This window comes from Anopheles stephensi, chromosome 2 (genome assembly GCF_013141755.1).
Source record: "Anopheles stephensi strain Indian chromosome 2, UCI_ANSTEP_V1.0, whole genome shotgun sequence".
In the NCBI taxonomy this organism is placed as follows: domain Eukaryota; kingdom Metazoa; phylum Arthropoda; class Insecta; order Diptera; family Culicidae; genus Anopheles; species Anopheles stephensi.
Genome location: NC_050202.1, coordinates 73297077 through 73437482, shown reverse-complemented (window position 1 = coordinate 73437482; position 140406 = coordinate 73297077). Strand labels below are relative to the sequence as shown.

Here is a 140406-nt window from a genome sequence, read left to right as displayed (position 1 = left end):
ACTTCTCCGGGTCCACTCGGTTTACCAACCCACCCCCCCCATTATGATGAGGCATGCACCATGCTGAGCTGATGAGAAATAGCGTTGCGTGAGAAGGAGATAGATGACCGCCGGTGGTGAGGTGAGTCAGAATGAGAATGAGAGAATCGAACAGCGAACGAAGGAGAGTGCCGAGCGTGGAACAGTAGATATGGGGAGACCCAGCCAGCTCCAGCGCACCCCTGGCTGTCGCACTCGACGCGCTGTTGTCTGGATTATGCAATCGTTTGCGACTCCACTTGTTGCTCCCCACACGCAAACAACAACAACAGCCATGCCTAGCGGCACCCACACACCCTCGCGGGAGCACGCGGGATTGCCGAGAACGCGTGTAGGCATCGCGTTCTCACTCACGCGTTCTGGGTCCGCGTAGTTGCTGGTGGCCCCCTTTCTGCCTCGCGCAACGCGTTACGCAACAGCATACGGTCGACTACGGTTCGTTCTTAACGCTGCCGCTTGAAGGAGGATTTTGAGCGCGATCGACAGAAGTAGGCTGTAAAGAAGGCGCCGCAGTTGATGATGATGATGATGATGATGCCTTCCGCATACACGGCATACATATCGCACCCTAGGATGGGCCGTCCGAACGACGGGGATTTTGGCAGTTGGGGTGTTTTGTTTGGGTGGTTAAGTTCTAGCCGGCGACTTCTGGTCGTTCCGCTTCGTGCCCGCCTTAATCCTGCTTGAGAGCGCATAAAACGCTGATGGCGTTTTAATGTTTTGCTTGCTCGTAGCTTGATCGGCAGGTAGGTGAGAAATGTATGGTCTTCAGGAAACAAAATATTTTAGCGAGAGAGTTCAACGGGTACTTCTTGTAAATGAGCTTATTATATAAAAGCTGAATAACAAAATATCGAAAGAACGACCAGCTCAACATCGCATCGCACCAAACAACACAAAGAGAGAGCTCCAGTAAAATAACATTTATTATCCTTGATCCGTCGATCGTCCGTTCCCTGTTCGGCTTCTTCCCGCCAAGTAAAGCGGCTCAAGGATAATCGAAATTTAAAATAACTCTTCGCGTTTGCCCCCTTTTTTCTTCTCTGACCTTGAAATTCATTCGCTGCGTGTTCCGTTTCCTTTCTGCATTCCACCCATCATTATCCTGCCGAACAGATCAGGCGAAGCAATACAAAACAGACACATGCGAACGAAGATTTTACTGCCCTTACGCGTCTCCCGATCCTTGCTGCTTCTCCCAGCGTTCCCACCGATACCGAGCGAAATAAAATAACCGATCGCGTTCGATCGCGCGCCGTCCGAGGACTTTTGCCCCAGAAATCAGGTTTGGTTTGTGGGTAAACCAGAAAGAAACACGCCACACTCCCATCATGACGAAGTAGCCGAAGCAAAAGTTCGTTACGAAAGGCTTCTTTTTTGAAATATTTCCCATTTTCAGGCGGCATCCACGCTCATCGATCCCTTGTTTGTGTGTTCCCGGTGCCTTTTTTTGAGCATATCGTTACTGGTTGGTGATGCAGAGCGGTAGCAACACAAACCGGATCTTGTGTCAAGGATTGAATGTTTACCTTACGGTGGGCCGAAGGATATTGGATGTGATGGATTTTAGAAAATGCTTGCCACGGGCATGCTTCGAACTCTCCACCCTCCAGGAGAGAGTTGAGTTGATTGATGAAGTGTCCAAAAACTCTTGTGACGAGATGACGGGGCGCGGCAAGAGATTTGGATTGGAACTAGGAATTGGGAAGACTAGTATACATTAAATACATCGTCCCACAAAGTTCATGGAAAATGGAAGCGTACCCTGGTACGTGCTTCATAAAAAAGCACCACAAACTGGTTTTCATCCGTATCCTGTGGTAATGGTGTGCTATCATGGCAACTGATCAAGCTTCAGGCACGATGGCGTCAGGCGAAGGACTTTTTCAGATTTTATAGCCCTTTGCGTACCCCATTCCTAGAAACAGGTTTCCTGTGCACGGCTTGCGAGGCTCTAGCAACGAGTGCTCTCCTGATCCCCAAAACCGGTTCGGTGTTCGCGTTGTCTTGTGCTTCGTGTTCTTTCTGGTGCCGCAGTGCTCATGGAAAGGATTTTTTGACGCAACGCGCAAGTGATTAAGAAATGTGTACTATAAAAAGGGATTTAAAAATGATTTTTTCGGTAAAGTTGTTTAGCTACTTTCATCCATTTTATTGAAATAGTTTGAAGACTTTATAGTGGCATACGGATATCCAGAATGTCTTGAAAGCTCTTTGATGACTATTTGAATGATTCTTGGTCTTTGTATGATTATTGGTCGATTATTGGGCAGCAGAGAATTCATTTTTTAATACATGGACACTTCATCATTAAAGAAACATTCAAACTGTGGAGTCCTCAAGTCAAAGCTTTTGTAATATAAGGATGCTTCTGAGCTGCAGGACCCAAAAATTGCTGGCTCATCAATGTCCTCCAAACGTTTCGAAAAGGGTTGGAGTCGAGTGGGGACAAGCGTGTGAGATGAGATTTTTCAAAATCCTGTTTTTAACCGCAATCCGTGCCTCGCTCGTGCTCGTCCTTTTTTCCTTCCTCTTTCCGTACGACGACCAAAATCCACCCCGCGTCCATATCCCTGATAGGTGTTTCTTCTCCTTTTTGTCAAGTTGCTATGCTTTTTACTCCCTTCGCCACTTGGAAAAGAACAAGTTTCCCCGCCCCCCGTGCTCCATGCCCCTTCCCCAATCGTGTCCTGTCTTGACGAGTCGGGGGCCGTTTTTTTTCCTTTCCCTTGTTCCTGTTGCATTGTTTATTGCTTCTTGCTACAGGGACGGATTCATCTCGCGCTGGGAAGCCCAACTCATCATAAACTGTACTGTGTGCACAACACAAAAGAGATCCCTCACGGATGTTGGTAAATGCAGTTCCTTGCCGTACCCAACAATACAATGCACTGTGCGCGAGCGAGCGGCCCATCCTTGGCCAGCATCCTACGCGGAGTCCTCCAGGTTGGCTTCGCTTCTCACACAGAGCGTGATGGGTGCGTCAGCACAAGCGGCGCAACAATCAACGCGCGAGCAGTCACGAAGTCAGTGACCTTATCCTTGAACATTTCCTCACCGACGAAGAAACTTGACGCTAGCCGAGAGCTTCGTCCGAAGTTTTTATTATCCCGTCCGGTACCCCGTTCACCTCCCGAAAACTCCCGAGGAAGATCCTTTGGAATGGGTTTTTATGTTTTCTCTTTTCACTTTCCAATTCTTTTCTCTCGTTCGGTGGAGAGACACCGCCTTTGAATAACAGGCATCTCTGCTTGTTTTCGAACGATGATGACGGCGTACGCTGGCGTTCTGTGAGGATCGGCTTTTACGAGGTGCGCGCGCTCCGTGAAGATCGGGCAACGTGGTTCGACGGAAGAAAAAAAAACCGGTCTTTTCCCGGTTTGCCGGGATTTGTTTCCCGCGAGACAGCGCAAACCGGGTAGCTCGTGCCGGTGGAAGAAATCTCAGCCACAGCGTCTTGGGCAAGATTTTACGATGCGACGGTTTTCAATGTCGTGGCTCCCATGGTTGAATGCTCGCGACGCAGGGAGAATTAAAGCTGGTAGTTTATGTTTCGGTTCGGGGTGACTGGGTGTGTATTCGTTTGGCATGTGGGAAGATCCTGCCGCTAAGGAGAAGGAGCTCAAGATGTTTAACAGATTGGTGGAAAGTTATTTTTGGGATGTAATAACATCCCTAAACGTGGGAAACGCAAGTACTTTGAAAAATTCTACGAGGATCGCAGTTTTTGGAACTGTAGATCTAGGAACAATAGTGTTTCAGTGTTTTCATAAGTCGCTTTTAAAAAGCCATTTTGAAAGTATCAAAGAAATTCCACTGAGCTGAGTTTCACCAGGAGATGTTTAACGTTTTCCTGTCTAATTGAATTACCAGCAACCAGGGCTTACACAGAGAGTTAATTTGCAGTTCGTACAGCTTTGAAAATGTGCCGACAGTCCGAAAGCCACGCTGCGCACCCGATACGAATTGGCTCATCATGATACATTTATTCCTTTACACTCATCGCCTCCAAAGCGACGAGAAATCGTTCATCACCGCCGAACCGAACAAGTGCCCAAGGTTTATTACCACCGACAAAAAAAAAATAACAAGGATGAAACGAGGAAAAAAAAAGGAAAACCGAAGAAAAGCTAACGTCATAATTGTTATTATTTGTTTTTCTTTCCGCTTTCAAGCCGTTGGATCTGTGTGGCACCGCGCGGTACCTCACGATCCTTACGCGCCTGCACTCGCCTGCTACATCTCCCGGACCTTTGTTCGCTCAGGTGGAAACACACCTGAATCATCAGAAATACCACACAATCTTGGGTGTGTGTGTGTGTGTGCGTTGTTAGCTGTACAGCAGACGAGCTCACAGAGAGATCGCATAGAGAAATTCACCCCAAAATCCGGACGAGTTCTTCAAGAACCCTCTCCACCACATCTTTCGCCGGAGGTTCGTCGAACGAAAAGGAGAGAGAAAAAAATGAAGATACTTGGTTGAAGATCATCAACCGTTCCTTGCGCTTCAGTTGCGGCTAGGCACCAACCCTGGGAAAGCGATTGCGGTGGTCTTCTCTAGCAGGGTCGCTGCTGCTCGTCTCACGGGGAGAGCGAAAACTGATTTTCTGACTCCCTGGCTAGCTCCCTGGCAGGTTCTATTCACAACGGCCGCGATTCCTTTGTGCGTTGGTCTACGGGCATCGCGCATACCGCTTGCGCGTAGGATGCGCCGTTTTTTTGTGAAGGAATGTATTCTCTCTCATTCGCCGCGTAGCATTGAAGTTCCTTCTGTTTGGGAACCCTTCGTTGTTTTCATCTGTTTCGGTGGGACTCGCTACGAGGTGAACGAACTCGCGGGGAGGAAAATCGAGTCGAAAAACTAAAACAAGTTGAATGTACAGAAAGAAGGAAGGAAAAAAACCCTACCGAAGCCTTAGGAACGGTTTAAGGAACAGGAATGTGTCGCCGTGTCTGGTGCATGGTGGACTATGGTGGCCCGGGGCCTAGGACAACAGGCGATACGATGTCGAAGGTCCACCGTTAAATGGGCGAGGACTTTCGGTAAACAGAGCAGTACGGGCGTTACGTTGGCTCGTGACAGCAGGTTGTGTGTACGTCGCCATGTTGCCCTCTTTGTAGGGAAGGATCACGTGCAGAAGAACCGATCGATTTTTGTTGTTCAAGCAATGTTGAGATATGCGGGAACAAGTGCGACATGAAATTTGAGCCTTTTATCGCGTGTAACTAGCCACGTCACCTGTTGGTATGACGCTGTCCGGACGAGGAGTTCGAAGGAGGCATTCTGAAGGTCGCATCAAAGACGACTCAGATTACTTGTGTGGGGTTTCGATTACGCATTGTGCTAGGCAAAACAGGGTTTTCATCGTGTAAATAGTTCCCTTTTTGTTGCTATTTGACGTGTGTCCTCAGAACAAGCAAAAGAAAATGGAGTCTTATGTAAGAACAAGAAGATACTTACATTATTTCTAAACACAAAAACATCTACTGTAGCTACATACCATTAACAACACTTCACTGGAAGAAGTATTTCTCCACCAGCGAGTCTTTATCGTGATCTCGTTCCGCATCAGCAGAACAAATTGCAAGCTGTGGCGGCATTAGCCCAGCCCGGGTTCTGCCGTAAGTTTCTAATCGTGTTTTCCTCCCAGTTTTTTTTTGCAATTACCTGAGTTTATTATTTTGCCGTTTCCACCAAAACACATTCCTCCACAATCGATCGATAGCCGATCGGGTTACGAGAGGAAAAACGTTCCGGTAGGATATTCCCCTGTGCATTATTGTGTGGAACGCTTGGCTGGGCGCGTTAAGGTTTTGTGTTTTGTTTCGTCTATTCCGGTCTCTCCAACCCGGCATCAGGTCTTTTCCTATTTCTCACGTTTTCTTTCCAGCTTGATAGTGTGTGGTGCTGTTGCTTCAAGGAAATCGGTGTGAGTGTTGCAAGCAAGAGGGACACTCTACACTCGTAAATGACAGTACGAGCAATAGTACCGATGTGATGGTAGTTGTAAAGGAGCACGAACAGCTCCAAAGTAAGTGGGGTTGCTTTTGGGGTCAGTTCCTGAGTGGTATCGAATCGAGGTAAAAAACTGGAACCTCATCTCCTCAGGAGCACATCAGGAGCATCAACAAGAAAGGGCATCAGAAAGAAGGCGCACTCAGTAGGAAGCTAGGAACGGGCTCGTGTACCGAAACGAATAGAGACGAGTTTCGTAGCGGATGATGATGATGATGGCTCCCCCGGTTCGCCGGGTGGGGAAGATTGTGCTGCTTAGATGTACTTGTTTTCTTTCTAAACTTCCTTTTTGGTGTCTTTGACTCACCCTACATTTATTGCTTGGTACGAGTTCACGTTTGTAGTGCTCCTTGTGGTTCCTCCTTGCCGACGATGGTAAGAATGGGCAAGAGCTTTCGATGGCAAGGAATATGATCAACCTACTTTACCACCCCGCAATAAAGGAGAAGAGCAGTTGGTGGTTCACCTTCAGGCCCAGGCTTCCCCAAAACACAGGCAAACTTCATCAGTTTTTCGCTCGCTTTTTTTTTCGTTCCGCTTTATCTATGTATTCATGGCTTTGCTTTTCTCTATCCACCGGTACACGGGGCAGCGCATCTCGATCGCATTTATTGCTCCCCTTTCTCCCATTACCTGCCCCCCCCCCCCCCCCCCCATACTGCCTACTCCGACCTTCATCTTTGTCTACCAACATTTCTCCCATCTTCCTGTTCTCACGAGCCAGCGACGAATCGACGGGCATGAAGCATAAGGCATTAGCCCGTCGTGGTTTTGCTGGTCCGGAAGAATTTCCTTGGGCCACCCTTTAGACAGACGGCCGAGAAGAGGAGGGGGGGCGGCTGGGTGCCACGATGAAAATGTTTTCCTCTTTCGACTGAAGTTCGTCCGACGCGTATGCTACGGGATGGATGCTCCAGGTGGCGGTATTAGTATCCGTTTGCTGCGATCTCAGAGGGTTTTTTTCCTCCATCGTGCTCTTGAGCTCTTGAATCCTAACCCATTCGGTGGATGTGCTAGTTCCTGCCAGGGAGCAACGATTCCGAAATTGGTCACGATTTGGTGGCTGTGGAAGGTGGAACACATAGGAGAGCTGGGAAGTTTTCTCCATCCTACCGAAGGAAATGAACTTTGGAAGGGTGTCCCACTCATTTCCCGTCCATGGATAGTGGTCTATTTTTTGTTGTTGATGGAGTTGTTACGTTATGGGGCTGCACGCTCGTTATTTTCCAACACTATCTAGACCTCCATTCCATTCGATTTCCTTTCATTTTTCCCTGTGCTCCAATATCCCGGATCCCTCGGCAAAACAATCGCGCAATAGAGAGACACACACACACATAGATACGGACTTGAAGAGTTGCAATTCCCACACAGCTTCACCAGATCACCAAAGGGTTCCTCCTCTTCCGTTGTGTTGGTCGCACACAGCGACAACTTCATGAAACAATTCTCACCATCACCGTGCATCCGTGAGGGGCAACGAGTGATGCGAAAAAATAGCTGAGGAACCGAAAAAAAACACACACACACAAGCACTACTACCACCATAGTCCCTTTCTAATGCACCGTCTGTTGTGTTCGATTGGGGGGGAGGTTGGGCGATGGGTGGGTTGGAGTTGGGGACCAAGCATAATAGCGGCTTGCCTATGCTGGGAAACGCCGGTGCTGGAGCCGAACCCAGTGTGGAACCAAACAGGCGGGTACATGAACTTTAATAGGGTCACACAATGGCGATGCGCCGCCACTAGCGATGGGTGGATGTGTGAGTTGGGTGCACTGTTGTTGTAGTGCGATGTTCGGCACGTCTGCCAAACAATCCTCCGAGTATCCTCCTCGTAGTGAGTGCGATCGCCGTCGGTCCCCGCGGTTTCGCGCCTATTATTTTCACTCTTGTTCACACCATTTTGCTCTATTTTGCTTTTGCTGTACATTTTTCCACCGCCATCGGTTTGTCGGTTGGCCGGTGCGAGCCGCTTTGATGAGAAAATCTTCTTGTTTTTTTAATTTCCACTTTCGGTTCCATACGCTCCATAGGAGCGGCTTTTGTTTTGGACCGACGATAGCGTTTCCGTCCGGATTTGTGCAGGCAGAAGAAAAGTTGTGAGGAGTTTATGTGTTGTAACAGATAGTTTTTTTTTCTCTATAATTTATTTTCTATAAATACTGGCCAATTTAAACGCGATCGTAATACCGGAACATTTAAATCCCAAAGAAAAATTGTTGATGATCGTCGATGAACACCGATCGAGCACGTGCTACACGAACGCCGTAACTCGAAACCAATCCATAATCCTTCTGGTTACCTCTGGTAAGATTTTTTGGCGCGAGGAAACATTCAAGAAACTTGTCACACACATACACCTGGGTCACCAACAGCATCCGATCCGATTGGGTACATAAAATAAATATCCGCTCACTACTGCTCGATGCAAGACGAAACTGTCGAAGACCCGCGACAGTCAAAAAAAAAAGGCAAATACAGCGAAACAGCGAAAAATGCACCCTCTCCTCCGAAGAAAGACGGAGAAACACGGATGGAGCAGAAAAACATCAAACGTTAGCTTCTGTTTACATTTGTTTGCCACCTTTTTTTTTTGCCTCCTCTTCTTCACCCGGTTAAAATGTGTGAAGAAATTCATATCGCTTATGGCTAATGCCTTTGCCGGTTTGCCTTTTTGTGCTTTGCCTTCCTTTTAGCTTCGACGCTCGATCCGTCCACCGGTATGCGAACCAATATGTTAACGCACCTGTACCAACATGCTCAACCTGTGTAATGTTGAGAGCAAAACAAAAGCAAAGAAAAAACTCGATCAATCGTCGATCGCGTGGTCTGCTCGTGAACACATGGCGTACGATCGTTGATGAATCGATGGTCGATGAAATGAATTCAAGATGAACTGTAGCATAACGCAATTGTAGCGTTTTTTTTTTTGCGTAGCGCTTAAGATGGAATGTTTTATGCGATATCTTCCCTCTAGCGAAGAATATCATCAGTTGTCTATCTCGCTCTCGGGCGTTGCGTTAAAAAAGCAAGCGCGAAATGAACGCTGTTGGTTTTTGTTTTGGTTCCCTGTTCGAGCCCATCCTACGGTCTTTGATATGCCCCAAGGGATCGCTTCCGAACTGGACAGCCATATAGTGCGATCCGATCGAAACTGACGGCTAGAAGATACACCCGAAGGGAAAGCAACACGATCGCTTCTAAACGTTTTTCTCGCACCTAAGCGCACCTGTAGCGAATACCTGTTGTGCCGGTCATTAATTACACGCTCTGGACGCCGTTCACCGCCAGGGAAGGCCCGATGATGAATGGCTTTGGGCGGACTATGGGTGTGTGTGTACTGGGATCTAGATAAGCACGAGGATCATGTCCTAAAGTCCTGGCCTAACTCACTAGTTATTCAGTTGTATCACTTAGAAACAAATTAGAAACTCGATAGCTAAAACTTCACCCTTTCTGTTACTACCGTAATTATCGGCAAGTCGAGTCCTAGCATAATTTCGGTGACAAGGAACATCCGTCTTGAGGACACCGTCGAACCACATTTACATAGAGCCTGTTCTACGGTGTTCTAGGCAGGTGTTGCTGGTAATATTGTTTTTTTTTTTTGCACAACCTATTCTAATGGGTAATCCAGCTGGACCGAAAGGATTGTTATCTTACAACGGATCAGTCGATCTAGTCGATCCTTTTTTTAATCTTACCTCGAATAGGCTTAGAATTAAAAAAGGAGCTGATGTTTTGTTCGCAGGGCTAGGTGTCCGGAAACGACGCACGAACTAAATTTATCATTGGAACAACTAGGGACAATCATTTGGGCGAAAGATTTAGGCGACAGCAGGTACCCAAGGACTAGCGGATCACCTGGCTGTAACATTCTGCGAGAGGTGAAAGAACTCTGCAACCTGGCGGAGGTACCTGCCGTGAGTTGTGAAAGGGTTTTTGATCCTGTTGGAAGTAGTGATGGGAATAACCACTCAGTAGCGTGAATTAAATCAGAGTGAATGAGTTATAATAGTGAGTTACATCTTATACTCACTCTTTAAGAGTTTATTCTTGAATAATGATTTAACTCTTCGTGCCGACTAGCCACTCACTCACTGCGTTTTAACTCACTCATGAGTTAAATAACTCTTTGGTGATTTAACTCTCCGTGCCGACTAACCACTCACTCACTGCGTTTTAACTCACTCACCTCGTTTTTACTCACTCACCTCGTTTTAACTCACTCACCTCGTTTTAACTCACTCACTGCGTTTTAACTCACTCACCTCGTTTTTACTCACTCACCTCGTTTTTACTCACTCACCTCGGTTTTACTCACTCACCTCGGTTTTACTCACTCACCTCGTTTTTACTCACTAGAGAGTTAAATATCGTATTGGCATATCGCATTGGTCACGATCACACGATGATTTAAGAAAATACAATACGGTAATGAGCCGTAAAGATAGATTGTTCATAAATAAATTATTTTAAAAGAGACTATGTAAATCTTTTGCTTAGTATAGTATTTGCTCCGGTTAAACGGTTAAACGAGACTCTTTTCATTCTGCACAATTCTCCATAACTTTTTGTAGCTTTTTTTGAAAAACATTTTGCGGTTTCATGCTATTTTTCATTCAGTATGTTAATAATTACTATGTACATGTAGCGTTAAAATCAATTGTGTGTTTCGATAATAATTTTACTGCAAATAATTTGAAAGAAACTGGGGAACTCAACAGGTAAGCACAATATTCAAGGCAATAACAGGGAAATATTAAGTAGTACTGGTAGCAATTTCCTTCTTCTTCTTTCTTGGCACTACAACCTCGAGAGGTGTCGGTCTGCCATTTCTGGCTTTCTGTTGATTCATTCCGAGTTCATTCCGATGCTCATTAACATTTTTTTTTTTGCTTGATTGACATTTTGCTATTCATTAACAAAGTTTTGCCCAAAGATCGCTTCGATATCGTATAATAACTTACGAAATGTATAGCTGAACATTTTAGAGCTGCCATACACACAAGCGAAATATTTACATAGTCTCTTTTAAAATAATTTATTTATGAACAATCTATCTTTACGGCTCATTACCGTATTGTATTTTCTTAAATCATCGTGTGATCGTGACCATTGCGATATGCCAATACGATATTTAACTCTCTAGTGAGTAAAAACGAGGTGAGTGAGTAAAACCGAGGTGAGTAAGTAAAAACGAGGTGAGTGAGTAAAAACGAGGTGAGTGAGTTAAAACGAGGTGAGTGAGTAAAAACGAGGTGAATGAGTTAAAACGAGGTGAGTGAGTTAAAACGAGGTGAGTGAGTAAAAACGAGGTGAGTGAGTTAAAACGCAGTGAGTGAGTTGTTAGTCGGCACGGAGAGTTAAATCACCAAAGAGTTATTTAACTCATGAGTGAGTTAAAACGCAGTGAGTGAGTGGCTAGTCGGCACGGAGAGTTAAATCATAGGTGAGTTAAAATAACTCTTCGTGATGATTTAATTCATCTAATTCATTGCTAAGATTTAAGTCATTCACTCATTCTGATTCAGTTTGCACATCACTAGTTGGAAGGTTCTCTGGTGGTAATTATCGTTCTTGATGGCAATTCTAGCGTTCTAACATGCGCTTGCGTATAATTTTAAGAGTATAATTTATGTTTTAGATAATTTGCCAACATGATTATATCTCTCGCTAACAGGAAACAGGTGTTTCTTTGTATCCTGTTACTGAGTAATTAGGTATGACTAGTTTATTGGTGAGCAAACATCTAATAAAGGTAGGATTTGAAATGTGGACATGCTCCCGAACGATTCGAAATGTCCCAGGTGTTACGTTCTTACGTTCGTAAGGAGTCGATATGCATCACATGGGAAATCATAAATCTCCAACGCCCCATTGTCATTCAAATGACTCTGGCTCCTTTTGCCGTTTTCGCTCCGCTGATGCCCTCGAATTCTGAAATATCGCCGAGGATTAAATGTCAATATTCACCATCGGATTTCTATTCCGACTAAAAAAAAAAGAACGGTACCGTTTTATGGCGCTTGGCACACACTACCCCTGGTTGGAGCGCTTGGGCATTGCGTGCTGTTTATCGGTTGGGGAATTGGATATGGTAGCCAAAACAGAAACGCATAAAACTGGAATCGCTTCCATACGGCACACGGAGATTGATGCGCAAAAAAGAAGATCGAGGATCGGTTGAGTTATATGTTGAACTTTGTTTCAAATTTGTTTACTACTGTGCGGCGGTACCATCAAAACAACTGCTCACGACGGGTGCAGAAGTTGATTTTGAATCGTTTGTTTTTCGGGCGTAAATCACGTGAGACAGGGACGTTTCTAATGGCTATAAAATAGACAAAGGAGCAGGAATTTTGGAGAGCAAACTACCCTCAGTTAAAAGTCCTCATTTCGAGAAGCAGCGAGTCTTTGTCTAGATACGGCTCCCACCTTTCCCAAGGGCTAGACATATTCGTATTATCGAAATTCGAAAACACTGCTCACGAAAGATGCCAGGCGAAAGATGAATCGTGAGAGCGGACGTCGCAATCCAAGAGCAGAATCCAAAATCACGTCTTCCGACGATCGTTCGCATCCTCCGGGAGCGGTGAGCTAGGGAGAGAACTAACGACCAACGACCGCATCAGCATCAGCGCAAGTAGAGGATATTCTTCCTCCGACTTGTGAGTTGGGGTCAACAATTTCTTTACGATTACCCTGGTTGGCTTCGAACCAAGCGTAGAAGATGCCGGAATGGTGGAATGGCGGTGCAAGATGGAATAGAAATAGAAAACACGCTTCCTTCGTGGAGGTCCAATCCAGGTTGGACCCACGTTCGTTCGTTCATTTGCCCCGGGATACCGTTAGTGGGGTGGGCCTTGAAGTGTGCGGAGGAAGATTGGATGTTGGGGTAGAGTGAGCGAAGCAAATGGAACGTCAGGAGAAGGGATATTCCAGGGGAGAGAGTCCGGGATTTTAGTGCTGGTCGAGGGTTCGGGAGTGAGGACACTCGGCCTTTCACCTTCTTGCCTTCTTTCGCCAGGGTTCTTTGACCAAGTGTTACGGCATGGGATGGGACCATTAATTTAGGGATTTCGTGAGCTCTGCGATCCTTGCGCGTGCCTCCAGCTATTGGATGCTTTCGAACCGGTACGATGGATCGTTCGATCGTGATCTGTTGGGGGTTTTGGGATAGAGAATTAATTTGGAGACTGTTGGAAATCGCAAACGAAGCCTATCTCCACGTCCTCTAAGTTGGAAAGTGCTACAAAGTAGCTTAGAAACAACTTTATTACCTCTTTTTTTTGTCTGCAACGGGATACTAATAGTTCATCAAACTCCTTGTGTCTTCTCTGGTTTGACAAATGATTTCCTTCCTGCAAGCTGGGAACAATTAGAGTTTCCCCGTTTTTCCCAACTTAATTTCACACAAAAAGACACACATCACTCAGCACTCGAACTCCAGCACATTTCCTTTCGTTTCGTGTGTTGTCACCAGCTCAGCAAGGGAAAGCAAGGCAGCAAGAAAACCCCTCTAGCCAAAAGTGGAGTAAATTTCCCTTGTCCCCTTTTTTTTAAAGCGTAAAATTGAACGAAAAACCATCTGTTTTTCCACTTGAACGAGCGAAGCGATCCTATGCGGTTCGTTTGGGGGGAGCTAGAGACAGAGAAAGAGCGAAAGTTGGCAGCGCGTACAAGATTGCCGACTCAATCGCAGGCACTCTATTTGCATGGATGGGAATTTTCCAACGCAAGCTGGCGGGACACGGCATCGTCAAATCTCAAACATCCGGCTCATGAGGGGGAGGGGGGGGGGGGAAAGTAGTGGGAAAGAGTTCCGAGCCGGGTCGATCACATGTGGCGTGGCATCGAAATCAGTTTTAGACACTGATACGGGACCTATCGAACATGAAACTTTCCAGACTTTTTCAGCTTGGAGCGGAAGGATTGTGTGCAGATGAGTGCGTGAGAATATTTGAGGGTATGTTTTTTTGCCGAGTTTGATCACTTGAAAACTGAAACAACCTAAAGAAGGGGTTTAGTTTTGAGGACACGAGACCCGGCAGCTCAATTTTGGAATGTCCCATACTGCTACCATTATAACTCAAATGCTAAAAACTGGGATTAAAAAAGTTGTTTGAAGTACATTAAATTAAGATTGACTTCACTGTGCTCATGTTGCGAGTGTAAGAAATTTGTGGCTTTTAAAAAAACGGGAATATTGTTACTTCCGACCCTCCTCAGCAAAGGTCCTCTCTCACGCAGGAAGCAATTTAAAGTCCCTTTCGGTGTGTGGAAGCCGCAGGTACCAGCAGATGCATCGTGTTTGCTTCGAATGCACACTCACAGACACGCACCGGGCGACTTCTGCAGGACATGCTTTCGCACCGCCTGCATGGCGTACGGCACTCAATTTAAAGGGCAATTAAGGGAGGGTTCGTCTGCGGGTCGATCAGGACGAACGTACGCGAGGGCACAGTTCAAACATTCCCGCACCAGTAGTACAAATTGGATGTGTTTAAAGAGCAAAACCCACGCGTTTGTGTGCGTGTTTTTTTTTCTCCCCCTTCGGAACATCATCAGCGGTGCAGACGATGTGGGCATTTAAATTTAGCTTTCCATCAGCTGCCGGCGTATGCATTGGTATTTAAACAACAGTGACTCAATGCAGTTTGTGGCGACGGGACGAAACAACTTGAAGGAGGTCCTTGCTCACTAATGAGGTTATCCTGGTGGCGTGCTGCTTTGCTTTGCTTTGCTGCTCGGAGGGAGGGATGTACGTATATTTAGACTGCGAGTGCAGTGTCCTTTTGTGATCTTTAGGGGGCGTTGCGTTAATTTAGGGTCGTTATCTACTGGGTGAAATGAAAAAAGAAAGTGACTATTGAAAAGATGATTCCTAACGAGTCTAGTACGTTTTAGGGTGTTTGGGGATGTTTTTTTTTCTTGAAGCATTTCTTATCGTTTTCTTTAGTTTAGTGAAGCAATATTGGGAGTTGATGACATTTTTTTAATATAGCTTTAAGAAGAATATTTCAGAATAGTCCTCGAAGAATTGGGTACTCGTGGGCAAGATGGTGGATCATCTCTCCGGACAAAGCATTGACTATCAAGCCATGCGTAATTGAAGTCACGGAAGGCAGAATGGCAGGACCTAAGTTTTAGGAGCTGGGAAAGATGTTCTAGGTCGATTCGTTCTTCAACATATACCACTAGAATCGAAGTAGACATTGACCATAAGACATGAAAGGGATAACAGCAAGCTCTGATTCTTAGTACAAAATTAGCCAGTGGACGTGTTAGAAGTGATTTCTTTTACATTTAGAGCCAATAATCCGTGAAAGTCTCTAGTTGCAAGAAATTCTCATCCTCTCAAGTAACTTTAATTTTTCGCGAAAACATTGAAGATGGCCAGCATATGATTTTTGCTAGATATTACCTACTTTACATCATCACATCCAAAACTTCCGCCTAGAAACGCCATCAACAGTTGAAAGTACCTGTTCTACGCGATACCATCCCCAGGAAGGGGCCATTTCTTACTGGACAGGAAACATCATCAGGTAGTAAGCGTTCAACAACAACGAAAAACTCCACAAAAATGGGAAGTCTACTCACAAGAAACGAACGCCAGAAAACGAACGAAAGGAAAGAAACGGAACCGACACTTCCTGTCTTGGAAGAAAACTGGGGAAAAAAAAGCTACGGATGGATTTCTGATAGTGGTCATGGCACGCTAGACAAAAAAGCCGAAAGAAGCGAGCGTGTGGAGCTGGTGGTGGTGGTGGTTGGGAAGAAAATAACAATCAACAGCCGCGGCTCTGCATAAAAGCAAGGTAAGCAAGAGGTCCACCCCAAAATCCGACTTCGGTTGGCGCGTTCCGCCGATGGGAATTGTGTTCATTGCGTTGTAATTTTTGTTGCTATGGCTGCCTTGGGGTTGGCAGCTTACGCGTTTTTCTCATTTCATGCGTTTCTTTGCATCCGTGGGTCCCGCCTGACGTTGTGGCGTGATGCGTAGAGTTTTCCATTCCCCCCCCTCAAAATGCGGGACATTTCGTTGAGGTTGGTTCCGTTTTCGTCGATTCGGATTTTCCTTTTTTCGCCTTGCTTTTTTTGCGTAACTGTAAATGTGTAAATCCCAGCGCAAACTGGGCTGAGCGTTTGTGGAGATCGTTTGGAGTTTGGTGTGTGGCGAATGATGGGACTCATGGATATAGAGGAGAAGTAAAGGGTAAGGATGAGGAAGCGAGGAACTAAACCAGGAAGAGATTAGTTAACGAAGAGGTTATTTTAACTCTTTTTGATGAAGAAAGATTCTACAGCAATCTCTTAGGTTCATATTCTGAATGTTGTCCAGACGAATCTGTCCGGCGAACAAATAATAAGGAACTTCTTTGAGATGAACTAACAACTGAAAAAACCCAAACCCTTCCGCCCTACGGTGCCTCAAGCAAGCGAACGACCTGGCAAGATCTTACTTCCTCGTACTGCGAAGGAAAGAACATAGGGGGGGGGGGGGGGGGGGGAGGAACTGTAACTCCACGCCACGTTTTATGGGTGAACCGAGAGAGGCCTACACAACTACAATGGTGACGATGGGAGATTTTGCTCTGATTTGGAAGGCTTTCATCGGATGGGTAGTCCGTGGGGAAAGAAAGTTCCAGTCGTTGGAGCTTAATTTACACTAGAGTGGAGACTGTTTTTTTTTGGGAAAGGAACCACCTGGAAAGGGTGGTTCGAAAGGAAATTAGGAACGGAACTCATTGCGTGGCCACGGTTCCGGCACCGTTAAGTGAGGCTGAAGCTAGACGAACTTTGGCTCGTTGGCGATCGCGTATTCAGCTGAACTACAATCAATACTTGAATCTTGTCAATTGTGATCAGTGATCCTCAAGACTGATGTAGAGTCTAAACTGAATCCGTCAAAGTATAAGATCGAGTCACAATTAAACATGGATTCTCTTACTCCCCATCAAAACAAGACGCGTGTATCGGTGTTAATTGATGTGGTTGTGCGAATAACGTCTAAACACGCAGCAAAAAAAAAGCATCCTCTCGTCCGGCACCAGTATCACATTTCCCTTCGAATCGTGTTCGGTTTCCTGACGCTAATTGCAGAAATCAATTTTTTAAATCCTTCATCCGTATCCATCGCACATCCGCCACACACGCCGTTTTCGATGCTTTGACTCCTTCAGAACAGCTTTTTTTCATTCATCATCATCGCCTCCTCACAGCCAACTCCTCTCAGTGCTGAAGAGTTGGAGAGGGCGCGTGCGGTCTGTGCGGATAGGTGAGGACATTTAAGCACACGGAAGGTGGTTTGCATGCGATCCATTACCAGATGGGATAGGGAGGTAAATAGCAAATAATAACAAAAAAAAAACTTCTTCACTGAAAATAAGATTAAAACATCCTCCGAAGTTCCAAACATTCGGAGGTCACATTTGGGAAGTCCGTGTTTTTGAAGCGTACGGCAACAGAACCTCAATCATTAGCCAGCTACCGGTGTGTGGTGGTGACAGTGAGTTGAAGAAGAGAATTTGAGGCGAAAAAAAAAACGTTTGATACACGCAAACAAATCACACACAACACTGGAAAGGATTAGCTGGACGGGCGTCCGATTCTGCGGGTTCAAACGACGAAAGAACCCGTAGCTAAATTTGAGATAGAGACGACTTGAAGAACGCAGTGTTGGAGCTAAGGGGGGTTAATGCTTCAAGGTGTCTTTACGGTAGCGATCTTCAATCTCTCTGTGTTCGGGAGGTTTCATCCTTCGCGATCACCAAAATTGGCAAATGTGCATGTTCTTTGCTTCTTATTCGCGTTTGGAGCTTCTAGCTTTAGGAACATGGATCAGATTTCACGAAGGGTTTTTTTTCGTTGCAAATTTGATTTGGATCGTTTCGAGTGTGGTTTGTCATGACTTCCGGGCCAATCTTTATATCAGCAAAATCATTGAGAACTCTGTCTATTTGGTGGTTATTTATGTACTTCCAAATAGATCATCTTAGGCGAGTGTTGAGATGTCTAAAATGATATATTCTTTAGCATACGACCATCATTACCAAAAAGCAGGATTTCCTGTTTGATCGTTAGTTTATTTTGCGAATTTGCTCACGCGTTCTTCAGTGGGTGAGAAAAGATATTTTGCGAATGAGGAGATCATGTTTGAAAGAACGTTCCTGCAGGATGTACGTTATAACACTTAATCATCAAGGAAGATGAAATAGATTGCACTTGGATTAGAAGTCTTCAAGACCTCAGTAAGACTTATTAAAGATTTTATTACTAACTAACTTAAAAACACGTTACACTCAAATAACCTCTCTCCGAAAGGTCAACGTGACAATCGCAACAGTAAGTCAACGCCATCGCGCTTCATCCCTTAAAAGTACGGTTCCTATCCTGGGAGAAATCTATTTTCAAACTCCGTGTGGGATTGGAATTCGTTCCACGGAGCGTTCGGCAGCGCGATGGGCAGCACTAGCACAAAAGGCTAGAAACGCTGGAAACTGATTGTACCGATCGGCTCAGGAATATATAGGAAGCTAAGCAAGGAGGTGAAGGATGCGCTAACGATCGCATAACGCCGATGGAACGCAGTGGGAAGAAGCGTACAAAAAGGAAACATAAAACGGGAACGGCTCCGGCAACAGCTAGGCTAGAGGGGGACCGTGCAGCAACACAAGAGAAAGACAAAAGGAAAGCATGCAAGGGGGAGGGTGGTGAGTTTCGGGGGGGTGTGTGGCAAGTCGCGAGAGAAAGAGAACCAAACAGAAACAAATCGTACGGTGAAGACGAGTGCCTAAGAAATGTGCCACGAAAAAAGGGAAGGAATAGCGCGGAGTCTATGCGGAGGCATCCAATCTAATCTCTTCCTTTACCACGGACGAGTGAAGTGAATATAAGCGGGAGAGAAAAAAAAGCATAGATAAAGAGGAAGAGAAATAGAAAAAGGGGCTAGACAGTGAGTGAGAGCGAAAGAGAGAGAGAGAGAGAGAGAGAGAGAGAGAGATGGTGGATAGAAAAGAAACTCCAAATCTTGGCCGCGGACAGCTCACGCGGCAGGACACGGAACATAGGGAAGCGCAGCGCAGGCTAAAGTCAAAAACACTTTGAGCCACGATCGCGGTCGCCCGGTCATTCAACTTGCGCGTTGCGTATGAGCGAACGCACGTATCCGCGCACTAGACTTGGCTACGTTTGCGTGTGTGTTAGTGGTTGAATGCGTGTTTTGATTTTTGTTCCTTCACGTCCTCTTCCTTTTCCACGAATATCATCTTCTTCCGAGCATCTCCTGCACGTTGTCAGCCACTTTTTTTTTACTTCTGAGGTCGAATGGTACCTTGGCGTTACTTCTGGGATGACACGTCAAGGACCCTGAAGTATACCGAGTAATGCATTTTTTAGGGTTCTGCATTGCTTTAAATGCAGATGTGTCTGCGCATGAATAGCAGCAAATGAAGCGTCTGATGGCGACTAAAAATACATCACCATCGTCTGTTTTATTGTGCGTAGGGAGTCCTAAGTGAGGTTATTGTAAAAAAAAATCCTTGCAGAGACTTCTATCGGCTTCAGAATTCCCAACTCTTAAAGTTCTTCACCGATCACTAGTTAAAAAAAATTGAGATTCTCTTAAGAGCCTTCAAAGCTTGCCAGCAATAATTGAGGTGCTTACAAAGGATACTCTAATTAGCATATAAATGGTATACGCTTTCGGTCGAAATGGAGAAAGTGTAGACAAGACCTCGAGTAAGTGGCCAGGATTGGGCATTAAAATCATGCGCCGCTTTGGGCAAGCCTTCCCACGATTTCGAAAGGATTCAAAATATGCAACTCACGGTGAGCGCGCTGGAACCCACAAAAAAAAGAACCCTTGTCCGGTTCGAAAGCGCTAGACTCCCTTCGGGAGCGATTTACGATCCTTTGATTGTGTTTTTAGTTTAGTCCTCCAATATTGCTTCCCTCGCTTTCTTCCCATTATTCCTATCTGGGAAGGTGATCTATCTTTTAACTCCGGACCGGACGACCTCTGGACTCTGTATCCCGACGAAAAGGCATCCAACCCTTTTCAGGGCGAACCCTTTTTTTTAAGGGTGAAGGTACTGCTGAAGCCAATGACCCCTATCGGAGAGAAACTCAAGAACTCGGGAGGGGCAGCACAAGTGGACTCTGACTGGAACTGGGGGAAAACCTTGAGCTAAGTTTGGGAGAATTTAAAGGTTAACACTCAGGTGGCTGTGGTGCGATCAGGTGCTTGAGAAGATGCGGATGGGTAGGGAAACAAGGGATTGGGAACATATTTTTCTACTAAAGTCCATTTTTTAACCTGTCCTCCACACCATAACGCCTGAATGACTTGACATGATTTTTAATTACTTGAAACTTGATTTTTGGGCTCTTCTTGGTTTTGGGTGTTACGTTCAATCAGGACGAATAAGTCAGCCGAATCGGTCGGTAGAAATCATTAATTGATGAGCATAAAAACAATGTGTGAGTGATGCATTTGGAAAGGGATTTCTAAGGTACTTTGCTGCATCTCTTGAAGAGCTCGATTGAGGGTTTGAGAAAGGATAACAGGTTTCTGATGGATGCAATTCGATGGCATACAAATCGGTGTAGAATCTTTCAGTTTTTCAATTTAATTAAAAGTGCTAAAGCAACGGAAAAAGCTGTACTGTTCGAGCTCAAGATCAAGATCGTACAATTTCTTTCGTCCATAAATAAGTTTGTTTTAGTTAACGTAAGCATTGCTTCTTGTATCAAACATTTGTGCCACGCGTGTTTATTTTAAAGATGGCCTCTGTTTAACAGCGATATCGGCAAAATTTGTCAAGTGTTGGTTCGAATTTTTAGGCCACGAATTACGCTCTTAAGTCGTCCATCAAGATCAATGGTCGAACAAAGTCCAAGACTCTCTATTCTTTCTGTTCGGTTTGTCATTTTTACTTTCATAAGAAATTCATTTTCTTCTTAAAATCTATCATTTAATACGCTCATTGTTTTCCCTACTTAATCTGTGAATCTTACTTGATATTCAAATATGATTAATAATTTATTTGATGATCTATGGTCACATACCGATCTCCATCATCACATGGAAAAATAATATCCCCGAAAGAAATCTCTCTCACATCTTTCACTACCAAAATAGCAAAACAAACGAAAAAAAAATCCCCATTTTCTCTACAACAAATCTTCACGAGAAAGCAGGAAGAGCTGGAAGGAAATTCCGCTGTGGAAAAAGGGAACAGACTTAACTAACACCAATTCAACGGACACACCGAGCGCGAGTGTTACGGATGAATGGATTGCCGGCTAGAAAAGGCAAAGAAAAGCCTGACTGTTCAGTTTGTACTGGAGCGAGGTGAATGAACGCTCGTAATGAAAGGAGAATTCTTTTCTGTTTTCGTAGGAAACAGATTCCCTAACACAATGCTCTTTTCTATGGGTGTTCCTTCTGTGTGTGTATGTGTGCATCTCCAGGGTGGAAGAAAATCTGGCCGAGTGGGATGTTTGTAGGAAATGATCTTGCGTTTCCGTTTCGGAGCGCAAAGTTGAATTTTGACTCAATATCATGTTGTCAGAATTGCTATCCCTGTATCTCAAGGAACAATGCACATTTTATGTATTTTTTTCGCACAATTTTGTACAAAAAAACTTCCTTAAAGATTTTTCGTCTCAACAATCGATGGTCTGTAAAACGATTCATGCTAGATGGATCTTTCCACCACATTGTATGTATCTAGGCTTCAATCTCTTGATGACGCCTAAGTCCAAGCATATGTTTCCCAGCTTATGCGAGATTCATTTACAGCACATACACACACACACACACACTTGCACACTACCATCACGCGGTGGTTTGTGAGAATTTATCCCAGCCTGACCAAAGGGAATAAAGATCGGCTCGATCGCACCACCAGTGCACCACCCGTTAATTGAGGTTAACTTCCTGCGATCCGCGCCCGATCGAACACCCCACTCTTAGGGTGAGATGACGGAACAGGGAAGGGGAAGTGAGGAAAGGGCAATCGTCATCGCTCTAGGGTTTGCCCTTTTTATGACAAGACCCTCCATTATTTCCTTTCTTTTCGCTCGTCTATTAGAACCTAGAATTCCGTCAGGGCGAAGAGAAAAAAAGATGACCGTTGAGCAACACCCAAGTGGACAAGTGGTTCCAAGATATCCAAGCATCCACCCGCGCTCTCAAGGGTTTTTGTCGCTGCTTGCCAGCCCCTCCCTGGAGTATCACAATTAACGGTAAATGCAGTGAGAGCTAAAAACTTTACTGTGGGTAAAATGAGGTCCACCACCGAAGAAGGGGTGACGGCCAGATCTACGAAGAAAACTAGATCAAAAGTGTTTGCTAGCCGCGTCCAACTGCACCCAGTTTCATGGGGACATCTCGCCCATTCGCCGCTAAGACGCGCACCACCTCCTAACCCAAGAATTAAATTCATTAAATTGTTCTTTTCCACCGGCTGCATATCGTGGCGGCCGCAGCTTTAAATCTCCACGATGTCCGCACGCACCGACCAAGAGCGCCGAATGGAACGGCAGCGCGTGGTGCCTGTTTTTTTTCGGGACATACGGGAAGGTTTTGCCTGGAAAACTGGAACAACGGTGAAAACCCTTGGACCGAAGCATGGGGAATCAAATCGTCTCTAATTTAATTCATCTTCCGCGTGCTGATCCGATTCGTTCCGAGGGCGTTAGAGGGGCACCCTGGCGGGAGGATGTATTTTTTTTTTCGTTTGTAACTCCCTTCGTGTTAGGAGGGCTGATGTTCCGCCTCTTTCGTGCCGTTCTTACTGTGCCCGGATTCGAGCGTTTTTAGCCGTTTCGCTTTCGCTTTGCCTGCTTCCGAGCTAACTTCCGTCTGTTCCGGATGGAGCTGGGAGTTGGAGATGGAATTTGGTTCTTCCATCGCTCGAAAACTCGATTGTTGAGATGAATATCGGGAAGCGGTTGGTGTAAGTTTTTCTCGTTCATCTCGCGTGCTGTTGAACCCTTCCGAAATTAGCGATCTCGGTGAAGTGGATCATTCTCCACACGTTTTTTTTTCGTTCACTCGTCGAAATCTCAACAATGCGCTTGATTGGCGTTAGTTTTATGTCCGTTCTCGATAGTCGTCGCCTTTCCTTTTTGTCGCGAAGCATCGTATTTGCAAGATGTCCCAGTTTGGCCACCGAAGCGCTGCTGTTCGTTCGAAATGTGATGTGATGAAAGTAATAAATTGGAGGAATTCAATCCTTTTTAAAATGCTCTTTATCATCATCCACTTCATCAGCCAGGCTGGGTACGAACTTTCTCTGGTAAAGTTTGGTGATATTTCGTTCCTGTTCGTTAGGTTCGTTTGATTGAGAGACGAACAACCGTTGTTTCTCACACGATCGATGATTGGTCTGGCGCTTGGAGTGTAATCAGCTTGGATCGCGCTCAAAACGACGCCGGTATGATCGATCTGTCATTAACGGGAGTCCGTTACACATTTTTTTGGGGGATCTTACAATAAACTCCTTAGAGCCGTGATGTGATTCTGAAAATGAATAAGAGTTTCCCGTTTCTAATGTTTAATTTATGAGAAAGATGTAAATTTCTTCGAACGATCCCCGAACTCTGGGACTCAAGTTTCACCGACAACCACCGACTGCTCAGACCAGCCGTATGTTTTGCCAAAATGTGCAGCAAAGCGTGATTTGGATGAGTTTTCCTGTCGAAACGCTTCAATTTAACTGTGGCCAAATCCATACGTCCCCCTTGTTTGCTAGTTTAAATGCAAACCGGAAGTGGAAAGGGCATGAACATGATGGAGCAAAAAGCAAGCAAGTCAACCAACCGTCAGATTTATACGGATGGGTCGTTCCGGACGCAGAAGTACGTTAGCGTTTGGACCGAGGATCGAGGATGAGTTTCGGGTCAGTCATACAGCACAGCAGGATGTAACAGGAAGCAAGTCAAATACGGGGGGAAAAGACGGAAATGTTTAATTCAACTTTCGGTCCGATATGAGGGCCTCTTCCGTTGGGCTGATAACGAGCAAACCGTTCCCTTATTTCAACTGTGCTCTTGAAGGGATCCTATGTGATGGGTTGTGGTTTTCGAGAATCTTGTAGTAGTTTGTAATTTACAAGATTTATTTTTATTGTAAGTGTCAACATATGGCTGTTCTAGCGCATGTGCTTAAAAGACATGTGGCGTCTAAGTTCGCGCCAACGTCATCGTGTGTCGAAAGTGTAATCAGCGAGGACAATAAACCTCAAATTCTCAAACTCCACAAGAAGTATGTCATGCACATGTCCGATTAATGGGTTAATTCTCACGATGCCATTCATATGCTTTCGGCTAAGATTTGGTGATGGTGAAGAATAGAGATCCCCTTTAGAGTTTTATTAGTTGAACCAGGGATTTCCACTCCGAAGCGTCCACTTGGTTCCTCATTCACTCTGTAAACCAATTTCTTCGATGACCGTTAAACACGTTTCCCAATAAACAACTGCATGCATTGAATTATACGATCGTTCGCGGAAAAACGCTCAGAACACAGAACATTAATTTCAGAACTGCATTACCAAGAGTGAGAGAGAGAGACCTCAACAGAACAAGCATTCACCATCGAGTCCTTCTTTGGAGCACCACAAAGAGCGTTATTGTATTCGTACTGTTCGCAATTGCTTGGCAAGGGAAATGAGATGCAGGAACAACTAGGGGAGGGGGACGAAATCCCATCCCTTCGTCGGTCGAGGTCCAGCCGACTGTTTGTTGGATGGAAAATTCCATGAAAGACGTCCACTGTTTGCGTGAAATTCGTTACATTCGTTACCACAAAAATCAACAGGAGCAGGACGATGCTATTCCTGGAACCCGAGGAAGCCAAGGGCCAATGACACCGGTACGTGGTGGAACGAATTAGGCGAACGGGGACGGGGACGGTTCGTTCTCGGGAACGTCTCGGGACGATCTCGGCAGGACTGTGGCCCAAGCGCGTCTCACTGTACGCGCGCATGTTTACTTAACATTGCGCACACAAACGAAAACCGATAGCCGCGTGCGACGTGCCCGGTTCGTGATGTTGGGTACGTGATAAGACGCAGACGTGCTTGCGTTATTGGAGGACCTGGACCTACTGGCGGTGGTAGGCACATGTCGGGATGCAGCAGGGAGACGCGTTAATGTGAAACATTTGAGACTAATGCGCGTACGGTGCGGATGGGGCAGCCGCAAGTGTTTAATCACCGTTTGGAGGGAGATCGGCATATGAATAGCTTATGGTTTGACTCCTTGTTTTGCCGGTTCGTACTGCTCTCTAGTAATTCCAGGAATGATATTTTATTATTTGTGATTTTAAAGACAGAGTTTAAGTAACTTAAGTTTTGTAAAAGTGATTGGGAAGTCATAGGAAATTATCTTCGTAGTATCAGACATTCGAAACTGCCCCTTTAATTATCATATAAGCTGCAAGAGTTGAAGGCCATTGAAGCCAACGGTTAGGAGGACCCTCAACTTCAAGTTAAAAGCGAATCCAACCGAAAACATCTCCCCCAAAATCTCGGCCATCCGTGACGCAAGGTGTGTACCTTTCCGTACATGTGGAGAAGTTAGATCCTTTGGAATAAAATCACACCGTACACATCCGCACATTGGTCAACCAACCAACAGTGCTCAACACCGGAACGTGAATCCTCGGTCCGGTCTCGATTCGGTCCCGTGCGCCCGTTGCAATCGAGAGCCCAAAGGTGGAACATTATGATAATGTTGGTTCAAGATCACGCTACGGCGACTTGCTTATCAGTGAAGCAACGAGCAATGGAAAGGGGATTCGTACCGAAGAAAGCCTCACAACTTCCAACGTACAACTGCAAGGAAGTCAGGAATCTGCTTTTTTCCCTTGGGGTGAATAATTGGAATGTTAATGTAGTGATCTTCTTAACGAAAACAAAAAATCCCCTCCTAAAAGGATGAAGAACTACGAAAAGAATCGGGAAGGAAGCATTGTTGGTACTTTACTGCCCACGCCTTGGCTGCGTGCGTTACGCCACACTGCAGAGACCGATCGGGAACGGAAATGCTCCTTTGAGGGAAGAAGGGTTTACGCATCCGTTGTCGAAGGGGGTTCCTGCCAGTAGGGATGTGTTTCCGCTTGAAGGCATACATTATTATCACCTTGGTTTGCTTCCCGGCTTTCTGGGTTAGGGTTGACCGGCCCTTGCGTTGTGAACCCCCTGGTGTCTGGAACGTTTCCGACGATCCACCAAGGAAGGAAGGAAGAGTGTACCGGAATCTTGGAAAAGTTGATGAAGTTGAAGGTTTTTGAGTCCGTTGCGTCGGGGTTTTAAGGATCTGTTTTTTCAGGGGTCAGGGGACCTCGAGGGAGGAACTGTCATGAAGGACGCGACTTTACGGCGGAAGTAAACGATACACACTTCCCGGCATGGTTGCACCAGCAGGAGGGTACAGGATCATCACTTTTTTCCGCCTTAGAGTTGGGGAGAGTTGTACCGGAAGTGTGCATCTTGCACGTTGTTGCTGAGGCGTCTGTAATTAGAGGCGCGATCGTCGGATGATGACGGTGTGGTACGTTACGTTAAAAGTAAACACTGTTATCTTGGGCAGGAAACGTCCAACCAGGCAGAAGTCCTGATGAATTCGAGTGTCTGTGACAATTTCCGTTCGTGGAGTTTCTGGCCAAGGATCGTACGGAGAATGTCGTGCTTTGTCAAAGTTTTAGGGTGGATGTTTGATAAGCATCCAGGCGGTTATTTTTTGACGTCATGCTGGTTTGATCGTCCCAAGTTAAGTGGGTGACTTCTTCCGATATATGATGTCCCTTTTGTAGCAATGGCGGTTATAGGGTATCTTTGAAAGTATAGGCAATGGTATGCATACCTAGTTATTGTCCTGTTGGTTGATCGTTAACTTTGGCTGGTACATCCTTGTTTTAAAGTACGCCCGTTAGGATCTACCATAATTCTTTTGTTCTTCCGATGTCATTCTCATGATGTATTCAACATCCAGCAACACTGTAGTAATGATTTGCAAGGTCTCGCAACATACTTCAAAACACTTTTCTTTGCAACTCGTCCAACTACAGCTGATAGACAATGTTATTTTCTCAAGGACTAACCTATCATCAATCACAGCTTCTACTTTACACTCTACAACAACTTCAACCACAATAGCTGAGTCGGAAAATGTGTCCGTTCCGTTCAGTCACATTTATCTACCAATGATCGTTCGTTTGTACGCCCTCACGATCACGTAACTTGCAACTTGTGTACATCCTCCCACAGGCGGACACGCATACACAAGCGACCATTTTCTACGATCACCGTCACACATAACTGTCCTCGATTTTAACGTATTATGGCTTCGGTTTTGTTCTAGTCATGGTTTTATCTCTATTCGCTGAAAACAGTTCCTGTAGTTTCACGTGCATGCAGTTCTACTAACCGATACACCACGACCACCACCACCAGGAAACGCTTCTGCTTTGAACAGGAGGAGGCAACTCGAAAAAAAAGAAACCGAACGCCACGGGGTGGACAACGATTAGTAGGTAGCATTGTCATACAGAACACAGCTCACCGAGTCATGCCCACCATGTCCGTCACCATGCGTCGTCTGGATAGTATTAACCATAGTATGCGAACTGTTTGCAGATTGGACGTTTAACTAGCAGCGTTTCCACGCGTCCTCCGTCCACTTCTGGACGTACTCCTAGCGCTTCACCAATCTCTGACCCGCTCATCTGTGTCGACGGGGTCTGCTGTGACGTTACGTAATGACACTGATTTTATGGCCGAGATAGGCTTCCGTCAAAGTGCCGACCAAGTTGCCGCCAATCGACTGTGTATGTGTGTGTGTGTGTTTGACAGCGTGGGTGTAGTTGGCAAACATGAGGCAGCACATTGCGTACGCCAACCCACTCGGAAGCTTCAGCTTAAGGAAACGAAGGAAACGTCTATCATGATGGCCCCAAAATGGTGACGGATGGGCACGTCGTTGTTCCTTGCTGTCTACGGGTACTGTTGCTGTGTCCGGGTGTATGTGTGCAGTGTTCTGGAAGACGAGCGAGGTAAGAGTGTATACAGCTTCGTGAATTTGCTAAGCTTAGTGATTGAAGTTTAGCCTACAGAGAGATTACTTGATCTGATTCAGAATATTCGCGTCTGATCGCGAGGATCATTCGTTTGGGTTCGACTGTTAAGTGACTTACTACTATCTTAAAATGAGTCTGAGTTTTATTGCTATATTTATTAGTAAATCTTTGATAATGTACGATCAAAAGAAATAGCCAAGGCCAGATTGGTCCTCCAAGATACTCAAAAATTGAACCAAAAATTCAAAACATGCAAAACAATGTGTCTAATACGTCTTAAACCCACATACGGCTCAAAAAAAAGATACAACGATGTTAAAAAAGGCACTCAGACACACACACACAAACACTAGCACAGGAATAACATCCACTCACGTAATCACCATTGTCATACCCATTTAATGAAGGGCTCCTCGTGCGGAATCATTTCGGTCTCATCTGCGCTATCGACGACCAGAAGGACGGGGAAAAAAGTTTGGCCGGTGGGGGGCGGGGATTGGAGAAGGGACCGTCCGACAGGAAGTGGGTGGGTAGCCTAGCGCTAGGTGGACGTATGGGTTTGACTCAATCAAAATTATCATCATCCACCTCTCGGCAGGGTTCGGCTTGAATCGATGGATCGGCGAGTGGCGCACCGATGGATGGCGGGGATGGATGGAATTTGTCCGTCAAGCGTGACAGTGGAAAATTTACGATTTTTCATCCCACCGCCACCACCCACCGCCGTGGAGGATTTGTTGCCTTTTTCCCCGCATTCCCCCCACTCCAGTTTCGACTCCGCCATCGCTTGTTGGCTTGAGCTGTTGTTTAGCTGATCGCCATCAACAACATCCGGAAGGCCACGTACGGGTCGTACGGACAGGCGAAGGCAGCAACAATAGGCCACTGGGTCGATGCACCTGGGTGGGTGGAAAAAAAGGGAGTGAGTGGTAGGGGGAGGTCTGGGGGAACACTGGTGGTGGTGTGTTTCGTTCCGCTTAAATGTTTCGCTGTTGCATGCAGCCGATGGATCGTTTAGAACGGGCTGTGATTTTTCTTTTGTCACCGTGTAAAGAAAAAACATGATTATTCGCGAAGTAGATCCGTGATCGTTACGTGTTTTTCTTGGTGTTAGCTACACGGTTCTGCTGTAGAGAAAGTACTAGACAATGTTGATGCAAATATAAGTGCATTGGAGCATGGTATATGGCAAGTCATAATGATTATTTGTGGGTTTTTGGTCTATCATTTAATTTCTACTATTAACAGGAGGTTTTAGAAAGCTCAGATTTCTTTGATTCAAATTCAAAAGCAAACCCTTTACCGAGTATTCCTATATTTTTCGAGTACTTCGAGAGTCTTGAATTCCTGAGGACGTCATACATCGTTGTTCAAATATTTTTGATAACTCCATCCATCCATACTATCTCCTTAACAAAAAAAACCTGGTGAAGCTTTTCGAGAAAATTCCTTCACCCCATTTCAACGCTATCGCTCGCTCGTTCGCCGAGCGAACCTTCGCGCGAACAATACCTTCACATTACCATCAAATTCCCATAGCGGCGAATGCTCACACCGTGACGTGGCACATGCAACAGCCGTTTTCCCATGCACTTGCTTGCAACTGGCCCGTCCCAGCAGGTTGACGTTTTTGTTTTGCTTCTCTGACGGCAGGTGAATTACCATTTCGATGGTTTACACCCGCTGGCTCGCCGCCGCCTTCCTTACACCACTTGTGTAGGCTTGTGTAGTAGGGGATGAAGTATAAAAGATTGCTCATAAAAGAGTTACGGTTCTGTTCCCATAGCCCTCAACTATCCGCAAAAACATACACTCACAGAAAAAAAAGTGGTGTAATGAAAAACAAATTCACTCACCCCCCCCCCCCCCCCCCCCCCCCCCTTGATATCGGTCTCAGACAGAGCTGAAAGAAGAGGGTGCATGGATTCATAAATTATGTATCAACACGATCCGGTCGGAGCTGGAGTCAGCTAACATTCACTTGTCGTTAACGGAACCAACGGTGCTGGGAAGGATATAGAGAAGGATGTCAGCAATCGAAGAAAGGTGTGTTAATTCGTTTTCCAATTATAACATCCTGGTGGCACATCCAACACGCAACGACGCACAAGGAGTGGAACACACAAAGGACATGAACTTACCTCGTGTGTGTGTGTGTGCACGGTTGTGGCCGAACGTAGATTTCATTTGTATCTGAAAATGGAATTAATTTGACGCATGGCTAAGCAGCGTGATCGTCGAAGCATAAGCATAACTACTTCTCTCGGTTTTTTTTCGGGGTGTGAGCGTTTTCCAACCGGAAAGCATTGGAGCAATACAAAAGAGGGAGAAGTAGAGGAAAAGAGGGAAGGGAAAGTCATCCTTCCTGTACTGAAAAAGAATCCTGTTGGCCCTGTTTTTTTTTAATTTTTGTTCGCCATGTACCCTTTTTTGTTGCTGGCTGTGGTTTTTCTTTTATTGTCTGTTGCTTTGTTCTGTGTGTTATTGGGTTCGAGCGACCCATTCTCTTCGCACACCCTATCATCAAGATCCTGTGGCCGTGGACGGAAGGGAGCATAAAATCCCGGCAAACCCTTTTAATTGAGGGGTCTGTACTGGATGCCTCAGCAGGCAGACCGGCAAACCGGAACGGAGCGAAAAACAACTCCACAAGAACAACTCCAACAGGTTGTTTTAATGCGCCCCTGTCGGTATTTGCAGGACTCGAGGAAACAAGTGCACCTAAGGATATGGGTAGGGAAGCGAATAAAAAAATTAAAAAGGGGGAAGTTTGACGGTCGTGAGCGAGCGCTTCGAACGAATGCAGGGAATAAAGTTAATTGACCATTACCGTCGAAAAGTCATCCGTGCCGGTGTCGTCCTTTTGGATTTTGTAGACTGGTCTGGTGAGGTCCTGACTGAGGTCCTTCTACCGTGACAAGAGGATGTTTTAATCAGATACACATACACACACGCAAACCGATCGACAAATGAATGCAAATGTATGTGAGAAACATGGGTGAACAGGTTCATTGTTGAGGAAGGCTGGGAAAATTTCTCAGGATCTCCCCGCGTTACCTTTGCCGGTTGGATGAACTTGAAAGGGGAGCAGTTGAATTGGCGACTAGACCCCAGGACACCGAAGGGCCGAGAAAACAATCGCGTACCGATTTCCGGATGCGAATTGAAAATGAATACATTATGCGCTCGAAGGATTTTGCTGCACCTGCATCTAGCGCCCAGTTCCCATGGATCCTTGAGTGTCCTGGGAACAGGATGCGCGCTGCTGGAGTTGGTTCCCATCCAGCGAGGTTATGGGCTTTTATTTTGATGTTACAGGTGGGAATTTAAGCTAAAGAGCCTTAAAAAGCTAGGTTGCTAAATCGTATGTAATAAAAAGCCTGGTGGACAAGACATTTCATTGGATGGGTCTTTGTCCCTAACGGATTTCAAAATATTGCCATGTGTATAATGTGTCCTAATTATAGATAAAATATAAACTAATTATTAATTTGAGTAAAAGCCAGGGAGCTATATTTTTAACTATTTTTTGCTTGGAGTTAAACCACTAGGAAGATGTCCTATGACTAAGACTAAGATGGCGTTCCTCCTCAATATATCTCCGACGGCGAGGACGTTGTTGCAAGCGTTGACTCCCAACTGGCCCCTGCGGATGTCAAAAGATTTTTTTGATTGAATTTCATTAAATTGCATGTTGTCATTTTATATACATCGCAATCGATAGTAAAGATGAAAAGGGCGCCGGTTTTAACAGGGAAGGTCATGATTCAAATCCCGAAAATGGCAGGTCAAGAAAAGAGAGAAAAGCAACATTAAATGAACACAAGTTCGAGCTCTTAAAAAATCAACTATTGCTGAAGAGCCAAGATAAATTTTTAATAGTCATTACAAAAGTTAAGTTTTGATTCAAAATTCAAATTTTCTAAATTTAAAAGATTGATCGTACATGCCGAAAAAATCAAAAAGCGTTCTGCAGCTTACTTACCATCGCCCCTTTTATCAAGATGCAATTTTTCATGTGGCCTACTTTCACTCTCATTGCATGTGCAGCTCGTTTTTTACCAGGTTTTCGTTATCAACTATTCTATCGCAAGAACGCACCATCGGTAACCGATAAGCCTTACATAAGGCTGGCACACGGCATATCGCCGTACTGATTAATATGCCATACACATAAGCAAAACCCTCAGAGAGCCTTGGCCCAGCGTCAGCAAGTTGATGATTGGTCGCTAGACACTGCGCTGTGTTCTGCCTATTGTTCTTGCCACGTACTGCCACCACCACCACCCATCCAGCAGCCATTCGGTGTCAAGCATCCGCACCACGTCTCTCTCTCTCTCTCTCTCTCTCTCTCTTTGCATGTGCATATGTAGGTGGTCATAATTTTGTATGTCAGCTACCTGGGTCGTTACGTCCGAGAGAACCCTTTTGCATCGCGTATGCAGTAGCTGCAATTACGGATGCAGTTAGCCGGAGCCGGTGGAAGGCTAGAGCCGCCCCGAGGTTGGCACCGTTTTCAATCGTCGACCGGAAAAAAAACGTGGCCAACCGTGCTGGTCGGCAGCTCCTTCGGGCTGCGTACATCAGTACGATTCCGGGTCGAGCGACAGATCCCGAGGCTCTAGACTGGCCCAACAGGTCCGACTGGTTAGGGTGCTTTCACATATGGCACCGGTCCTGCCAGACGGGCCAAAGAGTCCACCTGTTTCGTTATTGTGCATGCCGTTAGACGTGCTTTGGCCATCCGTCAGCGTCCTCGATTTGGAAGCGGCTTCGAAGAAACGTCTGGCGTGTCTGGCTGGTGTGTGATTACTTTACGAAATTTCTTTTCATCGATACGATCGGAACTGTTGTGGTGTGAATTGGCTCTGGCCGAATGAATGATGGGGTTTTTTTTATGATGACTTTAGAGACAAGACACGCTAGATCTGACATTCAACGGGTTTGAGGATATGGGCATGGGCATTTCTATAGACAGGCTTTGGCGTATTTAGCTTCAATTCAAAATTAAATTTGGAATAATGTTTCAACAATGTATCTTAATCTTATGGCGCGTAGGAAGCACTGTTGGCCTAATAGTCCTCCAAGGGACACATGTTCTCATGTTCCAAAATTCCACTTCACAATCAACGACATTCCATCCATTTCCTTTCCCACATCCTAATCGCATTGATAAGGCGTCCAGGCGTCGGCCATGCTTCACCACCGAGCCTTAATGCAATTAGGACCATCCATTCGGTAGCGAAATGTGTCCTTCCTGTTTCTCTCCATCGTAATGACCTGACTGTAAACAGCGGGGACGTAATCGGAATCGGAAACTGATACGTGTCCGAGCTGGAAAACGTGCGGTATCGGCACACTTACAGACGATAGCAAAATATCAACAAATTCCAGCACGCAAGGACGAAAGGGACCTAGAAGGAATCCTTCTAAGTGATAAGCTCATTATCGGACAATTTCGTTCCGGTTGGTGCGCGTTTGTGGACTAGCTACCCCGGAAGTTGACAGGATGGATTCTAGACTAATGAAGAACACCCAGAGACTGATGAGGAATTTTAACTTTCTGTTCAACAATGTATCCTTTCCGTGTCACGTAAGCCCCTGAGTGGTGGCGCTCATTATCGGACGAAAGGGAACTAGTTTAGAAAGGAAATTAAAGGTAGAGACTTGCTGAGTCACCGCGGACTCACGTGAAGGTTATGAGAATTGATTTTGAAGTTAATTTTTGGAGACGGATGTGAAAATCTTATTCCAACTATGCTAAGAGTTTTTTTGATTTATTAAATTTTATTTTGTGTTGATGATTTAATAACTATAACTTGATTGGGTTCGCCTCCTGCTCCTGTCATTCGCCATAATCAATTCTAAACCGAGTAGCGAATTAATTTATTGTTTAATCATGCACCGTATTGAAACGACCGTAGACACACGGCTCCATTAAATCCTTACACAAACAAATGGAAAATTTGTATCCGAAACGCCAAAACTTAATCGTTCCTGATTGATCGCCATCACTTCGCCGCTTGTAACGTCAAACAGGGGAGGTTTAATTGATCATCAGCAATTTGCATACCGGTGCTCTATGCGTGCCACGCAGCAACAGCCCAGATGGTTCGTCTGGTACCTTAACTTGACGTCTCCACGATCGTCCCAGACCACGATCGTCGTGTCTCGAAGGAAACCACAGAGCAGTCGGTAGGCGTGCAAGTCACGATGATGATTGCATTATTATCACATTATTGTTCGCTTTCGGTCTGTCCTAATTGTCCTCCTCAAGTCCGGCGCAGACGTCCCTGTCGGGTCCTCACGCACACACGCACTCGGTGATGGCGTTCTTTCGAGCAATCCTTCCACATTTGTCCACCAAGTGGCTTTTTGTTCCTGGGCATCGAAAAGAGAACCTGTCAGCAACCGTTCCTGCAGTGATGGACCCATGTCCCTAACCTTCAAATTTGTAACGCACACACAGACACAACACTATCAGCCACTCAGCGTGTGGCACCAACCAAAAAAACCTCCTCCAATTAGGCTACTGTTTTTATGTTGGGCTTTTCTGGTTGCGTTTTGCCTTAAACCGATCGATCGTGATAATGTCAATCTTTATTTTTGTTTTGCTTTTTTTTTCGTTCGGTTGTACGCAATTTACCCCTCTCGAAGGAGACTTCAAGACACGACTTCAAATTGCTCCGTTCCACCAGGGCGATCGCGACTCGATCTTGGTCGATCCTGCTTGTGCTGTGTGTCCGTTGTGTCCTCACACGAAACAATCGATCGTGAAGCGTGAACGCGTTTGTGTCATCGCGATCGTTCCATCTCTCTTGGTCCCTCTTGCGTTATCGCTCCATTTCGTGCGCCAGGCCGTCGGCCTGAATTCGGTCTATTCCTGTCCTGACGCACACACTCGCTAACTTAAACCCCTAGACCCGCGCGCTGGATCCGAGGCGTTCCTGGGCGTTCTACTATATTGATCTCTCGCCTTCTTCTTGTCGCTCCTTCTTATCTTCTCCGGCTCCTTCTGCCACCCAATTTCTCGACCCCTCTTCCGGCCGAATGCTCACCCTTCGTTTCGTGCGAGTTGCTTCACGCATTGTATACATAATTCATTTTCAACTATTCCTGCAGACGTTGGCCGACTATCACGGTCGATCCTCAACCACCGCCGTCACCGGTTCGCTGGGATTTGCTGCCACCCATTGTTGCTATTAGTGCTGTGTTCGTATGCTTTCTTACTTTCAACCCCCACAAACACTCGCACACACACACACACTCGTGTGCGCGCACATCCTCTGGCGACGAACCAACCCCCCAAAACGCTCTCGTCCATCCTTTCTTGGTACGGGTCGCGACGGCGGACCTGCTGCAGGCTGAAGAAGGCGCGGGAGTTCAACGAACCGCGAACCTCCCTTGCTCGCTACTATTTCTAGCGTCTTTTTTTACTCTTTCGCTCTCGCCGCTCTTTACTTCTCTCGTTCTCTTCTATCGATACCCTTTCGATCTATTATTCGTTCCTTTTCCAGTTCCTCTTCTAACGCGGACTGCGTTCCTGTGTACCGACTGATTTGGACTTTCGACACCAGCACTTACCTGGGCGTCCGTTTTCTTCGGCTGGCAGGCGTGCACTTGTGGCGGTGGGCCTTCTCGCGGATAGGAAAAGCGGGTCCCCGGCACAACTAAAACCACAGCGCACAGTCTGTTACGCAGTTTTTCTTTCTGAGAGAGAGAGAGAGAGAGAGAGAGAGAGAGAGATGAGGAAGCAGAATAGGGGTGAGAAAGCGGGGGTATTTCATTGTTGGCTTTATCTGCCTTTCTTCATGGGGCGCAAAGTGTTGTAAGTGGTGCAAGTCCTCGCGCTAGGTCCTATTAAAATCTAGGAGTTAAATTTCTCATTCCTACAATTTCTAAGGTATTTGTTCAAAAGTAATTTTACTTCTAATGATCAAACATGCTCAAACTTCAATCTTTGCCCCAAGTCGTTGGGGACATGGGCAGTAAATTTCATCCTCTACTTATTCCGATGTGGCCCCACCCAACTGCACACACACAGACCAATGTACAAAAATATCGCACCCCTTACTCTCTACTTTGAAGTCTCCCTTGGTGCATCCTATCTCATCCATACTCCGATGGGCACGATCACTTTAAGCCTGTGTTGGTACTACAGCGCTCTCAACCATTTACCACAGGGATACAGCTAACTACACACTGATGTTCACTGTAGTGCGTGTGTGTGTGTGTGCATGTCAGACGCATCACAATGCAACATCGATCGGTGTGCACTTATCCTCCCATCGTGGACAGCAGCGTGGAGCGCAACCGAATATCGGCAAAGCAAAAGAGAAACCCAATGGAGAGAGAGAGGAGAGTAAATGAGCATGGGAAGGATTTCTTGGTTGGTGGGTACCGGTGGGTTGGATTGCTATGCTGGAGCATTGTTATTATGAAATTATTTTATTATGCACCCTCAGTTGCATGCGGCGGGCGCATTCCCATTCCCTCGCTGACACCCCCATTCCCAGCAGGTTTCGTCTGGGCTGCGCAGGTCGATTGCCTTTTGGAGTCGTGTGTTGCATTTTCTTTACATGTGGTAGTGTAAATACTGTTGCTGTGTAATACAAATTGCTGTGCAGATATCGAAAGACATCCTTTGTGTATATTTTACAGCAATAGTTTGGTCTTCAAATGAAAATTAAATTGAAAAGGGGTTTATTCCTATTTGAATTATAGCAATAACTGACAGATTGTGTTGTGATCTCTACAAATTAAAACAATCCCCAACTCAGCTGGCCTCATCCACATTGGGCCACCAATTTTTGGTCTGTTTTTATTATACCCGATCGCTTCAGTCAAGTTACGTTTCGTCAACTTCCTTTCACTCTATTGTTTCCCATGTACCCACCAACGTTCTCCACTCATTTTGTTGCCCTTCTGTGAGCTAAAATTGTTGTGAATCTTTTTGGCAACTTCTTTATCCTCATCCCTAATGACTGATGCATTGCGTGAGTTTAAAAATATTTTATTTTTTTTAATAAATTAACCTTCCGTGGCGTAGTGTGTGGTGTACGTTTCGTTGTACAAAATGCAGCCGGTACTTGGTGTTGGTGTGAGTCTCCCCACTTATCTCGGTACTCTGTTGAAAGAGCTATAGTAAATCACTGTACCATATCGAATTTCGTTTACGCCAGTTGGAGACTGTAGAAAACTTCACTTTAGAATTTTTGTAGAAATATTTTCCAAATTACCTAAATGGCATTGGCAAATTCATTTGATGAAATGACGTATACAGCGGGACAGGATCATAATTGTTTTGCTGCTCCAACAAAACGAAGGGACATTAGCGCTGGTTAGCAAGGAATTGGACCCACCTTTTTCCAAAAACTGCATTCTCCTCTGCTTGTTCCATCCGACGACAAAAAAAGAACCCACATACCGGAAGGGTGTAACTGTGAGTTCACTTTTTCGTCAACGCATTCCGCGCTCTCTCCACCCTCCCCGCCTCCGCCCCTTCCAAAACCAACCACGCCAGGAGTCCACGCCAGGAAAGGGTCCCGTAAAGAATGGGGACCATTTGAAATGCAAATAACCACGGGCTTAGTTCCATTGTAGTGGCGCACCACGGACAAAGGGAAGGAATGAAATGGACAAACGAAAATACAAAACCACATACGCACCGTCACACACATACCACCCCCTTTTATACCTAAAAAAAAACAAATCTCCATTCGCGCACGGCATCGTTTGCGCAAAACGTTCGGCACAATGCCACTTCACCAGTGGTGGTGGTGGACCGTTATGGGAAATGAGCTACCCCAGTGCCGGAGACCGACGACTTCCTCTTTGCATTTCACGCCGTACTTAATGTGGCACGATATTTATGCCATTTTTGTTGGCTTGTTTTGATTCCCCGTTTTTTGGTTGCTAAGAGTAGCTCATTTAGTAGCTGTGATTTGATGTTTTGACAGACCTGTCATAATGATGTCCTTTTAGTTTCATTGCTTTGGAACTCTTAATAGGTATGGTATGTGAAAAGGACCCAAAGGCAGGAAATGCTTAATTCCTAGATGCATTAAACCATCACGCAAAAAAGGGGCATATTACAATGTGCGGCTAACAATGTGATTAAATATTCCTTGCAGCGGTCAGGGAACCGTGATAAGGAAGTGATTTAAAAAAGTTGAAAAGGAAACCCACTTTGGCGGAACGGTTGACACGATCGCGACACATTGGTGAGCATGGTAGTGAGGTGAATAAATGCATAAATTGATACGATACGGTGGGAAAATAAGGAACAAGGAACCCAGCGCGTAAGGATCAAGCCGGTGCTGCTCGTCCTGGGAGAATGATTTTTAACAATTTTCTACGCTCCACTGCTGATGCCGGTGCGTGACGAGAATTGTGTGAATAAATCAATTTTAAATACGTTGCAATGACGTGGGCGTTCAGAGGAATGTTAGTTTTCGTACAGAGATTTTACATTCATTTATTCGATGTATAAAAATAAAAATTTTGTTTGACATTTCAACTGTCATTTTAAAATTTAGTAAACATCTCTTCTAGCTATAAGTTGAACGATCTACTTTTAACCATCAATGTACATTTAGATAAATGGAAAGATAAGACCTTTGCACATTTCACCGCAGTTTTCCTATTCTATATTCGCAAATTCACCGGATTACGATCGATACTAATCGCTCGGTTGCATTCGAATGCGTAACAAAACGAAAAGCGGTCAGCATCTCTTTCCAAATCCGATCGTCTTATGTCATGCACGTCATCGCGATCCAATCGCTCATCCCTGTTCCGGACCAAACCAAAACATTGAGAACTCTCCAGTCAGCTGCAGCGTTTTCGGGCAGCTCTCATTATTTCGGTCGGCGCTGCGATTGTCTGTGACTGCGGTACGATTCGGTCGTCGAAAAGTGAGAAGAAAGGCTCGGCGAATCGGTGTGTGCAGCATAAATCGCTGCCGCCCCACACCGGCCGTTGGCCCCGCCAGTCCGTTCGGTAACGATGGGAAAATTCGAATGTAAATTTGTAGATTATATACCCTTCCTGAGCTTCGGGCGGGGGGAGTGTTGTGAGAGAACAGAAGTTATGGAATGAAAGCGTGGGGGGAGGGAATAGGGGGAGTTGGAGAGCCGCGCACCTCCCAAGGGAGGTTGATTACGGTTCGCGTGTGCACTCTTTCACTCGCGCGCGTTTCCGCCACCTGATTTGTGGCGTTGTGCAGAGGGTGCTTCATGTTTTGATTTTTATTTGGTGCCCTGTCTTGGTGCCTTGCCCTGCTCTGTTCCGGACTACCCTGACCCCGCTGCCGGCGAGGGTACTATCATGTTTTGCGTTTTAATTAACACCCGTCCTGTGCCTTTTCCCAGGATCGCGAACTCACTTCATTCATTAACCCTTGAGTGATTGATCGGCAAGCGGAAGCCGAGTATTGTTGGTGATCGTCGGGTAAGTGGACCATTTATTGCTATATATTATTTATTGTCTTAAAATATGTTTCAAATTATTAATGAAAATAAGTCTTTCTATTATCGGTAATCTCTCTCTCCCTCGCTTCTCGACCAAACGGCCTCTTAAGGTCATTTCTAGCTTCCTAGACTTAATTGATACCACGTAATTGGATAGCCGTTGTCGCCCATGCTTTTCTAAAACAAAATTACACTCTAGTTAATGTTTTTGCCATCAGATTATCCTGGATATTTATTGGATCTTCCTCCCATACTTAGACAGTTTCACTACGGGTATCATCAACTTAAGAAATCTAAAATTGGCAGACCAAAACCTTCTTGAGGGACCCTCAAGAAGATTGAGGGAGACCTATTTCCCCACATGCAATCAACTTTCCAAAATACAGTACAATTAAAGAACATCTGATCTGATGAAAAATATTTAAAATAATTACGAATTCTTCTAAAATAGCATTTTTTTTATTTGATATTTTAGTCGAATAATTATTTTTCTATTAATTTTACATTTTTTTATAGTTAAGATCCCTCAAGGGTTTGCCCTGTGACGTTCTCTGTCATTCTACCCCCTAGTGTAAGCCTTCTGCCTGCCCGATCGGTTAAATTTATTCCAGTACTTTGACGTAAAGTACCAACCTTTCATCACCCGTCATCCTGCTGTAACCGCACGTTCGGTTAATTTTAGAGAGACAATGGGAGAGAGAGAGAGAGTAAGAGAGAGAGGGAATAAAATGACAATCCCTCAAACGTTTCCCAACCGCAATCGACGCTGATTCTTCGGTTCGCCCGCGGGCTTAGTTACCAAGGAGTTCCCAGGTTTATTAGCGCGGCTTCTTCTTACGTATCACCGCCACCAGTGACGAAGCCGCCCGCGGATCGGAAGTCGAGAAAGCACTCTTTTTTTCTGTGGCATGCTTTTTTTCCCTTCATTTCGTTCCTGTTTCATTTCTGTTTTTGCTGGCCATACTTCCTCACGACCCTACTGGTGCTGGTGGGGATGTTGAACTCTGCTGAGGTTATAATTCCTTCACCGGTCCGGGCATCCGGGAATCCCTTGCCCGGATGTTCTCAATCCGCGAGACAGATCATCGCGAGAGCCGGACCCGGACTTTTCGGAAAGGGCGTTCAGTGTGGAGGTATCGTCGACCCCTAGTCTATCTGCCTACCTTCGGCATCCTCTCGCCCTGTTTCCCCCGAGAAAGCTCGATCGGTCGAATGTTCCTTTCTCAGCACTTGCCTGCACGTGCCCGGCATCGTACTAGCGCGTGTGGCTTCTTCGTTGGAGGGAAGTGGCTATGTCCGGGCAACGGTAAATCTTCCGTTGGTTTTCGAGCCACCTTCCGGATGACGTCGCGAACGGGCATGCACTGTAACGTCACTGGGACTGGGACCGTTTTTTTTTTTGGGGCTCGTCGTTCAAAGCAGCGGTGGCACGGAAATGGTTGTAGTTGGACTGGGAATGATTTTCGGAAATTTAGAGCTTAGAAACTTTCTGCCTCAGTTAGAGAATCGGTTCCTAATCCAATGTGTCGTTGCAATATTATTTATCACTCGATCATTCTTCCACTTCTTCATGGTTGAAGCTATTCCTTATCCTACCAACCAAGCTACATCAAGTCCTATCGACCAGTATAGAAAAAAAAACTGTCGCCTCGCTCTCGATCCTGGTGTGAAATCGCTTTCATCATCAATAATTCGCGATAAAAACCACAGCATGAAACACACACCCGCGTGTAGGATTCGGTTTTCTGCCATTTGAATACAAATTAGAAACCGAAAGCAGCCAGCCAGCCCGTTAATTCCGAACCCCGCGGAAATCAAATGCTTGCAATCAATTCTGTGGTTTAGTTCCTTTTTGCTTGCCTAAAGTTGTCCCTGCTCTGAACAACGACTGAACGTAGGCATCGAAAGCTGATCGCACCTGAAAGCTGATCAGCCAGTGGTTCGGATTCGGCAGAATTTTCTCTCAAGGTTGGCTTTGCTTTGCATTTGTTATTCGCTTGTCGCCTGTTTGCTCTGAGGATTTGTGTCTCCGGGACGAAGTTGGGATAGTGCGAAACTGCGCCCAAAAGTGTCGCGGGACATAAATTTGATCCGAATCGATATGAATTACGGTTGAAATTGGATGACGCAACCGGTGTTTGGTTGCGATCCTTTTATTGTGAATCTTTTGGACAAGCACAAGGACTGGATGTGTTTGGGAAGGGATTTGGTTATGAGATTAGGACTTTGGTGGAGGATTCTATGAACTTTTTCAATGTAAATTATCTTTGATATTGAGCTGACAGCTAAGAGTCGGAACTCTCGGAAGTTGAAGAATGTTTTGTTCTAGAATTCGGGTATGATCAGTATTTTACATTTCTCAGTATTTTACTATATTCTATCTTCGCAATTGCAGTTGGCCAATTTGAGACTAGTCGTAACAATGTTCTGGAGCAATCATCAATCTAACTACATCTATTCATTGTGTCAAAGACGCCTCAAGAGGCCTGTCATTGCTAGCTTCCTTGACTCGGCTTCGTGAGTTTATCCGAAGTTAGACCTACGCTAGGGGAGAAGATCTGAACGGGAATTGATACCTTGTCCTGCCGTGTAAAGAATGGAGCAATTACCGACACCACCTCCGGATCTTTAACCATGCTCAAGAACATTTCTATCCCTCTATTACATCATCATCTTAGTCTAAACATCTGCCAAAATGAGATCGCACATATATCCATTGAAAGAAACCCATCTTCGAAGAGGCATATGATTCATAATACACGTGTCCATCCACCGTCCAACCAACCACGGGGGTAAAGGTCTTACGAGAGTGTGTTGCTGAATGGCCGTCGCTACTGATGCGTGAAGAAATTACGTCTACTGACGACCACCGCCCGCTCGTTCCAGGGAATCGAATAGAAAATTGCATGAAAACCGCATTAACCACGTCAAATTGAGGCATACAACAGCCGTACGGATTAACGGGATGCTGGGAAAGTCTAATCGGGCTGGCAGCTTGGTGGTGGACGACCCGGCGCAGCTTTGAAAACAAGGTGTGGCCAGGGTTGGGCGGAATTGTTGGTGGATCAATTTCAAGGAAAATGGATCGTTTCGTTTGGCCGATCCTCGTCGCTCTTCTCAAGTGACGTGGTGATTCTACTGAAGAGATGAATGAATGGTTTAACCGGACCGGGGCGAGAATTGTGAATGGAAGCTGTACGATGGATGGGAAAAACTTTTCCAGTGAGACCTGTTGGCGTTTGGCGAAGTCACAGACCAAATTCTTCCCTCGGGGTCTTGGTGTATTTTGATAACTAAATCAAAATTGAGCGTTGGTTGTAAGAATTAAGCTATTTCGAGGTAGTAATTTGTGGCTGCTTATTCCTTTCACTTGTTTTTTTTTTCTCTTTAAGGAAGCATTCACATCTTACGCGCCGCTATTGTCTTATACCTGCTGTTGATATTATGCAACTACAAAAACATTTCTTTCTGCTGGCAAACGGCTGGGAAACAGATCAACCCCTTCGAGAGGTTACGAGAGAAAATAAAACAATAGCAAACGGCGTTGGCGCACATTGCGTGGAAAAAGGAACGCGAAAAAGCCACCAGAGACTAATAATCACGGAAGGAAACTGTGCAACGAATTCGAGCGCTTTGGCGGGGCCAGGGAAAAGTAAATCAATTTTCCTTCCCCGAAAGACTTGAAGCAGCTGGAGCTGGGCCTGTGTTTCGAGATTTCCATCCTGACGGGGTGTGCATGATCATCACCGGCTCTATCTCGCTTTTGCTTGCTGTGGCATTCGCTCCCTTTTTACAGCAAACCTCAGCCAGCAGCAGTGGCAGTTCGGGTGTTTGCAGGTCCCGGCTTTTTGCAGCTTTGGAAGGGAATTTATCTATCCGTCATTGCGCGGAACAGTGAGGACGGAAGATGTGCATCAAAGCACAAAAACATGATGGAAAAAGATGAGACTCTATGGGTGGAGGACGAGGAGGGTGGGTGATTGCTTGGGGCGAAGGCAGTGCAAGGCAAGGCGAGACAATAAACCGACATGAAACCGGAACACGCCGGTGACGGAAATGGGGAAAGTCTGAGAAATGTTGCCCACCTTCCCGGGGCTATCGGCCGGGTGTATGCGTGTGTGTGTGCATGGGGAGTAGTAGATCGAGCACAAACTCTCGTCCAAGCATCGAAAAGAGATGGCATTACAACATCCTAGAATTAGAGACAGCAAAAAATTGAAACCAAATTCAGGGAAGCTGGAGCAATCCTCGGTATCGTGGCAGCAAGCAATAAAAATAGACCAAAGCGTGGAAAAGGCCGCCATTCCATGCCATGCCGTCGTTGTCTTCGTCTGCTGGTTGGGCCGGATGGGTTGTTTCTCGCTCTAGCCGCCGGAGACGGCTAACGGAAGTAGGAACGATAATTGCTATCCCGGTTCCCATTTGCCACGGTGGTGGAGTCGGTTTTGGGTGGATTGGCAGGCAGGCCTGGAAGAACAGGTAAATCCAGGGGGAGCAGATGTTGCTGTATGTGTGTGTCCGTTTTGGGAACGGTCTAGGTGACGGTCATCTCGTGCTCGACGCTGTCATTGCAATTAGCAGGGATGTCCAGGGTTTGGGATTAAATCTTAAACATCTAGAGAGAGCTAAAAATAGATCTAAGAACTAACGGAAACATGCTGTGTGTGTGTTGTTAGAGTAATTTTACAATTTGGGGCAAATGGGTTCTTTGCATAACTTCTAGAGTGACAAACGTTTAATGTAAATTTAATTCGCTATATTTATGTCCCAAGAGCTACCAGCCCTTGCCTTTCACCCAAATTTGTATGATAAGTTTTGCCCAAGCCCGATGTGCTGCTCAATTTTTATCTTACAATAGTCTAACTCCAAACGTTATGCAAACCCTGAACAAAAAATTGCTTAAGTGGTACCCGAAAAACTGGAGATGAGTATTTAGTCATCATTCAACTATCAGGTTTTTTATCATCACGATGATATCTTGTCGCAACAAGAAATGTAGGCAAGTACATTTAGGATTTTTTAAAACGTACTTTAAAAACTCGAGAGCTCTTGGCTAGCAATTAATGGCTTCCAAGACCCTAGATCTGAAAATAGACGAAGTTAAAAAATATATTTCTTGACTTCTTTATTTTATTAATAAAAGTGATCTTTCCAATTTTTGGTTGCTTCGATAAGATCGGGTATGGGAACCTCAGTTGGATTGTTCCCACTTGAACTGCCTTTCTGATTCCTTGGAATGAGTAAATCTAGTAAAAACATTATATTGCATGACCTAGCAGTTCATCTAGCCAAACAGAAGGAGAAGAAATATTTAAATAAAAATCGGACAAAATATCATCTAGTTTATACTTCACATTGAGTATTTTCAAAAATTAAATTAAACCAATTTTCAACGAAATTAAAAATTATTAAATGCATATTTCCTTTAATTATTTTCTTGTTTAAATCTGGAATATGAAAAATGGAATCTATTTTTTTAAACTGTATATAACAAACGAAACACAAGATATCAAAACAAGTCAGGTGTTTGTTCAGATTATTATACCACTTCTTATTTCTAATTATAACCATGAATGTTGTTTTGATTTGCTTTGACGTTAGACTTCCCATCAAACTCCCCTTCTAGCGTTACCCACTCCTGCTCCCTCTCTTTCTCATGCTTCCCACCATCCACACAAATTCATTCATTCCTTCGGTTGGTCCGCCTGATTTTTTTTCAATTGCGGCTTCTCGGCATCGTTTGTGACAATGATCGGCCCGCGGCAGAAAAATCGCGTCCAGTCACCGATCTACCTTCCTCCACAAACCCGCTCGATCCGTTTCGATCGATGCCGGATAAACACGATCGTACAGCGGTACAGGAAGTGGGCAAAGCCACCACCAAGCCACACACACACACGTCTTTCCCTCACAGATCGTTCGTCACCCAGCGAAGGGAACAGAAGACGTGACGTGAGACGATTAGACGCCGGGGGAGCCAAAATTGAAGGTTGATTGAAAACGGACTCTGGGTGGTGCTGCGAGTGTGTGTGAGACTTGGCGGCAAACAATCGATATGTGGAGGGCACCTTTTCTGGGCTGCCTTTTGCGAGTAAAGTTTTCGTAGATGATGAAGGAGTGTGTTTCGAAAATTAACTCCTGTTCAACCACCGGGCGGAGATGGTGAACCGGGTCTAGCGTGCCGGTAACACTTCGTTAAAACGAAACCTAACGTGGCCTTGAACCTGATCCCGCCATGTCCTTGAGCCTCCCGGTGAAGCGTGAAGGTGTAGGGGAACGGAAGGCTCGTTCGTTTTTCCGCTACTCATCTTAATCAACCACTCATTTCCGGCCCCGAGAGCACAGCAGGACTATTATACGTGCAATACGATCAATTTCATCGATCATTAGAGGAGTGGTCGGTGGTTGTTTTGAAATTAAAATTGAAAGCGTTAGCTATCATGTTTAAAATAGGACGCGTAAAACTTATCTGACATTTATGATTACCAGCCAGAAGATTGATCATGCCCATCCGAAAGCATTTATTACTGCGACAGGAAGCCACGGTTGTACGCAAAATTTATTATTCATCACTTCTCGGGTCCTGGGCGATCGCCTTGAATTTTATTAGCCCGGTTTAATAGATTTTTTTTCTACCATCCCCTTTTGCACCCCAGGTCAGGTTCTGTTCGCTTCTAACAAACTCTACGTCGCAACGGTACTCGGGCTCAGAACCCGCCGAACGTTCGTCTGGTCGGGAGGGAGTTGCAGTTAGCGTAGACCTTGGCCTATTCGTGCCTACTGCAACCGCCAACGATGCAATTGCGAGCAGCAGCAGCAAGAAAACGAGGTGGAAAAAACGCACATCCATCTATCTGCATCTGTAAGCAGCAGAAACCGCTTAACTGCCCCCCCGATGTACAGGTGGCAGACTGAGGGAGGGCTTTTTCCTCGACCTGAAATAGAGGACAGGAGAATAGAGCGACAGCAGCAGCAGCAGAAGCAGAAAAAAGCTCCCTTCTGAACTTCGACTCACACACGATAAACGGTGCCTGGGATACGCAAGTTGCAGTTGCAGTGCACGTAACGCCTATTGTTGGGTGGCCATCATTGTGTGTTGAACCAGCCTCCCAAAGCCCTTACCACCCTTTGCTGGCTCTCCAAACTCCCCAAGCGAAGCACTTTTTTTTACAGATCCCTCGTTGCAGTCTGTCGCTAACCTTGGGATCCTAATTACAGGTGCATATTTTTTCGTCTAACACACTACGCGCCAATGTTGGCCAATGGTGGCTGCATGTCCCACAGCATCATCACGAGACGCGTAAATATTTCTGCTCAAGCCTCCCACTCTCCGCTGGGTAAGCGGGGAATGTAAATGCAGTTTTTCCACGCCAACCACCTCCACCTTTAAGCCTTCCTCCCCCCCATTCAAGCTACCATGGCGATGGTGACGCGGCACTTGTTGCTGTATGTGTGTGTGCCTGTGGTTCTGCTTTGAAATTGCAATGAATGAATGGATGAATGAACGAGCAAGCGGACGGAATGGCATTATGTAAATGTGGTTGAGAAGCGTATGAATTGGTTATGACCCGTGCCAGGATCGTCGCCGGCAGCAACCGGCAGCCTGCAGCATTCGGTGAGTCGTCGTTTCGACCAGCATAATGAGACAAATGGATGGTGTGAGAGATGCGTGCACACGGAAAATAAATCTAATGGACTGGGGGGGAGGATGGGTGTATGACAGCTGGGCAGCTCAGTGTGGAGATGCAACCTGTTGGCGATAGTGAAGGAGATGTGCAGAAAATGCTGGCAACAGTTTGAACTTCATTTTTTGCAAGGCTTAAACCTGATGTAAAACTTACTGTAATCCTCTTCAATTTAACTTTTTTTTTAAACAAATCAGGTTTTTTTTAATTGCATCTCAATCATTTTTAGAATTCTACGAAACATAGTCGTTGTAGATGGTCCTTCAACAGTTACTAGGGTCCTAAGTTGTTCCTGTCGTTAAATAATTTGTTCGAGTTTGTCCAAGGTTTGCTGTAACTTATCGATCAGTTGCTACTAAATCTTGGTTACAAAATGATTGGGTAATGATCCGTTAGAAGTGTTCAAAAAAATCTATTAGTGACTGATAACTTGGACTTTTACATTGGCTCTGGCCAGACAGACAATCCTGGATATTCTTGACGGTTAGAGCGGATTCTCTGACTGTTGGTGATAAGAGTATCAGTTAGTATTTCCAACTATTTTTCCCCGGTTTGCTCGGCTGAGCTACTCCAAATCAATCGTTAACTCACGATCGTACGTAGGTTTTGAACAAAAACCTATATTAAAGTACATCAAAAATACATCAAAAAAACTTTATCTCCTCAACGAGTGTCATCTGTGATGACGTTTTGTACCTCAAACAACACATCATCATCATTCTCGTCACCGATCTAATCGCACACGAATTTCCTCTGCCCGCCCGAGATCGAGCAAAAACAATGGATGGAAAATGAGCGTAGAAAAAAAAACCCCGGTCCAGACCTTTCGGAAGTAACTAATTGATTCACTTCTGTCAAATCGTCTGTCCGGCGCTGTATGTACCAGTTCCAGCCTCTGAGCAGAGCTGGATTCTACAAAACAAACAAAACGGAACGGTAGAATTCTTTGGGGCAGTAGGACGCAACCAACCACACTTTGCAGTCGCAACGGTTCGTCACTCTTTTTTTTTTCTCGCCTCACTCTCGTAACAAGTTGTCATAAAATGGTGGAGACCGTTGGCTGGCTGGCTGGTAATGTGTTTAGCGCGATTCTTTGCATGGTTATTATTGCAAGCTGAGCGCGTCCGTTTGATGTTAGACCGTATAATCGTACCGGACCCCGACACACACGTTTCAAGCGCTAGTTCCGACAAACAGCGTCAAACAGAGGCTTCAGTTTGTGACATCTGGGTCCAGATTGAATGCTTTGGGCTTTATAGTTATAGCTATAGTTATAATATAATATAGTTTAAGCTTTACCGGGTTTAGAAATCTGGTCATTATTTCTAACACATTTTTGTAATTTTATAAATAATCTATTGCACACAGATACAGAGAACAGAGAATTGCACACACTCCGAAGAATTGTTTCTCCCAGCACAATTTTGCTCTAGATCATAGCACGAAAGGGCTGCGTTTCATATCTCATCAACGCGACAATTCATTGAGCAAAGAACAGAAGTAACGATCGGCAGCACTACTTAAGATCACCCTCAGCGATGGTGTAGATGACTACGCTGGAATGGCGCCTGGGATTGGCGAACCCTAGACCAAGGTCTACTGCCACCATCTGACATATGGCCCCCACTGGGTTTAGTTGGTTGGCTGTTCCTCTCTCTGGGCCAAATGTGTCCGCGTTGCTCATTGCCGGCGGTTTTTACTGCCAGAGTCGTAGCTCCGTGAGGCTTCGCCGTTGTGCGTGGTTGCGTGGAAATGTAATTAATACTCAGCTGACCTACTTCAGTCCCCGGCAGCGCTAACCCAGTCAGTCAGCCAGCCAACAGCTTCCTTCAGCGCACTGCGAAGCTCAAACAGGGAAACGACAGTGGACGAGTGAACACAGCATGGATGAGTTACGGATGATGATGGCAGCCATTTATCTGCGTAGGTCTCCGGAGTGGTTGGTCTAAACGGTGAAGAAGGCATAGGCACACTAGTAGCCGCATACAAACACACAGACGCATTTAATGGGAGCCGGCAGATTAGAAATTGATTGAGCAATTGATCAATGCTTCCGAATGATTACCGTGCAGTTTTTGTGTCGGCGTTCGGAGGGAGTCATGGGCGATCTTTATGCTCTGTTCTGTGTGGAGAAGTTGAAACATTTGTTCTATTATTTTTTTACTTCGGCTGAATTAAGTTTAGTTCACACAGTTTAGTTCATTAAGTTGGGTTCACAATATTTTAAATTTCAATGTTAAATTCTATAGACCTGATCATCCTATAATTTCTTGATCAATCACGATTTCTTAAATGGTTCAGAACATCTTCGGTCAGTGATTCCCAATGTATGAATGAGTCATCCAGACTGTCTGCTTCATCCTTAAACTGTTCTTATTAACATGCTCCAACACACTTTCTCGCTTATCAAACTGTCCAAATCGCTACTCCTGCTAGGTAAGGGTACGCGTTTGAAATAAATGATGGTTGCCATTTTCCTTTGCCGTGCTATCCATTTACCTTGCTTTATTTATGTTTGACCAACGTTTTTTTTACTCTACCACCAAAAAGCCCTTCAATTTCTCACACCAATCAATGACCCAAAAACATCGGTTCCCCAGGATACCAAAACATTGGTTGATTTTTTTCGAATGAACCAAGGTAAGCTTATGATGTTTCGGGCGCGAAAAAGAAACCAACAAAACTGAACAACAAATCGTCACATAAGCATAATAATAAGAACAAGCGTTCAAACAAACCAAAGAAAACAAAGACAAAGAAAAACCCCTCCAAGAATCTGTAAATGAGAAGCAAAAGATAAAAAATTGACAACGGACAGCGAAAAAAGGACAAAAAGAAATCATAACGACAGTAAGCAGAGAAAAGAAAAAAAAACTTACAATTCAAGCTCCGAGAGCACATTGAGCCTTGGTCATGACACCGATGGACGGGATCCAACCGAGTGGGGAAAAATCCGCTATGCACGCATTCAAACCGAGCTCAATTAATATTCACCTCGTTCTCGTGCCACCGGTGACAGATTATATGCCACATTTTCGGCTATTTTATGCGAAATAAATGTAGATGGCCGTAGTGTGATGATGGTTCCACAGTGCCCACAGGACGGATTTCGGAACCGAACGTTCCGTACCGATTTGACAGCTTTGGCCGGATGAACTCAAAGACAATGCCGAGTCGCGTCCAGCAAATAATAGCAGAATGGTGCCGCAATAATGGCGACGAGACTGGCATTGGAGTAAGGATCTCTGTAAGTGTGTATGTGTGTGTTTGTTGACAAAACAATTGATATAATAATGCAACCGAACCGGCTGGACGGTGCAGCACTGCATAATGAAATGATTATTGCGCTCTTAATCACGACGACTAACGGCCCATTTAAAGGCTGTCATTGACTTTACCGCGGGACACGTTTCCTGACGAACCAGGACGTTGCTCGTTTTACGAGTTACCGTCCCTGCCCGCATGCACATGCACTTTTGCTTTTTTATTTTTGGCTGCATATATTCTGTTTTTGTCGCGTTGAATGCGTTTTACAGGCAAAAGGCCAACTCCAGGACACTCCTCAAAATTCTTGTTCATTTGCTTGTGGAGGGAAGATGAACGGAAACGATGGCCAGATTCCAGCCAAAAACAAACAACCAAACCAAACATACAACAACCAAATGTATGTAGCAGTGTGTTTTAACGACTTTACGAAAGATCGTTGCGAGTCTCTCTACTCTGAAGGGGGGGTTGAAATGTTTGGTCCGTCCTGTCACACGCTGACGGCGAAAAGATGGCGCAAAGATTGGGGAGAAAACATCCGACTACAAATTGAGGACATGAGTGTGCGCCAAAAGGATAGAATTTTTTAAAAAAATGGTTGAAAAAACGATAACTTTAAAGGTTAAGAATAAGAAAGCATATGCAAATCAAAATATAAAAACACTCCTTTAATACATCTGCCATTGCTCAGAACATTTTTATATATTTAAATGATCGAAAAACTTCAATCAACCTCGAGATTATTTTTCAAAATAATATGGCACAAGATTGCCAACCACAAAAAAAATGCAATAAAGAACGACGGTAAGATCCACCTTACGTATTCCATCGGCAGCGTCGAACATTATAAAACCATAAGAAGCGGACCGAAAATAACTGCCATAATGCGTAAATAAAGTATTCCATTTTATGGTAACGAACCGGGCGTCCGAGGTTAACGTGTCCTGCATACTTCGTATTCTCGGTTCGAAAACGAATGGATCAATATCAATACTTGGGAAGCGGGTAATCCGTATCCTTTACAGTGCGATTCTGCGTGATTCGTAAAATGCAATCATTCGTTATCGTAATTGTAAGTGGATATCGCTACGGTTTTAATTAAAAGTTTAATATTTAAACAGAAGGTATAGGGTGGCCTTTGTGAGACGTCCTCAAAAATCCTTCGCAAAAGCCATCGTTTACTCTCAAAACCAACTAACTGGATAGATACTTTGAGGCGCTCGGTAGCAAGAGATCCTCATCTCTCTTGGACCTGATAAGCCATTCTTAAATTTCATGTAGTATAATTTTATAATTGATCGATATTGAAGGTTCTCCCAAGCTTATCAGAATTCCATTTCGCAGGGACTCTCGATGATGTCTGGTCGAGATTTAATCCTGCGCTCCTTTTGCATAAACTAACCCAACAAACTGCGTCCATAAAGTCGGAGTTAAAACTGCAGCACCGTTAGCTCGATCCTCGATCATTTGATCCTCGATGGCACAGTAATCGTGACACCCATGCCGATACACTTAACGCACATAACTTTCTGACTTTCGTCCGATATGCCACAATATTTCAGGGGGAGGCAATAAAGTCAACGATGTAGCACCGGCCGCATAGAGGCCCGTCCGAAGAGTGCTAAACGTGAACTGGCACCTCACAAACCTTGGTTTTGGATGATGGTTATTGGGTTTCTGATAACGTTTCTGATAGGAGGTCTATGGTTCAGAAGTGCCATTTGCACCCTCGTACGGGAGTTGGTTTAAAGTGTAAGTGAAAGCAAAATGAGACTTAACAGTTGCTCCTGCTAAAGGTTTTCCTGTAAGGATTAATACACACTTAATATGCAAATAAAAACGGGGTAAATTGAAGCCGTTGATAAGCGGGCTGACATTCGCAGCGAGTGGATCATAAATTAAGGATTTGTCATAACAGATGTCGTTCGGTGTATTAAACAAGAAATTATACTATACGTTAATGATTGCTTAGTGCGCAATCCTCTCTAATGACAGACGCGCAGTAATGAACGCAGTAACCTCTATCGGACTTCCAGCAACGGAATCTAACGGAATCATTTTATTATCATCATAATATGCCGAAAGTCATCCGTTGCTGCTGGTTGCGGTGCAGTAGGGACAACTTTCAAATTACCATCAAACCGGCCACTTTTACGGGCCAGGCTTCAAGTGACATTACGGAGCAGATCGATTGGATAGGACAGGGTCGGATTAAATTCGCGCCTCATTCCGGACCGTGCGCCGGTGACGGTTCTATCGGTGGATTCTATTGAAATAGCTGCAAATATTAAAGATTTTATGAACCCCATTTCCATCCGTTACGAGCATCTGCCATCAGGCTCTTGGCTTGCGTACAGCTCGACGATCGGGTGGTGAGTAAAGGTCCGCCGACTGTTAATGTGCCCCCTAAATCCGTTAATGGCGCAACCAGTGAAAGGGAATAACGCTTCATACTCTTTATGAAACTCGTGGTGGATAACTATTTGGATAAGCTCAGCCAGCCAAACGCCAGGCTGCTCGGGCGTTCAAGTGGGGGAGCATATGTGGACACCATGTGTTCGGCACGTTGCTTGCATTCAACTGGAATGCCGTAAAATAAAACACTCGAGCCATCACAAAAGTGTCCTGGTCTCCTGGAGCTCGAGTACCCGCCACCTAGGCGATGCTGAGGAAGAACAGTTATACCCCAACGGCACATTCAGCAAACTGTTCCTGAAGCAACTTCCTTAAGTCACTGTCGGTGGAGCAGGTTCTGCTGATGCTTGGAAGCAACAAGGAAAGAACCGATCCGAACTGGTATCACAGGATACTGTAACGCTGGCGCGTCTCGCTAGTCTGGAAAGGGCGGAGGAACGAAGTCTATTCTCCTAGTTTTGCTCCCTCGAACCGGATTGCTAACGAACGTACGGGCAAGATCGGCAACCAGATTGTTGCCGGCGAAGCATCCTGCCTTGCGCCGCTCACCAACACAAATTCTCATGCTAACCAACGCTGCTGGAGTGTACTTCCAATCGAGTGCTCGTCCAATTGGTGGACCAACCGTTTCACCCTTCCACGTCCGAGGCCAGGATCGAACCGGCTGGAAAGCAGCACATGGAGCATCACGGAATCAGCGCGAGGAATAAGGAAAAACGGACGGCAAAAGTCATTCAACTTGGCCCCCGGGATCCGGACAAGCAACGCTGGCGGGCGCCGTGTAATGGAGGATGGCATCGGAAACGGCGGACGGCTGGACAACGTTTGGTTCTAGGCCCGTACGGGGCTAGGCTTTCCTCTTCCTGCCATGTGCGCACGATCGACTCGTTCTCTCGCTCTCGCTCCCCCGTGTACCAAGCCGTGTCAGCTTCTCCCCGGTTCCTCGTTTTCCTGACGCTCCATTTCGCTCCATTCGCTTCGCGCTTCGTTCGTTCCCATAATAAGCGATCTCCGGAGCTTCACTGGCGTGAAGCAGCAGGGATAGAAAATCTAGGAACTTGGTAGCCTCCCCGACCATCCCCTGGGCTCTTGACCACCGGGCCGTTTGCATAGGCATGAGAGAAACCCGGGAAGCGATGTGAGTGACCGGTTAATTTTTATTTTTCATTTTTGGGCATTTTGACGATTTTCCCGCGTTCGCTGGTGCACATGGACGTCAAAAACCTGCGCGGAGGCCTCGAGTGGTACTGAGATTTGTCGAGAGCAAGCTACGGTGTAGGATCAAGTGTGAGCATCATCAGTTTTGAAGAAGAGTTTTTCCCTCGCTTTTCGAATTCCATTTCCAAATCCAAAGGAAAATTGAATATCACGCCAAGCCTTGGCTGGAACAGCACTTTGGAAATTTTGGTACATTTGCTGTATATCCAGACATACAGGAAGAAAGAGTATTCTTCTATCCTTTCATGACTTCAATTTACGCCTTCCAAAATTAGTATCAGAAAAACGAGAAGGGACACACAAAATCTCCCACGAGATGCGTGGCATAAATGGGACCACTCGTCAGATTGACAAATTGCTTCAAAACCATCCATACTCTGCACTTACCCGCCCAAGGGTCTGATTTGTGGCACCTACTCAAGAAATAAACCGCCTGCTAAAGAACCCAGGCGACCCAGGTGAAGTTCGGCTTCCATGGTGTGGCTTACGCGGTAAGTTTTTTGAACGCTCGTAAAATCGTCCGGCAAGCGAATGATATGACACTTAACACGTCTGGACGTCTGGAAGCAAAGTAAATCACACCGTACCACGGACGCCCCAAACATCCAGCTCAGCATCCTCCCCGTGGACGGGAGAAAGTCCGTCGCCCAGTGATCCCAGAAGCAAACACGACCTACCGACCAGAACGTGAAGTTGGCCGTTTGCGTACCGTTTATCGGCCGGAAGATAAGGTTGCAGAGGTTGTGTGGAGTCGACGATCCCGGTAAATAAGAGGAACAGGGCTCGAAAATGAAGAAAAATGTCATTTTCCTTTCACGATCCTAGACTTCGGAACGCACCGGGGTTTTAAGGCGAAACGTGATTAAGGAAGCGAACCAAAATAACCGATCTCGAATGGGACGATCGAGGTGAAAAGTTCGAGCGGCTTAAGAACATTAAAAGCTCGTGTCGTAATGCGAGAGCTCTCCGTTCACTTTGCATCACAGTTCACATCCCGTCTTTTGACTTCTTTGACTTGGTTGAAGCTGATCCGCTGACAATAATGATCCTCTTGGTGTCCTCCTGTTGACTTGAGTTCATCGTTCGATTTTTGCATGCACAATTCCATAATGAGCGCTCCAACCCGATCCGGAGGACGTTACAGTAGACTTCAAATTTCTCTAGGGACTCTTGGAGATCTGATCGATTATACTTATCAAACTCATTACCTTACCTAGATCTCCAATGCGCACGGTAGTGGCCAAAAAACACGCACAGCCCTGTCCGGACACCCAGACAGGAAGCATCCACCGTCTGTCACCGTTGCTGGCGCGGGTTTCCGTTCCACGGCCATGACTTCGCCCAAAGTCTGCCGGTCCGTTGGCTGTTGCACGCGAGGCAGAAAAAGAAGGTTTCGGCATTTTATTACCTTTATTTATCCAAACCCATTCCCTTTTGGGCCTGCGGTACGGTACTGTTGTGCGCGCTGGTTTGTTTTATTGCTGCCGATGTCGCGGAGTCATTTACATTTCTGCACCATAAAAATCCTGGACTGCCATTTCTTCTCTCTTTGTTCTTCTTTTCTCTCTTTCGCTCTTCTCCACGTCTTTCTCTTTCGTTCAGTTGTCTTTACCAACTTCCTTTGCCTCCCATGATTTTTATTTCTTAAAGCTCGACCGTGTACTGTGCGTCGCGAAATGGTTTATACTGAGGTGTTTGGCTGCTTGGAGTTGGCTCGTCTTGTTTCTTGCTGTTGTTCTCTCATCAAGTGCTTGTTTTTGACGATTTTTTGGTTGCCTTTTGCATCCTTTTTATCTTTTTCGAACTTTATATTGTTTCTTATTTTACTTCTATAAATCTTCCATTTTCTAAGACTTTTACATACATACAAAATTCTGAGCTTCACTTGTATCACATATAGTGAAACACTAATCGTCCCCAAAAACCACTTTAAATCTCGAGATCCTTTTCCTAAGTCTTACTTTCCTTAACTTTATTTGGTAGACTTTCCGGATTCCTTTGGGGCACATTTTCGCTTTGGAAATTGGGATCTCCTTTCTCATTGCCCAAAAACGAAACATTTCGCCTCCTTTCGAGTGAGTGTGTGTGTTTCGAGAGCGGGATTTTTTGATTGATCGTTAACGATCGTAAATAGCTCGATGCAACCAAACGCGCCCAGGCGTCCGAAATGTGAGTTTTACGATCGTTTTCACCCTCGGTTAACTGTCCGATTGAATTATGCTCATCGGCAGCGGGACCCAGCAACCGTTATCACTAGGAACGGGTTTCTTTATTTTGTATAAAGTGACTTTCTTAAGCCCCTGATTGGAAGGAAAGGTGATGAAAAGTATTCAAAATAACGAACGAGATCGATGTGGATTTTTGTTTGATGTGGAGTAGGATGTGTTGTAGCGAGAATGATGTCGATGTCGAAGTTATTTGAAGATAAACCCATAGATCGCGCTGCTCGAATCACTGACTATAAACCCACTTGGCAGTTTAAATCCCGCAAACCACAGGAATGCACTTCACCAAGACACAACCAAGTGCGTCCAGCCGTTCCGTTTCGCTAGCCGAGGATCCTTCATCTACGATTCATCAGTGGACGTCAGGGCCTCACGCACTGCTGGTTGCCACGAACAACACGCTTGTGCAATTTCCAGCGTCGCCTTCCCTAATAGCAGCCTTGTACTCCACTGTAGCAGGATGGGCGACCTCGCCCTGCTCCAACGGCGGACATCCGTCGTTCCACCAACCGTGCCCCACCAAACCCGAAACGGGTGTGTACGCATCACCAGACGCAACCAACCGTGGCCATCGGAAGGGACTGAACCGTGGTAAGCCTGTGCCGGCCAGTTTGTACTCCGCGATCTGCCAACAAAACGAGCTGTGGAGAAGGCACCGGCCTAATCGCAACAGCAAACTACCCAACCGGAACGGGAAGCATCTCCTCGCTCTTCACTGTACGGCCTGGACTTGGCCATTGCAGCTGCATAAGGGCCGCCGCCTCTCTGCACCGTGGACCTCGTGACTTATGAAACCAGGTCTCCCTATGGCGAGACCATTTATGCGCTATTGCTTCAGCGTGGTGATCCGCACGCTCGCTGCTGTCAACTTGTGCTGGGCGAGGCAGCGATCGACCGATTCCGGGTTGCCGAGTTCAACGTACTGGGAAGCAATTGTTAGCGTGTATCTGTCTGTGCGTGTATGACATCGCGATCGCGACATATCCGGTGGTTGCGTTCCAAGGGATGTACTAGCAGGAGCAGACCCGGGAGTTGCACTGCTGCTTCTCATCACTCTGGATCCTGTCTGGGTTGAGTCGAAAAGATTTTACGACCTTACTGAATCGTTTATAATTAGCTGTACGTTCTCTTTCCTCACGTCTGCGGTGATGAGCGTTGGTGCAGTTGGAGCCTCTGCCCGTCCTTCCAGCAGTCGGGCAAGGTACAAGGTTGTATTTTTTGGGGCTCACCATTATGGACAACTCCGCTCCGCTTGTTGCCGAGAACAATGTACCCACTGCAGCTCAGATACGGACGAAAGCAAAGCTGACGAAGCAGGCCACTGACACTTGTTTTATGTGCAATTGTTTGTTGTGTGATTCTTGGGCCCTGACGAACTTCGCAACTTGAAGTTGCCATGCGGGATGAAAACAAAGCTGTTCAAAAGTTCTCAAAAGCTGTTAGTTTTATAATCTCTAGGTAAATATTTAATTAGAATTTGAAGCGCATATTGGATCGGGTGGGTGCGCCGTTACGATGATGCGATACATCATGCTCAGTAACGAATAGATCCACCCTGGCTCGAACGCTTAATTATGAGCGTTAATCCTTCCGTGCGAAGTAGCCATAAAAATCCAATATCAAAAAGCTCCCTCACCGTATGCCATTAATTTGGAAGTTTTTGATTGAATTCTAGTTTCTAGAATTCTAGTCCATACCGTAGCAAAGGCGTGTTTTGTGTTGGTTTATGTGGGAAAACGAGCCCGTGAAGGTCGGCGATGATTAGCGACTATTTGCTCATTATATCCGGCGACCGCAAGTGGTCCTCAACCGTCCTGTTTGTCGCAAGTGGTCGATTGTCGCTATGGAAAGATGGCTCGGTGAACGTAAGACGTCTAGCAGGTGAAGCAAAAATTGGTTTGAAAATACATCACGCTACAACACGTGGCATTCGGACGAGACCGGATGAAGATCACGATCCGCTTCCAGCTTTGGATGTGATCGATTAAAAGCTCATCAGCTACCACTGCTCAGCGAGGATCGTGTGGCGATATTCCGAATCATATTCTGAGGTACAATATGTACCTTTAGCAAAATTCCCAAAAAAAACTCTTAAAAGTGAATCACTTGAATTAAATAACGGAAGCGAAGGATGCCAAAAAGACTAAAAGAACAAAAATGGAAGGAAACACTTCACACACACTGTCCAATCTTACAAAAAGGAAATGAAAGCAAAGCTCGCATATACCGAACAAAAAGAGGGTAAATTAATTTATGAGTTGAACTTTTATTCGTCTCCTTCCACCGTACGGTTCGTGCCGTGTCCCCTCCAGTCACCAAAATGTCTTCCCGTCCTATCTGAAACGCCATCGCGCTTGCTCACTTCCTTTAGATTTGCTGCGTCTGCTCATCGGATTGTGCTGCAGTAATGCTATGCATCGCCGGTATGCTAAAGTAGCGTGTGCCCTCCGTCTTCCTGTGGCCATTCGCTTTCGGAAGGGTTCTTTTACCTTTTTCGCAGCCGCTCGCTGCGCTTTTGCGTGCTGTTTGTTTAATCGTTCCTTTGGCGAAGTACTAGTTGCGGGAGCATTGGAAGAGAGCAGCTCAAAAATGAATCCCTAATTAGCATGTTTGGAGGAGAAATTGCGAATCGGGATCACTTGTTGTTCCCCTGCCGGAAGCATCTTTATCGATGCGTTTGAATGCGTGCTCACGTGGTCACTCGTTCCTTAACGGTTTTTTTTTTGTATTCCGATTTCAAAAGCGTTCTACGGGTTGAGCTAAATTCTTCCACTGAGAAAGAGAGTCACAATTTAATTTGCACCTCTCGCGATCACTTCGCTTCGGTCAGTCTTCCTGCTCTGGAAGGACTGTTCACAGGTTGGCTATCTAATTTATTCCCGTCCCATTTCCGGGTGCCATCTTTTATCGTGTGTCGTTTCTACGCCAGCACCAAACGCCGGTTTTGGGTCAGGCTGCTTCCGGGAAGTAATCTATCCTGCCCTTGTGTTATTTTTTGTTGACTGCTGCCTTTCTTTCGCCATTTGCCGTCTTGTCTTGCTAAAAACAAAAAAACACTGTCCCCCCCAAGGGTCACAGCGAAAAGATTACGTTAAAGGCTTCGAGGATCGGGGTCAGCGGAAATGCACTCATCAGGATGTGAAGTGTTTTTTGCGGCCCGAAGAACGGACAGAAAACTCCGCTCATCAACTCATCGGCCACGATATGCAAATGGGGTCGTATAATTTTATTGAACTGTTTGCGCGCTTAGGTGCGTCCAGTGTGGTTTTCTGTACAGCCCGAGGAATCCCTTTTCTGGTGTCCCCGGCTCGTTCTCTCTCCCTTTCTGCCCGTGATTCGGCACCCCAAAAAAGGCTGTCAATAAAGCGTTTTGATCGGTTTAAAGTTTTTTTTTTTGTTTCAACCAACCAATTCCTTCGAGACACAATCGAGCTCCATTCACTGCGGTGTCGGAGAAATGTGGAGATTCCTTTATTGGAGTTTTATCGCCCCGGTGCCGTCCTTTGGTCGCGGGACCATCGCTGGAACTTGGAGTCAACAGACGGCTGAGGACGATTTGGTAGCGTTTCGGTGGCATTATCTTCCTTTCGCTGGACGATTTGATTCCATCCGTGGATCGGTTGCGATCATGACGCTATCACTCCATGGTAACCGCAACAACAACAAAAAGCAAGATGGCTACTCCCTCTACAATGTGTACATTAAAACGCGATCGATCAGATATTTGATTTGGCATCGTCTGAATGGGTGCGATGGGTGCAAAACAAAAACTTGAAAGTTGCTTATAGCTTATGCCAGATAGCAACAAGGAATCATTTTTAATAGTGTGATCCTGTTTTGGAGGGAACCTCACAAACTGTTGAGATCTCCACCAGTTTTTTTCTTTTCTTCGAGGAGACAGCATGCAGAACATGGACAATCAGCAAATGATTCCTGTCAGCAGCGGCAGAGCCCTTGTAAGCGAGTGTGTAAGCGATGTTGCAAATTAATGCGTAAGTCGCAATCGAATCACTGCCACGAAGACGTTAAGATTACCCACTCTGCCGTGGTGAGAAGCAGGGATGCGCGATCGTCCAGCAAAGGAAGGAAAGTTTGAGCAGTTTGAGCCGTGCAGTGCTGCCCGGGAAAGATCTCACCAAAGGGATGACATAAAGGGTAGGTGGAGGGGGGGGGGGGGGAAGCAGGTGGGGGAAAATAATAAAATAAACAACGGAATCAACGGAATCAGGCGAACCCGGGGTTGAAGGAAACCGAGAACGAGCCACTCCACATGATAAGAGGTGCGCTCTCTTGTTGCGTCAGACCGTTTCCCAGAAGTGGCCCAGGGATGAAGTATCGCTTTGAAGAGGGGCGAGGGTTTTATTTTATTTATTTTTCCCTCTTGCTCACACACGCGCACACAAACACACTGTGCGGTTTTTTGGAGGCCACAGGAATCGGGGTGGCAATTGATAGTACTGCGGGGTGGCTCAGTAAGGACGACCATTCGCTTTCTTTACCACAGTCTTGTGTGTCCGCATTTCCCACTGCAACTCTCTTGTACCAATTCGCACCGATGCGATGTCAGAGAGACAGAGACAGAGTGAGTGAAGAACAAGGTAAAATTTAATGTAATCCAACATCCAGCGAGTTGGTGATCGGAATGACGAGGGCGCATTGGACGAGATCGGGAGAATGTCCGGCACAAACAAGCACGGAAATGGATGGGAGGAAAAGTGGTGCCGGACGGTGGCGTGTGTTGAGGGGTGTTTGGTAAATAAAAAATTTCTACTCGAATCAAAAACCATAAAATGACAATTTATGTGCGAAGAAGCGGCTCAGTTTTGCGTACGCTTGGGCCACAGGAACGCTCAGCCGGGTGGAATTGCTGTCAGGAGTACGTGATCGCGTCCTCGTCCAGAAAGGAAACGAAGCTGCGGACGGGCCATACGCAGGAACACGCAGGACACACCGGGCACAACAGTTATTGCTTACCAACGGTTGACGATTACCACCAACGGAGGACATTACGGTAATGAGTCGGCACTAAAGGTGGTCTTATGGTTATTTGATGCGGTGTCGGACGACGACATTCACTCGCCTGACGCCAAGTGCCTGTGTACGCGGCGTGTCTTGTGGTGTTTCTTCGGTCAAACCGGAGAAAGAAGATACCCAACAGTTGAACTGCAGATAATGGGGGTAACTCTTTACACTCCTTTCCATTGCTCGATATGAAATGATTATACTGTTTGGACAGCGCTTTCGTCGACTGTCTGTATTGAAATTATTTTTTTTCTTTGTATATTAATAGTATATATAAAAAATTTGATATTCTTTTAAATATTTGCTTGACGAAGCTGAATGTTTGAAACTTCTTTTCCAGAACAGTTGAGAAAAGGGCGGTTTGGTGGCCCAGAGAGTCCTGGGTTTTCACGCGACAGGACGGGGGGACCATGAAAACAGGAGAAGATGAGGAGGATATTTATTGAAAATAAATCTGTTTGACTGGCCTAACTTATGCAAATTACTGGTCTGAAGTATATTAAATGCACAATCAAGAGATCGAAGCTGCAAATTCAGAAAAATTATAGGTTTTCTATTGATATTTTTAACAGATCGAACCAGAGGACAAAAAAAATCATAAATCAGTTCTCTGAAAATAATAATCCATGTAAAAGGGCTAAATCATGTAAGAAAGAATGGTGATAAAGAAAATTAAGTATTTTAACGACCATCCCAAAATTTTAAAATTTTTACGTTCGAATTCTTTTCCGAAATCAAGTTTCGCGGTTCTTGCTTGAAAATAATTTCCATACAGTTTATTGTCTTGCTTGTCATGATGCCGGAAACAAGCGTTCTGTCATCTGTTATTCGTGGTTTGACGTTTACCGCTTGCTCTGGGCTTCCTCTTTTCGTTTGTGACTGAATCGACGAGAACATCCAAAATGGTACGTGATGGCTTATTTTCACGTTAATTGTGGTAGTTTATGAGATTGCAACGGCAATAGCTCGCTTTGCCATCGCATCGTACCGTGCTGCAAATACCGGTTATGAAAACACATGCCGAAATGTTGAATTTATGTAGAAACACTAACGATGTTTATACTGCGCGGATATCCGTCCAATCGTGTCGGATTCTAAGGTTATGTTGTTGGCCTGTTGGAATCGGTTTATTGATTGCCCTACTCTCGCTCTGTGTTACAGGTAAATGTACCGAAGCAGCGCCGCACGTACTGCAAAAAGTGCAAGGTTCACCGTGTGCACAAGGTGACACAGTACAAGAAGTCCAAGGAACGACAGGCTTCCCAGGGTCGTCGTCGTTACGATCGTAAACAGAAGGGTTTCGGTGGTCAGACCAAGCCCATCTTCAGGAAGAAGGTAAGCATGGCAGTTTTGTGTGCGGTATCGCGCCCCGGAAAACCCCCAAAGGCTCATACGATGCGTGTCGTTTCTTCTTCACCCGCCAGGCCAAGACCACCAAGAAAATTGTGCTGCGTATGGAATGCGTCGAGTGCAAGTACCGCAAACAGACCCCGCTGAAGCGCTGCAAACATTTCGAGCTCGGTGGTGACAAGAAGCGTAAGGGACAGATGATCCAGTTCTAAGCTGCCGGTCGATTTGGTCTTGAAGCGTGTGCACTGTATGTTTCGGAAAACCATCTCCGGAATAAAGTTTCAGCCCTTCCCGGCGTGGAGTGTTACCGCGACGAGTAAGGGATGAAGATGTGAGGAAGAACAACTCTACACGCACTCGGTGTTGTGCATCTATCGTATTTATTCAATCGCCCCGCTCAAGATATCACCGGTCAGATACGTTCTGCTCGTCGGAACTGGTGCTGGTAGTGTTGCTTTCGCGCAACGATTGCCGTATAAACTCCGCCATCAGATTGCAGCGCATGGGTTTGTCGTTCTGGCAGCAGAACTCTTTCCCGGCCGACAGATTGCTGTTCACCCACCGGGGAGCACAGTTTTGGTAGAACAAGTAGGCACGCTCGCGAAAGCAGTCACGATCGATCGTGGCACAGATGACGTTCTGCGAGTTGGGCAAATGTTTCACGATCGAGTCCAAACATTTGTTCGCGCACTGCTTGTTGCCGGATGTCGTGCAGGGAAAGTGCTGCAACAGCTCTAGCTGAATTCCCGGATTACCCTTCGGTTGTTCCGTGCGGTTGAACCGGTTGAACTGTCCGGTGAGGTAGATGGCACAGGTACAGGGTACATCGTTGGCCGACTTTCGCTGAACGTCGGCCAGTCGGAATCGGGAATACTTTCCACACGTAACCGATCGTGCCAGAAGTACGATGATGAAGAACGTGAAAAGAGCGAAACTTTTCCTTCGGCTGTCCATTTTGGTGAGCGGTGGCAGAAGAACTAATCGTGAATGTAGAACGTCGAGTCTAAACTAAAGCTCCTGCACCCCTACACCCGAAGTGAAAGTTCCCTTGCTTGCCATTTTTCAGCTGATTATTTATTTATTTTCACTTCCGCACGGCAAACAGTTTTGCCTGGCCTTCGAAAACAATGATCCCGTTTTGTTTGCTTTCGTACGAAACCGTTACAATTTTTCGCATTTCCTCAACCTTCACGCTAAACTGGACTTCCTTTTCCAAATGGCACCGGTTCGGGAAGCGAAAGTTCTGTGTCGTCACGACAAAGCCCGGAAAGTTGGTCCCGATGATTCCCGCAATAACACCATTCAGGAAGGCTCCATTCACGAAGATCTGCTCCTTGAGGTCGGGTGCGTCGGTTACGTGGATTGGATTGCTATCGCCTGTCAGTGCCACAAATTGCTGGACATCGGTTTGACGAAATGTTTTTGTCAAACTGAACACGGTCCCTACCGTTGGTTGAGCTTTGGTGGCTGCGTTGCTGAACCTCCTCGCTAACTGTAGCCAACGCATTGCTCTAGCTTAGATCTTCTGCCAGTATCGTTGCTAGATTTACAATTCTTCTATTCCCCGATCGTTTCAAGTGTTGTAACAAACTTAACAGACATTTATCTTGCTTAAACAGCAGAGTTCTGCTATCGTTTAGCAGGAAAGAACAACACGTTAGTGTGTTGCAAACTATCTCGCAGTCGGTTTGATATTTCTCTAACACTGCTCTGAGCTGCCCGAGACCGTTACTTCGCTCAATGTATTCTGCGATCACCGGATCGAGCGAAAGATTGGTCAGTCCCACGATGGAGTGTAGCACTAGCAAACGATCCACCACCCCTTGAAGCGATTGTTGGATAATTTCATAGAAAAGCTCGTGTGCCTTTGCGTCCCGCAGAAACTTCCAGTTGATTGGATCGTACGCAAAGTTCGCGAGGTTTGCCGTTACCTGCTGTTGGGCTTCTAAAATTAAACAATTAAAGTTTAGTGCGTTAGCTAAGATAGAAATTTATGGCCTACGAGATCGACTACGTTGATAGCACGCCGCGTACCTATGTTCGATGTTTCGTAATACTCGTCCACCAGCAAACACAAGTATGTCTTCCGATTTATGCCTCCATTAGGAGTGCGTCGCTTTAGACGTTCCTGCGTGCTAAACATTTAAGAAACCAAAAGATATCAAATGTGATCACAAATGGTAAAGATTGGCGAGGAATTTTATCCAACCGAGCCCGTACCGGTACGCATTACTTTTTCCCAAGTCTCCAATGTTTACAAAACAATCCACGATGTGACGTTCAAGCTACAGTGATGCACAAAAATAGTGCATTCAGTTGCAGGTCGCAAACATGTTCTAATTATTCCAAATGCTAGTTGAGAAGTAACACTATGTTTTGTGTGATTGATTGTTGTAAATTTAAACAAATGCTTCAGTTTTTACATTACATCAACTAAAAATACACTTTTAGCGTAAATAAAATTCCCAGTTAAGCCATGTCATCCACGCGATGCTGGCTCGAATTATTCGGTTGTTTCCAAACTATTTTGACAGCCCTGCCCGGTTTGACACGTAGCTGTCACCGTAATCTCAATAATAAAGTTGGCAAATTCTGCGAAAGTGATTACATTTTCCTGTTATCGTAGCACCGTACATTGGATTCTAGTTCTACCCTTATCTGCGTACATTTGCAACGGCACTATGCCTTGCGAAGGGAATCCCAACTAAATAGTAACTTTTCCTGCTGCTAATCGTGTCTAAAACACCCGGAACAATCATGAGCACCAGTCAAAGCTCGGATCAGGTGATAATCTTAGTTCACGATGTTTACTCAGTTTACTGATGTCATGTGCAGTTAATATAAGCTCGATGATGACCTCTATTTCGCAGGATTCCGCCCGCAAGCCGAGCCCGTTCGACAATCTGAGCAGGGATGATTTGGTGAAGAAATGCAAAGGTCTGCTGGGTATCGCGCAAAAGGCCAAACAGGCTAAAGATGGTAATGAAATTGCTTCACCATGTGCCTTACGGTAAACATTTTCATCGCTTTCTTTTTCCCCCATTGCAGAATGCCAAGAAGAGAACCGGCGGCTGAAAGAGGAATTGAGTCATTACGAAACACAGAAAAATGCCGACAAGGAGTGCATCAAGGCGATGCAGGAGGTGGCCGATTCATACATGGACCAAAAGCTGCAAGCGACGATGAAGGTGGATGAACTACAGAAACAACTCACCAAACTGAACGTCCAGCTAGCGGACGAACGTACCGCCCATGAAACCGGCACCCACACAATGCGGGTGGAAATTGAGCAGCTGAAGGAAAAACTCTCCAAACTAGCGAAAGAGTTTGAGCGCGTAAACGAGCTGCAGGAAGAAAATTCCAATCTAGAGAAGGAACGGATAGCGCTGGAGCAAGAGCTGATCAAGGTGAAAGGCAGCCAAACGGTGCTGGGCGAATCAACGCCGAGGGAGGAGAAATTGATCCGGAAGCTAAAGCTGTACAAAGCCAAGGTGCAAGAAATCAATGCCAAGCTGCTGCTGCTCAAGTCCGATCGCAAGATTTTACTGAAAACGGTTAAAGAATATGCAGAGCAAGTGCCAAAATGGCAGAAAGCGTTGGTGAATGCTTCCAACGTTCTGTTCGAAAAGATACGCGTGCTGGAGCTGGTAAAGAGTGAGCTGGAAGAAAGGCTTGGACTGCTGCGTGAGACAAATGTTGATTTAGTGCGACAAATATCGGAATTAACTCAGCAATTGGAGCAACGTTCGGCTGCAGCTAATCGCGATCAAACAGATGGAAACGCTGAAGCACTTCAGGCAGAAATCGATCGTTTGAAAACGATTCTCCAATCGCTCGAGGAAAGCAAACGGACCGAGTTGGCTGGATATGAAGCTAAACTGCAAACCGACAGCGAAGAGAAGGAAAATCTTCGAAAAGACCTTGACGCATCTAATCAAACGATTCTCGATTTGAACGCTAAGATTCAATCGCAACAGGACGCACTGTCAGAAAGCAAAGAATCGCAGGCAATAGTCAGCACACAACTCGAGCAATACGAAAGGGAGGCGAAAAAAATGCAACAAGAACTACAAAACCACACAAACCAGATAGAACACTACAGGCAGCATGAGGAATCTCTGCAAGCCAATGTGGAAAGCCTCAAAACTCAGCTACAACAAGCGGAAAACGAGAAAACTCGGCTTAAAGAAGATGCTTCGCTTAGATCTACCGAACACGACGATAAATCGGAAGCAATTCAAGTGCAATTAAATGAAACCAGCGAAAAACTACTCTCCGTGCAACAGGAAAAAGAGCGGCTGGAAAGCCAAATTGTCTCGCTGGAAGCGGAACTGGAAAGTCAAAGCTCGAAATTGAGCGAAGTAAACCAGCACGTGGTGCAAAAGTTGGTGGTAGAGAATCAAAATCTAGAAGCCCAACTAGCGCAACTGGCGGAGAAGCTTCAGACAAGCATTTCCAAATCGAAGCAAACGGTGGAACGCTGCGAGCGCATGGAAAAAGAGTCCGAGACCAGCAAGTTGGCGCTGGAAGTGCTCGATTCCGAAAAGCAACGTTTGCTGGAGGTGGTAAAACAAGCGCGTGCCGAAAGGGATGATTTAAGCAAAACATTTTCGGCCGATTTGAAGCAGAAAGACGCTGCCATTGTTGCGTTGGAGCGTTCTTTGGAAGAAATTAAGGACAAAGCGCTCCAAAGCAATGGTGAGATGGGTAAAGAGATGGAAGCAAAAATTCAATCGCTCGAAGAACAAATCACCACGCTGAATGCTCATTGCGATCGGCTAAAGGTCGAGAACGGTGAGCTGTTGTCCGAGCTGAAAGAGATCAACGAAATGCTAAAAGATAGAGGAGAGGTAATTAATTTGCAGCTTTCGAAAATTGCCGAACTACAGGACAAACTATCCCGCACCGAAACGGTCGAGCTGGAGCCGTTAAAGCTACAGATCGATCAACTGCAAAAGTTGGTAGCCGAACGGGAGACCGAGCTCGAACGCCAACGCGACGAGCTGGCAACCGCCCTCAACCGTTCGAACGTTAGCTTCGATGCGCAAAGTGACGTCATGTCCACGTCGACCATCTCACGCGTAGAGGATGTCGCCCGGCTGCGCGAGATTGATGAAAGTTACGAAGAGAAATACATCAAGCTACGCTCGCTGGCCGTGAAACTGAAGAAGAAGGTTGCGGAACAAACGCTACTACTGGCAAAGTATGAAAAAGAAGGCTCTGCCGGGTCGGCGACCGGAGCTACCGGCGCTGATTCCGCACTGCAAACCGTTACGAAAAATGTACAAACCCTACAGACGGAAAACGATCGATTGCAGGATCAGCTCGACGGCATGACAGCGGAGCTGTCCAAGCTGCGAGAAGCACTCGACCAGAAGACGATCGAGCTGAGCACACTGGAGCAGATGCAGAAGGAGGGCGTGGAAGGTACGGCCAAAGACCGGACCACACTGGAAACCGCCATCCGAGAGTATCAAACACAAATTCAAAATCTAAAACGCGAAAAGGATGCGTTTCAAATGGCGAAGAAAGAGATCGATGCGGAGAACCAACGGCTAAAGGCGACCTTGAAAGCGAAGGACAAAGATCTTTCCGATACGTTGGAACAGCAAAAAGAGCTCCGATCCGAGCTGGATCGATCGAAGCTTGCGTCGAAGAAAGCAAACCTGCTTACGCTCGAAATGGAAGCGTACGAACGTTCGCTCGCCGAACTAAACACCAAGCTGGAGGCGAAGAAAACGCTCGTGAAAGAGCTGGAAGAAACGATCGACGCGCAGGACCGTTCGATGAAGAGTCTCAAGCAGCAGCTGACCCTCCTGGAGGAAGGCTTAGAATCGCAGCAAAAGCATTCCCGCGAGCTAAAGCAGGAGGTGGACGTCCAGCAGGGCAAGTTGCGGCAAAGCGAACACCAGCGGATGGAGCTTACCGGGCAGCTGGAAGAGCTGCGCGACGAGCACGACCGTTTGAAGCAGAAGGTGGAAAATAGTCGCGTCGAGCTAGAGCAGCAAGCGGCCGAGAAGGAGCAAACGTGCGGTTCGCTGGAGCTGGAGAAAAATGCGCTGCTCAAACAAAACCTCAGCCTAGAGAGCGAGCTAACCGATGTGCGGAAGGAGATGGCCGGCAAGCAGCAAGAGCTGGACGATATACGGACCGAGTTTGCCAGCTACAAAATACGCGCCCAGTCCGTCCTGCGGCAAAATCAGAACAAGGACAGCAGTCGGGAGAAGGAGCTGGAGGAGGAATTAAATCAGCTACGTCGTTCGCTTGATGCGGTCGAAACCAAGCAGCAGGGTCTTCTGAAGCAAATAACCGACCTGTCGCGAGGCAACGAGGAGCTTAAGCATGAACGGGACAGGACGCAAAATCGGTGCAAGGAGCTGCTGAACTTGCTGGAAGAAAGCCGTCTACACAATGAGTCGTTGATGGAGGAATCCAGGAAGCTGAACCAGGAGCACCAGGAAGCGCTGAAAACGCAACGCATTCAGAACGAAACGCTTGTCCAGTGTTACAAAAAGCAGCTCGAAGAACAGCAGGACGCTCACGCGCGCGAGATGGAACAGCTGCAGCAAAGCGTACGGACCCGAGCGGAAGCCACGGCAGCGGACGCTGACGGCCGAAGCAATCTTCTGTTGAACAATAATAACCTATCGCTGCAAAGTTCGTTACTGCTGGGAGCCGGGTCCGGTGCAGCGAACCGGGCCACGTTTACCGATGAGCAGCGCATTAGCCTACTGCTCATGGAACGGGAAGATGGCGAAGGGTCGGAAAGTACTGGGCTGGGAGCGTCCGGATCGGTGGGCACTTGGCGACGGAAGCTTTCCACGTCTTCCACGGCACGCGGACGCAACAGTCGCGATGTGATGCCGTTGGACGAGCTGCTGAACACTTCGTTCGATGATGCCAACGCGGTCGTGCTGGCGGACGGTGAAGGTGAGCACGCGCACGGTAGGGAGCCGTCGCCAACGGTTGAGCTGCAGGCTACGAAGGAGCAGCTGAGCAGGCAGGAAAGCAGGGTGCGTCATCTGACCGCGGTGCTGGCGGAAGCGGAACAAGATCTTGCGAAGCTAACGCAACTGAACGAGCTGCTGAAGGAGGAGGTGCGAAGGCAGCAGCGATCCATCGAGCGGGAGGCTCATGTACACAATTCGGAGTATTTAAAAAATGTGATATTCAAGGTAATTATTTCGTGCAGCAAGTAGTGGATGGGTCCGACGACTCTTTGTACGGATCTAGCAAGAGTCCGGTTCGATCTGTGTGTCGACCCCGTACCCCATTGCACTCACGGGTTGTTCAAGCCTGCATTAACGGAGCCAATTTCTTCCTTCAAATCGTTATTCGGTACAGTTCGTAACGCTAAGCAATGGAGACGAGCGGTCCAGGTTGGTGCCGGTTTTAAACACGATACTTAAGCTTAGTCCGGAGGAAACACAGAAGCTGCAGAACGTAGCCAAAGGTGTGTTTCATGTTGGTTTTTGCTATCGGCAAATGAATCTGCTACATACCTTATTCCCTTACCTTTCGGCAGGTTCTGATCCTGGTGCTCGCGGCTGGACGGGTTTGCTGTGGAGTTAATATGGAGCGCGGCAGAGTACCATCGAATATGCCTTTATGTATCTATATATTTATATTCATTCCCGGTTCAAGTGGTAAAGTTTATCCTTCCCCATATTTTTGCCTAGATAGTTCCTACGCAGTGTGACCACTGCCAGTCGGTTGGAATACATTTGTTTCCATCGATCGTCCCGTCCGGATTTTGGGTAATTTAAAACGAAACCTTATGCATCCCTTTATACAATGCTATGATTCCTACATACCACTCTTATTCAGCGCTATTGCACCGATTCGTGTTCGAAAGAATAAATAGAGCATGTTGTTTTTACTACTGTTACATTAAATTAAAATTGTATAAATTTGGGTTACTTTAAATATTGGAAAGTCATTGGTGTATTCCACCTACTATATCATTTGCTATGTTCATAGAAGATCGCCGATTAAAGAATCTGTGTTGTGTCCTTGATAAATTAAAATCCTGTATAATTCTTTGCTGTTTTAAATTTAGTTTTAAAAAATGCAATAAAGTTATTCTTGTTAGATAATCAATTTAGTAAACTAACGGAAAGAACTAGCGGCCTGATCATGTTGTGTTCATGCCGCTCGACGCCAAATTCATTCACGAGAGCGTTCACAAAACATGCTGGCTGTGGTGGTGTCTCGTGAACGCAGCCAACTCTCGAGATAAAAATGTTGGCAAGTGCGAAAAACCGGGCCATTCATCCATTTCCTTTTCCTCCCCCTCGACGTGCATGAGGCGAGCATTGTGTGCGAGAGTACGCGTACGGCGATAGTAGTAGCATCGGTTGTCCGTGCGGCGCGCACTTCATGCGGTGAGAAAAACATGCGCGATTTTATGGCCACTTCGCCGTAACGGTGTTTATCCGGTGGGTGGGTGAAGATGAAGGCAGAAACGTGGGATGGATAGCGGGGCACTTTATCTGTCTGGCCGCCGTCCTTCAATGTATGGGTGTCTATTATAATTACCCCAAAACGAAAGCAGAAATCATCGCGTATCGAGGGCGAAAATGTTTGTGATTTCAAATTGGATGCAAATGAACACCGGTTCCGTGATTGAAAAGAACTAAATAAAAGGTAAATATTATTTAATTTAAATTATTTCAATTATTTCCACCGAAAGCAATGTATGTATTCACACATTTCCGCCTTTCGTTTTCAGATTTAAATTGAAAAATTTGAATTTGGCCGCTAGTGATTTTTTGTGAAGCAGATTGTCTTCTTTACATGGAACATGGAAAAAATGCATTCCCTGTGTACAAACTGCCTAACATATACTTAATAACTTCCCAAATTGCTGTACTTACCGAACAGTAAAGCATCGAAACATGGTCCTTCGCCCCAGCACAGTAAGCCGCCGGGTGGATCCGCGGCGAAAATGAATTCCGCGCCCGATGAACGCTCATCGTTTGGGGCGACGCGCGTTCATTCGTCACGTTGGTCGCGCATGTTCTGAACGTGAAGTGAAAATTCGGCCTTTCACTCCTTTGTGCTCGTGGTAAGTGGAACGTTTTTCTGTGTGCTCTTGCAAAAATTGTGTGAAAATTTCTGGAAAATCAACGACCGACAAGAAGGCACCCATCTCGCCTGGACCCCGGCTGAGGATGGATGTGTGAAATCTATAGTGCTAGCAAAGGTTTCTGCTCCGTGCAAACCCCAAATTGTTAAACTCCTGTGAAAAACGTGGCGTTGCGGGACATGTTGCAATACCGGTCCACCTCTCGAGCCTGCACGAGTTCTTCGACCTGGCTGCAGCCGGCTGATGATGGTGTTGGTGGTGTTGGTGATGTCTCGACCGGGCAACCGAGTCGCTGGATTTTCCAAAAATTTTCACACCATTTTAGTTTAGTTAAATTGAGTGCTGTAAGGTAGAGTATCGTGCTGCGTGTTCGTCCCTGCCATAGTAACCTTCTTTTTCTTCTTTTCTTATCCGAGAGAGTACTTTTTTTTTGCCCACACCTGCCGTTGGGAAAATGAAATGCATGGCATACTGTGTGTGCAAAATAATGCAAAAACGTCGCCGTTTTAGGCAGCCCCGCACGACGATGCAAGGAAACATCTAGACAGCCAGGAAGTTCCAATTTCAAACTTTGCCGCTGGTGGTGCGCCCGGCAACGGTGAAATGGTAGAAAAGGATAGCTAGGCATTGCGAAGGAAAGACCACCCCACTCTCCGCGCCGTACGCTGCCATGGGTGTGCGAGCAGGATAGCACTAGCTAACCTTGCAAGTACAGCATGAAGAGGAAAACCTTGTGAAAACCTCGGCCTGGAGCCCAGCAGCTCATTTTGCCGCTAGTATCGAAAGCGAACGTGCGCTGGTGCAGTTTCGTCCTCGCAAGAGCCGTGTGTGACTGTGTGTCTGTGTGTGTGTTTGCAATTGACCTTACACGATTGTGTGCCCGGAGAAGACTGCAATCTGTAAGTAATCATCGATTTTCCCGTTTTTTCCCGGTTTTGGGCCTACACTACTGGCTAATAATTTGCTGTGCCGCTCGCACGGATTTCTTCCGGTCGAACACGCGTGTGAGGCCCGGTGTGTGTGTCGTCGCACTCGGAACAAATCTTAGGTTAGGGTTTTTTAGCGATCCACCTCGTGGCGGCCGATGAGCAGAAAATGTGCTTTTCTATATTTATACCGCGACATGTCACGCCGCCAGCGGGAGACAATGTCTCCGCCGGGTACGCGAATTCTGCAGTCGCGGTAGAGCAGTGTGCGAAATCATGGGGTGGCCTGGGACGGGGCACATACGGGGAGGCTGACATACGGTGACGACGACGATTTCTCAGCCGTCTTTCGTCAAAACCAGGCAGGCAGTGAAAAGCAAGATGTCTACCGTTTGGGGATTGAGCAGTAGAGTCTCCCGGGTGGTGATGAGATTTGCTCACGGAACGAAGTTGTTTTTCGTTTGAATTCGCCATCGTCTCTTTGCTTCCCTATTTTTTTAAATAATAATAGCTGTATAGCATTTTCGATATATTCCACCATTTTGCACCCTTTTTTTGTTGGGCCGGTTACGGTTGAATCGATTATACGGGCAAAGAAGCAGCCTTGGATCCGTAGTACGCCATGAAAAACATGGCTGACTTGGATACCATACGAGACAGCGGGCTCTGACAACCGCTCAACTTATAACATTTCGCAGTCAGTCAGAAGATGTGTGTAAGGGGGCGGTGGGGTCAAAAATCAATAAGCTCACCACCGGGAACCGGGAAAGGAAAAATCACACCACTCTCTCGCTGGCTCTCTTGGGCAAATTATCTCGGCCGGGGGGTGTTGTAAACTGCCGGCGAAATAGTAGCGGCATGTGCGTAGTTAAATATCTTGACTTAAATTTAATTATGTGGATCGATGTCTGCTAGACCATCTTCTGATACTTTACCGGAAAATTCCAATCGGATTCCTTTGGTTCTCAACAATAGATGGCGCTCGTCCCTGCGGAGAGCCATTTCTTTTGCAAGCTCTCCAAGAAAGTTTTTGCCAACTTGGAAGATTATCTTTTGAGGAGTCCAGCGATCGGTGACAGCATCCAGTAATGGGCTTTTACGTTCAGAAAGGATAAAAGGCTATATTAACAGCATACGAGCCGTTTTATCGTGCATTTCGGTTGCATTTTAGAACCTCTAAAAACAATTTACTCTCCCACACACATCCCACAACAGTGTGTGGTGTGCGCATGAGCGTCGTCCAGCATCGGGTATCCCATTTGTCACGACCTCCACCAACTCGTTTCTTTCCGGGCCGGGTCAGTGGAGACCGGGGTTGGCATTCAAGCAGAACCATCAATTTTCATTTCTTGTTTCCAATACTTGTCTATTTTATGCATTTTGTCAACAAATTTTAAAATGGTGCGAAATATTCCTCTCATTCCGTCCAACACCGGGCGTCTCCATTGGCATAGTGTGAAGGAAGAATCTTCCCATCAAGTCACCGGTTCACGCAGCGGAGCAATGCTCACATCATAGTTGGCCGCGTTGAGTATCGATTTTGTCACTCTGCTCTGCGATCAAAGAGAAAGAGAGAAAGAGGGAGAGAGAGAGAGAGAGAGAGAGAGTTGATGTTTTTCCACGCTGTACAAGAGTAGATTCTGTATAGCTTGGACCAACAAGAAAGTACGCTATACGTGTTAATGTACATCACTACCCTGAGTAGCACTTTATCCTTCCAAGGTGAATCCTTCCAAATAGGTAGATAGTGTCCTAAGAGGATTTCATCAAATGGATAAAGCTTAGTTATATTAGATGATCAATTTCTTCAATGTCTGAATCAAAGTATTTTTCGTACCCCTCGGTTGAATTCGGCCAATGAATCATTCTGTCACTTTAAATTGGCAGTAAACACTTAAATAGCTCAAAACACAAGCTGATAGGGTTAGAGAAAAAAAAATAGCGAGATGTTCATCAAAACAAGCTTGTTGTTTTGATTGTTTTCGTTAGCTCTGATGAATTGTTTCCAAGAAACTATGGACCTCGACTTGTGTACAGAGAACTGGCCCGAACTGGTTTCACTTCTGGGACCTAGTACCGTTGAAGTGTGAGGTTATTAATCTTGAATTTGGGGAGATGATGGTAAAAGTATTGGACACAGTAGTAAACAAATCTATGCCTTGGCTACGTCAGCAAGGTTTCGCTTTTTAGAAATCCTGGTGGACCTTCTCCCTTGCGATAAGCGACCAGTTTGTGGTGGTGGTGCGGTGTACCAGCTAAGAATCATTGCCAAAACGCATGTCCTATACCAGCCCAGTCCATTCATGTGGTGGAAGGTCTGTGTCACGCCTGTTGTGGAAGTAAAGTGCGAATTTTATTCATTTTTCTGTTCGCACTTAATCATTCGATTGATTAGCGAGATTCGTTTTGTAACGCTAATAGCTGGCAGCCTGTGGTGAGCTTGTTACCAACGGCTCCGATTGTTCTAATAACTTGAAGCTATATTTTTATGAAAGTATAATTTAAATTAAGTTATTTTACTCGGAATTTTGGTTCGAGTTGAACGGCACGTCGAATTATTGCGATTTGTTCCATTTTAAAATGATAAATTACCAGGACTTATAAGCCAGTTGAGCTAAGTCTCCAAAATATTGAAAAATATGGTTAGACTGTCCCGGATTGAACTTACCCACTGTAAGCCAGTAACGCAACACCGGCGCCTATCGTACGGCATTTTCAAAGGCATCTTTTTTTAAACTCTCACTCCGGGCTGGTCTTTACGCATATGTTTGCTCTTGTGTAGAGCGATAGGGAGCAGCGTAAAACCGTGGATGCGTTTTTTTTCGGACGAGGTCCATATCAAGAGACAGTCTGCGATGATCGCGATCAGTCTAGAATTGGTCAGTCAGAGCGAAGGAGCGGCGTTGGACGGGCTGCTACTACTAGGCACAAGGCGTTTGGCACAGTTTACAACTTTGCCGAATAGCTGGAGTCTCCCTTCGATAGCTGTTAGGACGACCTCATCCTTGGAAGTCATATTCCAGTGACTGTCGGTAGAGATTCAAAAATCCAGTCGCTAGAGTGGTGTGAGAGTGTCAATCAGACAAAGATGAGGATCTTTCACGTAATCCTGATGTCTTACATCTGCTGGATACTGATGGTCCAGTCCAAGCAGATAGCTTGTGCACGGTTTAAGCACATCAAGTGTGAACGGGAAGAAAAGGTTCGTTCGAAGAGGTTCTTAACGAATGTGCTCCAGGAACGCTTAGAATGTTTGAGAGTCAAAATAGTAATCAAAAACTAAAGAGCTGTGATTTGCTGTTGTTTCACCCACTTCCCAATTGCAGATTTTCGGCAAATCGTACGAGTGAGCGAGCGTTTGAGAAGTGTCCCCCAACCGGCCACCATCAAGACAAAGCAAAAGAACACGGATATTGCTAAAGGGAAAGGAAGAGACGTCTAGAGCGAGTGGGGTTTTTGTTGGATTTCTATAGTTTTGTTTTGAGCCAGCAAGAAGGAAGAAAGCAACAGGATGGGTAAGGAGAAGACGCATATTAACATCGTCGTCATCGGACACGTCGACTCCGGCAAGTCGACCACCACCGGCCATCTGATCTACAAGTGCGGTGGTATCGACAAGCGTACGATCGAGAAGTTCGAGAAGGAAGCGCAGGAGATGGGCAAGGGCTCGTTCAAGTACGCCTGGGTGCTGGACAAGCTGAAGGCGGAGCGTGAGCGTGGTATCACCATCGACATCGCGCTGTGGAAGTTCGAAACGGCCAAGTACTACGTGACGATCATCGACGCCCCCGGCCATCGCGATTTCATCAAGAACATGATCACCGGTACGTCGCAGGCCGACTGCGCGGTGCTGATTGTTGCCGCCGGTACCGGCGAGTTCGAGGCCGGCATCTCGAAGAACGGGCAGACGCGCGAGCACGCACTGCTGGCGTTCACGCTCGGCGTCAAGCAGCTGATCGTCGGTGTTAACAAGATGGACTCGACCGACCCGCCGTACCATGAGGCGCGTTACGAGGAAATCAAGAAGGAGGTGTCTTCGTACATCAAGAAGATCGGCTACAATCCGGCTTCGGTTGCGTTCGTCCCGATCTCGGGCTGGCACGGGGACAACATGCTCGAACCGTCGGACAAGATGCCGTGGTTCAAGGGATGGGCCGTCGAGCGCAAGGAGGGCAAGGCTGAGGGCAAGACGCTGATCGAAGCCCTGGACAACATTCTGCCGCCGTCGCGCCCAACCGACAAGCCGCTGCGTCTGCCGCTGCAGGACGTCTACAAAATCGGCGGTATCGGTACGGTACCGGTCGGTCGTGTGGAAACTGGTGTCCTGAAGCCAGGTAAGTGGTTCGCCAATGCTGCCTGTGAGGGGGTTATTACTTACTATTTAACTCTAACGCTATGTGCCGGTTCTTCCCTCTCACAGGTATGGTGGTTGTGTTCGCCCCGGTCAACATCACCACTGAGGTGAAGTCGGTCGAAATGCACCACGAGGCTCTGTCCGAGGCTCTGCCCGGTGATAACGTTGGCTTCAACGTCAAGAACGTGTCGGTGAAGGAGTTGCGCCGTGGTTACGTTGCCGGTGACTCCAAGGCCAGCCCACCGAAGGGTGCCGCTGACTTCACTGCTCAGGTAAGGAGAACATCATCAACTTGCGGGGTATTCGGGTCCTCTGAGACGCCACTTCAATATACAAACCGTTTACAAAGAGAGCAAATGTCAGCACGTAAATGGTGAAGACAAGAGATGTCTAATTTTGGATGCAATTTCCTTCTGCCGCGTAAAACGCAATTTCTCTTTGTACACAAGATATTCGAGAGAGGAGAAAAAAATTGGAAAGTCAAGACAAAGTCCATTGACGCATACGTGTTGTGGACAAAAATATCGCCTTTAAGCATGCTGTCAATGATCGATGCTAATGATCTTGCAGCAAAACCCCCAACAGCGTGATCTTTCCTATGTCCTAACCACACATTCTTCTTGGAGACAGAAGTAATTATTTCATAACGTCCTTATCAACGCATGTCGTCCGCATATCAATGTTTTTGATAATGTCCCTGGCCCATGTTTTGGCAGACGGGACGGATGCAGCTGATACCGGGACGGCTAACACTATTCGCACAACTGGGGGTCCTGGTGATTAGAATAGACATTTTGGACCGAAGCCTTGTGTGACGTTTCGCAACATTGCTGATAACTTTTCTCGCCCAAAACCTTGATGTGTTTGTTCAGCCAAGTGTTTTCTCGCTCACATTTGGGTGGTCCCCTATCGCCATTTACACTTGGGCGTCCTTCATTCTTCCAGCCAATTTTTTGGAGCTTACCTAATCCTTCCCCACCCGTTTTATCTCCTCCGCCTCCAGGTCATCGTGCTGAATCACCCGGGCCAGATTTGCAACGGTTACACGCCTGTGCTCGATTGCCACACCGCTCACATCGCGTGCAAGTTTGCGGAGATCAAGGAGAAGTGCGATCGCCGTTCCGGCAAGGTGACGGAGGAGAACCCGAAGTCGATCAAGTCCGGCGATGCGGCCATCGTCAACCTGGTGCCAAGCAAGCCGCTGTGCGTGGAAAGCTTCCAGGAGTTCCCGCCGCTCGGCCGCTTCGCCGTGCGCGACATGCGTCAGACGGTGGCGGTCGGCGTCATCAAGTCGGTCAACTTTAAGGAGGCGTCGGGCGGTAAAGTAACGAAGGCCGCCGAAAAGGCCCAGAAGAAGAAATAACTAGAGACACAGCAACATCCGTCACTAGTCGTAGAAGCAGAGGAATATGAGTATGAGCTAGCAGTGCTAACAACAACAGCCGTAGCAGCAGCAGCAGCAGCAGCAGCGATAAGAAAGGATATCCAATTCTCTACGTTATTATTAGCAGATAATAATTATGATGATTATGAAGATGATGCTGACCGCGCACGCGGCGACGACGACGACGACGACGATGAGGTGGTGTTGGTGGTGGCGGCAGCGGCAGCAGCAGCAGCGGTAACGGCGTGGCTGAAGAAAAATCATTCATTATTATTATTATTAAATAATAATCTAAGAATTAATATTAACGATAAACTACCACTTAACCATGCTTATACTGATAACACTTATAATTGTAATAATTTAAAACGTCAACACTCATCTTCGTCAACCGCTGGAAGCAGTGCGGCCGAAACGGTCAACCCGACGGTGGCCACGTGCTCGCCGAGGGCCGTTGACGACGGCAGGGCGGAACTCTTGGACGGCTCCGGCTACAACTTCACCTCCCTCAAACCGTCGCCCTCGCTGTCACTGTTTTCCGCGGTAACTAACTTATTTTACCACCATCGTAAAGCATTTCGAAGGAAAAATGGCACCGGCCGCCAGACCACCAGCACCACCACCACCACCATCATGGACGAGGACTTTGCCACCATTGGTCAGCTCGGTCAAACGATCGCCACCGTTATCGTCGCACTGGAAAGCATCATCTTCGTTGTCGTTGCGCTCAGCAGCATGATCGCCACCGCTACCGTCGTAGAGTTAGTACAGTTTCGAACCAATCCAATGGCTTCGTTACGATCATGATGATATTTTGAAGCAGAAAAACGGGGGGCAAGTAATAGTGTGCGACCACCATCTTACGTGAGAGAAGAAAAAAAAACACACATGGCCGATAGAGAGAGAGAGCCAGGATAGGGATTCTCCACACACCACACCGGGATGAATGGGGATGAATCCGATACCTGAGAATGAAAAAGACAAGAAAAAGGAAGAAAAATTTTTATCACAAAAAGGCGCGCTCAACAGCACTGGAAAACCCCGAATTTTAGTTTTTTTTTCTTAATTTGTGCAATTGATTTTATTAGGCAAGCAAAAGACCTTCTTCCCCCCCATTTTCTAGCTGGGTCGTGATAACATCGAGAGACAGACAGTAAAAAAAAAAAGCCAAAAAAGACTCACCAGCGAAAAGGAGGAACTTCAGCCCCCATTAAGCTCAGGGGGATTCATCACCAAACAGAAAAAAAAAAAAAACAATTATGAGCGAATGTGAAACAAGAAAAGACCATTTACGATCCTAAAACTGGTGTCTGGTATTTTGTGTTTGGTTTTGTTATTTGTTTTTGTTTATGTTGGTTTTTTTTTTCGGAGGACAGGTTCGTTCTTCTGCTTTGGTTTGTTCTTCTTGAGTTTTCATTTCCTGGTTTTACGTTAGTACCTTCATAGCAAAGATGGTGGACGATCGTGTGGATTTCGTAGTACTGACATTAGATGTCCCTCTAAGAAAACCTAGACCTGGTACATTCTGCCTGCTGTTGTTGCTGCTGCTACTCTCGCGAAGACGTTGTTTCACAACCTCACCTCTAACCACACGGTACCATCAGTGTGTATGTGTGTGTGTGGGTGTATCAGAGTGTGTGAGAGTACGTGCAACGCTCGAACCCGGAAGAACGATCCTGAAGCTGCTAATACTCCTCTCAACAGTGGTCCTCCTATATGTAAGCGCGCTAACACAGGCCGCGCCTCTTCTACGTGTTAAATTGCAACATTGGATACAAAACCAATACAAAAAAAAGCACACACTCACACGAAATAACGTATATGTGAAACCCCCTTAAATGTGAAACTCAACTTGCAACAAAAAAAAAAAGAAGAAGCCAGGATACCATCTGACAGCACATTAGGATGAAAGCCAGGACCCTAAACGAAGCTATCAATAAAACTCATGAAAGGCTTACAAGAAAAAAGGCTGTTTTACGTGTAGTTGATTTGGCGAAGTAACTGGAAGCATTACTTTTTACCGATTCACCAACGGCACCGCTCACGTAAGCGATAAAGTCGTCCAGGTCGTCCTGCGGAGGTAACCGAGCGGCTGTAATCACTGATTACGAGGGCGAACCGGTGAATCGCGGTAGAATCTCTCGGGCTACTGCGGGGAAGCATTCCGTTTGCCAGTCGCGTTACGTACTGGTCGGCGTGAGGAGCCCGGACTAAGAATCCGTTGTACTGCAACGCTCCAAATTTAATTAGCAATGGAGCAACACTCCTTACGCAAACGTACTGTAACGTGCCACACCGTTTGAAGACTTCAGAGGGACTTGCTGTGTGTGTGTGTGTGTGTGAGTGCTGTGTGTGACGTGATATTTAAACCTGCGCGTGACCTACATTTATTCCCTTCGCACTCTCACGGTGTTGTGAAGGGCAACCACCCAGAAGAAGAAGAAAAAAAAAGGCATCTACGTCACAGCCCACTATGACGAAGCGCTGGACTTTCGACCCCGTCCGTCGAGTGTGTGTCTTCATGAGCGCAACCCCGACAGATCAGATGGTACTACGATGCGGCGGCGCTTGCTGACATAATTTGTTGGTGCTCACCAATACCATCAAACAGCTTGCTGTAGCGTGTAGCGTGCTGCTTCCTTTCGTTCAACATCTTTACGAACGAACACGAATGAAGGGCCAAAGGGAATCAGATTGTGTGTGTGCGTGTGTGCGAGTTTTGGGTTTTGTTTCCCTACGAAACGATAGCGAAAGGTGGTTGTTTTTCTTTTTTCTTTTTTCGCGTTTCCCAGCCCTTCTCATTCGTTTAGAAGCGCCGTGTGCATTCATCCCCGAGAGAGAGAAGTACTAGGGGGAAGCGTAGCAAGCGTTGGATTTGCGTGTTTAATGTGTGCTGTGGGGTGGTAAGGTGAATTTCACAGCCCACCAAGGTACTCTGCATCTGCAGACGTAAAGTGCCAGTGAACGGGAAAATTTGAGAGCGTGATAAGACCACCGCCAGAATATAGGCTGGCCAACTAAAACAAAAAAAATCGGCTTATGTTCTGGTGGAAATCGAACGTGTTGCAGTACGGCGACCGCTGTGGCTGAGCAGCATTCGAAGGTTCCTTCCCAGTGGTGAGATTTGTTGTGTGTGCTGGGCCGTTATCACTGTCTCGCTTGCTGAAATGGCTAGAGGTTAATCGGCTGGAAGTCACCATCGGACATACACAGACACGGGAAGCGTGATGTTGCTGCGGCCGCTCTGCTACGCTCGACGCTAGGTAGAATCCGGAGGACCGCCACTGACGTAGCATCGGATGTTTTGTGCGGACAAGATTTACGCTGTCGAGTGCTGCAAAAATGCATCGCGATCTAGAAGGGCACAAACGGCGAAGTAAACGTACACCGCAGCAACCAACGAACGTGTGCTTCTCCGTGGCAGTGAGATAGTGAGGTGTCCGAAGCACCGACCGTTGCCATCGTCAGTGACCTAGCAAAGTGTCTGGAGATGCACACTGCCTGTGTGTAGAAACCGCTCAGTCGACCATTCTCGCCCGTGTAACACGCACCAGCGAACAATACCTCTCCAAGGGTTGTGCTGCTTATCAACCTTCCCGGGGTTCAAGTGCAGTGGACGGGAGCAGTTCTGGTTCGCTCCCTCGGCCTGGCTTGTGACACTACGAGTGTATAATCGAGGCAAAACTATCATCTGCTGACCCGATCATCTATTCACCCGATGATACGCAACGTGTGTGTGTGGTGGTTGCCGGAGCAACACGTGCTAAAGTCACCGCTCACTAACTTGCATTGCGATCTGTCGATCCCGTCGTCGTCGAGCAAGCGTCGTTGGGAAGTGTAATCTTGTAATTGCTTTTAATAACCAACCCTTGTTCAACCTGGTTGCTGTGACCCGGGTAACGGACAGGTGAAAAACGATTAGCTGACAGTACGGGACAGCGTGCACAGTGTTCGAAAATGGCCAACCAGAAGCGTGACTACGACGTGCTGGAGGTGGTGCCCAAATGGGAAATAGCAAGGATCTATGCCCGCTGTTTGCTGGCCAACTTGCTGATCCTGCTCAAGTGGCTGTACGAGAGTGTTAAGTGCAGGGTGAACCCGACCGCGATTATGCGGCGCACGATCGAACGGACGGACTTTCCGAACAAACCACCGTTCTTCATGACCGACACCAATCTGGGCCGGCATTCGTACGTGAAGCTTGAGGTAATGGCGCCTCTACCAAGTAACGCATCTCGGCGGACGGCTTCTTTTCAACCGTTTTTCCGTCCACTTTCAGAACACAAAGCTACATTTCGTTGAGGCCGGCAGTCGAAGCAATCCCATCGTGCTGCTGTTGCATGGCTTTCCGGACTGCTGGTTTGGTTGGCGCTATCAGGTGTGTGTGTGTGTATGGCATGATACTCCGTTCAACTGGTAGTGCGCACCGCAATATTGACCTTTCGCTAATCGCTCGCACATTCCAGATACCGGAGCTGACACATTATTTTCACGTTATCGCACTGGATTTAAAAGGATTCAACGATTCGGACAAACCGCACTGGCGCTTCGAGTACACGCCGAAAAAGGTGTGTGAAGATTTGCGCAAGTTTCTGATAGCCATCAGTGCGAAAAGTGTATCCATCATAGGTCACGATCTGGGGGCCACCATCGGGTAAGAAAGGTTGCTCTAAATCCTTTTTTTCTCGATCTAATTGCTTATCTTGCTTATCATGCGCGCAGGTGGCTGTTTGCCCACACGAACCCGGAAATGGTTGACAAGTTTGTGAGCGTTTCGACGCCCCATCCGAACCTGCTGTGGGATAATCTACCCAAGGGGTCTCCGTTCAACCGGAACTGGCTAGAATTCGTGCAGGTACCTAAAGATCTCATTTCTCTGAAGGCTCAATCTAATTTGTATCGTCTTCCAGCTACCGATGCTGCCCGAGATGGAGCTGAAGCATACGGCCGATAAAGTGCTGCGCCGCTGCCATTCGCACGTTACCAAGGAAAAGCTCTTCCTATCCGGCACGAATGGCACGCTGACGAATAATCTAATGGAAGCGTACCTGTACAGCTTCTGCCAAACGGATGATTGGCGGGGGCCCTTAAACTACTATCGCAACTTTCTGTTCTACCGTGTGCGGGACGGTGAGATCATTCAGTGTCCCTGCCTGATCATCACCGGGAACGATGATCGGTTTTACAAGCTCGAAACGGTGGTGAAGAGTTCGGAGTTTTGTGAAAATTTTATCATCAAAATCATCGAACAGTGTGGCCGGGCACCGCACCAAGAGATGGCGACAGAGTTTAACAGCACCGTGCTGAAGTTTCTAATCGGTACGCTGGAAGCCCCACATATACTCTAGACGGGAAGTCATGATATTGTTTTTTTAACCCTTTCTTTATTAGGTAAAAAATACTCCCAAAAACCAACGGACGTGCAACCAGCGCAGACGCGTGGGCTGGTAGGACGGATGTTTGGAGGCATTGGATCCGTTGCGAACAACACGGTGAAGCTTGGCAATAATCTACGTGAAACGTACGCGTTTGCAAATCCGCTCAACAGTGTGCCGAACTTTATGATCAAAGGATAGCCGGACTCTTTCAGCTGCTGCTCTCAAACTCTGCTAATTTAAGCGTGTGCTTGTGTACCATATTTTTCTACTCGGGCTAGGCAAGCTGGTGTGTGTCGTTTATGTTCCAAAGTGTGTATATATTTTAAGTATCATCCTACCTTCCGCTCCCATTCATGAGAATGTAATTTAACGTGTACGAATATATTTGATGTAAGATCTATCACCAGATTCTACTTAGTTAATAATAAATTGATAAAACGTTTTGTACAAATCATTTCTATTGGAAACTTCATTTTACGTCTCACTTGCATTAGGATAACACGAAACAGATGATAAATAAAGGAGGTTTGATTCACAGAACTGATTCGAACGAATCGGTCATCCACGTTATCATTTGCACACTGTTGAGTTCAAATTACCGACTCCGTTTGACAGTTCGGTATAAACTGCAAACAACAACACATCTGTCAAACTACTTCACAACACAGCGATCAAAACAACGTGCGCGCCTCTTGTATTGCGGTTGGTGGCATCGAATTTTTGTTAAAATGGTAAAAACACATCATAATTTTATCCTTCCAAGCGACACTCTAAATGAACCTTCGTTTGCAACTTCAATTTACAGCCTAAACAAACCATTCTAAAGGAGCTAGCGAAGTGCAAACATCCTAAAAGTAGGAAAACACTAGCACTGACGCGTAAGGTTAAAAAGTAAGCACACCGAACCAAATTCATCCACTTTCCGTTCCTTTCGGTGATTCTGTACTGCCCTCTTTGCAGAATAAATAACCGAGAAAAAATTAAGCTCGGCCACGCCGCTAAAGCCAATCTGGTGGGTAAGAAGCTAGCCTGGTTTGCTGAGCAACTGGCAGAGCGACAAACACCTTTAACGAAGTCAGAATTCGAAGAACTGATCGACGGGTACCTACAGCGGTTCGACAAAGAGCTGGAACAAATCAGGATAGTGCAATCGATTGGCAAGCACCGTGCAACGCAGCATGCAGCACGGGAAGCCGTGATTAAAACGACGATCGATACGGAAAAGCTTAACTTCAACAGCGGCGGCGGTATTGAGCTTCCCGATTTGTGTGATGCCACCAACTTCAAGCTGTTTCAAGAATGGGACGGCAGCGCGGCAACCATACAGCATTTGACGCTGAAATTTGTTTCCAGAAAATCGCTACGGTCATCATCGGCCAGCAAGGTCAATGTGGATAGAATGGATGAATAACACGATAATTGGGTACCTAATGTAGAAAATTCTTATTTTTAGTATAAACATTATGAAAAGATTCACTGAGACACTTATGGCACATCCGGATCTTTCTTCGGCTTTTTGTCGATCGGTTCCGTTTCCTGCTCTCTCTTCACCTTCTCCTCTTGCGATAACTTTTGTTCCGGATCTGGCTTCGGCTCTTTCTTCACCTTTTCGTCGATGGATGGTTTCTGTTCGGCTTCATCAATTTTTCTCTTTTTAACTATTAACCACGATTGCATCATTTTGCTTTTCGGTACTACGGGACCCTTTGTGCTGCCACCGTCCACCAACTTCCCCTCCGCCAGTGGTTTGTTACACTGGTCGGATTTGTTGCGCGAGTTATTTACAATGTTTGACACCCGGTACCACTTGAGCGATTGGCAGGGTTGCAGTAGATTAAGGGCTCTGTTTGCCGGAACGCGCTTAAAATCCAACCAGTCCGATACCTGGGCATCCGTTTCGAGAATGGCCGGCGAACGGTGATGAATGCTGGAAAATGGACCCTCCGTCTCGAACGTGATGACCGTGTAGCTGTACAGCTTGTCTCCATTCTCGTCGTTCCACACATCGAACAGCCCAGCGATGCGGAGCAGTTGCAGCTGACCACCGTTACCCGACTGCCAGGTAGATTTGTCTTCCATTTTTATGTTCTCATCCTGTGGCATGTGCACGAAGAATGCTGGTCGATCGGAGGGTTTCATCGGTTTTACTGTTTGCCATTCGTAAAAACCCTCGCAAACGATGACACAGCGCTGGCCAGCGGCAAGCGGAGGTCCGTACAGTTTGGAAAATGCCAGCCCTTCCAAACGACAGTTGTTGGTGGTAAGACCGTGCTTCCGGAAGTCACCCTTGTGCCAGCGCGGTACCATGCCCCACATCATCGGCACAAGCAGCCGATCACCCGAATCCGCCGAATCGTCGAAGTGTACGGCAGAAACGAGTACGGGCGTTACGTCCGTGGGGGCCACATTAAACGAAGGCACATACTTTTTCCCGCAATTGAACTCATTTCGATAGCGCGGTTGTTTTGGTTTGCTGTGGCCCGTTTTGTTGTATTTACAGCAGCTTTCCAGATCTTTGGGTTCCAGTGTCCTTGGGAGTATGAAAGAAAACGGGTCTTTATTTATTGAGTTTCCCCAAATCTCAAGAAGTGTGTAAAGATGCTTACAAACACGTGCGGCCACACATGATAAATGCGTTTCCAGGAGCAGAACACCAGAAATGCAATTCCCAGAACTTCTGCTTCGTGATCCGTCGGTCCTCTGTCGGTGCGAATTTAATTGCGCCGTTACCAAAACAAACCGACAAACGTCAAACGCAGCGACTGACAGCCGTTTTTGTTTACAAACAACTTCTTTTTCCATAGCAACGCGCGCGCGTTCGGATCTTCTTTTCCCCTAAAAACATGCTTCGCCACACCAGAACCGATCGATAACCAAGAGAACCCTTTTTGGAGATGCTGAAGCGGAAATGGTAAGTTTTTTTTAGCTCACAAAATCGAATCCAGCGTGTGTGAAAGTAAGTTTTCACTCTGTTAGGAGCAACAAGCAATACTGTGGCGATGTCGAATCGGATCCATTCGATTTTGTCTACCGGGGCAGTGTGTTTGATCCGTTCGAGGAATCGAACAGGGTACCGTCGGTGAAGGAACACCTGTACAACAGCAGCAGCACGGCAAGCGATACGGAGGAGCTCATCGAGGACATACAGTTGCCCGCCCACCGGCTTTCGGCGAAGGTGCGGCAACAGTATCTCTACTATCTGGACCGAGTGCTGCGCAAGAACTATCACACGTGGTTAGCGTCGTACAGCAACAACCACAACGATAATCCGTTCAGTGACGATGAACTGCGCCAGTGTGCCGAAACTATCGAGATGCGAGCGGTAGGTGGACCATCAAATAGAGCCGAACCGATCAGTGATAACATTGTGTTTCCCTTGCAGGTGCAAGCTTGTATGATTACGTCTCTCTATCGTAATTTTATCCTGCAGAAGGTAGGGTAGACCTAGATCCTTATTATCTGTGCATTCTTTGCGCTTATCATCGGCCTTCCTTTTAGATAGGAGAAATCCGGAAGCAAACGACCCTCGGGCTGATTCATCCCAATATCACCGACGTAAAGTTCAAACCTGCATTCATGAAACGAGAACAGTGTCACGTTGGTGTACAGACGGACCCAGACACAGCGCCCTATGTTCCCATCCAGCACAGCTCACTAGCAGCTGTTCCGGAAATAAGTTTGGAGGAAAAAATGCAAATATTCGAACGAAACAAAATCATGCCGGAAGAATCGATACATCATCTAGTAGCCCACGAAGCAGGTGATGGGAACGTATCGTCTGAATGCACCGTTCCAGTACAAAAATCGAAACCGATGCCAAAACCGATCGATCCCTTCGAACACCCCGTATCGGAAAGTAAACGGCCCCGTAACGAAGCAATGGATGATGAAATTCTCCGAGAACTGCAAGCCATGTTTGAGCCATCCGATGACGAAACGAACATATTCGGTGCACAAGAAACACCCTCCGTTGAACCACTTCAAGATGGACAGCAGCATGGCGGTCCACCGGCCGTGTCGTCCAGTCCGCAGATCGATCGGAAGATTCTGGTGCCGGTTGCGCCTCCGGCCGAACCGCCCGATTTGCGCTGTAGTATGTGGCCGTGCGAGTTGCACATGCAGCGAATGAAGCTACGCAATTTGCTGGTGAAAATTGCGGAAGATGACTACCGCCGGTATGAGCGGCTCGTACAGTCCGAGTTCGTAGCGCTGTTTGGGGCAGACGATGGAGAGGAACAGGATCTCGGACCGTACAGTCCATCGATCGAGCTGAACGAGGTGCTGGTGTCTAGCTGCCGGCAGCGGATAGCCAAGTGGGTAGTGCAAGCGCTGATGCGCCCGTTAAACGATGGCCTCATAGCTAATAGGTTTCTGTTCAAGAAGCTTGCCAAGCGGCTAGCGGACGGTATAATCTACCAGAATCAATACCCCGGTAAGTTTCGTTGAAAATATTGTTCCCCTTGGTGGGTCAGGTTTGCTACATTAACCCATACCTTTCTTTGCAGACAAAAAATTCATCCGGAACTATGTAAACGATTACTTCTGCGCTCACGCACAAATTAACAGTATCGACGATATAACCTAGTTCGAAAATGCTGCGCCACCTGAGCACCTGGGCAATAAACGAACAAATTCCACCCACACAAAGCCAACGGTTTCGATTCACTTGCACTGGGTAGTACAATTTTTATTGACACATAAGTGCACAAACACGAAAGACACTATAAAACACACATATCGAACAGACAGACAGGTTGTTTCGATGGTTGCCTAGGACACATGGATCATGCTTCTGCCAGAAATTGCCGCACACTCCGTGAAGCTTCTTCGCTGTTCCGTTGCTATGGTAACGAACGCTCGGGAGGCTTGCGTGACCGGTCCTGGAAAATACGCCAGTCTCTCCGACTGCTATTTGGAGTTCGAATAGACACTCCCCCTACGCTGAATGGACCGGCCGGCTGGAGAGCTGAATGTTGGAACTCGTTTGTGTTGCACACAGCAGTCGCCGGTACGAAGCACGCCCTGGGCCCAGTTCAGGTGTGAACCATGTCAAGCATCAATTCGTCTTCCGGAAGGACCAACTCTTGCCGTTTCACACTAAACGTGGCTCCGTACCGGGCTGAGGGGGGGGCAAACAAAAGCCACACTGTCCGATACGCTTGTTCCCGGGATGCCAAGGTGGTCAGTGTGCTGCTCTTATCTTGCCCGAATCAGGTGCCATTCGTTACCATCGGGAGGGAACAGCGCGACCGGATCACCGTTGGAAGGTTGTTTAACTTTAAAAGAGTTTAAGCTAAGCCAACAAATAAGAACAATCGGATGGTGTGTGCGACAAGCATACAAGGATAAGACACTGGTCACCAACGCGACACACACACACAATAACACAATTAGATAACAAATTAAAAAAAAGGAGGAATAAATAACTGCCAGATGCGGGTGCGTGGCAAATACTTAAGAGGAAAAGCCCTTATTGTACTGCGCAAGTGCGTGCGCCGCTACTAGTACGACTAGACCACGAGCGTGCCGGGCCTAGTAATATCTCCACTGTTCGTCGGTAGTTAGCTGGGCGGCTATTTCATTGCCCAGCACGCCCAACAGAAGCTGGCGGCCCAGCTTGTTCCACAGCACGTGCGGCATTATGCTGCCCGAAACCTTCCGCGGTCCCGGCTGATAGCACTCGAACCGTACCGTACCGTTCGCGTGGACAAAGTGCTTCCACAGATCGATCGTGCGCGGACAGGTACGGCAGATGTACTCGTTCATCTTGAGCAACCGTTCCGCCATCGGTGTCCGGCCGCCACTGTTTGCGATCGGCGCCAGCGTTGTCATGATCGGTTCGACGTTGCGCTCGCGGAACCGGGCCACTAGCTGGTCGAAGTCGTGTATCAGGTCGATCATTGCACGGCCGTGCAGCAGGTCGACTGTGCCAACGTTTACCAGCACGTGGTCGGCGATGAACGGTGCTACCTCGACACGTTTGGCCGCCTCCGAGAGCGTTAGTCCTGAGATGCATAGCCCGCTCATATCGATCGTATGGCCTGAGTGAGGGAGAAAAGGAATTTAGTGACGGGGTGCTCTTCGTGTAGGTGAAGCCGGCCATACCTTGGTCAAAGGAAAATCCGAGTTCCCATTTAGCTATGGCTAGGAAAAAGTCATCTCCCACCAGCTGATGACGATGGTACGATGGTCCGTACATCGACTGTAATGTAGAGCAGAAAGGATAGATTGCCCAATCAATCAAGCTACACTCGGCCAGAACTAAAATCGTCCTTTTAAGGTCTAATACTTACATAATCGAGCTCATCCGAACGGGACTGTCTCCATCCTGTACCGCCAGTACGGCCGGTGATCCTGCGCGAATACGGATTGTATCGTTCCACACGTGACGGACGCTTCGACTGGAAACGGCTGGATTGGCTTGGTCTTGCGGGTTCCTGCACCTGGGCCGCTTCACGATACGTTCCGTGCATGGCCAAGGTGGAACCCATTCCCGTACCGCCCGTTAATCTGCTACTCTGATGATCCTGCCTGACAACCGGTGCTGCTAATGGTCCACGTGGCATGTAACGTCGGTAGTTGCTACGGCCAGCACGTGGTGATCGCTGCTGCTGTATCAGATGGACCATGTGCTTCGTCCTGGGCGTGCTGCAGAACCATAGCAGCGTGCCACACGAACCATCCGTCGAGCACCAAACGTTGTCGATCATGGACAGATACCTGGCCAGTACGGTACGGTTGTAAAATAGGTCCATCAAGTCTGTCCCCGTCAGCTCCCGATAATCGTCTGCGTGCAGGGGGACGATGAAAAACAAGACAAGCGCACACATTAGCATCAGCGTCCCGGAGATCGTGGTAAGGTGGTGATCGCCCTTCCCGGTACCTATTATTTCCTCGATCGTCGCACCCTCCTTCGAGCGGGTGATAATAACGCTGCGCAGCTCAACCTTAAACTCTTCCTCTCGGTCATAATTCGTTGTGGGTGGTGCGAGTAAAACCATTTTGCAACAATTTTTGTATAAAACAGCACTCACGCACTTTTGCACACCGGGCAGAGTATTACACCGTAGTTTGGCACGTGGTACATACACACCGTATCGAACGGAGTTCTCGCACCGTTACTGTTTACCCGTACGAGTGGTATGGGAAAATGGAACCAGGGCCGGTACAGATGGATCAATTTATAGACTTTTGTTGTAAGGATTTTTGGCACTGACAGAAGGTCCATTCGAAAAGGCCGAATCGTACCGGAAACAATACTCATCCTGGTCGATGATAAGTAAGAGCTCAGGGGAGAAACACCAAGTATGGTGGTGAATTATTTATTTTAAAAAAATATATAGAAACGTGCAACAGGTTTTTTTCTCCTTCTAGGAAAGTAATCGCAAAGTTCATTACATTATTATGTTTTTCAATATTATTTTACACCTTGAAGGTAAAAAATACACCTTCAATATTATAAGACATTTTTGACACGGCAGGACCGTGCATCGAATCCCATCTGGACCGTTCGCCCGTACGCATGACTGACTGTACACCGCTGCGGGTAAAATAAAAGCATGCAAGCCAGAAAGAACGGTCAACACCTCTCGAGGTTCATTGCCAAAGAAAGAGTAGATATTATTTCTTCAACTCTGAGATGATTTTTTTAACGATAAAGTATCTTCCAGCTAGACTTAATTAAACACAGTTAATTAAACAAACGCTCTCAAAATTTAATATTTTCACTTTATTTTTCCAAGTTTTATTTTAGCTGTCTCACGATACAATCCCCAAAGCACTCGTTTAGCTTACGATTGCAGTTTAGTTGAATTTATTGTAGATGATTTATTTATTTAAACTGATTAATTATTCATAAACAATTGTACCCTGGAAACCGGTCTTCTTTCTCTTTCTAACCTATCTGTGGGAAAGAGAATAACGAATGGGGAAACAAAATCGACGTAGTGTGCGTAGATTGCGGCTTGGATTTACACTTTACGCACACTATTGCACCGCATAAATGTACCTCCCTAGAGAACGCAACTTGCATTTAAATTACATTTTAATGGAAAAGTACCTTTACCAGAACAGTCTCGAATACAAGACATGTCATTCATTATAAAAATAATGTTTTGTATTGTTTATAAAAAGTTTAATATGCTTTTTCCTATTTTTTGAAATTTTCGAATATATTGGTCGTACAAATTACGATACTTTTTCACACGCGCTCCACACAAACGTACGGTCCGCTGAACCAGCACGCGAGATGTGCATCCTCTCCGCCGACGGTGTCGATCGGCGTTCGCTCTCAGAGCAATTCTTCGTGTGTACGCTGGCGGTAGTGTTTTGAAGGTGCGTCGCGCGCGTTTTGTTGTGTTGCCGTGTTTCGCCAAGCGTCGTGCATTTTGTCGCCCTCTCGGTGCGGGTGGGTGTGTGTGAGTGCTTGAATATAAATCTGTTTAGTTTGCAAAATAAAAGAAAAAGGTGCATACATATAGTGAAATGTGGGTGGCTCGAAATCGAAATCCCGGTGGTAGATAGTAAATAAAGCGCAGCATTAACGGAGCGGGGTTCTGTGGGGGAAAAAATGGCCGACGAAACGGGTGAAGTGCGGTCGCTACTGATGCGTCATCGGTTGTCGATTGTGCGTGATTTGATTGGTACAAGCTTGCTGCAGGTGTTGCTAAAGGCCGGCGTCCTTACGCCCGCCCAGGAGGAACAGCTGACCGGTGAGCCCAGTCTCGATGCGCGTTGCGATCAGCTAATCGAGCTGATTGCTCGCGACGGGTTCGAAAAGTTCAAACAGTTTTGCTACGCCATCGAGTCCGAATGTAGCCAGCTGATTTCGGACCTGATCAACGATAAGCTGTCCCAGGTGGAGGACGACGATGATGACGGTGTGGCGAACATTGCTGGCAGCACCGGTCCGTCCAGCTCCGATCCAGCTGCTATCGTACAGCTTCCAGCCGAAGGAGCTCCATTTGCCGTGCCGGAGGGTAAGTTGGGGTTGTTTTGGGGTTGCGTGAAAGTGAGAAGAAAGTGTGCTGCTTTGATGGAAGCCCGATGCCGAAAGTGTGCCAATTTTTCTATGTGTTGTAAACACGGTATCAAACAGTGTCATTAGTGAAATGCATGCAAAAAGAACCACCCGAGAGATGGAAATGAGTACACGACACGAGTCGTCGTTGAAATGGTTTTCCGGTGGCGGCATAGCAAAAAAAAACGTGATTAAATGCAGCTATGTTTTTTTCCAAGCCCATAATGAAGATCTTTCTCGCTGCCATGGAAACGGCGGCAGTGGTGTAGACGGCAGGAAATTCGGATGAAATGAAATGATCCCACAACACAGCAGTATGTAATTCATTTCCGACGGACGGTTCTTTTTTTTATTCCACGCATTATTTTTCCTTTCAATTTGTCTAAACCGTCCGGGGCATGTCCCGTTTCCCTTTCTATCCGACCATTTTCTGCTGGGTGGTATCGGCGGGCTGTTGGAAAAAAGGTCTGCTGCTGTCGGCGTCTGTCTTATGTCGCTTCGTAGTCCACACGTCCGCACCACCAAGCACGCCAGTCTTCGCCCTTCGGGTGTGTGCTGTGTTGGTTTTTATGCTTTTATGCTTGCTCACACAGACGCACACACACACACATGTACAAACACAAGGGTACGTACGTATGTGGTTGTAACGAGGCTCGGAATCTATTGCGTGAGATGTCGATCGTTCCCTTACGAACGTTCCCAACCTAGACAGAAGAGCAGCACCCGTGGCAACTTTCCTAGCCTCCTTGGATTGGAAGCGTTTACGTCGTTTCGGTGAACAAAAATAAACAACTTACACTCAGCGAGAAGCGCTATTTGGATTGAAGTGTAATAAGCGCACGATGGCTCGCATCTCGCCGGCCGGTTCTACAGGGATGCCAATGTGCGATTGAAAACAATCAACAAGCAGCAAGTGAAGCGATTCGATTTGAAATTATTCCCACAGCACAGGCACAGCGGTCAACGATGATGGGGATTGCATTTAGCATATTGGAAAGGCAATTGGAAGGAGCAACATGGTCAAGAACACAACACAGGCACACACACTCGACTCGATGAGGTGTACGTGGTGAGAGCATAACCAAGAGCAATCCGATTCTCAAGTCTCAGGTCGTCCAAAAAACGCTCGGACCATCAGCGTAGAAATTGCGGTTTGGAAACCACGCTGTGAAGGAATATGCTTATCATCCTGTCAATAGATCGAAACGGGTTTGATCGATAGGTCCACAGCTGATAACACTGCGCAGACTAGAGAAACCGATGGTAGATGTCGTTTTCAACAACACAGTTTTAGTCAAGGAATCCTCAGATACTTGGCTGCAAGCCTTACTTACGTCCACTCATTACAGCAGAAAAACGCATTCCTGTTGACACCCGGACAGTTTCAGGTTCTACTTCCTGTTGATACCGTTCGGTCGGTCAAACCATCATCATCGACAATCAGCCGGAAATACCAAACCCGGGGCCCGGCAGCGAGGGACCAGGAGACTGGTGACTAATTAGTCCACTTGTTGTTCTGCAAAGCATCCGATGATTCCGGTCAAGAGCCTTCTGCCGACACGTGGAGAACCATTGAGAAAAAAAGAGAGAAGATAAAAGCCGACATCCCCGAAGACGATCGGTGTGTAGCCTGAGAAAATTGAAGATATAATACGATCATGGTTCTGGTCGGTAGAAGAAGTAGAGAAGGAACGGAGGAAAAAAAACTGGACCTGAAAGTCCGTCTCGAATGGAAAACTATCAAGTAACAATCAACACAGAGCGACGGGAAGGGAAAAAGAGGTCGGTCGGAAAAGATATACACTGTTGACGATCTTAATGATCATCGAAGATCTCGGACACACACAGGAAATGAAACATTGGTGGGGAGATTGCGGCGAGTGGATGAAAAGATCTTTTCAAACTTTCACACTACATCTAGAAGGGTAATTTTGCCCTTCTGTCCACAAAAACCCCGAAGCTTCCACAGAACCACACGACCGTACGAAGAAAACTGATGTAACAAATACATTAACAAAACCACAACCACGCAACCCCATTCGTCTTGCCGGAGACTGCGTCCGTCGACGCGATTACTTGTGTTACAGCAACAGTGCTTCCTGATCTCGGAGGTTGAGATCGGTCTGTGGAAGCCACAAATTGGCCGGAATCGGAATCATAAGGCGATGGAACAATCGGCCATATTATGGGAAAAGATCGCGACGGGGGGAGATCAATTAATTTTTCGGCTCTAGTCTACCAACTAACTATGCAAAACTCAATTAAAATCGCTCCACACTCGACCGTGACACATTTGCAATTTTGCCCTGTGAGACCCTGTCGTGGTTTAGTGTTTCGATTAGCTCAGCCGAAGCGACTAGGGGTGTCATCGGGTAACCGCCACAGTGCCCGTGAAGTCACTCTAAAGTGTGGCCAACTCGTTGGTGTCGGATAATTTGTTCTGGTTCGTAGCTCGGGCACGATATTTTCCTCCCCAAAAAAACGCGCTGCGTGTGGCTGGAGTATGTCCATGTTTGCGTCCAGGCGCACAAGTTTTTTACTGCCCCTTGTCTAGAGGGACTCCACCCTCATTGCGTATGCAAACAACGAAATCGGTGAGACGCGCTTCTACCCGGACGATTGGCAAACTCTGTTCAAGCGTGACACTGCGTGGATGAGTCGCCGGGGCCATCGTTTCACGAGCGAAGAATTGTCTCCACCACCAGCGATGAGTTTGGAAGCTAACCGACGGGTAGAACTTGGATCGATTTGATCATTTTTTTTTTAGAGAGGGTCTTTTTTTGTAGACTAACAAACAAACCCACCCCAAACCAAAAGGGGTTAGGGTGTACTGTATATCTAGAAATGATGCGAATGTAATGTGAAGACCGGGGTATTCGGAGACACACCTTCCGACATTTTCCCATCCGATGGCCATCAATCGATAATGAAGTGCATTGTGCCGTGCGGTAAGCGTGGTAAACGCACAGCACACGCTTCCCAACGGGATGGTGCGTTGACAGGCACCCATGCTTTTGTCACCCCCAGGGCCTGTCCGGTCCCTGTTTCACCTGGTAGCAAAGAATGAAGTAATAAATTGCCTGCCGTTGATGTACTGCAGTAATCGACTATTCGATTGGAATTTTGATTGCCAGCCAGCTAGCCAGCTTCATCCAGTTACGCGTCTGTAGGCTAATCGATTGTTGTGTGTGTGTGTGTAGGGAAGAACTCACTTACATTTGTATCAAACAACACTGGCCAAAACCATGGTTTACCATTTTGTATGGATAAGTAAATGTAAACTTAAGCTGTTGACAATTTTTGACGTTATAAAAAATATTTGTATGGACAATAGCTTTTGTTGGCCATTCGAGTTATGGGGATATTTATCAGGGCTGAATAGTTCGTTATTTGGTTTGGTGCATAAACATCGGCACCTATTTTCAGTACTTTTATTAAGGTGCTGTTAACACTCACTTGTAAAACCTCGATTGCAAGTCAAACTGATGAAAAAAAATGCTGAAAAAGTTAGTAAAACAATGTTATTTTGAGCATAAGCTCCTTTTTAAAAAAATGGATTTATTTATTATTAATTTTATTTAAAAAATAGCTTATTTTACGCCTAATGTTCATGCCCGATTCTGATAGTTAAGTTGGTTTTACTAGCTAATAATTTTACCCCGGCGTAGAGAGAATCGTTAACCGTGCTTCGCCTAATTGTGAAGGGCAAGTTTTAGTTGTAATTACACGGCTGAAAATAATGTTCCCGGCTTTACCCATCTATTTAGCCCATCGTATAGAGAGAGAGAGGGGTTAAAATTATGTATCTTTGGAACTTTTTACATACATTCTTTAAGACATACACCATTGTCACGACCGCTTAAAACAACGGGAATAGCCGGGGTTCACGGGCAGGTCATTTGAGGAAATCTCACCACAAACCATTTCAAACAGCAGCAACCACCCGACGGTAGGTGTTTCATGTTTAATTAAGAAACTTGCTTAAGAACACCGAACAGAGCAGACCAAGCCGGCCAACCGTTTTTTCCCCTGGGAGTACGGTTGAACTGCCTGTGGTTGATGCGGATCTTCCGGTTTTCCCAACCGGCGCGCGTTGCCCATTATTTTCCGCTTATCGAGCAAGCACAATTGGAAATTTATTATTCCATTCCTAGCCGGTCGGCGCGCCCCAACCAGCGTCCCATCCAGCCTTGGTTTGGGGTGGGGGCATGGTGAGTGTTAGAATGACACGGTTAAGTTGCTGCTGAGCTACGGGCGAAATCTTCTCTCAGCGGTGTTCTTATTCGTTTCGTTTTTGGTTGGCACCGCTGTGGGGCTGGGAGCTGCTACACTAACAGCCATGTTATTAGAGCAAAGCATCAACGATCCACCGGAGTTAAGCAAGCTCGGCTCGGCACACACATCGTCAAGGCCAGCGTACTTGCAACACAGGAGCTTTCAGAAAAGCCGTTCACACAGACACACCACACTTCTTAGCTTTTCCTTCCTTTTCGCTTCTTTGGTGCCCGGACCCACTCTCATGTTTCCACCGGCAACTCAAAACCAAATTCGCAGCTAGGCTTGGTGGTCACATTTCCTTCCGATTTCATCTGCAGCTCGGCGCATCCACGGCTGCACACTCCGCCAAGGTTTGTGAAGCAATCGAACCGTGTCGATCTCTGATGTCAAAACATAGCCGCAAGCAGCAGCTTCGAACATCGGTTTTGCTAATTGTGCTGATCTGTGCTTTTCTTTACTTGCAGCAATGGATATCGCTGTGCCGGGAGTCACGCACGATGATTCGTCACTCAAGAATGGCAGGTAAGCAATCGGTAGATTTACGGCGACTGTAGAAGCCTGTCGCTCTTATCTACCTTCATTCTTCCGTATAAGAAAAAACCCACTCCGAGCCATTGAGCCACACAGCGAGGCTGCCACCTGTTGGGATATTGAAAGCAGAAGGACGATCGTGTTTCGGAGACCGGAACCAAAAACGTTACCATAATTTTGAGAATAACTCGGCATGAGGGAATATTTCAACAACACAGGGACATGCGATCCTCAGCATATATTACGGCACCGATCAATGCATGCGCACGTCAGCGCTATTACCGGGCTCAAGGTTAAAACCATCTGGTGCATGTGCACTGGCCAGCTTTTAAAAGGGCAAGGTGTGTTCTCTCTTTCCTTCTCTCTTTCCTTTTCATCGCGTACAAAACTGCTTATGCTAGCTTGGTGTTTCGTTTCGTTTGGAAGCAGGTTGTTGTTTTTTGATTGCAACTGTCACTGCAACTTGATATTAAAAGGAGCGTCAATTATTAGGAGGCACATGGGCTCGTCCCGAAACAGATGCCCCGGTTGAGGTCATTTAACCCGAGCACACACACTGCTTGGGGTAGACGTTGGAAAAGTGAGCCTTTTTTAAGAAAAAAATAACACCTCTGCCCCCCCCCCCCCCCCCCCCCCCCCTAAATATGTTTCTACGTCTGCCACTTGTGCTGTGCAGGTTAATGTAGGTTAATGAAGCGCAAGTAAACATTACTGTGTCATGATAGCAATCCATAGCACATGAATTGGTTGTAGGGATTCCAGCGCGGGTGTCCGACGGTTGCAGTCTCTTTAGCAGGACAAAACACACACACGCGTTTTGAACGGGAGTTGCATTAAATATTTAAACGACCCCTCTAGCGATACCTATGGCCGCATGCTTAGAACAAGGTGCTATCGTTTCAGTGAGACCACTCCGTCATCCTCACACACACACACCCGGCAAAGGGATTAGGAAAAGCGCCACAGAACGCAGCATGTTTCCCACGGTAAAATCCCACCAAGCTGGGATCACCATTGGGTCAACTTTTTGATGCAAGTCGACGAGTGCACCGAAGAACGGGGCCGATTTGGCCTTTGGTGGTTAACCACTCTGGACCTCTCACGGTGGGGCGTTGGATGGATGGGGGCGCCCGAGTTAACTCTTTCACACTCCGTAAATAAACTTTAATCGGTTGCAGTTTAATGACTTTTTTCCGTGTTCCGGTCGGGTGGCCGGAAGCCTTTCTGTGTGCTTTGTTCGCCTGACAGTTTCTCTCGTTCTTGATGGTTAGACAGTGATCATCATCATTTGTTCTCTTCCTGGCCTGGTTCTCGGACTGGTTAGATTCGATCGCACTTGTCCTTGTCCGGTTGGGCATGCGCGCTTGGGGTGTGAGGGAAAAGGGTCGGTACATTTAACTGCCAAAGTGGGACAAAGTGTGGGACATTTCGCTGCATCGGGTCTATTTCGGAAGTGCGGCATTTAATCACGGTTAACCAAACCCGACTCTGACTGCAGATGGAAAGCGTTGATGGTTTATTTGTTTAACCGATCCATTCAGCATAAACAATCTTCGTTCTTAGGGCTTTCGTTTGTTTGTATTTACTTTCAAAACTTTTTTTGTTTTTTGATTTATGATCTTTAGGGGTAGAAAATTCTGCACACCTTGAGAATATTACACACACACTGCGAAGTGACATGAGGGTGGTCCTCGGCATCTCCGGTTTTCGGTCTAACACGAACCCCATTTTGCTGATACCAAATATAGTTTAAAAGTCTGTTCGACTGACTACGATGGGACGACCCCCGGATGAGATTTGAACCTCGACCCTGTCGTGTGAAGACAGGCGCCGCTATCGTCTCTACCACCGGGCCTCCCAATGATCCAGTGTGCTTATGTTTATTTAATGGCCGTGGGACAAGCTGTGGAATTCATAGCAATTTATTGTTCCTACATTTTAGTGCCATTTCTAAATGATTTACGGAATGTGACTCTGCCAGTTTATTTAGACAAAAACAAATAATTTTCCTAAGGCCTCATATGCGATCCACACTCGAATGCGATCAAGATCATTATTTTAAACAAATTCAATTTGTTGACTGACGTAAGCATTGCTTATTCCCAACCTGATCGTGCACTTTTTTCATATTTTGTATAATTGAGATCAGAGAGCAAAGTGTGTGCAAGGGTTTTAAATTTATTAATTACCTCCCAGCGCCGTTACTGAGCACGGTGCGGTGCCTGGTTGCGGTCCACTGCGCGATGGTTCCATTGATCAACGGAAACTATGATCGCAAATTGTCCACTAATACGCACACACACACACACACGTCTCCCACGACGCCGGGCTGAGACGGGGATCCTGCCTCGTCATCACGTCCGGCGCTGGGATTCACTGCCGTTTGCTGTCCGCGAAGCGCTGAAACCGATTATCGTATTTCGTTCCCTCCGGTCGTGACAGTTTGCCGACAGCCGAATGTTTTAAATTAGAACACATGGTTAGAGGGACTTCCTTCTTTTTTGTTTTGGTTTGGTTCGAGTTTTTCACCAATCACCAATTTACGAAAGAGGCCCCGCCACGAGCGGGATATCACTTGTGCGATGCTGCTCTCGCCTGGCAGGCAGCTTCTCGACGCAGATCGAACCCCGGGTTTGGCAGTATACTCTCACGCACGCACGCGGTCGGATTGTGCGGCCAGTCGCGGTTTCGGATTGTCTAGAACGTGCAGTGTAGTCGCTGAGGTGCTAGTTTCTTGAAGCTTACAGCCTGAACCTACGTTTGTATTGTAAATGCACGTCGAAATAAAAGTGAAAGCAATGCGCAAGTGGTCACAGCAGCTAAAGAATCTTTCTGAGAGTGATCCCGATCTGTTAAAGTTGTGTTCTGTTGGTGTATTGTGCCTTATTGGGCCCAAATATCGTTAACATATCCCTACATTCGCATACCCATCACGAGAAGCGATGTTTAATTTGTAGTGGTTGTGGTTTTTGTGCAAAAAGTGATGTAAAAAAAGGCGAAAAAAGGCGTCCCACCAGACGGGAAAATATATTTTTGTCACCAGACAGTGGAAAACATCATGAAAACCCTCTTCTGGTGTGTGATCGTCAGTGTCGTCGTGCCGGTGCAATGTACCGTGAATAAGCCGTGATTGTGGATTTCCCGTGATTTTCCTTCGGCGCGTGTCGTTGTTTCCTGTCTGGTCGATTGTCGTACTGTTTGATTACACTTTTAACTTTTAACGAAGCGTTGGTAGAGTAAAGCAGAGAGAGATTCTGTTCTTGTGCGCAAATTGTAGCCAAAGTAGGTCACAGTAACGCCCTGAGACCGGAGCGATGCCATAGAACTATCGTCACGCTGTAAATAGACATTCAAAAAATGGGAAGTATAAATCATCCATTCGCCACTCGAAATGATTTATCCCGGCCCAAATGAATGCACATGACAGTGGCCAGACAGACTGGTAACGATGATATGGCAGGGATCCTCAACCGCAACGATTTTCTCGCCCCGAAATGCACTTCGGTGGCGTGATGCGTTCGTTCACTCGAGACTGGCGCTTAAGTGTCGTCTGTCCAGAACGAACGTACCGGCAATGGTTATATTTTTAGCAGAACTCATCAGCAGGACGCTTGATGTGCAGTTGCAGCTGCCGTGGCCACTGGCGTACCCGTAACAAGTGCTCCTCACGGTTCCAAGCGCACCGATTGCGCAATGACGCACACGCGGAAAGGAAGAAAGATTGAGAGCTAAGAAATCATTTGCAAAGGGGTTAAAATGGATACTACAAATCGCAACGTTCACGTATATTACACATTAGAAAACTCCAATCATTGGTTATATTTTCTTTCTAGAAGAGGCCATCTACTCATCGGCCAATCTGTGAGTAACTAACGATCGTCAATTACACTGGAGGTTTAGCATTACAAGTGTGCCGTAAAACAAAGAACAACCCCCACCCCCCTCTAGAATAGCAAAGCTTTGCCTGCCGTGAAACGATCGGAACCGAACCCGTAACGAAGCGCGTGTGTGGATCTGCCGCAAGAATGCGTAAAGATCGATTCCGATCGGTTCCACATTGATGGGGCCGGCCAACGTTGCTCAATTCGTTCGCTGGGAAAGGAATTAGAATAGACTTCTTGTCTCGCCGGAACCGTGAGCGTGTTACGGCAGTGTAGGTTTTGGCGTGGTGCTCTTCAGCAAGCCGCATTTCAGAGCACGCGTAACGTGGTGGGGCCCAGCTTGGGTTGGTCTCAAATTTCGCTACAAAAACGATCCCCTTTCGCTCGACCTCTCAGCTGTCGCTTGTGTGTTATGTTTTTTTTTCCATATGTGGCCAACAGCTTCTGAACATCTTGTGAACCCGTCGATGGGTTTAAACAAGTGTGGTATTATTTTTAGGAAGGCTGGGTGATATTTTTATTCGCCCGTTTTTGGAGTGTGAGTGTTTATGCTCTGCTATGCTTCCTTCTTCTTTTGCAATCTTTATGGCGAACGCATTGCTCCATACTTCCGAAAGACGCTCCGAAATGATGGAAGTAAATAATTTCCGAATCCGTGTCGATTGAATGCGGGGGACCGTTGGGCTGTCTTGCAGGATGGCTGCTGATGGTGTATAATAATGTTAATGCGCTTTTTCTACTCCACACCATCATCAGCCTCAACCATGACGATCATCGCCGTGATCGACGCTCGAGCTATCGATCGCTTTTCCGATCGGCTCACGAATGCCATTAATTTTCATTCGAATGCCTCCATCGTGACCTCGGTGATGGAGATGTGGGAGTTAACGGGCCCGCCGGTGTAAGGTACGGCACAAAAACGAAACCAATTTCCGACGTGAAACTGGAGCAGCGCCACAGAAGCGCCAAGGAAAAGGCAAGGCATTTTTTTTAATCGGAAGCGAAAGTTTTGACTGGAAAATGGAAATTTTTTTTTCTATCCTAAACGTTGGAGATTTTAAATTTTCAAACAGTTTTAAATTTTTATTTATTTTTTAACCTATTCCTCACCATGGGGGGAACGGTCCTGATGGGATTTGACCCCCAGTCCTGCCGTGTGAAGACCGGTACCGCTGTCGCATCTACCGTCTACGTTTTTCCTCTTCCTTTCAATCGAGAAATTGGTTTCGTGGTTTGCTCTGCAGATGGTAACGCGTGTAGAGCAGACCGAAAAGAAACGAAGCTATTTCAAGAATGCGACAAATGCAACCAATAGGCATAACAAACCCCAAAAACACAATGAATCGTGTACGAAAGAATATGAATGTGGGGACAGAGAGAGATGAAGAGAACATGTGTAAGACAGGCCTGAGAAGGTGGTTTGGCGCATTGCTTTGCTGCAGCAGAACCTAGCGACGGCGGTTACCTTATTGCGTCCCATTGGCTAACAAGCGCATTCCTCAAATATTTGAGGAACGAACGGGTTGTTGTTGTTGGCCAGTTTGGTTGGTACAATTCGTTTCTCCTTATTCATCGCATTACATTCTCCAGAATATCAGTCATTGAAAGTGTTGCAGTAAATTAAATAACTTCAAAGAGAAAGTGTTGCCATAAAAATGGACTATCATCAGATGCAAATGTACGCGGGCTACAGTGGCGCTCAGTGCGATTATCCCGGTTGTCGACGTCCGGTTTCCAATCTTTCCTGCTACACAGTACCGGAAAACTCTGTCCCGTACGGTGAAGATTCCGATGAACAGTTTATGAATAGTGGAACAACGACAACGAGCAATGCAACCACAACGGATGAAGATTGCAATGACGATTGTACGCCCGTTCCCACACCGACTGCGATCGGAGCTTATCATCCTCCCGATGGAGGTCCGCCACAGTTGGGTTACTTTGTGCCGATCAGTCCGGTGTTTTTCCGTAGTCCACAGTTTCGGAAAAGGTAGGCTGTGGTGTGGTTTTGTCCTTTTTGGATCCTATTTGACCGGAAGAATTCTGTCCTTCGCACTGCATCTTATTTAACAAGCTAATATTTTTCTCTTCCCTTACTTTTCCATGTCGACAATAAAACCTAAAGGGACACAATTGATTCGAATCGATCGCGAAGAAGCACAAGCTACTGCGGCACATCGACACCGACACCGACGACGGTTCCCATCAGTAATACCGTTTCCTCGCGCCGTTCCTCACTGATATCGGCCACAGCGTCCTCTGCCAGCAATCAGCAGCAGCAACCACCACCAATTCCACAGTTACCATCGAAAACGGCAGTAGCCGGCACAGCAACCCATATTGATCTCGCTGGCTGTGAAAGCAAGTTTGCCGTGTCGAACAACAACTTTAACAACTCGTCCGTAAGCAATGGTAGCAACAGTAGCAACAACAACAACCAAAGCAACAACCATCGAACATCGAACGGGGACAGCTCCGCGACCGCCAATGGCGTTCCCGACGCAAGTGTGCTCCGCAGTATCCGGCAGGCGTTGGGTCAAGGCCACCTGCCACCGTCGAACAAGCGGCTGCAAAAGTCAGAATCGGCCGCCTACTCGTACTTTAATCCGAAGCGGTTTAGCTCACCCCCGTTCGGTGAAATGGCCGGCGGTGGTGGTACCACGGATCGGAGGCTCAACTTGAAGAACAAAACGGCCAGCCTGTTTCGGAGCAAATCGAAAAAGGAGCAGCGTACGTACCACCGGTCGGTGAATGAAACGATCGAGGTGCTGGCGGATCAGGTGGTGGAGGATGAGAAGGTGGTAAGTGAATCATGTTTTTTAAATGCTTTTTTTGTTGGGAACGTGTAAGCGATTAGGGAAAAGCCCCATTAATCTAGAACCAGGAACTCTTGTGATCGCGGGGCGTTACATTGCATATCTTCAGGCGCACACAAGTAACGAGATCGATTTTGATTTTTGTTTTAATTACATCTAATTTGTGTTTACATCTAAAATAGTGTGTAATAATTTTTACAAATGTTTAATCAATAATTAGTACATTTAATCGTGGGAAACACTTTAAATTGCTTATAACAAAAATACTGTGAGCAATTTGTTTAGCAAATCGCTGCTCTTCATCTTGATACTTCACATCAAATAAACACCCGTTCGAGTTATCGATTGTACCATGTGCAGCACACGCGACCTCTCCATCCATAAGGTTCCGTTTTTTTTTTTGTGTGGCCGTATCCTCTAGCAATCTGTTTGTTTATTATTCAAAAAGTCATACCGTCTGGTCTGGCCCGTAATTGTATTACGTCCGGCGTATAAATATGCTAATTTGCGTATGCACCGGCAGGCACACCGGCAGAGCAAATGCTCTGCAAGTAAACAGAGCGAAAGAGAAAGGACGAGTACGCACCCAGTTTCGAAAACCGGGGCTTTCCCCCACACACTCGGGAAAGGATTGCCCGGCATGCTAAAAGGGCGGCAAATAAAACAATAACAAACCCACATAGCTGCATGTATAGGTGCGCTGGCGTACGGCGACGCATACTCGCCAACGGGCCGGAGCAAAAGCAATGCGTTGTCGGCGCCAGGAATGTCAGGAAAGGATATCGCTAGTTTCACCTTTTGGATAGTCGAGTTGGGGTGTGTTAAAAGCGATGTACGTCGATTGGCAAATGGGTAAAGCATATCGGGGTGTAAATTAAGCAACAAAAATCCATCCAATCGAAACCGGTCACCGAGCACGTTGCCGCCCGTTCAAATCGGATGCGAGAAGGAGCGCGGGTCATTGATCGAAGGACGATAACCTGTGGATAGAGGAGGGTGGTGTGCGAATGTGGGGAAGATTGGCCGAATGGGGTGGACTGCCGCTGTCCTTTAGCGCCGTTAGACGTATCCTTCGTGCCACCGGGATATGGTGCGAGTGCGTTTGATCCTTCTACGTGCCTGCCGGGGCAGTACGGTCGGTTAGCTGTCTAGCCAAGGGAGTTGTTGTCCCGAAAACGCACGGATGAGGGTTAAAGGCCACCAGCCCCTGGGTGGTAGGCAGGCCAGGAAGTGGTGAATATCGAAATCGGAAGTAAATCGAAGGCAAGGGGATGATCGTTACAACTCGATTCCGGCTCGTCGGGGAAAGAAAAACATTGGCAGTGCGCATGGTCACGTTTCGTGTTTCGGATGGTGGTTGTCCGTTCGTGCCAGCCACCCACCGGCTTCACCGCACGCTTTCCTAGCGTTGTTCGCCCCCTTTTACTGTCGGCAAACGTAACATTGTCGGCTTACAGAGTTTACAGTTCACACCGTTCGGTTGTAGAATGCTTCAGCGGTTTTTTTTCTTCTTCGTTGCTTGCTTTCCACCGGTTCGGGGTTCGACATGCACCGTTGGGTGTGGAGTATCAGCAGGGAATAGAACGCACACGTGAAGCAGCAAGCCGTCCTGACGTCAGAACCAGCGGTAGTAGAGGTGGGTTACCTTGGTCGTTAGACAAACCGTTCGTCCTTTAATCCTTGGGAAGGTGGGACGTTGGGCGGTGGAATGGTTGTAGTGGTAAATTGCAATTGACGACGGAAGCTAGGAAAAGCGCATTGCTTGTTGGGGTGCGCGTGTGGTAGCGCAAGCTACTCCCTAAAGTCGATATTCGTTTGCATCTATGGGGTGGATACAAATGTTGTGTGTGTGCGATTTGTAAGAAAGCATAACATAAGCTAAAATTTTCTATTTTCTTGATCAGTTCAAGAATTTAAGGTTCTTATTTCAAGAACAATCATAACAGAATATCTTCTGATAGTTTCATCATTGTGAAAATTTCTTCCGAGAGTCCCAATGTCTCGATCTCGGCCCATCATTTATGGTTTTCTGTGACTTGATTTTACCCTGGATAGCGTCCTGCGTACGGGGAGGCGGTCTGGTCTGGATAGGATTTGATCCCCAGTCCTGGTGAATGAAGACTGGCACCGGTATCGCCTCGGTTACCGAATTTTCTCCAACATGGGGGAGAATATCCTGGGAAAAAATGGTCGGGCTATGTGACAATCATCCTGGCTGAGCTGCTGCCTGGAGCTTGTGAATCCTCTGGAAGGAGAACTCACCGTCAATCGATGAGTCTGTCCACTAATCAATGGAAGCGATCATGACAATATTTCTGGCAAACTTCTATTGGAGTACCTATAATTCTAATGCCAAGCTTAAGTAGTAACTTATCCTTATGGCACAGAGACAGAGGGCTGACAAAATCCAGAAATTTATGTATAGTCCTATTTAATTAGATTTGTTGCCTAATTCAACGATCTTTCAAACTCATTGCACAATTTCGCAAATAAAATCAAAAATGCCAATAAAGTACCAAACTTTTCGAACGACCCCATCGGGAACTGAACCGTTGGGCTAACAACACACTTACGAGCAGCTACAGACACCCCATCCGATTGCCGGCGTATCATTGCCCATCGTGATGGAGGGTTGCAGCGCTGGCAGAGGAGCCGCTTTTCACGAGCGATAGCAGTGGAAATGATTTTCCATTTTCATGGAGAGACGAACGATACCACGAAGACACCGACTCTGTGGCTACGACACTTTCTGTGTACTGCCGATGATGGTACGAACTCGTATGTGTGTGTGTGTTGTTACACTCGTGCGATATCGCGTGCTGTTTGTAACACTTCGCTTCTGACCCGGCCGTTAGTCGTTACTAACACGCCGTACGTTAATGTTCTAGTCCTTCTAGTGCTAGTGCTGTAGAGTTTTCCTTTTTACTTCTGTTAAGGCTGTGAATAGTTGGCAATTGTAGCCTTTTATTTATGTTGGAGCAGTCGTTCAAATCGTATCCTAGCTTGTGTTAAAGTTGGTAACGCATTTGTCCCTAGTTTGGGTGTTTTTTTTTCATTCCCCAAACAAATATGTGCCAGTATGTGATATCGTTTCGTAAATATCGGCCCCTTTCAAGAGCGTTACTGTGCGTTAAAAAGGGGCGTTCGTAATAGCTGCGATTAGAGGTAGGGCATCACTACTGTGGCCAGTCTGTGGTCACTTCCAGTGGTAGAGAAAATCGAAACAGCAAACCGGCAAAATTAGCCCCCCCGGAGCAGTGGCCTTCACAACCTCCATCCAAATAGTGGAAGCATTCGAAATCGCTACCGTTCTTTGCTCTGGCTCCGGTGGCTCGGACCTCCGAAATTCGAATTAGTGGCGCATATCTTTTTTTTTGTTGTTGTTGTTAGTGTTGTCTACTGTACCTTAGGCTTGTGCTATTGCGGGGTCGGTCAAACGGACCGTGCGATGTGGTTCGTGCGTGAAATTATGATGAAATCGCAAATCGTGGCCACTGACCAAACTGCCGTCTCGCAAGCAGGCAGACAGAGTAGAGGTGCCTGCCGAGGTTGAAAGGTCGGTTGGCTCCATTCATAAGCCAGCACCCCCCCTCACGCGTGTAACAGAGTGTGTTGTTGTGTACGCGCTGACCACTCCAGCCTGCCAGGAGGGCACGAAGACCATGATGTGAAGAAAAAAAATGCAAAAGAAAATCAATTTTCTTGTGGCTTCATGCGTCACACACCCTCTCGATGGCGGGGTTTGTTTGCATCGCCCGTTAAACAAATGTGCTGCTGCTGTTGTTTGTTTCCTTCGAGTGTCGGGTGCCAAAGCCGTCCGTCAAGAGGTGGAAATGAGATTGTTCTAATTTAATTAGCCCAAGTGGAACGCGCGCGCAAAGACGGTGAGCCCAACCCAAAAACAAAAAAAAACAGGGGGATTGTGGCCACAGTGTCTGTTTCGTAGTGTGCGTGTGGAAAGTGTTTTTCTTGAAGAATTCAAACCGTCGGTGGTTTACATTAAAATGAAGTGATTTTACGTTACGCCTTCACGCAAAAGTCGAACACGCAGCAAAGAATGAAATTGCCAAAGTGGATAAGGCGTACGCCGAAATCAAATGTGGGCGTCAAGAGCATTGTCAAGTCATCCGGCCACAGTTCGGATGGTGGCGGTGGTAGCCAGCGCCATCGTCGCAAATCATGCTCGGCCTCACTGAAAGGGAAACGCAAACGAAACTCGTACGTGTCGTCCGCCATAACGACGAAGAACTTCTATCCGGCGGAACATTTCTTCAAGACGGCCCCTGCTCCGGCACATTTTGACGGGCGAGGTGGAGATGATGTAGAAAAAATGGCCCGTTACCGTACGCTTCCGGCGTCCTTCGGAAGGGTGGTCTATCAGCCAGGACTGCAGCCAGGGCCGGGGATGATTCCTGGCCATTATCCGGCCGTGCAGCGTCCGTCACAACATCCACTCGGGCTACCGAACTGTTACGGTGGCATTCGAAATAAACCGCCGGTGCCAAACGGTATGCAATTGGTGCAACAGTATGCGCCCAACGGTATGCAATACACACAACACCAGTATCAGCCGAACGGTATGCAATTAGTACAACACCATCATCTGCAGAAACGCTTGCAGCAGGTAGGCACTTTGTTTGCGGATTTGTAACTAAATTTATTTTATTATAAAAGCAATTAAATAACGGAAAATTCTTAAGAGATTTTACAGCATTTTTTTTTATGGGATAAATGTACTCAATGAGTGAAATATTTTGAATTTTGAAACAATTTGAACAAGCTGTGAGTGTCCATCTATGTTGATAATTGAAGGTGTGCCATAAGGCATTAAGTTGGTGACAAAAGAAAGCCGATTCTATTAGTCCACAACAATTCGTCGTTTGTTTGAGTGTGCAAAAAAATTCTCTCTCGCGCACGAAGAAGAACAAAGCTCCTCCCGAGGGGGGGTTTCTTGTCTGTCTCCACCCGTTTGCTTTGCCAACGGGCGTTAAAGTCTTTCGTTCCGTTCGTGCCGTTGCTTGCCGGCTCTCATTTTCTTCGCCGATATGCAAAACGACCGGATTGGTGCTTTGCCAAGAACAAACGTACGAAGCGAAGCCTTCTTTTATGTAAATTCAATACGAACCGGCCAAAAATCCTCCGTGTCCCGCCCGTGTCAAGGATTTATGGTTGACGGAGCAAAAGTTTTTAAAACCCCGAACCCAAACTGTCGCGTCGGGTTTTGGCTTGAGCCTGAGCGGGGGGATTTTTTGTTTTGTTTTGTCTGTCACCCACCTCACCGCCCAATCCGTTTCCCATGCCGTCTGTCAATATTGACTTTTATTTTTAGCGAATTTTGTACGGGTGTGTTCATCGGTATAGACCAGCACCAGAGCGAGATAAGATCGTTGGGCAAGAAAGGTTAATGTTACTGGTGTAGAGATAGAGGTGAAAAGATTGGTTAAATAAAAATGACAAAACTATGTTAAGTTATAAATGACAGATAGAGGTTTAAATATGTGACATTTGTAGCAAAAAAGGGATAGCTAAAATGTTTCATGCCTGATTCATGTCCGCTTCTCTACTATACGCCTCTTCCACTGTTCTTCCCAAACGATAAGAACCACAGAAGCAACGAGCCTTCGGAATTGAAGTTTAAGGCCACGATATTGATCCACGTGGATTGCTGAAACATTCTTTCATAAAAACACTCCATTTTCTAAGCCTCGCTCTACAGCATTGTTAATCGTCCTAATGCGAGCTTTATCTATCTGTATTTCCGTTTGCATAAAGGAATACAGTGGTGCACATTTGTTTAACCATACATAGCATTAAACTTCCTTTTGTCTAAGTAAGCGGTTTTAAGAATCTTTTTAAATATATTTAAAAATATATTTAAATGTATAATTGCCAAAAATAAAAAATCTCCAACAAAGTTCGAATGGTGCACCTTTACCTATGGGACGCACTGTACTGTGAAAGATCAGCAAAGAGCAGAAAGCAGAATTGCCTTTAAAACCCATCGTCAAACGTCATCGTCGAAGAATTTGGCACGTTCAGGAAGAGGGAAGAATTCTTACGGCTACGTGTCTCGATCACGCTCGAAGCTGTTGCAGTATTGGAAATGGTTTCATTCAATAGTATATGGCAAGCACGTACCATTTTGAGTGTTGTTCGTGCTGCTGAGTCGATATTATAAGCTCTCTGACAAGCTGAGCACTTTGGCTTCATAATAATCTATATAAAACTAGGGGTCTGTTGATAAGTATCGTAGAAATTATTGTACCTGATACTGGCCAGAAATGCTTAAATCTTTTAGAACAATTAGAGGCATCCAGAGTCGCTAGAATGTGTAGTGTCTCTAAATTTAAAGTTTTAAATATTTTTACTAATTTTTCAAAAACTTTTTACACACGTGTTCTTCTATATTCTGGCTCCGGTATCTCCCATTCCAAGATCGTACGATCTTTGCCAGCGCCCCGATGGTGCCTTTTCTCGGACCCCTTTCCCAAACCCAACAGCCACCACCACTCCCTGTTAAGCCTGCTGTGCAAGTGTTGCCAATGCGTGACTCACACGATAAGCTCGCCGCCTTTCGGTTTAGCCCAGGAACGGGCCTGGCTCTGTCGCGAATTCATAATCTCCTCTGCTTCAAGCGTCCTTCGAGCGATTGGCGCACCGAGCGCACCCTCCCTGCCCTGCCCTTTCGTGCCAAAAATCCAAACTGCAATCCAGGCTGCAGAGTGTTGGTGCCCGTTCGGTGCTAAAGCTCTGCTGCAGTAGGTAAAGCAGCAGCGAAAAAGCTTTTTCCCCGGCAGTGCACGCGGGACATAAATATCGCATTCCTATGTTGGAAGCTATGCTGTTGCCGTCCCTTTCCGTGCGTCCTTTTCTAATGCAAATACGCGCGGCTCGTTCGACGAAGGGCAGGCTGTGTGGATCGGGCAGAAGTGTGCTGGTGTGTGTATGCCTCCGACAAGAAGCCTGTTGCGCGTCGCGCACATTGTTAAATGACTGGACGGTTTCTATCTCGCTTTCTCTCTCTCTCTCTCGCACGCGCCCTTTTATTCACGAGCCCTCTCTCGTTGTCGTTTTCATAAATCAACCGTGCCTGCGACTTCACGACGACGATGATGATGATGATGATGATGATGATGATGATGATGATGATGGTGCAAGAAAGAGAGAAGACGAACGAGTTTCGTGCAGGGAGAAAGCGAAACGGGCGAACCGTGCTTCGACTCGACGGGGTCCAAATCAAATCGCTAGGCGTCGTCCATTTTATTTCGTGTCTCCGAGCGGTCGACAGGGTCTCTCGCGTGTGATCCTGCGCGGCCCGTGAAACGTTTTGCCAGCAGAGGGCTTTTAAGGTTTTGTGTCATGGGAGGACTGAACGATTCCTACGTGGAAGAAAAGCTGGCTTTTTCTCGGTTGTGAAATATTCAGGGTTTTGTGCACGTTATTGAACGCGTAGAGTGAGTGTTTGGGAGTAGCGAGCAGTTAAAGGTGATTTTCGGGAAGGATCTCTATCTGTGCTGGATGCTGTGGTTCTTGCCGTATCTCTGTGTGTTCCCTTGTTGGTATGCGTGTGTGTGTGTGTGAGTGCGTGTGTGGGTGAATGAGCATTTTAAATCTCGAAATTGATAGAGATGTCCTCGTTGGCGCGAGCACTATGCGCAGCGTGGCATCAGCTTAAGTTGTAGGCAATATAGGAAGAAGAAATATTTTCAAAGTATTGCCACAGTGTGTATGACGCGTGTGTCCTTTTGTGTGCATAATTGAAGTAAATACATTTTTAATTAGTCCTGAAATATCCGTAACTATCGAATAATTCAAACGAGCGTAGTGCGAATTTTAATAAGCAACGCAGTTAAAAGAAATATAAAACGGTCGGGGCACAATCAAGACAGGATAGAAAAAAAGAAGCAAGCGTCGCACATATCCTCTCCCGAAGAACCTGGTGCTTTTGGGGTGAAGAGGCCGTCCGACCGTACCTTGCGGGCGCACCTGAAAAGCAGAAGAACGAAAAGAAAACCCAAAAGCTTCTTAAGATTTCGCGAGCAAAGGAATGAGTGAGCGTGTTGCGAGTGAGAGGGAAAGATACGTGAAAGGAGCGCAACGGCAGCATCATCATCATCATTGCCAACACCACCATGATCATCACACTGCTTGTCATCATCGTTGAAATCTGCGTTGGAAGCTGCAAAAGGGGTGGTTTGCTGTCTCATTCGTCGTCGTGAAGCAATCCGCGTCGCCATGGCGATATAGAAGAGGCCCGAGAAAAGTCCGAGTTTCTTGCGTGTCGCGCGAGCCACGCCGCGAGCTTTGTGCGTACTGTGCGCACATTTGTATGAGCCTCCGTGTATGTGTGTGTGTGTGTTTTTTGTATGTTTGGATACGCTAGCATTAAGTTTGGTTTTGTACAGACAACGGCGAACAGAGTGTGTGAGTGACAAGGTGAATTCGTAGCGCCCAACGTCTCGTTTCCACTGCGTGTCGTTCCTTGCGGCTGGATCAACAGGTACAAAACAAAAATCCAGTCGATCAGATTTGGGAAGGAGCAGCTACGCTACGCCTGTGTTGCAGCAAGGCACACAACACCACAAAGCGAGACAGACGAAACGAAAATAAAAACACACACATAAGAAACCGGTCGGCGCGGTCCCTTCCTACCTTACTGCCTGCAGCATAACAGAGAACGCCACCCTCGCCGGGTCCGCTTTGTTTGATGTTCCAGGGTCTAACCGTGTAGAGGAGTGTGTGTGTGTGTGTGTGTGTGTGTGTGTGTGTGTGTGTGTGTGTGATCGGACACTGCGTGCGCAATCTCGTCATTTATGTTCGTCGTCGTCGCTTGAGTATGTTTTGTTGTGTCCAGCGGTCAGGAAGCATGCAGTCAGCCATGGTGTTGGTGTGTTGATAGTTGTCGCGTTATTTGGTCAGCAACATAATACTAGTGCCACCTGCATGGATAACTGACTGACCGTCAGTAAAATATTTCGAACCCATCGCAGGATTTACGTCGGATTTTGTCCACATTGAGCCGCAAAGAAAGCAACGCGTGAAAACGGAAAGCATTCCGTCCGTAAAACACCGAGTGAAACGGAAGAGATCTGTCAGGGGCACATTCCAACTGGCTTGGCTCTGGTAGGGTTCTTGCGTTCTTGCGAGCCTAGCAAAACACCTCGGGTATCATCCAATCCACCGCGGATTGCACCCACCCAAACCGTCTGTGTCTCCGAAGCAGTGCGCTGAGCTGAGAATTATAAATTCAAGGTTTTTTCTTCGACGCAACCGACACGAGCCCGCACATTCATTGCTTTCTATATCGCCCCAGCATATAGGCCGAGCGGTAGAATCTAGGTAACCAGTGTGTTTCTGTGTGGTTGATCGCGTGAGTGTGAGCAGTGGTGTGTGCTAACTTGATCGAAGGAATGCTGAACGCACCTGCTGGCGAGGCAGCATTAGTAGTGTTTGATGTGTTGTACACCGCGCGGTGGAGTCAGTGCAGTGCAGGGTCAGTTTGGCCAGGGTGGTGAAAGTCCAGTCCAAGTACAGTGCCGCTGCGGTCTCGGTCCCGTCTCGTAAGGTGTTGACAGCGGCACAATAATAGCAGGGCAGCAGGATGATGATGGATATGCTCGGTTCCCCGAGCGGAGCCAACCAGCTGCCCAACAACCACTTTCACAGTGATTCGCAGGTAATGTAGACGTGTGCAAGTGTGTGTACCGGTTACGCATTCTAAACCGCGGACGGTTGTTTGTTTTCGATTAGGAATTGCAAGTGCAACCGTTGGAAAACACTCTTCCAAACTGGGAGATTTATCCGGGTCTTTCAATACAGTGAAATCTCTCTAAGTCGTTACCTCCCCATGGGTGGGAGTTTCTCTGCATTTGATGTGTTCCATGCATTTGATGACTCGTCAAATTAGAAAACCTGCCCAAGATATCATAATCATAGACTATAAGCTCTAAACACGAATATTGTACAAGTCGACGATGTTTTAGCGTTTTTGTACATGTCTTATCGTAGTTGCATTGGGTTTTGCTAAGCAACGATGTGATTGAAGCAAGCTGTGCTTGGTAACCTCTCCAAGATAGCAAACCGGGAGTCGTGTATCTTACAAAACTAGAGGCTTCTTTACATTAGGATGTGTGCCAGAAAGGAATGAGCAAAGCAAAATCTTAAGTTTAATTTCCTCTCCGGTAGTTGACAAGTTTAGCCAGTTTTAACACCAGCTACTGATCGATCTACGATGCTGGATATCAAAAATCACACTGGCATCACCCATGTAAATGTACATTTGAAACCCTTCTCCCAGCTATTTAAAGCGATTGCGAGAAGCTGAGAGAAGTTGCAGCTATATGCATGATCGAAAACTTAGAACTGATGTCCAACAGATGTTCTGAGTCGTCCAGATTAAAGTTGTCTCTAATGTCGTTATTACCGCCCAAGACTACTTTGAGCCCAGCGTTGATCAAATCCCTCCATATTGCCAGCTGCTCTGCGCGGGGCCATAAACAAACACTACGACTTATCTTTTCGAATGTGTGTGTAGAGAGCCCTCAACTTCCTCTACAAGACGTTTTAAAGTTCGGCCTTTCATTTTCGCCATTCCAGCAGAGGAAACATATCGTACGGTGGCGAATCCGATTACCTTGCACATTGCGATCGTTATTACACCCCGGCGTGCACTATGATGCTGCTACGTAGTCCTCCAACTCCAACTGGAGATGAATGCGCCGATGCGTAAACCGATGCGTCCAGTTCCCGTCCGCCCCGCGCGCGCTTGGTGTATGATTTCTTCCAGCGTACTAGCTACCTCGCTCGATGGGTTGGCTTTCACGAGAAATGATTATCCTACAATCTTGCCGCTACTCCACACGCACGCTTCTGCTGCCAATGTTGCCCTTTTTTGTTGCCTCATCGGGGGAACTGTGTGTGCAAATGATCGCGATCTGCTCGCCTCGTTGTTGATTGTTTCTCCTTTCTCTTTCTATAAAGTATGTGGAGAGTGTGTGTGTTTGTATGTGGATTTGGCCTTCCTTCTCGCTGTAGGGGCTGGTGATGATGACTTTTTTATTTACTTATACAATTTCCTCTCGAAGGCCGAGTAGCTGCTGGCCCATCCGATCCGTGCTGATTTAAGAGGGATTTGAGTGTTGAGAAGAAGGGGTCTATAATTTGCTAGTAACTCATTATGCATATCAACATAAAGAATATGCTTAAAATAATCCTCAAATCAACGGACAAAACTTGACCATAAAACGATATGCATAAGTCTTCAAGTAAATAAAGCCATCCTGATACTGTGATAGAAAATTAATCTTTCGTAATGTAACAAATACAACTGGTTCGAAGTATTAACCTCTCCACTGCTCATTAAACCTAATACAGTCTCCTGTCGACTGTATTGCACACATGGCATCGTTTAGCCACAATCAGTCCAGCCTTAGGATTACGACAATCGACAGGAGGAAATAAATTGCAGTGCTGAGTAACAACAACCAACAAAAAAATCCTACCATGGCCAGCTAGCTGTCGCCCATATAACCTTTTGCTAGGGTTTGTGCGGGATTTGATCCACCGACAATCCAACACACAACCATCATCTTCTCGCACATGCGATCGATCGTGTGCGCGCTCAGTGGTATGCGTTTGCATCATGGTAATATATCCATAAATTAATCATGATGGCTGCTGCAATCTTGGTAAACTTGGACCCACCTTCCTCCACGCGCCTGCCGCCTTAACTTTAACGGGTTTCTGGCTGATTTGTATAGTTGTAACAGTAATAGTCGTAGCCGGCGTAGTAGTTCTACGGGGCACAGCTTAGGTAGAGGAAACCCCCGTAGCTACTAGTGGCCAGTGGCGAGCGTAGAGCGTTTGGTATCTCCCCAAGCCTTACAGTAAGCTCGTAGGCCGCTTGCGCTGGTCCAACAGTCAACAGGCTCCGGCTGAAGAAGCTAGGGTGCTGGCTAACCTGAAAAATAACATACACACAGACACACACGAGGGGAGAGGGCTGAATAGGGTGGGACAGGGAGAATCGAACATAAGAAGAAAAAAACTCACCAGACCAGTTTTACCACTTCTTCGTGGCAACAATGTCCACCTTCACGTGGTGTCCCGCGCTCATACCGCAGCGGTACGAGCCAGCCGCTTCCATGTTGCTTGATGCTGCTGATCGTGTTGCGTGCGGAATGTGGCAGGTTCCCTCCCGGAAAGCACGCCGAAAGCGTGTTCGTTCGTGGACGGTTTTCGTACAAGGTGCACGGGCCAATAAAAATGCATCGAATGCAGCCCGCTCCAATCGCTGTTTGTGCATCGAATCGCCGATTTGCTGGCTTTAGTGTGACGGTACGGTAAGAGGCGAGATGAATGCCCAACTAAGATGAACTAACTAAGAAGGTTTTTAGCAACTGTTTTAAATTTTAGGTCTTTTATTTTGTGTTGTAGGATTTTTTTTGTTAGTACACTGCGTTACAGTTCATTCACTAATTACTACTGGCTGGTGGTTGTCAACGGCTTTTTACGCTGCTATAAAATTCAAACATTCCATAATAACAATTATCGCAAGATTATTTCAAATAATAATGCATGATAAATTCCAAATTTAACTATTAATTTAACTTCCATAAAACTCCAAGAGCAAAGAGGAGAGTTTTATTTGTTAAAAAATAAGAAAATTGATTTGACAACGATTCTTCACAAAACCCCGATAAGGAGAGAAATCTTAAATAATTACGGTTTAATATTGTTTCCATCCACATTGTTTATTTCGATTGACTTGTCTTGTTTGAATCATTTAGCCCTTGTTTGCGGAGGGAAATTATGCGCCAATCTTCCATTTGTTTACGCCCGTTTAGCGATTTTGCTTTTCTTACCTTCTCACACTTCTTTAGCGTGTTTTTGATTATTTTGCTTTTCCTCACCCATTTTCTTATACATCCCATCATCACAACGGGCAGGCAAATGGGTGAAGAAGATGTTGCAGTGATGTAATACCGTCTTGCTGCTACTAATTGACACATTAACCATATTTACCGTTCGCACAAGACGAACTCGATCTCCTCTAGGAGCGAAGAACGATGGCAGAAAGTGGGCCGCGATCGTACGACCGACTCATTACCGTCCGACCGGTAGTACTATGGCCGGAGGTTGGAAAAGTGCGTAGAAAAATGTGGGCTTTGGTGAAAGTGCATAAACGATCATCATCCTGCCCCGGCTCATCGCTAATGAAGCACTAGATAACGCGTGTTTCCGGTCGATGGAGCGCTGCTACTATCACGGCGCCTACTATGGCGCTAAACGGTGGTGTCCCCATCGGACACTTTCGATGCGATGCTAATGAGAGATTGCGTGCCGGGTCTCTAGGGGGAGTGAACCCATCATCCCGTGCACGTCACGTAACGTGGACGCGATTTGTCGCGTCGCCGATCGATAGGGCGATCTTTCGTTTCCGGTTTCTGCACATGTGTCGCGGTATGCATAGGTATACAAAGAAGACGGGGATCGTATAGAAAGTGAAATTTCCTTTTCGCTGCGTGTGTTTGTGTGGTAAAAAAAAGAGCAGCATAATACACAACGGCAAGCTAATGTGAACCGGTTGAGCATATTTTAGAGTATGTTTTCCTAATGCTTGATCTTCTCTTATGGACCCGTTTTCGGGGCTTTTTAAAGTGGATCTACTTGTGGCCTGGTGCACAGCGTATGGAGCTTAATAACAACCTCTCAATCGATTAAAATGCTGCTGCAGCTTGCTGTTACTATTACTGCGAACGGGGTTTGAACCGTCTATTGCGTCCCATGCCCTCAATACTTAGCGTTGACTCACTTCCACCATCCCCATGGCTGCGTGCTAAGCCTTGGTTAAGGTGGGGATTTTAAAGAAAAGTATGCTGCATGCTGCTTTGTAATGGTCAAATGAAAAGAAAGGCAACATTTCCCTCACAAGCCTCCAACAGTAGCACCGCACTAGGACAACAGTGCAGTTGAGTGAGGGCAGGCACAGGCACCTTCTGTGTAGGATGCCATTGTACGAAGGGGCACATTCATTCCACCGCTAACCCCTCCCGTCTGTTCCCTCCGTCCGCCAAATGCAGCGCTGAACTTTGTATAGCCATCCGGTGTCCGGAGCCTTTTATTGACGTGAGCGTGTCGTGTAATGGCTCAACCTCAATCATGTCGCGGTTGGTGGTTGGAGCTTTGGTCACCCTGGTCATGGTTTCGCACACCGAATCGATCCCCGCGAGACTCGCGCGATTCGCGATCGATCACTGGCTGCGAGTTTGTTACGACGATGCCTACCTAGGTGGTGGCCAGGAATGTTGCATGAAATTGGACGAAATCCATTTGGTTCGGTTATTATGCACGTTCGGTTAGATTGGCGCACAGCACAGAATCGTGTGAATTTTTGTGCTGCGTTTTAAAAAAAAAGTTTGTATTTTTTTCTTTTGCTCAGGAGATCGTTACACTTAAGACGTAAGATGTTAAAATCTGCCACCTAGTATTGGAGCGAAAGACTCGTGGCTCACCATTATTAGCTCGTAATTAACATGATTTCTCTTTTTCCAAACGTGCTGCCCACATCACGCCACACGATTGATTTGACATCGTTTCGATCTGTCCAAAACCCTTGGAAGCCCGATGATAACGCTAACGATGCTAACGATAATGATAATGCCTTCTTGGCTTCATCTGGACGCTGGCCGGTCGGTTCCTATCATGCCTACGCCGTACAGAAAAAAAGCCTATCATTTGTAAAGGTATAATAGCTTGGGCACGGTTGACATTCCTTGTGCCGTCTTGTAATAATTAAATCCAACCGTTCCGAATACTTCCCCCATTTTCCTGTCCACCCAGCACCCCAGATTTCGATCAAAGACTCCGGTGGACAGGTGGACTCAATCGCACTTTCGTCAGTGTTATTGTGCTGAAATTGGCCATGCTTTCTCCCGCGCCTGCATTTGAATAGCTAGTTTCTTGCGCTACATTTTTTGTTGCTTTTGCCTTGCATAAATCTCGAGTTTTCTAATACTTCTGGCGCAAAAATCCTCAGAAGCATCCGCACCTCGAGCTGGCCAGCTCTAGCCAGGGAGAAGCTTTCAATCTGAGCTCTGGAAAGCCTGGGTGAAAGTGTAAATGTTCGATCCGCTCGGCAATAAAATGCCCTCATTCGGTGTCGCCCGCTGATTGCGTGTTGCGATCGGGACCGAACAATCGGTAGCTAACAAGTGCTAATGATGATGTTTAACGTTCTCTCTAGGTCTAGTTTGTCACCTCCTAAAGCTGACTATGATTGAGGTATTGTGTTTTGGGCTGGGCCACCACGTGATGCGATTAGTGGTGGAGTTGATGAAAGTTTCTTATTCACATTCAAATTCATCCATACTGTGTACAAGGAATGCTTCAATCCTTTTCTCAATTAAAAAGAAATGTTGTTTTTAACCTTGGCCAGGGGAATAGTTTATGGCGCGGAACACAAGGCCACATGGCGACAAGAGGTTCTTGGTTTTAATTGAATTAAGCTTGATTAAAATCGTGAACCGCTCGATGGGAAAGGAACTCGGTTCCGTCACAAGTCTACTTCTTTCGATTCTCCGACCGTCCGGAAATGTCGTTACGCATCGTCAATGGGCACCGTTGTGTTACTGCTGTCCGATTTCTCCATCCCAGATTCCATGTTGGATTATGTTGGGTGATCCGGGCGATATCGGGGCCGCATGTTGTACGCATTAACGCGCTTCAGTGTTCAGGGATGCGGGCCAGCTCGACGGATATTCTGCCCTCGTCGTTGACAACGAACACGAAGCGAAGATGGCAACGATTCAACCACATGTCTGTCTCGTGGCATTATTGCTATATTGTTTACTTAGCTTCCGCTGAACTGACAACACGCACGCCACACTGTCACGTGCGTCCAGAGAAAGCTCCAGCTGTAGCGGTAAAGGAACGCCACAAACAAATGGAATGCTTTTTTTTGTGAGCAATCGTGACAATGATTTTTCGTTACTTTCTCCTGCTCACAATCCTGCCCAAAACAAGCGTCTTTCCTGTTTGTTTTGCCCATGTAAAGTAAATGTGAGGAATTGTAAACAAAGTCACATTCAACAGTGCTGATAGTCTTAAGTTGATGATGGTAATCGTACTTATACGCTCTCTTCTCTCTTTTTTTTTTGCAGCTGGAACGGACGTCATGGGATTACAGCACGGTCACACTTTCCCGAGTCACCGGATACGGGTTCGGCATTGCCGTTTCGGGCGGCCGCGATAATCCGCACTTTGCGAACGGTGATCCATCGATTGCGGTTAGCGATGTGCTCAAAAATGGTCCCGCCGAGGGTCAGCTACAGTAAGCGTCAACCTCCATCCAGCCAATCCATCTTGGAGCAATCACTTCAGTAATCGCTTCTCTTTTACTTTTGTCTTGCCCCTGTACAGAGTTAATGATCGAATCATTTCCGTTAACGGTGTGTCGTTGGAGAATGTCGAGTATGCCACAGCCGTTCAGGTACTGCGTGATAGTGGCAATACGGTAACGTTGATGGTGAAACGGCGCGTACCGAACCACAGTCTAATGCATCCACTACCGGGTGCGAACATGCACGGGATGACGGCAGGACCGGGAGGTCCTGTTGGACTGTCTGGTGGACCGGCAGGACCCGGTGGTGGTGGTGGTGGTGGTGCGATGGGTGGCCTGTCGACGAGTGTGGTGGGCATGAACTCGCATCAACACCAGCACAGTATCAGCTCGACCGGGCTAGGGCTCGGTGCAAACAATGGATCTCAGCAGCAAATCAAAGTGATCGTCACGAAGGCGAACAAAAAGGACGACTTTGGAATTGTCCTCGGCTGTCGATTGTTTATACGGGTGAGTAATAGGTAAGCCACGTGCAGCTTGATGGTTTTAATCGCTGGTTTGTTTGCTCGTTTGCAGGAAATATCTTCCAAGACTAAGGATCAGCTGGCAGCCAATGGGTACTCGCTGCAGGAAGGCGATCTGGTCACACGCATCCACAACACCAACTGCAACGATTCGATGAGCCTGAAAGAGGCGAAAAAGATCATCGATGGATGCAAGGAACGGCTAACGCTCGCGGTGCTACGCGAACCGAACGGCATCAGTGGAAGCTATGGTGGTGGGGCGGCCGGTGGAACGGCGTCCGGCATGCAATCGCCCGTCTACTCACACACGGCCCAGGTTTCGAACTGTAGCAATATGGATGAGAATTATCTCAACGGAACGGGCGGTGGTTCGTACTCGGGCCAGAATTTGTACGTCCAACCGCCGACGAGACCGTCCGCCATGAGCACGCTGCTGGCGGATGATAAAAGCAATCTCACGCCGAGAGGACGTTCCCGAGGACCGTTGACCGATATTTCGCTGCAGCAGCTCGATCGTCCCAGTACGCCACCGGGCACGTCTAGTCGTACCGCCGATGGAGGTGCGGGCCATTCGCGATCGCGCAGCGTCGTAGACGAACCGCCGAGACCGCCACCGCCCAGGGGCGAAGATTTCTACGCCACCAGACGCCAGCTGATGGACGAAAAGCCACCGACCGCGGAACCCCGGTACATCACATTCCAAAAGGAGGGCTCGGTCGGTATACGGCTGACGGGCGGTAACGAGGTGGGCATCTTTGTGACGGCCGTGCAGCAAAACAGTCCCGCCTCCGTGCAGGGTCTGGTGACGGGGGACAAAATACTGAAAGTGAACGATATGGACATGAACGGAGTTACCAGGGAGGAGGCCGTGCTCTTCCTGCTTAGCCTGCAAGATCGCATCGATCTGATCGTACAGTACTGTAAGGAGGAGTTCGACACCATTACCGCTCAGCAGCGGGGAGACTCCTTTCACATCAAGACACACTTCCACTGCGACGCACCGACCAAGGGTGAACTGTCCTTCAAGGCGGGCGATGTGTTCCGGGTGATCGACACACTGTACAACGGGGTGGTTGGCGCCTGGCAGGTGTTACGCATTGGCCGCGGCCATCAGGAGCTGCAGCGCGGTGTCATTCCCAACAAGGCGCGGGCCGAGGAGCTGGCAACGGTACAGTTTAACGCGAGCAAGAAGGAACTGAACGCATCCGAGTCGCGGGTTAGCTTTTTCCGGCGGCGCCGTTCGACGCACCGCCGCTCGAAGTCACTGTCGCGCGAAAACTGGGACGATGTCGTGTTCTCGGATGCCATCTCCAAATTCCCGGCCTACGAACGTGTCGTGCTGCGGCATCCCGGTTTCGTGCGGCCCGTCGTCATCTTCGGTCCCGTAGCGGACATTGCACGGGAACGCTTGATGAAAGATTTCCCCGACAAGTACACGGCACCGCTGCAGGACGATGATAAGGGTTCGTCCAAGTGTGGGGGAATCGTGCGGCTGTCCAACATTCGTGACATCATGGACCGGGGAAAGCATGCGCTGCTCGACGTGACACCGAATGCGGTCGATCGGCTGAACTACGCGCAGTTCTACCCGATAGTGATATTCCTGAAGGCGGATACAAAGCACACGATCAAGCAGATGCGCCAAGGGTTGCCGAAATCGGCCCACAAGAGCAGCAAGAAGCTGTTCGAACAGTGCCAGAAGCTGGAGCGCGTCTGGTCGCACGTGTTCAGCACCACGATCAATCTGAACGATCCCGACACGTGGTATCGCAAGCTGAGGGATTCGATCGATCAGCAGCAGAGCGGTGCGGTGTGGATGTCGGAGACTAAGGTAAACACTTCCCATTCATTGGCACTCCTGTACCGTCATGGTGGTAGTTTGGTTTTCGGGATATTCACTATTATCTTCTCCGGCAGTGGGAACCGGTCGTGGAAGTTGGGTGCATTAATGTTCTTCTTTCAGGCTCACACTTTGCGGCAGTGCGGACTGGGTTGCATCACAACGCAGCGCCTATTTCTCGAACCTTAGCCTAATCATTTATGTACTTCTTTTCTTCTCTTCTTTTAATTTATCTACTTGGTGTTGGTGATTGTATGTGCGGTCCTTCCGCTGCTCCTCTGTGTCTCGTGTCATGTTTACTCAACCCTCACAATCACGCAATCAGCGGGTGGAACTAGCATCCGACATTTTTCTGCCCTATCTACCACCTCCATGCCCGCTGTCGTGTTGCAATTATGTGTCTCCCTTACCACCGGCAAAGACCACTGCTGGCGCAATGTCCCGCCATCCCTATCGCTACTCGATGCCAGCCGCTAGCTTTAACAATTCGCTCGCCGTTTCCGCTTTCGCCGGCGCCCAATACGCTCCGCAACCATGCCTCGCTAACCAATCGTACAATGCTATCAAACCCATCGCAACCATCCCTTCGCATGCACTGCAAAACGGTCGTCCAAACACTGTGCTTGGCAGTGAGATTGGCGCTCACACGATGCTTTCCGACGGCCGCATGTCGTCCCCTTCGGTGGGTGGTCGACGGCCGGGTCGGGTCGGGTACAGTGCGGGACTGCATCGCTCCAATCCCAACGTTCAACGATCGACGCTCAGTCTGCATGCTTCCTCCTCCTATGGCGGTAAATCGTCCACAGCAACTACCGAAGGCAGCTCGGAACAGTTGCTGTACGACGATGAGCAACCGCAACCGCAACCATCGTCGGTGCCTGACGCTAGTCGATCGGCGAACGCTACCGTACACGCCACTCCCTTCTATCACAATCCTGATCGTTTGCAAACGAACGATCGCATTCGATCGTACACTAACATCACTAATGGTCGCGAAAATGATTATTCCATTAGCGACAGCATCGTCAGCGGTGCTGGCGGTTCTCTGCACGGTACTAACAATATTCTCACGACCGTCGATGCCAACGGTAATCATGTACAGGATCAAAATCAATACATCGCTTACATTGATAACTAAGCGCACGACGTAGACTAACGTTTGTATTTAAAAAATGGAAAAAACTTGGGGAATGGAAATGAGTGGTCGGACTCTGTCTGTATTAGAAGGTTTTCGTCTTTCTCTAGATGCGAGAGGTAGTTGCAGAACTTGAACTCTACTTCCACTACTGGTTTAGCGATAGTTGGTCCAAAGCTACTGATCCTGAAGCTTCCCAGTATACGGTAGACTCTCTCTCTTCTTGGCTTCTAATGTCCTCTTAAGTCATGCCTGCCATTTCTGGCCGACTAGAATTAATACCACGTAGTTGGACAGTCAGTCCTCCCTACGGAGGAAAATCTGTCTATTTTTTATGCAAAACGTTATTCTCTGCACTAGTGAAGAATACCAGTTGTATGTAATGTAAAATAGAAATACTAACGTATTATAAAATTTTAAAATTACTAACCAAATTTGCATGACCCATCTCAGTAAGGCTTTGAATGGCCATTTTCCCCTTCATTTAAATAAATAAATTTCATCCAACTATTTACTTATCGTCCCAATCTAACGGTGTGATTTTTTCTATCTTTTTTAATTCCATATATATACTCATTCGACATATTCCCTCGACATACGCTTCCACATGCAAACCGAAATACGTCCCCAACTCGGTGTACGATGATGAACGCTGAAACCGAAATCTTTGTGTTTGTTTGCCAACTAACACCCAAACGTATTATCTTCTGTACGAAACGCTACATTTACATCACTATCGCGTGTGTGTGATCCTGCTCCCCAATGTCCTTCCTATAATGATTGCCGCGCCCTGTTTGTAAAATTATTTCCGCCTTCCGCCCGTACGCGCCTGGCGCCATGCAAATCCTCTCCTTCCGTACGTACTTGGTAACGCTACTGTTGTGTCCGTTGTTGCGCCATCCGCCGTTACGGCTCGACAGCCGGTAGAATCCCTGTCGGATGATTTCCTTTTCCCCATGACCACATCCCGTCTGTCCTACGCCTCGAGTCCAGAATCGGACCTGGAGCTGAGCCCCGGTCCGTCGGCATCACTCTCATTGGGCAACTTGCCACAGCTGGTGAAGTCCAGCTCTGATCCATCGATTGCCACTAATCAGGATAACTTGGATAGGGATAGAGAACTCGGTGACGGAATGCCACCACCATACACGGTAAGCTAACTGCATCCCTCATGTACTTTTTATGATTTTTTTCAAATTATTTCTCTCACCGCACATCATCAAATCGAGCTGTCCGACAGTTGACGTAAAACAGAAAGTCTGTACAACGAAGCGTCATTTGATTCTAATAATATCATTCACACTTCATTTGGCCATTTTGTAACTAAAAGAGCAACATTGTTACGTGAAAACTTGCAGCAGCTCAACAGGTTCTCAATGATTAACTTCACTTTTCCTCCTTCCGTTCACTTCACGTGCAAAGAATCCCTACGAACATGCGCCACACGCCCGCCGAATGACCGTGGACAACAAGTATGGCTTTTCATCGAGCAAAAATGGCGGCGGTGCACCGGCAATGAATCCTGACGATGCCATTTACGGTTCGTCCACTGCGCGTGCTGCTCCACCGCTGCAAGGTTCAGCGAATGGTCCACACTTTGGAGCAGGTAAGCTTTTCGGCGCGAGCTTGTGCGGTTGAGATTTACTCCTACGATACTTATTTCTCCATTCTTCCAACTGGCTAGTTCCAGATTTACCGCCCCGCATTGACAGAGCATCCAAGCCGCCGAACGGACCGGGTGCTCCCAGTACATCCGGTTCTTCGTTGCCATCGCGCAATTCAAGCTCTGGCGGAACGCTCGGACGTTCGGCACAGGAACGGCTGTTCGGCAATGGGAAACAATCGGCCGGCGATGCGCTCCACGATCCCTCGTCCGCGCACGATGAGTACAGCAGCAGAAGCCAGCTGCTAGGGCACGGAGGGCCCGACAAACGGCCAGCCCTTCCACCGATGGTCAACGGCGGAGGCGGACCGATGGCGGGTACGCCCGGCACCGGTAGCGCTAACACATCGCTGGATCGTAGCGGTGGCGGTGGCCATCATCATCCTGCGTCCGGCAGCAATCCGAACACGTCGTCCGGCAAGGCGAACGGATCGTACGACAGTGTGTCCAGCTACGATTCGTACAACACGTCATCGCAGCTGACCGCACAGAATATGAGGTTAGGACCCAATGCACCCGATGATCTGAAATCGGTGCCCAAGTAAGTCTGCCACCGAATCTCTGCCTGGCAAGCAAAGTTTTCTTTACCTGTTGGGCAGCTTTTTCGTTTTGCTTCTTCCCCCGCGCACAGTAAGCCCAGTTTGGTTTAGTTTGTCCATTTGCTTTCGTACAAACGATACAACTTACCACCTTTAAGATTCTGCTATCGATCACCGAAAGGCTCACAGTACGCTTTCCTTTCTACCCGCGTTTTAGCAATCGTAATGGAGCTCACCCGATGGGAGGAAACGCATCCGGTGACTATGGGAGAAATCCTTCGATGAATAGCACCGCATCCGATATGCTGCTGACAACGGCGGCCAGAAGCAACTACAACGGTAGGTGTTCATTTCGTTTTACTCAACGCTTCCGCTCTTCACAACTCCGATTAACCGATCGATCTTTCACAGGCACCGGAGGAGCGCATGAAGCGCTAACGCAACGAAACTCGGGCGATCGTTCCGGGCCGGGCATGAACATGCCGCAAAGACCAACGAACCTCGTGCTGGACAGTCCAAGAAAGCACCTTATCGAGACGAAAACGGATTACGGCAAATACAGGTGAGCCCGCAATGGCCCCATTTTGTTTGTTGATAGTGCTCCCCGTAGCGGTCCGGAGGGGTAGTACTGGACGGTTGTATGATTGATGGCTTCGTTTTTCTTTCATGCTGCGTTTTTACCGGTTGTTGTGGGGTGCAACCCTCCCAAAAACCAAAAAAAAAACAAAAGGTCGCGACAACAGATGCGGGAATATCTGTTTATGAACAAATCGCAACCGAATCTACACTATCATACAATGTGCTGTCCACACAGACGTAGAATAGTTCGATACTCGAAATACGATACTTTAGTTTAAAATGGCTGTGCAAGGGGCCGGCCAGTAGTAGTGAACCAAAGCGTATGGTTTTGTGTATTTTAGTAGTATCATTTACTACCACAACCAAGGTTCGGTAAAGCGTTCAATTTGCCGCTTGGACTGTTCGTAGGTACTATGCTTAGAAACTATTGCTTATACGTTTTTTGCTCGACACAATGGCGTTCAATTTCAACTGCACCGGTACTCATACCTTTCCTTTCACTGAAGATCACATTTCATAGACATTTTTACCTCCGTTTTACGTTCTTCATTCTCAATCACGGTTCACTTGAATATGAAACACCCATGTTACTGCCCAAAGCTAGTTCCACTTCTCCATTGCAAATAGTTGAGCCACTCATACGTTTATTTACGGAAAATTCGCACATTTTCTGTTGATGTACAAATCTTACCTCGACTGCAACTTTACCTCAATAAAATTTTATTTAAAAAAACCCACAATTTACCTTTTAATACTAATACTTTTGTTTTGTGTATCTTTACCCCCGCCCAAACACACAGCCGTAACAATTCTGCATCGCAGGCCGATTACTCGAAACCCAACAAAGGACCTTCGATGATCGGTTCACCAGGACAGCCGCCCGGTGGTGGTGGAGGTGCAATGGGTGCCAACATGGGTAACGGTGCACCCTTCAAACCAGTTCCGCCACCAAAGCCTAAAAACTACCGGCCTCCAGTCGGCGGTGCTGGTACCAACGGTTCCGGAATGCATCATGCGGGACAGTGGGATAATGGGGTAAGCTTAGAGCCAACGGTTAACCCACAGCCGTGCGCCGGTTTTACTTATAGCACCTCTTCCTCGCCATCTCAGGAACCTATTTCACCTCGCTCGCCCGACGGGTTCTACTATCCTCCGATGGCATCCTCGCACTACCATCAGGGCATGGCTCACAATGTGCCTAGCTCACCGAACAATGGTGGATCCGGCCATGGTCCGGCCATGCATCCGTACAATCCGTACACGGTCGGCAGTGGTGCGAACGGTGGCAATGGAGCGCCGATGTACAACGGAAACGGCAACGGTAGTCATTCTTATATGAGCAATGGTGGTGTCAGGGACGTGGGCACAATGGGGGCAAGCAATGGTTATAACAGCGGTAACGCACAATACCCCTACGGCAATACTTACATGCATAGAGGTAATGGGACAGGAACTCATGGCATAGGTAACAACCACACGCATACATACCACAATTTAAGCATGCTCGCACAATCCATTACTTCGCAGTGTTAAGTTCCTCCACACGCAGTTCTTGCGTACCCTTTCTGTTATAACAATTTAAATCATCCACCCATGTATCCACCATCTCCTAATTGTATCCTCCAACAAGTCCTCACTATCTCATATGTTGATGTTCAAAATGAATTGCTACACGATTCTTAAATGCATGATTGTCCCCAAACAGTACACAGCTCACGAAATAATGATAATGCCTTGCTAGCCATCTGTACAACTGAATCTACACAAATCACATTCGGTGATGAAGTAGCTAATGTTACGCTTTTGTGAATATGTTTTTCTCAGACGGTTCTGTTAATCTCCTCGAAACAGTCTTGTCCACTCAAAGGAAGATCATTCCCAGCACCAACCAACCAACCAATATTGTTGTTGGGCAACTCGTTCTAACCAAACTCATGCATTTAAGGGTTTATGAAGATGTGTTATACCTTCACTAACAATAAACTTTCGTATCTCGCAGGCAACATGCCAGCCATCCATCCCACGGATCGACATGCGCTCGATCTCGCCGGTAGCCGAGAGCAGCGAGGATCGGCCTTCGAGCTTTACCGCAAACCACAGCTCGGCACGATGGTTGGGCACCACCACAACATACGGTAAGTACGCAACTGCATTGATGATTTCTTCGTTTGCTAACTCAACGTTGCTCCTAAAGACACCGACTAAAACTAACTACTATTGAACGACCACAACGAACGTCCTTTGACCAGGAAAAGTTCCCATTTTACTCTCACTAACCCATCACCTATGGACCCGCCACGGACTATTGACCATGAGAACACACACACAGAAAACAATTTTGCATGTTATGTTTTTTTTTTCCCCCATCAGCGATGATGATGGTACACCAATGTGTGTTACTCGACTCTCCTGCCATTACGTGTATCTAACCCCGGCGAACGGCGTTGTGACTTACGGCTAGTACTAATCCTACCAAAACATGCTAAGCTTTACCGCCCATGACCATGACACCACCACCATGACATGGCCGCCATTCCACCATCGCTTTTTTAAAACACACACACACTTCTTCACCCGACAAAACTACGTCAGCATGTAAGGAATAGGAGCAAATGGCTTTTGTAGCCTTCCTTCCGAACACCACATACATACCTTCTATTGTTGGAAAATCCAAATTATTGTATATCCTCTACTCTAGAGCAAAAGATCATTGGACAATTGCAGTTCAAAAAAACGGTTGTACTCTCCGCACGATCGCAGACCGCACTAACTTTTACCCTCATTGTTTTGTTTCCTTTTGCTGACTTGAGCAGTACAGTATTAAAGTAAACTTCCCCCTTCCTCCTTTTCTGTGTCGGTACCATCGCCCCCCTCCAGCCCCCCTCTATTCCGTTTGGTTGGTTTATAGCCTGGTTTTCAACTTGAACATTCCGATATGACTCCCATATGCTAGTCGGTTATGGCTTCGTGATGGTATATGTATTTATTAACGTACTGGTGGCGAGTGGAAATTGTTAAACTATTTCAACAACAAAAAAACGCAAAACACCCGCAACAATTAATGTACACGTCGGTTAGCACTAACATAAGCTTCACACGCGTATCTGCAAATAATAACCTACCAAACTACGCTTATCATCTGCCAACGCCAATTCATAGCGCAAGTGCTTAAAGGAAGAATTGTATAGTTTGACTAGCAACTATCGGCTCAACTTGTCGCTAGCGTCGTTGCTCTCCTGTCCTGACCTTTATTTATCTATTCTACAAACTAATTATTACCATTAGCGATTAGTGGTACTGAAACCCCCTTAATGTATGCAATCGGTAATGTCGGTGGGTATGTAAGTAAGATGTAATTGCAGCTGGCAGAAGGGATAAGGGATATGTTGCATTAGGTTATAAACGCCAACTCTAGTATGATCGCGAATGTGTGTGTATGAGTGTGTTTCTCTATGTGTGTGTGTGAGTGAATGAGTTGAATTTGTATGGTTTTGAAATGCGATTTCTCTTTTAAATTATGTGAACCAAGTATAAGACTGTTCCAACGAGTTTTCTGAACAGTTGTCTGAAAAGATCGCACCACGAAACAAAAATGATGCGAACTGATCGTTTCCACCTGTACGTACCCCCCCTCCCCCCCCTCCCTGTGTTACCCAGCCCACCCAGCGAACTGAAAATTTGAACGATTGCGATTTGTTTTGCGAGCTAAGCGATCGATGAGATTTAAGTATGGAAAAGCGAACAAAATGAATGGGGGAAAAAGTTAGTGCATGCCACGTCCACCCGATGCATTACTTCTGTCGATGTGCTCTCTAGTGTGCCGTGAGCTCTTAGCTCCTGCCGTGATCTTTTCTGTCCACCCTTGAAGCTATTCTATCCACTCCACCGTTACTTCCAACATGGCGCACCTAATCCTTGGCCAAATTCCCTACGCTACTTTATTACCAACCCCAGAGCGCTAATGTGTTCTACTAAAGCAAACAACCCTGTTTAATCAATGATTCGTTATCAACCAACATCCTCCATCTTACTCCCCCTTATCTCATTCATGGTTCCTTCCACACGTTCCCATGATCACGATCGCGCCACCTCCTTTTTATTTTCCCGCCCCTTCCTCCCGTCCGTTCGTACCCTCCTTTCTGCAGAGACATGGAGCCAATGATGTCGATCCATGAGTTCAACCAGCACCAGCAGCATCTGATGCACCAGGAACGGATGCGCCAGCTGCAGCAGCAACCCCTGCCACCGATACCGGGACCGCCACCGCGCGGCATCCCATACCCGGGACACGATCCATCCCTACCGCCCGAGCTACCGGCAAAGCCGCCGAAGAAAAACATTCTCAAGTCACCGCTGAAAGCGATCAAGAATGCGTTCATCAAGTCTACCAGACCGCTGCGGCGCCAGGTAAGCCTGGCGGGTGATGCGGATAAAAAGTCGCTCAGGCCCATACTGAAACGTCAGCACTCGATGATGGAGCCCCGTTCGGCCCGCATGCGCCTGGCAGATCAACAGCAGCAGCAGCTGCAGCAGATGTACGATCAGCGCGCAATGTACGCACAGGAGCTGCAACAGCAGCAGCAACAAGCGTACTACAACGATCCACGCTACTCCTCGTCCTATCAGGGTCCATACTCGCCGCAACCCGTACGAGGTTTCCAGCGGCATGAAGCATACTATCCGAAGGATGGCAACAGTACCTACCAGAATCTGGAGCTGGAATCGATGTACGGCCACAGCCAGGGCAGAGCGTATTACGATGGGCAGCAAAACGATGGACAAAGTTACTATCAGCCGGATGAAAATTTGTACGCTAACCGGGCGCTTATTGAGCTGGAACGTGGCCGAGCAGCACCGCTAGGGCCGGGCGCTACGGTGAGCACACTCGGGCGAAGGATAGTGCGGCGCCATAGTATGGCCGATCGTACCGCCCCGTCGCCCAGCTTCAATCAACTGAATCGTCGACGGATGGGATCGGAAAGGGCACCGCATCATGCCTCCATAGTGGATCATCATCGTCATCATCAGCGCGGTGCGATGGCAAGCGTTGCAAACGTCAGCGGCCATGGCTCGGGTCACGACGAATCGATCTATCAGAGCAAGAGTGGGTCGTTCCTGTACAACGAGGCCCGGGAGCATACGCGCCGCACGTTCGACGAGCCCGTATACCAGAGCCGGCGGGAGATGCACCGGGACCATCTGTACCAGAGCAAACAGCAGATGCAAGATCGCATCCAGCAAAGCCGGCTGGTGGAGATGCAATCGCAGCAAACGCAACCACCCGGATCATCGCCAGCGTCCGGCGGCAATGGTAGTGGAACGACGACCACGTCCACCGCAAGCGATCGCTTCCTGCGCAACCAGGGTGTAGGGGCCGCCGGTGGTGGTCCGGCGAGCGGATCGTGCTCCAGCTCTCCCAACTCACCGTCGAGCAGTTCGTGCAAGAGTGGTTACTCCTCATCGCGAAATGGAGGCGAAATGCGCGAGAGACGAACGCAAATGCGTGAACAGATTTACCAATCGCGCAAGGAGGCGATGGAATCGATGGCCGAACCAGTGTACGTGTCACGCCGGGAGTTGAAGCATGAGCCGATCTACGAGTCGAAGAATGAGCATGCCGAGGTGGGCGATCTGCCGGTTAGTGAGATGGAGGGACTTTGTCTGCATGAGACGGAACCAGCCGATAGTGGCGAGTCGAAGTCGGAGAAGCTTGAAACGATCGCCGTAGCTAAGGCGGACTGCCGCGAGGACCAAAACTCCCGTGCGCCATTCACGCTCGGGGCACCCTTAGCTGCCGAAGAAGACGACGACGACGTGGCGGGAGACGTAGAGGAGGAGCAGGACAAAAGTGGGGAACGAACGCTTACCGTTAGCAATCAAAACGATTCCGCGTTCGATAAGCTGCCGGTGGCCAGCCCCGGCAGTCCTGTGGCAACGTCCTCGCCCGTACCGAGCATCGGCACACCGAAAAGCATCCGAGCGACGCACATATCGAACTTCTTGAAGCGAACTGCCCCACCGGTCATGCCGCCGCCTCCACCACCCCCAACCGCCGCTCCCCGGCCCTCGCATCCGGCAGTCCCGGACGCAGCTGCTGTGTACGCGAGCCGTACATCGATCGAAACGCAGTACACCGCACCGGCCACCGGTTCGCAGATGAGCCTTCCGATTGGGCCACCGAACGCAACCAGCACACCGTTCGCTAGCGAGCTTTCGCTTGGGCTTCCACCGCCCCGCCAACCAATCACCCGGCGCGGCCTGTTCGATGCGTCCGGCGGCAGTTTGGCCGATCCGGTCTGGAACGTGTCGCTGCAGATACCGCCCGGTGCGATCGCGCCCGGCGTACAGCAGGAGATCTACTTTACCGTCACCGATCCGCGGCTAAGCGAAAGCGTTGGCGGACCGCCACTAGACATGGAGAATGGTTGGTTTTTGCACTCTCTCAAACACACACACACACACACATTATTAGAAAAATTAGGTTTTTACTCCGTCACCCCAACCACCACAACAACCCTTGACTGGATGATGTGTCCAGAAAGGCCTACCTATATTCTTTGCCACCATCCGTCGCTATTGCTCTCTCACCTAGCTGTTGTTGTTCTCTTCTCTTCTGTACACGTGTGTTGCTGGCTGTTGATCGTATTTAAAATTATCCGTGTTTTTTATTATTTTATTCACCATTTAATCATCAGTCGTTCAATTTTTCAGTTACAAACAATCGGAAACAAATTTATGTTTTTTTGTTTTGTTTTTTTTTTATGTGTGTGCGTGTTGTATTTTTGTTTTGTTTTAACCACTCTACTCACTAATTGTTTTCATTTGTGCAATGTTTTGACAAAGTTTTTGCACGCATTTCAATTTTCTTCATTTTTGGGACTCACCTTTTGCTTTGCCCATTTTGTCATCTTCATTTGCTTTATGGCTAAATTGTTTGTGCTTGTGTGTGTGTGTGAATCGAATGAGAGAGCGCGTGCGTGTGGTGTGTTTGTGTGATTTTAAAAATTAAAATTAATTTATTTCCGTTTAAATGCTTGCATGGTAAATTATGTTAAGTTGGCATTACTTTATTTACATTATAACTTTTGTAGTATGTAGGTGCTATCCTTACCTTTAACTAGTTTTCATCTCATTGGATTCATTTTTTTCTCTCACTGGCTTACTAGTTATAATGTAGCTTATTTATGATTTGTTGCAAAAAGCAAAAACGGTGCATGCAGTAGCGCAAGCACATTGTTGATGTTGCAGTTTTCCTCTACCGTGGGTAATCACCTCTGCTCTATCTTACCACAGGTGAAACGATGCTGTCACCACTCGTAATGTGTGGTCCTCAGGGAACAGAGTTTCTTAAGCCGGTCACGCTCAACATACCGCACTGTGCCGGGCGCACCGCCTCGCTAGGCCTATCGCTGAAGGCGACCGATAGCGAGAAGAACCTGCAGACCGACTGGGAGGATATCGATCTGCCCAGCAATACGGCGGCCCACACCGTCTCGGTAAAGGTGGACCATTTCTAGTACGTGCCAGCCGTGTACCCGCGTGAGTAGACGGTCTCTCATTTACTTCCATTCAAACAAAATGCACTGTCCTGCGCCCAGCATGCCGTACCGAACAGTAGTGCCTTTTAGTCGTATCGTATTTGAGCGTTAGTCCCATTTCGTGGTGTACGAATAAGCTCCTAAATAGGGGGAAGAAGGGGGGCAAAAGAAAAAGGGATAGGCAGGCCATCAGAAGAAGATAATGCATATGCTTGCTCTTGCTGCTTACCGACGCATCTTTGCCATTTTATCTATAGTGTAGCGCGACGCGAAACCATCTGACCATACTACGTAAGAACCTGGGGGGCAATGTGCTTGATAATCTGTGAAAGCATAAATGTCTCGCCCTTTTTTTTTCAAGCACTACAGTGCATAGCAGTAGTAACCGTTTTCCCTTCTCCGCTTTATCAGTGGCATACGCAGCCCATCAGTTACGTGATAGCTTACCATGTAAATAGTTTAAAGTTAGTAGTAAAGGGAGGCAGAATGATGCTCCTTTCACAGAGCTACGCGATAGGCTTCCCGTAGAGAGGATCGGATCGCGAAACACCATTAGTTAACGGCGAGAAGTTAACACGTGACATTTGCTAGGAATATACATATACGTAGGAGTGATTTAAATCCCCATATAGCTGTCAAATGTATTTCTGCTGCCATTCTGTGACAGTGACACAATCTTTAGTGTACAAACAAGCAAAAGTGAGCGCTGTACGCCCTTGAAGTGCGTAGCATTTTATAGTAGACACTGTTCGCGGAAACATTGTAAGTTTTTTTGTATGCGAACACACACACACAATTATGGATTTATATATAGGTACGGTGGTGTATGTTTTGTTAATAAAAGAATAAAAAATATAGAATTTAATACAAGTACCGAATCGAACTCGGTGAGCGGTAGTTTAGCTTTTCAGCGGCCGTGGTCATAGTATCCGAACGAAGATCATTTTGTAGTTCTCCTCTGTTGGCTGACACGCTGTAAGTGGTCCGATGCCTGTTATTCTATTAGGCTGCAAAAAATTTATTTTACAGAAAACCATGGACAATGTTTAATCAAACTGAACGAACCCAATTTTTTAGCTTCGTCCCGAGGTTATTTGACGACTTACCAGCAAACTTTCTTTTTGCTTTAAAATATTAAAAAAATATATATTTAAAACATCTGTGTAGTTTTCGGAACGGAAAATCAACCACTGACCAGATCTTCACGATGCGGCAAATCTTGGAGAGAAGATGGCGGAGCAACAGCTCCACTCCTACCATCTCTTCATTGATTTTAAAGGCCGCATATGACAGCGTATAGCCAGGGTAAAACTGTACGGCGCAATCTTAAGCTCTTTTGGAATCCCGGCCACACTTACCAGGCTTGTACGAATGACAATGGCCCTGACATCACATGCCAGGTGAAGGTGGATGGAAAACTCTCAGGGCCCTTTGCTAACACCGAGGGCCTGCGCCAGGGATATGGGCTTGCCTGTCTCCTTTTGAACCTGGCGCTAGAGAGAGCCATCCGTGACTCAGAGATGGAAACTTCGGGGACCATCTTCTATAAGTCAATCCAGATCCTGGCATACGCTGATGACATAGACATCATCGGTTTGAGGCTCTCCTATGTAGCATAAGCTTATCAAAGGATCGAGCGTGCGGCACAGAACCTCGGGTTGGAGATTAACGAGGCGAAAACCAAAATGATGGTGGTGGCACCACCAGCGGCCCTGCTAACAAACACTGATTTACGCAGGGGTGATGTACAGATAGGTGACCGCACCTTCGAAGTCGTCCAAAACTTCACCTATCTGGGGTCAAAAGTCAGCCCACCGACAACAACATTGATGTTGAGTAACGCGCAAGGGTGCTGGCTGCCAACCGGTCATACTACAGCCTGTGGGAACATCTCAGGCTTCTCCAATCAAAATATTGTCGCGTTGAACGAAGCTGGTTCTGCATTGAATCTTTATACTGACATACACCTCTGAGACATGGACTCTGTCCAAAACTGAAGAAGCCCTCTTTCGAAGCCGCGTTCGAGAGGAAGATGCTCAGAAGGATTTTTGGCCCCGTATGTGTGTGGAAGGACAATGGAGGAGCCGCTACAATGACGAGCTCTACGAGCTCCGGCGGGCAGGTCACGTCATGAGAATGACACCGGACGACCTAGCCCGTAAAGTCCTTTTTGGGCCGTCCACACGAACAGTGGAGGCGTGCTAGGCCCAAATTGAGATGGAGTGATGGCGTTGATGCGTCCGCCAGAACGGGCGGGATAACGGATTGGCAGAAGACGGCGTTAAACCGTGAGCGGTATCGAGGATTGTTGCAGCAGTGGCCAAGACCGCAAAGCGGTTGTAGCGCCTGATAAGTAAGGAAGTGTAGTTTTCAGCATAAAAGCTAGTCCCTTTTTCCGGCTTTTAGACCAATTTGTCCGCCCGTGAAGGCTTGTTAATGTTGGCGTTTACGCGTGTGTTTAAACGACTTCCTAATCAAGATTGACTAGACCTGCATCAAATCCAATCCCGGTCCGACATTCCCGGCAGTACCTTCAAATTATATATTTATCCCCAAACTTACTATTAATATATGGTACGATCCTGGTGGCAGAGGCGATAACAGTGCCGCTCTTCACACGGCAGGACCGGGGCTCAAATCCCAATCAAGGAACCACGCCTCCCCTTACACAGAGCTTATTAACCACTTTGGAGACCTCTCGAGGTTGTAGTGCCCAAGGAAGAAGAACTTACATTATAAACTCCTGTTATCCTCCTCCTATCTCTAAGGCACGATAGTGATTTTTTTTTTCATTTATTTATAGAGGCTTTGAGTCTTAAAGACTTCATTTGCCTCTTTCCGGTATGAAGGTTACATGGCTATTGTGGTTATGGCTAGATTGTAACTAAGGACTATTACAAGTGTGGCTCATAAAAAACTATTGCGGATTAAAACTACATTTCTCTATAAAGCTTGCTGATGTATAAAAATCGAAGTAGGTGGTTTTGTTGACGTTTGCCGGGTGAGAGAATGGTGGCTAGGTCGCTATCTACTTGGCAGGTGTTTCGGTGTGTACTGTAACCATGGCAATCTTTGAGAATGTGGCGGACCGTGATGACAACGCCACAGAAGCTGCAGAGTTGAGGATTGGATTTTTCGAGGAGGTAGGAGTGGGTCAGGCGGGTGTGTGCGATGCGGAGGCGGGATAGGACTCGTTAGTTGCGGCTGAAATTAGGATCATCCCATGGTGCTGTGTTGTGTTTGATCGTACGGAGTTTCGTGGAAAGGTCTAGGTTGTACCAGGTGGTGGTCCAATGTTGAGCGATTGCAGTGTTGATGAAGCGGATGGCGTCTCGGCGAGATAGGGAGTCGTGTGGTTCAGTTTGACGGAGCCGACCTCTGTTGGCCAGGCTATTGCAGGAGATGAAGGGATGTCATCTAGGAGCTGGATGTGTGGATCTTTGGAGGTGCCGTGTTCGAGGGCTGCCAGCACACTGGCACTGTCGGTGAGGATGACGTTCGGTATGTCGGTGCGTAGTCCTTCGTCAGCGGCAAGTCGGATGGCTAATGCTTCGGCAAAAAAGATGGATGTGTGGTCAGGAAGTTTGATGGCGCAGTTATCGAGGCTAAAATAGATCCCACAGCCAGCTGATTCACAATGAACGGAGCCGTCTGTAAAGATAAGGTGATGGTGTTTATATTTGGTACGGATGAAGTACGATAGAGATAGAAGTGGTCACATATTTAAAACAATATGCTGGTCCAGATGGAATAATTATTGTTATTACTTTGAACCGCACATCGCTGTAGGTATCTGTCCACTAGCATGTGCTCTCCTTAGCTGTCAATGGATGGATCTGTCTTAAATGGAAATGTAAAAAAAGGAAGTTTTCGCAGGGCAACCAAACAAAAAACCTCGAAACGGTTACATTACTAAATGGAGATGCTGTACATCGTAAAACAACATCATGGCATGGCATGGTTCATGCATTCGGTGAGGTAAAGAGCAGAGAAAAACCGAGGTTGCATAATAGGCTTGTAAGCGGTCAAACTAAAAAAGGGCCTGCTGCATGTCGTGTGTTGTGGGGAGGGGGGTCATCAGTTGCATGAAAGCATTACGACAAGAGTTTTTCTTCTTCTTGAACTAAAAGAGTTGTTTCGAGGAAATTTAACGTACTTGAAGTTACTCGTGCTAAAGCACCACAGTACAGTACCTGCTCACGGTAGTAACTTTTCAATCCAAGTGCACCGGTCGCTTTCCTCATCTGCCGATGCACGCGAGATGCAAGCACGTGTTGTAGGTGAGGCTTCTTCAGTCGACCGCTCAGTGGGCCTCTTACCGCACAGACAGTCACACTGAGTGCATCAGCGAACATAATCCGGTGCAGCACCACCGTTCGCCGCGCCACACACGTAATAGGTTTAATAGTTTGCGGTTGTAATTTTCCACCCCAAAAGGCTAGGGAATTTATGTACATTCGTTACAGTGGAGTGATTTAATTTAGCCTGGCAACGGCTAGCTACGACCGTTGCCGTTGGTTTCATGGTCGGCTTTGCAAGACAGCAGCAGCTCGTACACACACTGGCGCCAATTTGGATGTTCGCGAACGAGCAGGCAAGCAACCGGAAAGGGTCTGCTTTTTTTCCGGTTCCTTCCGTTAGGCACGTCTCGTTTGGAGTTTCACTTTCATTAGTTCGTTCCATGTTGTTCGCTCGGCTTAGGACCGCCCGCAGGTGAGTAACAACCAACCCGGGGCACCCACAAATCGTTCGCGTAGGGTGCTGTAATATGGGAAACGCGTTAAGTATCGATCAGCATCACCCACCATATACCGATCATTAAGGAACAGATCACCCACGTTACTCGTACGAGCATCAGCACGATCAATCTCGGAAGGTCGGAAAGTACCATCTCAATGCACGTTAAAATTGTGCTTATTACCTTATCAATTCACACCGTCCGAAGGGGTAATTATGTTACTGTGTGTGTGTGTGTTTCTTCGCATCATTTCCGCGCCATGCTGCACATGAGCCCTGGAAGCTTCTGAAACGGACAGCGAGAGCTGATTCGATGCTGATTTGACGCTGACCGATCGACTGTGGATGCCGATGCAGTTTGGCGCACAAGCTGGCTCACGAACGTGCCCAATTGTTGTCTGCATCTGTTTTGTTTCCTGTTCGCTTCTGGCCACAGATTTGTGCGGGTCCGTTTAAATCGTCGTGTGGCCGTGATCCGCGCCGTTGCGTATCGCGACGGTGCACGCGACGGTTACAACCCGTTGCTTGCTTCGTAATCTATTGAATTGAATCATCTCACAGCAGCACACACACACACGCAAAAAAAGGCCAACAAGACGCTCTTTTGTGTTCGAAACTGCCGCGTTCTAGACCGTTGTGGAATGATTTTTGTCGGAAGATCTATTTACGCCTATTTTAAATCCCACGGTCAGTCTGTTGCTGTCCTATTTATTATCGAAGCTATATATATTGATCAATCTTATATTGATCAATCATTGAGAAGCGGTAACGAAACAAAATGGCAAAACAGTGTCGCAAAACGTGCCCGAAAAATGTTATTGGCCAGTAGTAAAACAATTGCCTTTACACCGGCGCATCCTCCAATGATGCTTGAAATTGCAAAATGGTAGCACAAAAGTTGTAATTAAACTAGTAAAACGCGAACGATCAAATTAACTATAAATCGAGTGAACCTGATGCGCCGCACTTACGTCAGTACGAGCCAGTGCACAACCCACATTTCGCCCATCGAGATTAAGTGGTAAGACAAGCGTGCGGTGCGCTACCATGGCAAC

The 140406-nt window shown here is 46.9% G+C and overlaps 11 protein-coding genes and 2 long non-coding RNA genes across 28 annotated transcripts; 7 read left to right on the top strand and 6 right to left on the bottom strand.

Moving 5' to 3' along the window:
• The first annotated feature begins 62253 nt into the window (after window positions 1-62253).
• LOC118504252 (60S ribosomal protein L44) lies at window positions 62254-63152 on the top strand. The gene is made up of 3 exons (XM_036038479.1): window positions 62254-62357; window positions 62614-62787; window positions 62877-63152. Exons 1-3 carry the CDS (start codon window positions 62355-62357, stop codon window positions 63012-63014), a joined length of 315 nt encoding a protein of 104 aa, XP_035894372.1. The 5' UTR covers window positions 62254-62354; the 3' UTR covers window positions 63015-63152.
• LOC118504251 (follicle cell protein 3C-1) lies at window positions 63019-63806 on the bottom strand. The gene has a single exon (XM_036038478.1). It carries the CDS (start codon window positions 63754-63756, stop codon window positions 63208-63210), a length of 549 nt encoding a protein of 182 aa, XP_035894371.1. The 5' UTR covers window positions 63757-63806; the 3' UTR covers window positions 63019-63207.
• A 48-nt stretch (window positions 63807-63854) lies between these two features.
• On the bottom strand, window positions 63855-65016 carry LOC118504253 (armadillo repeat-containing protein 7). Its single transcript, XM_036038480.1, is given in 3 exon segments — window positions 63855-64315; window positions 64317-64747; window positions 64837-65016. Coding segments are annotated over 3 exon segments (969 nt in total). The 5' UTR covers window positions 64946-65016; the 3' UTR covers window positions 63855-63886.
• A 353-nt stretch (window positions 65017-65369) lies between these two features.
• LOC118504244 (GRIP and coiled-coil domain-containing protein 2) lies at window positions 65370-70898 on the top strand. The gene is made up of 5 exons (XM_036038466.1): window positions 65370-65586; window positions 65673-65781; window positions 65851-69977; window positions 70147-70255; window positions 70328-70898. The coding sequence occupies exons 1-5, from the start codon at window positions 65560-65562 to the stop codon at window positions 70372-70374; spliced, it is 4419 nt and encodes a 1472-aa protein (XP_035894359.1). The 5' UTR covers window positions 65370-65559; the 3' UTR covers window positions 70375-70898.
• An 852-nt stretch (window positions 70899-71750) lies between these two features.
• LOC118504246 (elongation factor 1-alpha-like) lies at window positions 71751-80514 on the top strand. 3 transcript variants are annotated; one of them, XM_036038470.1, is made up of 4 exons: window positions 71751-71869; window positions 76143-77150; window positions 77237-77442; window positions 78174-80514. In XM_036038470.1, the coding sequence occupies exons 2-4, from the start codon at window positions 76328-76330 to the stop codon at window positions 78531-78533; spliced, it is 1389 nt and encodes a 462-aa protein (XP_035894363.1). In that variant the 5' UTR covers window positions 71751-71869; window positions 76143-76327; the 3' UTR covers window positions 78534-80514. The 3 variants fall into 3 exon arrangements, with proteins under 3 accessions (XP_035894363.1, XP_035894362.1, XP_035894364.1); XM_036038469.1 differs by lacking the exon at window positions 71751-71869 and adding an exon at window positions 72640-72789; XM_036038471.1 differs by lacking the exon at window positions 71751-71869 and adding an exon at window positions 75870-76018.
• Window positions 80515-80684: 170 nt separating this feature from the next.
• On the top strand, window positions 80685-84386 carry LOC118504247 (epoxide hydrolase 4-like). Of its 2 annotated transcripts, XM_036038473.1 has the most exons (7): window positions 80688-80831; window positions 81347-82760; window positions 82834-82932; window positions 83021-83208; window positions 83277-83409; window positions 83465-83873; window positions 83946-84386. In XM_036038473.1, the coding sequence occupies exons 2-7, from the start codon at window positions 82512-82514 to the stop codon at window positions 84128-84130; spliced, it is 1263 nt and encodes a 420-aa protein (XP_035894366.1). In that variant the 5' UTR covers window positions 80688-80831; window positions 81347-82511; the 3' UTR covers window positions 84131-84386. The 2 variants fall into 2 exon arrangements, with proteins under 2 accessions (XP_035894365.1, XP_035894366.1); XM_036038472.1 differs by having other exon boundaries at window positions 80685-82760.
• A 158-nt stretch (window positions 84387-84544) lies between these two features.
• LOC118504250 (translation machinery-associated protein 16 homolog) lies at window positions 84545-85414 on the top strand. Its single transcript, XM_036038477.1, has 3 exons — window positions 84545-84663; window positions 84738-84823; window positions 84893-85414. Exons 1-3 carry the CDS (start codon window positions 84661-84663, stop codon window positions 85341-85343), a joined length of 540 nt encoding a protein of 179 aa, XP_035894370.1. The 5' UTR covers window positions 84545-84660; the 3' UTR covers window positions 85344-85414.
• On the bottom strand, window positions 85352-86691 carry LOC118504249 (abasic site processing protein HMCES). Its single transcript, XM_036038475.1, has 2 exons — window positions 86539-86691; window positions 85352-86462 (listed from the first exon to the last, which is right to left on the bottom strand). The coding sequence occupies exons 1-2, from the start codon at window positions 86556-86558 to the stop codon at window positions 85418-85420; spliced, it is 1065 nt and encodes a 354-aa protein (XP_035894368.1). The 5' UTR covers window positions 86559-86691; the 3' UTR covers window positions 85352-85417.
• Window positions 86692-89313, top strand: LOC118504245. The gene is made up of 5 exons (XM_036038468.1): window positions 86692-86843; window positions 86909-87254; window positions 87315-87365; window positions 87431-88364; window positions 88438-89313. Exons 1-5 carry the CDS (start codon window positions 86827-86829, stop codon window positions 88515-88517), a joined length of 1428 nt encoding a protein of 475 aa, XP_035894361.1. The 5' UTR covers window positions 86692-86826; the 3' UTR covers window positions 88518-89313.
• On the bottom strand, window positions 88588-91190 carry LOC118504248 (maternal effect protein oskar). The gene is made up of 4 exons (XM_036038474.1): window positions 90816-91190; window positions 90226-90719; window positions 90038-90134; window positions 88588-89973 (listed from the first exon to the last, which is right to left on the bottom strand). Exons 1-4 carry the CDS (start codon window positions 90931-90933, stop codon window positions 89465-89467), a joined length of 1218 nt encoding a protein of 405 aa, XP_035894367.1. The 5' UTR covers window positions 90934-91190; the 3' UTR covers window positions 88588-89464.
• Window positions 91191-92230: 1040 nt separating this feature from the next.
• Window positions 92231-135497, top strand: LOC118505788 (tight junction protein ZO-1). Of its 13 annotated transcripts, none has more exons than XM_036042112.1 (16): window positions 92231-92910; window positions 97694-97751; window positions 103767-104442; window positions 120618-120787; window positions 120877-121306; window positions 121373-123151; window positions 125216-125446; window positions 125718-125901; window positions 125980-126457; window positions 126715-126836; window positions 126909-127059; window positions 127877-128111; window positions 128187-128541; window positions 129076-129211; window positions 131222-133500; window positions 134370-135497. In XM_036042112.1, exons 1-16 carry the CDS (start codon window positions 92502-92504, stop codon window positions 134591-134593), a joined length of 7917 nt encoding a protein of 2638 aa, XP_035898005.1. In that variant the 5' UTR covers window positions 92231-92501; the 3' UTR covers window positions 134594-135497. The 13 variants fall into 13 exon arrangements, with proteins under 13 accessions (XP_035898005.1, XP_035898007.1, XP_035898004.1 ...); XM_036042114.1 differs by having other exon boundaries at window positions 125980-126499; window positions 128187-128397; XM_036042111.1 differs by having other exon boundaries at window positions 125980-126499; window positions 128187-128514.
• Window positions 114149-129176, bottom strand: LOC118505790. The gene is made up of 3 exons (XR_004905451.1): window positions 129044-129176; window positions 116509-116836; window positions 114149-116416 (listed from the first exon to the last, which is right to left on the bottom strand). It is a non-coding gene; the product is annotated as an uncharacterized LOC118505790 (long non-coding RNA).
• A 2554-nt stretch (window positions 135498-138051) lies between the features above and the next one.
• Window positions 138052-139709, bottom strand: LOC118506164. Its single transcript, XR_004905489.1, has 2 exons — window positions 139536-139709; window positions 138052-139375 (listed from the first exon to the last, which is right to left on the bottom strand). It is a non-coding gene; the product is annotated as an uncharacterized LOC118506164 (long non-coding RNA).
• Between the last annotated feature and the right edge of the window lie 697 nt (window positions 139710-140406).

What these genes read in the sequence shown, in the direction of transcription:
- LOC118504252 (XM_036038479.1), top strand. An exon ending in AGCCCATCTTCAGGAAGAAG is followed by an intron (nt 62,788 to 62,876) that starts GTAAGCATGGCA and finishes TTCACCCGCCAG; the next exon opens with GCCAAGACCACCAAGAAAAT.
- LOC118504251 (XM_036038478.1), bottom strand. Translation starts at nt 63,756, where the DNA reads ATGGACAGCCGAAGGAAAAGTTTCGCTCTTTTCACGTTCTTCATCATC.
- LOC118504244 (XM_036038466.1), top strand. Translation starts at nt 65,560, where the DNA reads ATGAGCACCAGTCAAAGCTCGGATCAG. An exon ending in TAAAAAATGTGATATTCAAG is followed by an intron (nt 69,978 to 70,146) that starts GTAATTATTTCG and finishes TATTCGGTACAG; the next exon opens with TTCGTAACGCTAAGCAATGG. An exon ending in GCTGCAGAACGTAGCCAAAG is followed by an intron (nt 70,256 to 70,327) that starts GTGTGTTTCATG and finishes ACCTTTCGGCAG; the next exon opens with GTTCTGATCCTGGTGCTCGC.
- LOC118504246 (XM_036038470.1), top strand. Translation starts at nt 76,328, where the DNA reads ATGGGTAAGGAGAAGACGCATATTAACATCGTCGTCATCGGACACGTC. An exon ending in AACTGGTGTCCTGAAGCCAG is followed by an intron (nt 77,151 to 77,236) that starts GTAAGTGGTTCG and finishes TCCCTCTCACAG; the next exon opens with GTATGGTGGTTGTGTTCGCC. An exon ending in CCGCTGACTTCACTGCTCAG is followed by an intron (nt 77,443 to 78,173) that starts GTAAGGAGAACA and finishes CTCCGCCTCCAG; the next exon opens with GTCATCGTGCTGAATCACCC.
- LOC118504247 (XM_036038472.1), top strand. Translation starts at nt 82,512, where the DNA reads ATGGCCAACCAGAAGCGTGACTACGACGTGCTGGAGGTGGTGCCCAAA. An exon ending in ACTGGCTAGAATTCGTGCAG is followed by an intron (nt 83,410 to 83,464) that starts GTACCTAAAGAT and finishes ATCGTCTTCCAG; the next exon opens with CTACCGATGCTGCCCGAGAT. An exon ending in CGTGCTGAAGTTTCTAATCG is followed by an intron (nt 83,874 to 83,945) that starts GTACGCTGGAAG and finishes TTTCTTTATTAG; the next exon opens with GTAAAAAATACTCCCAAAAA.
- LOC118504250 (XM_036038477.1), top strand. An exon ending in CTGACGCGTAAGGTTAAAAA is followed by an intron (nt 84,824 to 84,892) that starts GTAAGCACACCG and finishes CCCTCTTTGCAG; the next exon opens with AATAAATAACCGAGAAAAAA.
- LOC118504249 (XM_036038475.1), bottom strand. Translation starts at nt 86,558, where the DNA reads ATGTGTGGCCGCACGTGTTT. An exon ending in ATGTGTGGCCGCACGTGTTT is followed by an intron (nt 86,463 to 86,538) that starts GTAAGCATCTTT and finishes CATACTCCCAAG; the next exon opens with GACACTGGAACCCAAAGATC.
- LOC118504245 (XM_036038468.1), top strand. An exon ending in AAACTATCGAGATGCGAGCG is followed by an intron (nt 87,255 to 87,314) that starts GTAGGTGGACCA and finishes TTTCCCTTGCAG; the next exon opens with GTGCAAGCTTGTATGATTAC. An exon ending in CTACCAGAATCAATACCCCG is followed by an intron (nt 88,365 to 88,437) that starts GTAAGTTTCGTT and finishes CTTTCTTTGCAG; the next exon opens with ACAAAAAATTCATCCGGAAC.
- LOC118504248 (XM_036038474.1), bottom strand. Translation starts at nt 90,933, where the DNA reads ATGGTTTTACTCGCACCACCCACAACGAATTATGACCGAGAGGAAGAG. An exon ending in GACGATCGAGGAAATAATAG is followed by an intron (nt 90,720 to 90,815) that starts GTACCGGGAAGG and finishes CCCTGCACGCAG; the next exon opens with ACGATTATCGGGAGCTGACG. An exon ending in GTTCGGATGAGCTCGATTAT is followed by an intron (nt 90,135 to 90,225) that starts GTAAGTATTAGA and finishes TCTACATTACAG; the next exon opens with TCGATGTACGGACCATCGTA.
- LOC118505788 (XM_036042110.1), top strand. Translation starts at nt 92,502, where the DNA reads ATGGCCGACGAAACGGGTGAAGTGCGGTCGCTACTGATGCGTCATCGG. An exon ending in TCCATTTGCCGTGCCGGAGG is followed by an intron (nt 92,911 to 97,693) that starts GTAAGTTGGGGT and finishes CTTTACTTGCAG; the next exon opens with CAATGGATATCGCTGTGCCG. An exon ending in TCGTCACTCAAGAATGGCAG is followed by an intron (nt 97,752 to 103,766) that starts GTAAGCAATCGG and finishes TAAAACCTAAAG; the next exon opens with GGACACAATTGATTCGAATC.